Below are 120,344 nucleotides of genomic sequence, written 5' to 3' on the forward strand. Positions count from 1 at the left end.
AGCGCCATAGCAATGGAACCAACCACTAGGTTGTCTGAAGATGACAGACATGCTGTCACTCATTCTGACCTGCCCAATAATCATAGCCATTCCATGTCCCCTACACTGAGTCCTACCTTAACCCAGACTAGTCAGCCTATTCTTGAAGAAGGGCACTTGGACACTGCCTCCAGAAAAAGGCTGGTGGTGGCCATTGACGGAGGCTTTGTTGCCGCTGGGGACGATGTCCAAGGATCATCTTTCAGTTATGCCGTTCAGGCCTCTATGGTACACTCCAGAAACTCCTGCAAGACATTGAAGTGTCCAAAATGCAACTGGCATTACAAGTACCAGCAAACTCTTGAAGCCCATATGAAGGAGAAGCACCCAGAGTCGGATTCTGAAGAGTGTCCATACTGCAGCAGTGGTCAGAGCCACCCACGCCTAGCAAGAGGTGAGACTTATTCTTGCGGATACAAGCCGTTCCGCTGCCAGGTCTGCCAATATTCCACCACCACCAAGGGCAACTTGAGCATTCACATGCAATCGGACAAACACCTCAACAACATGCAGAGCCTGCAGACGCAGTCACATGCACACAGCCCAGCAGCCCAGCCTAATCCTTCAACCCATTCACATCCTACTCTCACTCACCCCACCCAAGCCAACTCCCCCTCTCCATCTAAGCTTCGGGGACGTGCATCGTGGCGGTGTGAAGTCTGTGACTACGAAACCAACGTGGCACGGAACCTCCGAATCCACATGACCAGTGAAAAGCACACGCACAACGTGCTTCTACTGCAGCAGAACTTGGCACACATGCAACGTCAACGTAAGCACAATGCCACTGAGCTTTACCGCCACTGCCAACCTCAGACCAAACTGTCCAATGCCATCGCTTCTCTGTCCTGCAATGAAACCTCTTCACCGAAACTCTTTGAATGCATTCTATGTGGTTGCTTTTCCTGTGACACTCTAGAAGAGCTTAGTCAACACCTGACCATGCAACGGTCATTACCCAATTCCTATTGGAGGAGCACAACTGGAGACACCCATCACTGTCGGCTTTGCCATTATGCCACGCCTTTGCGAGCAAACTTCCAACTGCACTGCCAAACAGACAAACACGTACAGCGCTACCAGTTAGCTGCACACCTACGAGAGGCCAGTAGTCAACATGTAAACATTGAAGAGGAGGAAGAAGAGTGGCGCCTCAGGTGTGTCGCTGCTGGAAGCCAAGTGCAGCTCAGGTGCAATGCATGTGACTACGAGGCCAGCAGCTTGGAGAAACTGAAGCTACACACCATGAACTCCAGACACGAGACCAGTCTGAGACTATACAAGGTAAATCTCACAATTCAAAACCAGATAAGCTATGTGCAAAAAGTCTGAGGCCTGGGATTCCTGTCAGTAAAATCCACAAAAGACCAAGATGCCCGCAGTGAAGCCATTATTCCCCAAAACCTGTAAGGGCTCTGTGGTAATTGAGATATATTGTATGTTATTTTTTCCCTCCCTCTAATGTGGTCCATTAACTCAGCACATCTCTAATCAGTTTAGAGTTCTGTAAAACAAGTGGACTGGTGTTTCTCACTGTGGTTGTGTGTATGTGTTTTTGTGTCTGTGTTCATCTAATGTTTCACTGGATTCATTTGCTTTGAATCTGTCTGCTCAGCTTTCACCAGACCGCAGACAGAGGGAGAGATTTAGCGTTTATTTGAGCAAAGCATGTTAAGTAACATCTACATAGGTGTTTTTACAGGGTTGTATTGATCTATATTGTGCTGTCCACATTAGAGGAAGCCACATATTGATCATTTATGACTATATGGTCAATATATGACTTCCGCTAAAGTACCTTGAGTATGTTGCTGGTGTTGAAATGTGAGTTGGATGAAGTAGAAGAGTGTTTTATTAATTGATAGAACTTCTGTTATCCTTCCTTATATCCTTTCTTTCTGTTTACCCTCACACATCATGGATGATTAATGTTTATCTTTACTCTTTCTCTCAGTATTTGCAGCAGCTGGATGGAATGGAGTCTGAAGATGTCTGGCTGCACTGTGTGCTGTGTGATTTCTCCACTCAGAACAGCCTTTCTTTAGTGCAGCACTCCCATTCATTGAGCCACCAGAGAGGGGAGGGGCTGCTTAGATTACAGCGAATCCAGAAGGGTCTGCAGGATGAGGAGGAGCTTGGTGCCATCTTTACAATCCGAAAAAGCCCTGCTCAAGAAAATGGTATGAGACACACATGCACGATCGCTTTGTTCTGTTTCAATTTACAGAGTTATCTTCAGGGGTTTTGTAAAGCACCAAAAAATTGTTTTTAAACCAGTCAAATTTCAGGGGGGGGGGGAAGCAAAGTCCAACACTCTCATAAGCAGAACACCAGCTTTTGATGCTAGATTAATATTGGGGAGAAAGTCAGGGAGAATTCCTTAAAACCCTAATCAAAAGACTGTCCCTTGTGTGTTGTGCTCATGACGCTCAAGGCTCTAAAACACACAACAGAACAACAGAGGGGGAGGGGCTGACAGATATGCCGAAAAACAAAAAGAATAGGAAAAGGAAGAGGGCAGATATTTACACTGGGGTAATTGAGAAAACCGGGTGGTGGAGGCAATTAGCATTTAGTTCTAACACAGAATAAGCTCAACTAATGAGTTGAACAATAGCCCAACCTTGGCACCCAGCCTGTTTGTATGTGTATATTTACATATGCATTTGTTGTGTGAGAGCGAGAGAGAAAAAGAAAGCAAGTGAGTGTGCCTTTTGTACAGAATAGTAGGAATTGATTTTGTTAATTGACTTGCCAATAATCACATTTGTAACATCTTCACTGGCCAGAAAGAGGCTAAACTAGAGGGTTAGCCAGTCAATGCAGCCAATAAAGGGGCAACCCACTAACGAGGCATGAGTTAATTAACATTCTCAAATTAACATTTTAAAGGAAAGACAGAGAAAAGGTCTGATAGAGATTCCTAAAGACTGACAGGTGTTTGGAAATATTCCTGGTTTATTTTGTGTTAATAAAATGATTTTTTTCTCAGTTCTAACTTTCTAACTAAATTTGTTTAGTAATGTTTTCAAATTAATCAGCAAAAACATTTTTTTTTTTTTTGAAAAACTAATGTAAAACTTCCTAAACATGGTACATTTAAAATAAAGAAAACTGAAATACTGTATAGTAGCGTTATATTCCCGATGAGGAGAAATGGCGAACACACTGGGTACAAGAAAAAGGTTAGCAGTCAGTGTGTCGTGTACAATCAATGCTAAAGTCAGTGAGTGAGAGTGAGTAGCTGTTTCAGTGTGAATTTGAACCTGTAGGAACATCGGATCAGCGCTGCTTCTGACCTGCTGGAGCGCTGCAGCTGAATGGCTGGTTATTGATCTCTTTAGGAACACCAGGGCATTGCCTAATTTATAATCAATACTGGATCAATGCTGCTGAGCATTTGTATATTGATCCCTGGGACGGGTAGGAAGTGCTGATGAAGTGTGTGTTGAGTGTGCGCCTGGAGTGTGTTAGCATGTGTGGGTGCATCTGATCACTTCATTACTGGCCAGAATGACCTCACCACGCTGAGCCACGGCCATCTGTTTTGTCCAAGAAGCGTCATGAACATTCTAAGTGAATGAATCCACATGCCCCCTTTGATTTTTGAAGTGCATTTTCAATGCAACTTCAAAATTAAATAAAATCTTTGTGTCTTAGATAATTAAGTTTCATGATAAATAAGTTGCAGGTAAAAAAAGTGTTTGTCTAAAACATGTTTGCATTTGGTTAAATTTGGCCCATTTTTGCATTATAAATTTGTTGTGCATAATTAAACAAGTTTTGCATAAAATGGATCATTTGCCATTTTGTCAGAATTTGGACATATCATGCAAAACTTTTTGAATTTTCACTAATTAATGATTTCCTTCAGTCCCATACATTTAGTTGCCATTTGATTGATTTTTTAATTTCAATCCCTAAGCTTTTTTTGTTGTGATTTTCCCTGTGAGAAATGCTCAACAATAGACAAATTTTTTTTTGGTCAGGTTCAGCGCGGTGTGTGTGACTGAGAGAATGACTGAGCGAGCGGGCTCAATGGGGCGGTCGTAACTAGAGCGGATTTGACAGTTTCAGGTTATGTGTTCTGTGTTTATGGGTGTGTTGGTTTGATAGGAAATCAATAGCGTGTCTGTCAGGATAATTGGTGTTCAGATGGCCTTTCTCGCTCTCTCTCTCACCCTCTGTCATAATCACCTTCTCAAAGAATTACCAGAAGATACCTCAGCCTGCGTTTGATTGGTCTGTTATGACAACCCTCATGCATTTTTTTTGTCCCCCCCCCATACCCCAACCACCCCCCTGCCCAAACCCACCCAAATCAACTCTGTTCTTTTCCCTTCCCCCCACGTAGCAGAACAATTACTTTGCTAAGAAAGCAGAAAGGCAGAAAGCAAGAGAGAAGAGGATGAGGAGAGGGAGGGAGGGCGTTGAATGGGGTATCTGGTTTAGTGTGTCCCGAGGCTGTGTGTTTTGTACCTACAGAGCTCAGCCGAAGCTTTTAGACGCTGCAAAAGAACAACAGAGCATCATTGCCCTTTTTGAATTTCCATTTTAATGTGTGCGTGCTCTCTCTTTTTGATTTTGGAGTTCATCGGGAAGATAAAAAAATAACAAGCCAAAACTGAAGACTGTTGTCAAAATATTGTCCGTAAATGCCATCCCACATATTTTAGATATGCACAGTCATTTCAGTTTTCAGGGAGTGCTTTAGAAAATGCTTCTTTTAGCAAGAAAGCTATAACTAGTACAACAGACTCAAAGTGAGCACAAGACCTATTGTATAAGATCATTTTTAAAGCCTGTCATGGCGGCATTGTTCGCCAATTTGTGCTTTGAAATGGACTCTTTGTGTGTGACCCTCCTGACCTCTGCTGTATTATCTTCCTCCTGTGACTTTTCAAATCCCCACAGGTCAAATAAAGCTCTGCTGACGCCACTGACTTTAACTCGTCCTCCTTCTGATTTTCTTCTCTCATATCTTTCTTTGTATTTTTACTGTAGAAGATCAATATTTAACTTCTTTTGAGTGAATCCATAGGAGATTTTGTAGATTACTAGCTAGTGTTTTGTGTCGGTCTGTCCGTTAATGTTTTGAGCAGGTTGGTTGGGTTTCACTGAGCTAGTGTAGACTGACCCCTATAGGTTTGAATGTGTTCCTGCATTCAACCTTGTTTTGCAGTGGCACATGCACGCAAGATATTTCTGCAATGACCAATTGCCTAAAAAATCAAATAGTTGGACTGATAATTTAAATTGCAAAGCATATAGGACACAAACAACCTTGAGTGTGTACATATGAATTTGTCTATTGTGATGTGCTTACTGAATATATATTTTTTCTCTTCAGCTCTTCAAACAGATCAGAATGGGATGGAGTCTCCCACTGAGGATACGGCTAACCAAGAAGACCTAAGTAAACATGGAGACATAATGAGGAAAAAATCAGGTCTTTACCAAAATTATTGCTACAGTGTTTTTTCAGCTGGATTCGCTTCGGGACCCAGATTTTACATTAGATGCTGTGGTGAACCCACACCAATATAGTTTAATTTTGGCTTATATTTAACACCATACCGCTAATTGCATTATTTGGGAACCACTGTTTAACAGTAAGCTTAGTGCGCACAATAATGTGCGCCTCTTATAAATGATCTGTTTGCTTTTATTTTTTTGCTAGTAGAAGGATTTATTCAAACAGAGGCAGAGCAAAATGAGTCGTCTTCAAGTCCCAAGCGTCCCTCATCTGGATCTGACGAGTCAGATGACCTCTCTCCCTGCAAAAGGCCACGAATACAGGAAGAGGTCTGCAATGCACTCTGCACTATTTTTTTTATTTATTATAAAATATAACCTGGTTTTGCCATGTTTATTTTACAAGTTCTTTAAAGTGCCATAAGACCACTGATGCCTATTCATTTTCTGTACGACTAGCAGAATAATATAAACAACTAGCTGTGCAAGCCCTAGCAAATACAATGGAATAATAATATGGTAATCATTTAATTCTAATTTAATTAAATTACTATTAACTTAATTGCTTATTATACCATAACTATACCATTGTGCAAAAAATAAGAAACACAAAAGAAACAAAGCCTAATATTATTTAAAGGAACAGGATATTGCAAAGACAGTATGTAATTCTTGTACCTCTGTTGTTTGTTTCCTTCCATTCAGATGCGACAGTGTCCATTCTGTCGGTTCCGTCATAGTGATATTGAGCGTCTAAGGAGTCATGTGATGAACCAGCATGCAGTTCAGCCTGCTCCCCGCTGCCCACTGTGCCAAGACACACTGCACAGTATTGCCCTCTTGCGTACCCACCTCACACAGCTGCACAGTGTCACTGCAGACTGCACTCAGAAGCTCATCAACACGGTGAGAGGGAAAAAAGACAATATGCATATATCATGTAGATTCAGTATTTTAGTGCTATATAGTTTGTAATTTTTTTAGTGCTTTTGTAAAGAATTAAAGCAACCAATGATTTAAACAGTAACACGTGTCCATTCCAGCAACAAATCTCTTCTCTTATTTCTGTTACCTAGTAAAAACATCTTAACTCTCTTTAAGATCAACTGCTTGGGCTATTAAGAAGACAATATGTTTTGAATTCGTTTTTTTTTTTTTTTTTTATCCCTTAGGCAGTTTTTACTGATGTCAAAGCAGGATCTATTTACAATTTTTTATTTTTACTAGTAATGGGGCAGGCCAAATAATCAGCTGATATTTGGCAATTTTTAAAGTAAATTTTGTATTGTGCTTGTTTAAATTCTGCAATTTTGTGTAGCCTGCATCTTAGTCACTATTATTACTTGTGTTATACTAGCCGTCAGCCATGCTGCTTTCTAGATATTGATTTTAAAAAACATCAGTGGACCCCTATTTTTTATATATGGGGTAAAAATGGTATTAAAGCAAGAAAATGTTCAGTACAATGTGCATGTGTGTATAAGGAGGGGTGTTTAGACCCTCAGTGACTCCAGCACGAGCAAACGGAGACAAGTAATGACATTGAGTTGGGGGAGGGAAGAGGTAGCTGCCTCAGATCCAATGAATATTAAAATTAGCTTTTTTTATCTGCAGAATATAAATTGATACTAATGCACCCAGAGCTTGTTTGAACCAGAAGCAGACATGCCTCACTGTTTCTGAAAGGTTGGACATTTTTTGCCAATTCAGTCAGCTTGCGCTGAGTGCTTTTTCTTGCGTAAAAGGCTTTTCTGTCTGTCTTTCCATTTCATGTGTTCTCTCCTCTCCTCTCCTATCTTTCTTGGTCCTCCTTGCCCTCTGTTCTGCCATCTCTCTTGATTTCTCTCTTCGGCACTTGCCGTTCCTCTCCCCTTCCCCAGCTGAACTGAAATACAGTAATGAAAATAATTGTGCTTCATTAGTTCTGAGCCAGTGCTAGGTGATTTTCGTTATGAACCGTGCCTGGTAATTATGTTCTAAATTAAATGTGACCTTGAAGAGGACTTGTGTGCTGCTTTATGTCCCTTCAATACAGCACTTTCCTGAAATGGTGTGCTTTGTGATGGAAATAGCAGCCATTTTGTTTGGTTGTTCATCCCTCCCTCTCCCCCGTTAAAGTTGCATTGATTTACACATTTTAAATTTGAGTGGGTACAGGAGGAAAGAAGGAGAGGAAGATAAGTAAAGTGGCTTTTTTACATCCAAAGTTAGCTAATTGTGTTGTCATGGACCAAAGAGGGCTTCCATTCATACTTAACCTTTGAACTGCTTTAAGTGTTGGTTCATGACTGCGATTCCATTTTGCCTTCTAAAGTTAAGGGTCTGTTCTCTTGCACGATGCATCGTTAATGCACACGTAGCAGGAACACAGCATAATGACCAATCATTTTTAGAGATAACAATCAAATGACTTAATAATGAGATTTTTGTGGATTAATTAATCCACAAAATGGATTTATCAAACCTATTATGATTTCTTTTTTCCCTTGTGATCAGATGATTGCTTCAGACGTGCTGCCAGAGAAGATGTTTTTACCAGTGAACAACTCGGATACACAGCTGATAAATGCTAATGAAACAACGAGACTGGATGGTTAGTATAAATATTATAATTTAAATACATTTTATAAATAAATAAATTCTTAATTTTTCATCATTTTAAAATAGGTTGACAGTTATGATCTGACTCAATAAGTAGTCCAAAGGTGATTTATCAATATTTGTGCTTGGTTTAATTATTAAATTATGATTGTTCTAATTAATTTAGCTTCATTATGTATTCACAGCCATTCTTTTTCTGTTTATTCTTTAGAAATGTCAACCGATGCTGAACCTGAGAGAGGTACCACACCTCACTTGGAGGCAGCACAAATCTATAAACAACCATCAGAGGATGCAGAATCCACAAAGGAGAACAATGCTGCTTTTCCTTGTTGGCAGAAAGGCTGCAACAAAGTCTTTACATCCTCAAGTGCACTCCAGACACACTTCAACCAGCTTCATAGCCAGAAATCTCAAACGGCAATATCTGATCGCCACATTTACAAGTACCGGTGTAATCAGTGCAGCCTAGCATTTAAAACCCCTGAAAAGTTGCAACTGCATTCTCAGTACCATGCTATCAGAGCTGCCACGATATGCTGCCTCTGTCAACGCAGTTTTCGTACAATGCAGGCCCTTCGGAAACACCTTGAGACAAGCCACCTGGAGCTAAGTGAAACCCAGATACAGCAGCTTTATGGTCGTTTAATGATGAATGGTGATACCCTGATCTCCGCAGACCAAACATTTGGTGAAGAGGAGGGATCACCAGAAGAAACTGAGATGAAAGATGATGAAGAATGTGATTTGGAGAAAAAACTAAGTCCTACAGACAGTGATTCAAGTTTGGTGAAAGATAATGCTGAATGTGACCCCAAGCAGCCTGTTTTTCCACTTAGAAAGGGCCCGAATATTACAATGGAGAAATTTCTGGATCCATCAAGACCTTTCAAATGTACTGTTTGCAAGGAATCTTTCACACAGAAGAATATTCTCTTAGTTCACTACAACTCAGTGTCACACTTACACAAACTTAAACGGTCTCTGCAGGACACGTCAACTGGATTGCAAGAGCCTGTCAACAATGCAGACCACAAACCATTTAAATGTAGTATTTGCAATGTAGCATATAGTCAGAGTTCAACCTTAGAGATTCATATGCGTTCTGTCTTGCACCAGACAAAAGCTCGTTCATCCAAGCTTGAAACATCCACTTCTAGTTCTGAATCTGTTGGCCCTCCCCCAGGCAAGGCATTGTCCAGCACCCCTGCAACCATGAAGCCTGCTACTTCCATGAACAATGCTGATCTAAGCCACCAAAAAAACACTGAACTCAATGGCACACCTGCAAACCCAGACACCAACCATCCTTCCACATCTGACATGAGGAAGAAGTTGGTAAACATGATTGATTCAGCTACCAAGCAACAACAGATGTCATTACAACAACAACAGCAGCAGCAGCAGCAGTTAGTCCAGGCTCAAGCCCATCTCCAGCAAGAGCTCCAAAAGAACGCTGCTCTTCTTCAGTCCCATTTATTCAATCCTGCACTTTTACACCCTTTTCCTATGGCAACAGAGGCTCTTCTTTCAGTGCAGCAGCAACAGCAATTGCTTCTTCCTTTTCTTATTCCAGGAGGAGAATTCCGCATGAATCCAGAGGTGAACCTTAAAGGCTCTGGTCTAAACTTAAGCACATTAAAGCCTATTGTAAATGAGGATACTGCTGAGTCTTCTAAAAAAGATGGCTCGAAATATTGTTCTAAACAAAAACAAAATGAAGATCTTGTAATTCATCCTGAAATTAATGAACAGAAACTGACCAGTGATCCACTGTGTGAGAAGGATGCGGATGAACTGAACTGTAATGAAGGATCAAAAGAAATGGATAATGTGGGTATCGGAGAAAAAACACATCATCCCAAAACACAGGAAAATGAAGATGTAAACAAAGAGATGTCAACCAGTGGGAAGAGTTTTGATGAGTTTCTTCCACCCAGAATAGCCCATGATGCCCCTGGGAATGCTTCAAAGGCTTTGCTTGAAAACATTGGTTTTGAGTTAGTCATGCAATTCAATGAAAATAAGCAGCGATTTCAGAAAAATATTACTGAGGCGATACCAAATGGTGGGGATGTGACTGACACCAAAGAGGTGGATCATTCAGAAGGCATGGAGAAGCTAGAGTGTGAGTCCTGTGGAAAGCTTTTTTCAAATGCACTGATTCTGAAGAGCCATAAAGAGCAGATTCATCATTCTGTTTTCCCTATCAAGTCATTGGAGAAATTTGCCAAAGACTATAGGGAGCAATATGACAAACTGTTTCCATTGAGACCTACAACTCCAGAGGCTTCTCCTGTCTCATCCCCTTCTCCTACACCACCTATGATTCCCAACCCTTCAGTGCAGCAGCCACAACAGCAACAACCAGTGCAACCAATTGTTCCTGTCTCTACACTCAGTCCTACTCCTGCTACTGTTTCCATTTCTCAAGTTAAGGCTCCATTAGCTCAAATTCCCTTACCCATGGAACTTCCACTCTTCCCCCCACTTCTAATACCCCCCATATCTTTGCAATCTTTAACTCATCAGGGCCCTGTCCATCTGCCCCCAGTGGAGGCCGGTTTGAGTTCTGATTTGACGCAGATTTATCAACAACAGTTAACTCCATCAATGTTACAGCAGCAAAGTAAAAGACCTCGAACCAGAATCACAGATGATCAGCTTGTAATTCTGCGTCAGTATTTTGATATCAACAATTCTCCGAACGAGGACCAAATCCATGAGATGGCCAACAAATCTGGTTTGCCACATAAAGTCATAAAGCATTGGTTTCGGAACACTCTATTCAAAGAACGCCAGCGCAACAAGGATTCTCCATATAACTTTAGTAACCCTCCCATCACAACACTGGAAGATGTAAAGGTGGATTCTAGACCACCATCTCCTGAACCACTAAGACAAGAATTTTATGGGGGTAGGAGGTCCTCAAGAACCAGGTTTACTGACTATCAGCTAAGATTACTGCAGGATTTTTTTGATGCCAATGCATACCCCAAAGATGATGAGTTTGAGCAACTGTCCAACCTCCTTAATCTTTCCACCCGTGTTATTGTGGTATGGTTTCAAAATTCCAGACAAAAAGCTCGGAAGAACTATGAGAACCAAGGAGATGGAGGGAAGGATAGTGAACGCAGAGACCTATCCAATGACCGCTACTTTCGTACTTCCAACAACAATTTCCAGTGTAAGAAATGCAACATAGTCTTTCAACGCATTTTTGATCTAATTAATCACCAGAAAATGCAGTGTTACAAAGATGAGGAGGAGGAAATGCAGAACGATCAGAATGACATTTCAATGGATTCTAAGACTGAGTGTCATAGTCCAATATCTGGACCCTCTTGTTTTACACAAGCAAATTGTTGCTCAAGCCCCTCCAGTTCATCTGGTTCTAGTACTAATGTGAAGTCCACTGATTCTGAGCATATGCAAACAACTAGTCTTTCTAGAGAGCTTAAACAAGCAAATGAAGTATCATCTGACCCTAAACAGGCTGTTAGTATCAACACTGAGTTTGAGGAATTAGAGAACAGAATGCAGCAGCCAAGGCCACTCTGTGAGGAGAACCAAAATGTAAGCACAGAGATTCACTCTCACTCTCCTCCTAAACAGCAACAGGTTTCCAGCACATCTGAAACAAACCCAACTCCTTCACAGAGCTCCCAAAAGATTTTTAGTCCTTTAGAGATTCCTTCATCTGAGCAACAATTGCAACAGAAACCAGCTCAGGATATGAGCCCTTACCACTGCATCCAGTGTAAATTGAGCTTCCCCTCTTTTGAACATTGGCAAGAGCACCAGCAAATGCACTTCCTTACCCAAAGTTACTTTCCCAGCCCACAGTTCCTCGACCGTCCCGTCGACATGCCTCTAATGCTGTTTGATCCTGCTAATCCCCTACTTGCGAGGCATCTACTTTCAGGAACAATTTCCCAGATAGTGGCAAATCCACCAGCAGTGACAACCATTCCAGATTCAACAATAAACTCTTTGAAGAGGAAACTTGAAGAGAAAGCAGGAACCAGTTCTATGGAGAATGATTGGGAAAATAATGGGGAGGAACCCCAGCGAGACAAACGTATGAGGACCACCATAACACCAGAGCAACTAGAGGTTTTGTATCAGAAATACCTTTTAGACTCCAATCCAACACGCAAGATGCTTGACCATATCTCTAACGAGGTCGGTCTTAAGAAAAGAGTAGTTCAAGTCTGGTTCCAGAACACTCGAGCTCGTGAGAGGAAAGGCCAGTTTCGGGCATTGGGACCATCTCATATCCATCGTCGTTGCCCATTCTGTCGAGCTCTCTTTAAAGCACAGACTGCTCTTGCTGCTCACATACGTTCACGTCACTGGCATGAAGCAAGGAGTGCAGGGTATAGTATGGCGATATCTAGTATGACTCAAGATCAGGAAAGTTCTCAATTTAAATCTGATCTCTTTGATTTAGCCAATTATTCTCAGTTTTTGAGCTCCACTGATGATGCAGATTCTCCAGCGTGCAAAAGCATGGACCTGTCTTCACATCAGCAGCGTCTGAGCCCAAAACCTATAAAAGGTGAGAGCATGGAAGATTTTGAGATGCCTTCCATGTCAGTTTATCAGACTTTTGAACAGAGCAAGCTGAATAACTGTGAGGCTAACACAAACACAACCCATGACCATACAACTGATGAAGGAAATGACTCTCTAGAGGGTAAACATGGCAGTATCGACCACATGTCTCCCGGCACTGAAAGGGAGGCTTCTTCTGAAAGTGATGAAAAGATGTCTTCTGGATTGGTTAGCCCTGCAATGAGCTTTAATGCTAAAGATTTTGATAATGATTTAGTCTTAGATTACAGTGAAAATTCCAGCCTGGCTGATCCAGCTTCACCTTGCCCTGGTAGCTCCAACAGTCAGAGCTTTGATGACAGATATAGCCAAAAACGCTACCGCACTCAAATGAGCAATCTGCAGGTGAAAGTGCTCAAAGCCTGCTTTAGTGACTATAAAACCCCAACAATGCTTGAGTGTGAAGCCTTGGGCAATGACATTGGACTTGCCAAGAGGGTGGTTCAGGTGTGGTTTCAGAATGCTCGTGCCAAGGAGAAAAAGGCGAAGCTTAGCCTTGCAAAGCAGTTTGGTACAGAGAGTACTTCTATTGATAGACCTAAGACTGAATGCACTCTTTGCTCTGTTAAATACAGTGGCTGCTTGTCTATTCGTGACCATGTCTTCTCCCAGCAACATCTTGCTAAAGTTAAGGAGGCTCTGGGTGGCCAGAGGAAGAGGGACAAGGAATATTTGGGTTCAGTATCTGCTCGCCAGCTGATGGCTCAACAAGAGGTGGATCATCTAAAAAAAACAAGTGATGCTCTGGGACTTGTCCAACCACAAGCTATACTGAGCTCAGTGGGTCTCAACCAAACTGCCCTTCAGTGTCTGAGTCAGTCTCCAATGTACTCAAGTCTGCAGACGCAGAACACTAAAAGCATTCGAGGAGGTAACTGCAAAATGACTGATGGTTTTTCTTCCATAAAAACAGGTATGTCTAACCTACACTTTGTTTTTAATTAATTTACTTAAAATTCTGATCTTTTGAAATTCATGCTTTTTTCTTAATTCATTATCATAGAAGGTGCCAGTGACCCTCCTGTAAATGAGCTGACCCACAAGCCAACCATGACGTCCTCTTCTGCCATATCAGCTATGGATGACAAAGATGTAGTTAGCACAACCAACTCTGTCTTGACCCCAAAGACCACAGAACAAGAACTTCAGTTACCCAAAGAAAACGACACTGGAAGTAACAGGATTCCCACAAACAAACATGACAGTTCTCCATTGGGAAATGCTACTCGTGCAAACTCTTCTTGCAACAGTAAAGAGAAGTCAGACTCTTCCAGACCAACAGTATCTACTCAAAATACTGGAAGGGAATATGCCATAGACCCAACTCAGCTACAAGTTCTTCATGCGGCTATGAAAACTGACCAAGCTGCTCTGCTCCCTAGTCCTCTTCTGCCCTGTCTGATGCCTGGCTTCCCTCCACTTTTTTCTGCCCATATTCCCACACCTATGCCTGGAGGCCTCCTGCAGCCCATGTTTGGCATGGAAAACATGTTCCCATATGGTCCAGTCTTGCCACAGGCTCTAATGGGGCTATCCCCGGGCTCCATTCTCCAGCAATATCAACAAAATCTGCAGGGTGCACTGATGCAACAAAGACTGCAGCTGCAACAACAGAAACAGTTAGTGCAGCTACCAGATAAACCAAAACCTAGCCAAATCTCTGCTCGCCTCCATGCAGAAGACACCTTTTCATCCAAACGTGACAAGAAGCAAGGCACACTCAATGGCACAGATTCCCCCTTCATAAACTCTGTCAACACAAAGCAGCCAGATGTGAATAGCAACTTTCTTCTAAGCCACTGTATTGTTTCCAAAACAGAGTGTAGAACAGAAGGCAAGGATGGTCATCTTTATGACTGTCTCGCCTGTGAGGTGTCTCTCACTGGGAATGCAGAGCTCATCAAACATCTTGAGTTCCCTCAGCATAGACAAAGAGTGGCAGAAAGACTGAATGCCAAAGAGCATGCTTCTCAATTACCTCACATCAGTCCCTCATCTACCTCTCAGTCAAACCCATCCAGTGAACAGAGATCCTCTTCAACGGCCCAGTCTTCTTTAGGTACTCCTTCTGAAACCTCCATCCCTACCCCAACCGGTTCTGACCAGACCAGTAGACATCTCCAAAGCTCAACCCTGACTTCAGCTTTACCTGAGGCTTCCCAAAGCTCACAGGCTTCTCACTCACATCATGTTCTTTCGCCTTCAAATGTTACCTCAAGCCTGACAAGCCTTGCAAAGACATGTCACACAAAACCAATAGACTCTGTGGATGGGCGTTGCGACGGCAACGAGTCAGAGGAGGGACAAGACTCGACATAATATATTGGAGCAAGAGGTTTGATAAAACTTGTTTTTATGGCTTTGAAGCCTCAGAATAGACTCCATGGAATAAAAAATAACAAGAGGAAAGTAAAACAAAATGTCTCCACTGTAGATTACACTGGGGGGGAAGATATGACCCAGAGCTAGTTTGGCAGACTGTTTTAAAAGGACAGAATCCTGTAGGATCCAACTTGCATTACCAGTGCTTGTAACCAAAAACAAGTGTCAGTAGAATGTTCTTTTCCATTTCAAAATGCTGGTTTTTAACAAAAACTTGAGTATATGTAAACTGTTTGGAAACTAAAGGGTGCACAGCTAAAGACTGGTGAAGAACCTGAGATGGTTTCATGATTACTTAACTAACCAAAAGTCTGTTTAAAACGTGTAAGTTTTAACAGACACCCATAAAACACCCACACTATTTTTTTGCCCTGTCAAGTGTTAAAATATTATATTATTGGCTTAATGAAGTGATGTAATGTTTTTTGATGTTGTCTTCTCTCAGGTCAACAGCTCTCAATTTTGTTCCATTACAAGACATACCAATAGAAAATATATTAAGCCCAAAAGAAATGTGTAATGAATGAAAACGTACAATTCTGATTTGTATTCAAAGTCCTGAAACTAAGCTAGTAGATGTTCACTTTTTTTTCACGGACATGTATTTGTCCAGACACAAAGCGTATTGCAGACTGTTGTAAATTGTGGAAAAATATCATTTAGGTTTTTTTTTTTCTTTTTGAAAATTGACAAAAACATTCTGTGTTAATGATAGATAAATGTATGAGCATTTTGGTGTTGCGTAGATTGTTGAATTCAGATGACTTAATTGTATGGTAGGTTTAAAACAAATGACTTGTATATTTAACTTTTGTATTGTCCCAGTCAAAGACACTTGAGGCTTTTTAGCCATGCTCATGTTAAAACATAGCATTTACCCTCTAATGCTGTTGAAAATTGTCACTGTACAACCAACTTCCTCTCCTGCACTGAGCCAAGTTGAAAGACCCTATCTGTGTATGAATTAGATCGATGCACATCTATAAGATATTTTCTATTTTTGTTGTCTTTTAAACAGAGCATTTCGATTGTGCACTTATTTTTTTTCTTCTGTTGCCTTCAATACTGTAATTTTACCTAATGCAGTAGTTTTAAATTTTTCCTTCAGCACACAGTAATTTTTTTTCTTAACATTTCTGCACTTGCCATGACTAACAATAATAACAATGACACTATTATGAAACAATAATAACTTACAGTATTGCTTTAATGGAAAATCCAAAGATAAAGTAGTCTTACCATTGGTGCATACAAAAAACTTTATACTTTAGAAAATATTACTGTTTTTAAGGAATGGAAATCTTTTTAGATGATGGAGCCAGCTACTGTATTAGCTAACTTATTAGAACATTTGTGACCTCATATATGAAACAACCAGAGAACCAAAAATAAAAAACTAAATAGAAAGCTTACTCTGAGGATATGGGAGGGACAGCACTGTTGTGCAGCCATTGTAGTTTGTATTATAGAGGTGAACTCACATGGTTTGCTTCTCTGTGTCTGGCCTTTTTGTCTGGTTATCTCTTCTGATTTCATTTCTTATTGTTTGTTCTACTAAATGTACTGGGTCTAATTGTTGAGGAAATAGAGTGTGCTGCTAATGTAGGTTTGTACTAAGATGCATGCTTGATTTTGCTTTTTGCTGAAGCTTTAATGACGACCGTCAGTAGCCACAAACCCTATCCCTGTTCCACCGCAGTTCTGTCCACACATGACTGTGAAGACTGTGACTCTCCATGAACTACATTATGTTCTCCTCTTAGCCAACCAATGTTGAAACCAATGATGATATATTTATACAAAGTTTGCATTCCAAATATCACATTTGTCATTTGAATTGATTGTTTTCTTTTTTTGTTGATGTTGTTGTTGTATTCTGCTTCTAAGGGGACTCACTGTAACGTATTCTCTCACTCCTGAGTCTGGACCTTCTGTGAGAGACTGTTTTCTCTGCGTGCTCCTGGAAATGTTATTACTGTAGCGATCGCCAAATAATGTACATTCATGATGCACTTGTGTTTATTCATGTGACTCACTGGGCTAATGTCTCCTGTCCTCTTATATACAAGCATTCAAAGTGAATAAAATCTGTTTCCTTTTAATAATTTGGCATGTCTCTCTATGGTCCTCGGAGCGGCCAGGCAATCTTTCTTTTTAAAAGATTTATTTTGACTCCCCTGTCTGACAAATTGAAGGTTGCAAATAACATATTTTCACTGAAAATGCACACCAAATTTGTAGTGATCAAAGTTCTGTGATTTGATCATGTGCATTTCTGTTATGTCCTTAATCTGATTGCATACACCCTACTCTGCTGAGGCAGTGTAAAGGAGACGGGCAATCAGCCAAAGCACTAGAAATCAATGGAGGTTAAACGAGACAAAATCAATGCAGCTAAAGTTCAAACTGAGATTCAAGTTCATGTGTATTAGCAAGAGACTGCATTGATATCAGTGTTGGCTTGTGCTCTATTTTTTTGTTAGAGGATTAAGCCTTATACTCTGCAAATAATCTTCCCAACAGGGAAGCTAGACGTTCTCAATGTTGGTATTATGTAATGTTAAGGAAAGTGTTTGTTTTTTAACAAGCTGTTTTTTTAAGTACTTACAAAAACATTCTCACATATTTAAGGGATAATGTAGAGTCAGCTGGTCATTATCACAATTAATGCCAACAGGGTGATCAGGATCAGTCTTGTAGCATAAAGAAGTGGTTTATTTTGCCATATTGACCAGATGACTGTGTATGAGTTGTCAATTAGTGTTTCCATGCCACAGTCTTTATTCAGAAATGTTTGATTCACCAGTGAGTCAGGGACTGACCAATCAGGATGGGTAAGAAAAATAACCATTCTACTTTTTCTTATAGTTGCCACAATAGTAATGTGGGTGGTTTACCATATGAAGCAGTATTTTATACTTTTTATTTTATAGAATGTCGTGTTAGTCTACATAACATATTACAATGTCTCCCCACCCTTAGCCAAAATATGTTTGGAAAATGTTTTAAGAATTTTTTTTTTTAAACGGAACGGGACCATTTGATTGGTTGATTATAATGGCCGTAGTTCTGGTTTGTCGCATTACGTCGTTCACTTGCAATGCAGAGGGGCCGAGCACGTGTGTAATTTGTGTATGGTGCTGGGAGATGAGGACTAAATTACATCACGTCTCTGAATGATTTCTGCACATCTTATTACGAGAGATAGGCTACGGGAAGGTGATGGGCAGAACTAACCCGCATATCTTAAGAAGCACGAGAGCTGTTTGATTGCGTTTCGAGGGTTCATTTTAGACAGTCGTGGCCACGATTTTTTTTAATTAGGCTTTGTTGTAAAATTAAAGTAGGAACTCAAGTGATGGATTTTTTTTTTTCCAGAGGTAGGCTATTCCAAACCTCCCACCTAAAGAGCTTCACAGCCATGGTCATATAGCACTTAGCCGTACTGCGCATCATAATCCTGTCTGAGCTGAGGTAAATCACGGCATAAACGAATCAATACGCACTAATTGTTTTTTATTGTACAATTAGTCCGCGGCTTTGCGGAAAACAGAAACCATTTCCCGCTAATGACTCATGCATCTGCGAATCCCTTCATCAGGGTGGCGCGAGGTGCAGATGATTCTATAGAGTGACGCCGGTGCGAGTGGGGGCTGCACGTCATTGGCTGCCGAGGAAGGTTAATTGACTTTGCGTTTAACATGCTAAATTATTCCAGTTTGCCTGCATGGCATTAGGGGCTGCAACACTCCCCCCATCCTCAGCCGAGGTCAACCCAGACCAGTCATTAATTAAACTTGTGACATTTAGCCAGATGAGTTTCCTCTGAGTGAGGATGATATTATTAATATTAACGGCCCTGTGTGAATAGAAGCTGTAACCGACCGTGTTTTTTATGGCATCAAAGAGATTGAATCTTTCTCGAGCAGCAGATTTGAAAATGAAAAAGCAGGCTGGGATATGGAGATCCTGGCTCGTGCATTGCTGGTGTCAAAGCTAAATGTGATGCGTCAGGCATTTTGTGCATAAAGCTTGTTCTTTGGAAGATGACTTTAAGAGTCTCTCTCTCTCTCTCTCTCTCTCTCTCTCTCTCTCTCTCTCTCTCTCTCTCTTAAAGAGAGTTTCCGAATGCTATGCATGCTTATAACTGTCTCGTGCGCTTTTAAATGGTAAAGCTAATGCAGAAAAGTGTTTGCGTGGTTAATGGAGAATCTGTAATTGCCTGAACCTAACAGATTAAAGATGCAATAGCGTCATTGGTTTTGCATGTCGACATATTAACACGGAGATCATTTGTAAAAAATTGCATTAAATGCCAAGCCCACCCCTGTTTCGAAACAAAGTGAATTGTGGTACCTCCAGAGAGACCCTTCCCCCATCTCATTGGTTTTAATACTGGGCAGCGCAGGGCCGTTATGAGCATTTCAGCTCCTCTTGTGTTCTGATAGATGGGCCCTGCTGATACATGATCTATGATGTATGCGGAGAAAGGCCAGCTCATCTTTATTCATGAGCTCGGAGCTGTGATTTCCTCTTAAAGAGACAGAGCGCCACATTCAACGCACCTTTTCTCTGCTTGCTGCCAACGTGTAACTGATGTTGTGATTTGAAAATATCACCAAGGCTCTTTAAGAATAAAGATGATAATGTATTTTCATCTGAATGTTTCTTGTTAAACAGATATTGTTTGCTTCAGATTTCATGAATGTTTTTCACAGAAGATTAGCCTGTAGCGGCATTATCATTATTTTCAGTTGAGTCATTAAGAGATTTACAGACTGTGTGTCATGTTGTCCCTCTCCAGTGAAGCAGGTCGAGGCAGCTATAATGATCTCCCAGAATCTGAGAAAGTACCGGCTAGTTCGCGCTTCCTCATTAAAACCAATACAGTGTTCCTTGAGACAATTCGCTTCCTTAGCATGGGAGCGCTGAGAGATTGGAGCAGCAAATTCTTCTGTGGAGACATGCCATCTTCTATCTGTATTTCATTTAAGAACCCCATTAGATGCAAAACCACAGGACGTCACCTGTTATCTTTCTATTTCTGGAAATAGGCTATATTGTTTCTGTTTTCTCTCACGCGCCATTAAAGTATGCTTCCCGCAGTAGACATTTAGAGGGGAACCTGCTAGCTATCTGTCTCTGAAATGACTTTTTAATGGCCGACTAGATTTGCTCATCTATCACAGGTCTGCACCGCTCTTGATTCTCCGATAAACTCAAATAGATTCGGTTACTAATGTTCACGCAGCCGCCATCGCACTGTTCCATATGCAGCTCTTTATACGGCGTGGCAGAGAAATTCATCTGAGTGGGTTTTTATCTTACTGAATCGTTCACTCACAAAGTCAGGTTGCAAAAGTAACTATAAATATGTAAAAACAGGGCAAGCTCATAAGGGAAATGTTGCTGCAGCAGTTTTTATCCATAAATATGTGCTCTGGTGACATTCTGTCAAAGCCTCAGCAACATTTATTCATATATATATTCGAGTATAGATATTTTGAGCCTCTTTTTCCACCACTACTAACTACACTAACAATACTTTTATGTTATGTTGCAGGCTGATGCTGGAAATCAATGTCTGCTGTCATCGTATGGAAAAGAGCAGTTTGGATATTGTGGAAAAATGAAATTTTCTTATGATATTGACATTTTTAAGCTTCCAATGAAATGTGTGAGGTCAGTAAGACTTTTATTCAGCATTGATGCATTAAATTGATCAACAAATTAGGTGACAGTAAATGCATTTATTCAAGTTTACATAAATGCTGTTCTTTTTTGAACCTGTGACACCAAAAGCTGCTGAAAATGCAGCTTTGCCAACACAGGAATAAATTGCATTTTAAATAATATTGAAATAGAAAAAATTCTATTTGTAATAATTGTACTTTTGAATGCTATAGGTAAACATTGCCAAATTGTGTATATTAAGATGTAACCTATTCTAGTTATAATTCAGTACTGATCTTTAATGATAATCAATACTTAAAATATACGTCATGTTTTGAATATATAAAACAAATTTCAAGGTGTGGTGTCTAGAATGTTTTTTTTTTTTAAATGTACTGCAACATATCCTAACTGCAATCAAAATGCAGCATTGTTGTAAAACTATTGTATACATACTAAGATGTTTACAAGTATTAATGTTGTTCTGTAATGTTCGTAATACCGTGAATCGCAGAATGCCGCAATCCAAACATTTGCTGACTAAGACACCCTTTTTCCCCCTTTGTGGTTTGCGCTGTCAGTTTGACACGGTCACTGTATAATATTTTGGGTGAGCATCTGTTTCTACAGGGCAGGAACTGAGCCATCATGTTAGTGGAAAGGGGGCGTAAGAGGGGGGGCTTTTTAAAAATCAAGCCTGTGAAATGAGATGCTAATCAGAGGCAGCAGGAGCATGAATGGGCTACGCGTGGCTGCCGTGAATATCTCTCACTGATATGATAAATTATGCTAAATCTTTGACCCTTTGACCTTGGGGAGTCTGGTGTATAAAGGTTTGTTATATGATTTTGAGACCCTACACCCTGCGTAGAGTGAGTGGTTTAAGACTGGCAGAGCAGTTGTTAGGTTAGGGCGAGTTACCGAAGGATTTAGAAAGTGGCACAGGTGGGCATGCTACAGGAAAAGGTGGGCAGGATGGCGTACCGAGGTTGGAGATGTATTGCAATGGAGGAGGGGTCTATCCAAGTGATTAGCATAAGAAAAGTATGCAGTGTAGTGGTTGCGCTGAGCTGCGCGCACTTGATAACGGCAAGAAGCGTGCCAGACAAACACACACTTAATCGTACATGACATCTCACCAGGTGGTGGCCAACACCACATGTCTTTCCCTCTTTCTATCTTCCCCCCCTTTCTTTTCGTTTCTTGAAAGAGAATAAATCCTTAAAGCACCGTTTGTCCCTCAGCAATGCTTTGTGACTCGGTTCATACAAAAGCTTTGGATTAGGGCTTATTGTGGGCTCTGGTTTCTGTCTTATTGTTTTCCACATCATGGAAACGCACCGGCTAGCCTGTGCCATTTGCCATTTGCCATATAGCAGAGCTAATATGAGAATATTTTTAAACAATTTTATATTAGAACCCCCTGCATACACACTCTGTCACTTCTTCATTATATATGATGGATAGCCCAATTTAAAAAGCTGCTGAGGGAGTCTAATTTAGGCATGAGATTTTTAACGAGATTAAACATTTCACATTCATAGCGGGTAATCGATGCAGACATTTCTATCATACGTAGACCTTGCTGCTCCAGTGTTTACATACAGATTTAAATATATCCGTCAGAAAGTAATTACATTAAAGTCACATACGCTGGAGAGTGGCCATTCTTGGGTCTGGAGGTCGGACGCTGTTTTTTACTTTATTTACCAAAAAAATCTGTAAGGAAAATGATGTCACAATGAGCATGAGAGGTGAATGTGAGTAATATGTTAAGAACAATTTAAATTATTATTCATTTCCTTTCACTTTCCCTTTCCCATCCTGTCTTGTTCTTCCAATTTCTTCCCTCCAACTGTGTTTGTCATTATATTTCTGTAATGGAAAATTTCTAATTTTCCTAATCTCTCCTCTACTCCGCATGCAGCCTTCTCCTTTCTTTTATGGAAAATATTGCAGTGGTCCTCTGGTGGCCTGTTGGCTCGGGCATGATTTATTTGAGTTATGTGTGGATGTCCAGTGTAGAATAGCCCATTGTGCGGAACACAAAGAGAAAGGCCAGTCTCTGCAGCCAGGCAGATGGCACATCCTGGAATCAGAGACAATAGTCTTCACCCTGAGTTCTATTAAAGAATGCAAAGAGCTGCATACTAATCATGCATATATTAAACTGGTGGCCAGTGGTGGACTTTACATACTATGAAGCATATGTATTGTTTTATGTCTCAATATCTTAAAATCTCAAGTTTATCCTCCCAGAGAGAGTTCAATGCCACAATGCTGTGATATCTTAGTAGATTATACGATTAAGACAATATATAATAAATGTATATTAAATACCATATTAGAATAATGGAATGCATCATCAAAATAACACCCAAAAACATTTTTTTAAGTGCAGTGTACTTTAAAAAAAGAAATAACATTTAACATTAAATAACTGATTAAGAAATGGTCTGCATTTTTGAAACAACACCCTCATTTCTCGTTGTGCTGTCCTCTTTCCCTCTCCCCTCTCTCTGCAGGTGCACGAGCAATTTAATGAGATGCAAATGAGATATGCATACAGCCAATCTCATGTGCCATGATTAAGCACAGGATATTAACCATTCTCTCTCGCTCTCTCTCAGTCTCTTTTCATCTAGTAAATCCCATCCTTGGCTCTGTCACTCCATGGCAGGACTGCTGCAGCAGAAATATCTAGAAGAAATAAAAAAGCACTGAAAATTCAGTGCATTTGTCCTGCGTCTCGGTATGTGACGCCTTTCAGATTTCTTGGCAGTTTCTTGCGTTTTGGTGCTGAAGCTGGTAAGGAAGCATATCCTCCATTTTCTGCCCCCCTCCCACCCTCCCACCGTTGCCTTATTCCCTCTTCCTTTGACTCGCCCCTTTTGTGTTACTGTGTGTGTGTGTGTGTGTGTGTGTGTGTGCGCACAGTTTTTTTTGGCATAATCCATTTACATAATAAAGATGAGGTAAAATTAAGATCCCCACAGGAGTAAAGACGAGAATCCCAGCGATACAAACCTCATTAATACAGCACGATTAGCATATCCGTACATAATTGTCCACAATCGGTACAAAGAAAGATGTAAATGCAAAAAAAAACAAAAAAACAGGAACCGCAAATTAATCGTCCCATTTCGCGAGGTTGTTAAAGGCTAATTTGAACTTGTTTATCGAAGGTTACTCTGAAAACAATGCCCGCTTCGGAACAAATCCTCCGTTGCTTAACGAGAGCGATGCCAATAAAAATTTCTACGCACAAACGTCTGTAAATCTGTTCCTTCAGAAAGCACGAGAAAGAAGAGGAGGAGAGAAAATCTGCATTATTTATACTCCTCTACAATGTCCGGTGAGAGACCGAATTCTCTCACTCACTCTCTGAGTGGCATTATTTTCTCTCTGACTCGACAGGAGGCTTCGAGGATCCTCAGAACAGGTATTCAAGCACAAACCTGTCCTTGTACTTGGAAGGCTCTGCAAACGGAAAGATTGCAAAAGTTGCGCATCCATCTGGTAAACTTCACCATGCTAATACCCGTCATTTATCCTTTTGGTGTTCCCGACGTACTAATGAACTCTTGCTTCTACTGAATGTATATGCGCAAGCCACTGCAGAGTACGTTCTGGATTTTTGCAGTAGATAAAAAAAAGTCATATCCCATAACAACAGTTGCGATTTGACTGATTTGTTGAGTCACTGTTTAAGTTAAGGCCTGTGGTTTTCTTTAGCTCCTCCCTGTTTGCTTGTATCCTCAGTTGTTTCTTCTGTCCTGTCCGCCAACTTTACCATTTTTGATATCCAACATTTGAAACTTTCTTTACTCTTCCTTTCTTTCCATTTATCCTTTTACAAACCCTGTTGAATGTTAAGTAATGTTGGCATTACTGCTGGCTCGCTGACTTCCGTCGACATTCCTTCAGTCTGGTTTGCCCATCACTTTTGTTCACACAAGTGTTCCTGCCACATTCCTCCTCACCAAATCTGTCACACTAATTAACCCAACAAACTCTGCAAGTGTTAATTAAGCTGTCGGATCACTGTGTTTTTCAATCTTGTTTTGTGTTTCGTCCCTAGGGCTCTTTGTCTTTGCCAAGTGGCACGCGTCGGGGGCTGGTTACTGCAGGAACATGCTGGCACTCTGCCATTCCCAAGCCACCGCCAGCTTCCCAGCGGCATGCGGTGGCGCAGAGATCCTGGCACGCTGCCGAAGGTTTGTGCGTGCCAACGAGAAAAACAAGACAAGTCGCATATCTCCATTAATACAAAGCAGATGCCGCCATACCCGCGTCGAGTGGCATCGACATCGGGGCATGTGCTGCTGACTCTCTGGGGGATATGCCTACTTGGAGCCTGGCACAGTCACGAAGGAGACGGCGAAACGCAGCAGGATGGCATAGCCTGCGGGAATCGCAATGACGAGGTTGTGGCGAAGAGTTTTGCGCTTTTCTGAAACAATAAGAGGATAAAAGGTTTGTTAGGAGACACCGCATCAGTTTATCGCAATGCATTGAATGAGGCATTGCATACTCACACGGTCGCCATGCTGTCGAGCTGGCGGATGGATCTTCAAAGAGCTCCAACTTTTGAATCCAATGCTCGGGAACATCTCGTTTGCAGAATTGGCAGCAGGATGATGCCTCTCTTTTCTCTTGTTATCTGTCTCTCCTCCTCTCTCCTCTGTAATGCCACCCTGCCTACACGCCCTCTTTGGCACCGGCGCTGAGTGGATGGCACCGTGCCAACCTCGCAAAACCACCGTGTTCATTCGCCACTTTGCGTCATGCTCTTCCCCCCACACACCCTCCCTCTCTAACTCTTCAACCCTTTTTCTCTTTCCATCCCTCAGTCTGTCGCTCTCCTTGGGATCCATGTGCTCTCTTTGATGACTTAGAAATGATTTCTGATGTGTCATGCACTGTGTTCACTTCAGCATTCACGTCTGTACAGCGCACCACAGTAACTTTCTATAGCGTTTTCTTGTCGCTGCTCTTCAGCTCTGATGTGCCTTTTATTTCTTGCCATTCAAAGATCACAAGTGCGCTTTTATGTCCCTTATGATACTCCACTTCCAGAGACACGCAAGCCTGTCCGCTGGGCCCCAACAAGTTGTTCTCCCTTCTGTTCTGTTTTCTGTTCTTTCATTCGGAGAATCTAAGCATGAAGCGTTTCGCAACAGGAGGTCACCGCGATGCAAATCAAGTGGATTAGCATATCATTTAGTGGAATGAATATGCAAATGCTCTTTGAAATTTGTGAGTTTTCAGCTTTCAACAACTCAAAAGTCTCTTATGTGTGCACTGATACCTCTTTTCTTTTACATTCTCTAATCTCTTCTCACTCGCTCCCTTTTCTCATTTAATCTTCATTTTTCTGTCTCTAAAGGGTTTGTATATAGGGGAAATTCCATGCTGTTAAGATTACCAAGGGATATTGAGAGTATTTCGGGGTAAAATAGTCCACCTTGTGAGCATGTCTGCCCAGCTGGGCATCAACTCCCAGATACACAGTGGCACAGACACTGCTAGAGGAAACATGGTTGTGTTTTCCTCTTGGCCACAGAATGTCTTTATATTTAAATACTAGGAAAGGGCCTCAAATTGCAGACAGTTGCAGCAACAATGCAATAAACCAATCTTTGGATGCAATGTGTTCTTAGTTAGATGTAAATATTGTAAATATTAATTCTAATTATCAATTTTATCATTTTTGGGATTGTTTAACCCGTAACAAAAATTTGTCCTGAACATATTTTTGTTTTTACAGTACTCTACATTGTTTTTTTTTTAATAATGGAAGATAAATAGCAGTAGATTTTGGTTATTTATCACTTTGATCCAAATTGGTTTGTCTTAAACATTGCTTTTACTATCATAATAGACGCTCAAATGAAAAATATATTTTGACACAGTTAGAAAAATGAGGGTCATCCAAAATCTGGAATATGAATGAATAGATGAGAATATTAAACACAATTTAAAATTCTAGGCATGATTTATTATGCCAATTTAATTGCATCAAATTGATGATTTATACCCAGTGATTCAAGACGCAATGTCTTTTAAAATGGCTAATGAGATCATTACATTGCATGTTCATTTCTAAAATATTTTGTCTAATTTGCTATGCAGTATTCACAGTCCCGGTTAACGCATTTGATCAGATTTCCCCCCACAATCAGCAAAGAAAATGGGGGGTATACAAAAGCTGTGATGAGATTAACAGGGTACTTACTGTGTTTACTGCTCCCTACATATTCAGCAGGGGATATTTGTTCAATACGTGTGACAAACTTCATTCAATTGAAGGGCACTGCAAAGATTGGGAGTTTTCAGGTAAGCTCAAGATAAGTGTGTGTGTGTGTGTGTGTGTGTGTGTGTGTGTGTGTGTGTGTGTGTGTGTGTGTGTGTGTGTGTGTGTGTGTGTGTGTGTGTGTGTGTGTACAGTATATACCAATATACTTTGGTACAGTTAGTACCAAAAGTTTGAAAACATTTTTTTTTTGAAAGAAGTCTCTTATTCTCATTGTTTAAAAAATACAGAAAAAACAGTAATATTGTGAAATATTATTTAAAATAATTGTTTTCTATTTGAATATGCTTTAAAATATCATTTATTTCTGTGACGCAAAGCTGAATTTTCATCAGCCATTACACAGTCTTCAGTGTCACATGATCCTTCAGAAATCCTTCTAATATGATGATTTATTATCAATGTTGGAAACAGTTAATATATTTTTTTAGCTATAACATGTGATGCTGTTTTCAGGATTCTTTTATGAATAAAAAGTTTAGAACATAATTTATTTTAGATAGAAATTTAACTATACACTATACCGTTCAAAAGTTTGGGGTCAATAATAGTTTTTTTTTATTAAAAAATTATATATTTTAGATATTTTTTATAATTAGATATTTTATTAGAAATAATGTGTTAAATTGATAAAAAGTGATAATAAAGATTTATATTGTTAGAAAAGATTTCAATTTTAAATAATAATGCTGTTCCTTTTTACTTTTTATTCATCAATGAATCCTGAAAAAAGTATCACAGGTTCGAAAAAAATATTAAGCAGCACAACTGTTTCCAACATTGATAAAAAAAGGGAATGATTTTCTGAAGGATCATGTGACACTGAAAACTGGAGTAAGGATGCAAAAAATTCAGCTTTGCATTACAGAAATTATATTTTAAAGTATATTAAAATAGAAACTTTTAAAGTCTTGAAGAGACTTCTTTCAAAAACATAAAAAATAGTAGTGTGTGTGTGTGTAATTTTGTAATGTTTAATATAAAAACAAATGTGCTTTGGTACATTATGTAAAAAAAACAAAACCTTTGTGTTTATTTTAGCAACTTCCCGTCAGTGTACACTTGTTCTTTAAGTCATTTGCAGTGCCCTTCCGACTAAGCGGATGCACTTCCTGCGATTTAAAAACTGGCTTAAGATGACCGGATATGAGATGCTTTGGCAGGGCATTGTCGGGGGAATGGAACATATCCAAATTCTATGTTCTGTAAGTATATTCATAATGCCTCACACATATCATCCTTGTTGGATAGACAAATACTAGGTTTCTCTGAAAAATACGTGAGGTGTGTTTTAAATATGGCTACCATACTAATGCAAATTACATTGCACAGAAAGATCATACACACATACACACTCGCTCTATGCACATACATTTATGTGAGTAACCGTAATGGGAGACTGCTTGGCCACCTTAGAATATAAATCACATTTCCCATCAGCCTCTGCTCTGACCTCTGACCTTCACTTTGATATGGTTCAAGAAAGTGTGTGTGTGTGTGTGTGTGTGAGAGAGAGAGAGAGTATCTCTTGGTCGATAGCTACAGGATCTCTGCTCTTCTACACTACATTATTCTCACATCTGTCCATTAGCAGGGCCACAGAGAGTAAATCTCCTCACCTACACACACACACAAGAGACAGGGAGGTGTGATATTACTGTAAGATCACCATGGAATAAAACTTACCATGCATGTCACGGGGCTGTCAGGTAGTGTTGCCATGGAGATCACCAGCAGGTGTCTATATTATGTGGTGGTACCATCATGTTTGTCAGGCTCTAGCATGTATGCGTGTTGACATGCTCACTCACTCATGCACAAATAAGCATGTGAGCTTGCAGTGCTTTCTATTTCCAGACACAAGCTCAGACTGTTTTCCACACAAAACTCTCACTTTTATTCATTGCTTCATATTCCGGCAGAACAAATGTATAATTTCGGATCTATCTCGCATTTTATTTCATTCTCTGTCCATTTGCAGTGGGAATACTTCAGGGCACTTTTGTTTATTGGAGCTAATGGCTGAATATTAGGAGCTTCCCTCTTTCAAAATGTATTCCGCTCCGAGCTATATAGTGTGTGAAGTCGACCTAAACTCAAATGAATATCATTAAATCGGTCTTAGCTCTGTGAAACAACAACAACACAAAAATTCTCAGAGAAAAAATGAAATGGCATTGTTTATTCATCAGCCATTATCTAGATCATACTGATGTTTGCTGGCGGAACCGAGAGGAAACATGCAATATTAACAGATGATCATAAATATACCTGGTCTTAAAGGAATAGAATAGAATGTACCAATAAACACTACAGAAAAACAATATATGCAACTGTACGCAAATGCCTAATAAATCAGAATTTATTACTCATTAGATTATGTTTGCTGGAGGAAACATACAATATTAAAAGATAAAGTAAATTATATGCAGTTGTATACAAATGCCTAATAAGTGCAGAATTTATATGTTTAAATGAATTTATAAAACAAAACAAATGAATGCACATTTATGGAAAGTCGTCCTGCAGTGTGACATGATGCGTTTTAAACAATTTTAGGCTGCGTTTTGCAAATTCTTTTTTAATTATAATGCACGCAGTGTTTATGTCCTCGTGTTAATTGAGAACCTACGTGAAATATTTGTACTTGTAAAAATTAATTTGTCACACCCCAGGATTATTTAAATTGAGCTAGTGAAGGCAGGGAGGCGATTAAAAATGGAGGGGGAAATTTTAAGAAATAGGGAACAGCACCAAAAATACACGTTATCTTATACATTATTTGAACTTTAAATCTTGAAAGATAAATAAATAATGAACTAAACAAACAGTACTTTTAGTATATATAAAGTGATATTAAAAATGTTACGTGTCAAATACATTTTGCATTGGAGTACAAGCCAGCATGCAGGAGAGAACATCATTTTCTTTTCACTAATATTAAATGTTTTCATATTTTATTTTATAATGTCATTTTTATATTTCAATCTCAAAGCATTTTTGCGTTTGACAAATGTCTTTATCCAATGCAACTTGCAGTGTACTCAATCTTTGCCTGAGAATCAAATCCACTGCCTTGGATTTCTTACTACATGTCGAGGTAAATTGAACCCAAATGATATGCTTTTGAATTTGACCTTAAAACAGAGATCTTAAACATAACACATGACTCTAGACATTCATGATTCCAAATCTCTGTATTCCTTAATATTTAGTTTAGTCTTGTATTATAAGGTGTGTCTGCAGATGTAGCCTATAGGACCAATGCAGTAACAATAGCTACCTAAATACATAAACAGCACTGCAAGTGTGTAATCCATGTTTAATCCTGATCTTTTTTGTGACCTTCTCAAAAATTTCTAATCATGAATGATTTGTGTCACACATTCTTCTTCTTCTTGCAGGCATAAGAGACGGAAATAAATGTAGATATTATTCTTGTACCACAAGGAAACCCCCAAAATAAACTTGAGAGGGTCTGCGCTCACACACTTCATCTGAAAAACACAGGCAGAAATACGAAAAATTATAGTGTCCCTGGAGGGCAAATTACATGGAGTTTGAGTGTGTGTGTCTGTGAGATGCTGCAAAATGAAATTCCGCCTATAGGGAGTCAGACACGCGCTCCAAGTGAATAGAGGAGAACAAAGGATTATTCTCTCCCCTGATTCCTCCTTGTTCTGCCTACTGTTGTTACTCTGTTCATTTATTTATTTGCTATTTTTTTTCTTTGTCCATTTGTCCTTTAACAGCGCCTCTCGAAAAACACAGAAAATTGACGACATAAACACAAACACATACAGCTATGATAAAAAGTCACAAATAATGTCTGACATTTTCTATCTTCTCTGTCTCTGCAGGCCGTGATTCAAATGCTGCACTCACTGTCAAACAGTGACCTCCAGAGGACGTTTATAAAACTGCAGCCTGCTGCAAATTCATTATTTGAGGCATCCATAGGCATTAAACTAATGCCCTGTGACTGTGAGGATAAGTATGCAGAATATTTTTTTTATTATTATTAATCCTAGAACACAAACTCTAGATGATTTTTTTCCATCCCTACCATAGAGATGCTATACGACGTCACATCATCAGCTCCATTTCAAGCCAAAGATTAATGATTACAAACTTGATTGAAAACAATGTTATAAAAAATCAATATATCAAATTCAAATGAGCCTTATTAAATTATCATGCATTTTTAGAATTATAAAAGCAGATATCTATATAATAACAAGCTACCTATAAATAATTCAACAAATTTTGAAACAAAATACTATATTAATAACAAAAGAAATTATACATTTTTATTAAAATAATATTATTTTGCAGTCGATTTAAGCAGTTTATCTATATAGGCTACTATATATATATATATATATATATATATATATATATATATATATATATATATATATATATACATACTGCAAATGTTATTTTTATTATTATTTAGCAGTTAACGCAAGCTTTTTGATGCAAAATTCTCTGTTTTCCTTTCCCCCCCAGTTCTATCAATTTTAAAGCCTCATCTAATATGACTATTTCTCTCTCTTTCTCTGTCACCTTCTCTCTCTTTTCCCCTTCTCGTGTCCTTCCTGAAAGGCAGCAGTAATGTGATTTCAGTAATGTAATTTGTCTGCGTGTGTGTCAGTGTGCGGACAGTGAGGAGGAACCTGATCCAGGCTGGATGATTTATGATGTTCGTTCCATCGTTTTTCTAAAACACGTTTCTCTTCATTTATTTTTAATCTTCAGAGCGATTAGTTCTCCCTGTCACCTGCTATACAGCGTCTGAGCGGAGCGTTAATGAGAGAGCGAGAAAAAGAGGCTTAAGAGAGACAGATGCACTTGCAGCACATGCAAACATGCAGAATAGAACCTATAGAAAATAAAGAGCGCACAGTGCATTAGATTTTGGGTTGAGATCTTCAGCACTGGAGGAATATGTCAGCTCATACACACCACTGTGAATGAGCAATCAGAGGTCAGACTCAAAAGCAGCCAATTGAAATCACTCCCCGCATTTCCATGGCAACACGCTCCATATGACTCCACTTGATATAGCTTTATTCCCTTTACTCATCTTTTTATTTCCTTTAATTCCTTGCTCTCTCTGTTTTTCCAGCGTAATATATTTATTGTAGAACCTATTTAGCCTATAGCAACCACATTACAATGTTTTAAATGCTGTCAATCGATTTAAAACTAAATTGTTCTGTAGTTAATCGCGATTAATCGCACCTTAGTTTTTAATATATTTTTATATTGCAATCTTTCTATATTGTAATACATTGAAACTCCAAATAATGTAGAAACAACATAAAGACAGTATAATTTAAATATTTGTTTAATGGCATCTTTTTAGTAGCCTATATGATACCAGTCTTTACTAAATGGATTTTTTTCCAATTTTAGCCATATAACAACTTTTAATGTAAAAGTTAATTTAAAAAAAATCTCCCATTGTAATAAATGTCACAAATGTATTTTATGCTTAAATTATACATTGAATATAGATGAATCATCATTAAAGCTATACAGAAGTTATTCAGTAAAGAGCAGTGAGAGATTTTCTCTTTGTCTTTGTTCTTTGATTTAGCCTATTAATGACAGACAGCAGCGGGTTTATTGGGCTGCTGACGCTTTAAGACCTGAGTCGCATGACGCAGATCTGAAACACGTTCTATTTTATCACAACTCTTTACAGTTAACATTCATTTAACACCTTTAAAAAAAAAAAAAAAAACAAGACAAAACGAGAATTTTGGCATAATTTTGTGTGTTTTTGTACGCTCAAGCGCGAAAGAACTCTTTTTTTGTTTCTTATCACTCTTGAATGGTTTAATAGAACTGCCAACTCTCACGCACTGAGCGTGAGACTCACGCATTTGACACTTTTCACACGCCACACATCCATTTTCTCACGCACAGAAGAATTGCGGAGCAAAGAGGTACTTTTAAAATTAAACTAATTCTCAGCTCTTAGATTCCGTCAATTTTATTACGAAATTCAGACAAAAATACGTTTGGCGCTTGTAAATGTGACGTGACAGATCGCTGAGCGCCTCATTTCAAGTGCACGTGAACCGATCATCTGTTACTTTTTTATTTAAAGATGCAGTACAACTTACCGAAAGTATATATAATATCGACCAATTAGTGTTTTTCAACCACGGAAAGAGGTCAGTATAACAGCAGGAGAACTATTATGTCACATAACGTTAAATTTACCTCAGGAAAGCCATTTAATGACCATAGCATGTTAATTGAATAGAAAAAATAGCTAGAGAGATTTTGCAGAGCACCATATAACATATATTATATTTTTACTTATGTCATTAAATAATTGTTATTATAACAAAAACTGCATTACATTTAATTTAATTTGTTATTTTTAACCTTTAATAATACCAGTAGATTGGGCCCTCTATGTTTACAGCATTAGGTGAGATTTTTTTTTAAATAAAATGTAAAATAAACATGTATCCAAATGAGTCAATATTGAATCAAATCACAAGAATGGAATTGAAATCTTGAAATTGTTGTCAAGCAATAATAAAAACTGTATCCTACCAGTCATTGTAAATTGTACATTTGGTTTGAGCAATAACCACTCACATTTTCCTTTTTTAAATTAACTTTTCCCTTTAGAAAATGTAAAAGTCTAGTTTATTTGTGTTTTATGTGACATTCAGATTTTTTTTTCCTGCCCTCATTGAACTGGTTAACTGCTATTCTGGCCACTCTCACTCTGTTTCTCTGTAATCGAGCCTTCAGTCAGCAGCCGCAGAGCTTTAAATAAAGACCTGATCAGATCATACGATGAGGTCAGTGGGACAGAGGGGGAGGGAGGTGGGGGCTCCGCTCTATTGATCTGCTGTCTGTTAGACTTGTTCTACCGTCTAAACATTATTGATTACACTGTCCTCAAACACAAGCTCCCTGTTCAATTTTCATTTTAAAGCTATTTGTTCCTCTTTAGAAAGGCTTTAGTCCACTTGTAAGTCAATACACATGAAAGAAAAAGATAGTAACACATTGTTTTACATCATGTGCTGTGTATGTCTCTCTCTCTCTCTCTCTCTCTCTCTCTCTCTCTCTCTCTCTCTGTGTGTGTGTAGGCCTATAGTGTCTGAGCTTCAAAGAGAGTGAATGGATGTTTTAAAGGGATGGTTCAAAGTAATTTCAACCGAGGGTCCTTTGCACCATGACCTCAAGTCAAACACCCCCCCCAGAAGATTTTTTTCCCTTGGCCGAACATTATTAAAGTTAGAGCTTATTTAGATATATCAGCCGAATGGCTTAGTGCAGGTGCTAATGGATCCAAGGTTGTATCTCGTAAATTACCTCACTAATAATGCCGGAATGGTACCAGACTTCTACAGTTTGGCTTGAGGTCACGGTGCCAAGGACCCTGAGTTGAAATTACTCTGAACCATCCCTTTAAGGTGCACTTAAGTAAATGAGAAATTTCATTTTTATGAACTAATTAGTAATAACTGAATTAGTGAAAAAAATATCTGTAATATCTTTATTTGTATAATATTTAGGAGATACCAAACTTATTTGATATTTACCACCATTACGTATTCACCAGGTATCTATATCCTCTTGGGGCCCAGAAATAGACTTTTGTTCACTGTAGTGGACACTATAATTTAGTGAATTTCTTTGACCCCATACATGTTACATGTCACAACCTGGGTGTCCTGTAAAGAGCACATTCTGGACTTTTCAGAGATACCAAATGTTTGGAGGTTTCACCATGAAAACAACTTATCCTTGGTCTTTAAAAAATATCTGACATTAATTTAGATATCAAATGTAGCACTCTTACAGACTACTTTTCAAATTGTATTTCATAAACCAACATCTCAGTAAAACGTTATGGGGTTTCAAATCAAAAAATTACTTTCTGTTACAGAACAGGGCGTTGATTTTATACATGTCCACTGTATAGGACATCAGGACTTAAATCATGTTTATCAGGCATTTTGGGAGAAACAACAAGTGAATATGGAAATAAATTATATGTCAATATTCCTATGAAATATTAGATATTATTATGACCGCCGCTAGCTACGCTAGCGAAAGCGGTCATATAGGGATTGTCAAAGTTTTTTTTTTTTTTTTTTCGTCATCTACTGAATTTTTCGTCAACGATACCAGGGACACCGAAACACCGGGGAACATGAAATTTGGTGGGCATGTAGCCCCACTAGACTTTTACGGAAAAATTTCGTTTGGTCCCCGGGGGCCACTCCCCCCCCCGCACTGGGCCCCCCCAAACCCCAAAAATGCAGTTTTTCCTAAATAACTACCTGAACCGTGGCACCGAGGATGAAGAAATTTTTATGGTATGTTGCTCTTAAGGGCCCACATCAACCTAGCCCATAATCACTCATTTGTGATTTGCGCCCCTCCCATAAAAAATGAAAATGCAATATTATTCTGCTTTAATCGCCCCTATCTTCAGTTGAGATGTCCAGAACTGCACCATATTTCATGTGTATGATTAACTTGACATCCTCTGGGGGTATGCTAAGTTTCGTAGAATTTCATCCATGGGGGGGTATAAACTAAATTAATTTATGTGCACATTTAGTGACTGTACACTCATCGGCCTGTAGATGGTGGTGTTGAGCGAAGGGTTGCTGGTTTAGGATGATACTGTCACTAAGGTTGCCAACTGTCCCGAATTAGGCGGGACGTCCCGTATTTTGGGCCTAATTTATTTGTCCCGTGCGTGACCTCCCGTGTCCCGTTTTTTGACAAGCTGATAAACCACTGACTGATACAACAGCAACAGCAGCAGTGCTGAACACGACACTTGAGAATGATCACCGACACCTGTCATCATCCAATCACAGCTTTTTTTAATCACTGTTTTGATACAAATCATTGTTTGATTTGCGAACTCTGCCGTCTGGTCGCTTCCGCTTCAAGCCGGACTCGTCTCGCGCTAACGGTAATTTCCTTTCACTGTCCACGTTTTGATTTCGGCTAATCAATTTTGGCGAATGCAAACAACGTGATTATTGTTCATGAGTCTAACATCCAGCCACGCAAGTAAACATGTAATCTACCTGAGGGAATAATATGCTCAAAAAACATTTCTGATTATTATTAATGTTTTAAAGCTTTTAGAAAGTACATAGAAAGCTTTTGTAACATTATCTTAACTGTCACTTTTGATTAATGTAATGCATCCTTGCTGAATAAAAGTAGGCAATTACTTTATTTTTTTTCCCAAAAAATAATCTTAGGCTACTAACCCCAAACTTTTGAACTGTAAGCCTAGTGTATAATGTTAAAAAAGCTTTCTATTTTAGATAAATGCTGTTATTTTGAACTATGGTTTGTTTCTAATGTGACTTTTTTCATGTATGACATTAAAATTATTTTTAGAATTAAATACATAAATAGGTTAAGCAATACAAATGTGTTTATGTCTGATAACCTTTTAAACACAAACTTAACTGCAGTCAGTGAAATGACGTACACTGTGTGATACAGTACAAATATTTTGAGTGTCCCTCATTTTCCTATAAATAATCACGATTGTCCCGCATTTTCCTTTTCTGAAGTTGGCAACCCTAACTGTCACACACACACATGCAGGAATACAAACACACGCAAGCATGCAAACACACTGACATCCACACGCACAGACACAGTCACACACACATACAAATCCATGCACAGACACACACACATAAAAACACACGTGCACACACATGTACGCACGCATACATACACGCACAGACACGCACAGACACGCACAGACACACACAGACACACACACACACACACACACACACACACACACACACACACACACACACACACATGCACATACTACTACTTTTTTTAGGTATATACATAAACACGCAATACAGCCAAATTGCTCCACGTCATTTATTTTTGTGGAAAGCCAGTGCAGGCCTGAGCGGCGGTCATATTTTGTACCGCCATGCGGTACATCTAGTTATTAAAATGTTGCTAATTATTACTCCAATTATTACACTTCTTTTGTCATTAAATGTTGCTCCAAGAACACATTAATGTGCACATTAGATTGTAAAGATACATTGCATTGAACGGGAATATTAATTTATTGCCATTTTACCTACATATTGCATAAAGTAAAATGGTGTATCAGTTCATTCTGTTATATCTTTAATAACATAGTTGAGAATCATCTTACAAATTTTTGTTAAAATAAATCCTGAAACCTCAAAACATTGTTTTTGCCTATACATATAATTTCATTTTGTTTCTTATGCTCTAAACAATGTGATGACATGAAGAAAAAAATAATAATTCTGGGTCTCAGGAGGATATGAAATATTTCTTGTTGTTAACTTTAATCTTATCTTTGCCACTGCGGTAGGCCTACTAGCAAAATTTTAGATGGTATTATTACAGTCGATCACATCAGACCATCATAAAATGTCATAAAAATTCATCATTTGTTTTAAGAGAGATATTCATATGCCGTATTTATCCACGATTATGAAAATGTTTTTGAAATGTTTGTTAAATACCTGTCTGTTTCTCTCCAAGTACACCTGGCTGCACCAGGGGCATATAGCCCCAGACAACATAGCTCCTAGGGTCGTTCGGGTACTCAAACCCCTCCACCACGGTAAGGTGGCAGTTCAAGGAGGGGTTCACCACTCTGGAGTTGCCCATGCTGAGAGGCGGCGGGCTGGTGTGGGTTTGCTTATAGCCCCCCAGCTCAGCCGCCATGTGTTGGAGTTCACCCCGGTGAACGAGAGGGTCGCTTCCCTGCGCCTTCGGGTCAGGGATAGGTCTCTCACTGTCGTTTGTGCCTACGGGCCAAATGGCAGTGCAGAGTATCCGGCCTTCTTGGAGTCTCTGGGAGGGGTGCTGAAAAGTGCTCCGACTGGGGACTCCGTCGTTCTACTGGGGGACTTCAACGCCCATGTGGGCAGCGACAGTGACACCTGGAGGGGCGTGATTGGGAGGAACGGCCCCCCTGATCTGAACCCGAGTGGTGTTCTGTTATTGGGCTTCTGTGCTAGTTACAGCTTGTCCATAACGAACACCATGTTCAAGCATTAGGACACCCCAGGCCGGAGGTCGATGATCGACTTTGTGGTTGTTTCATCTGACCTCCGGCCGTATGTCTTGGACACTCGGGTGAAGAGAGGGGCGGAGCTGTCAACTGATCACCACCTGGTGGTGAGTTGGATCCGAAGGCGGGGGAGGAAGCTGGACAGACTCGGCAGACCCAAACGTACTGTGAGGGTCTGTTGGGAACATTTGACCGAATCCCCTGTCAGAGAGATCTTCAACTCCCACCTCCGACAGAGCTTCGACCAGATCCCGAGGGAGTCTGGAGATATTGAGTCCGAGTGGACACGTTCTCCACCTCCATTGTCAACGCGGCCACTCGGAGCTGTGGCCGTAAGGTCTCCGGTGCCTGTCGAGGCGGCAATCCCCGAACCCGGTGGTGGACACCGGAAGTAAGGGATGCCGTCAAGCTGAAGAAGGAGTCCTATCGGGCCTGGCTGGCTTGTGGGACTCCTGAGGCAGCTGACGGGTACCGGGTGGTTGTGGAGGCTAAAAGCGGACTGCAGCCCGGGTGGTTGTGGAGGCTAAAACTCGGGCTTGGGAGGAGTTCGGTGAGGCCATGGAGAAGGACTATCGGACGGCCTCGAAGAGATTCTGGCAAACCGTCCGGCGCCTCAGGAGGGGGAAGCAGTGCCCTACCAACGCTGTTTACAGTGGAGGTGGGCAGCTGTTGACCTTGACTGGGGATATCACCGGACGGTGGAAGGAATACTTCGAGGATCTCCTCAATCCCGCCGTCACGTCTTCCATTGAGGAAGCAGAGGCTGAGGGCTCGGAGGCGGACTCGTCCATCACCCAAGCTGTAATCACCGAGGTAGTCAAGAAACTACCTCAAGTTTACCTCGAGTACCTCAAGTCTCTGGATGTTGTGGGGCTGTCTTGGCTGACACGCTTCTGCAGCATCGCGTGGCGGTCTGGGACAGTACCTTTGGACTGGCAGACCGGGGTGGTGGTCCCTCTTTTTAAGAAGGGGGACCGGAGGGTGTGCTCCAACTATATGGGGGTCACACTTCTCAGCCTCCCCGGGAAAGTCTATGCCAGGGTACTGGAGAGGAGAATCTGGCCGATAGTAGAACCTCGGATTCAGGAGGAACAGTGTGGTTTTCGTCCCGGTCGTGGAACACTGGACCAGCTCTATGCCCTCTACAGGGTGCTGGAGGGTTCATGGGAGTTTGCCAAACCAATCCACATGTGCTTTGTGGATTTGGAGAAGGCATTCGACTGTGTCCCTCGCGGCATCTTGTGGAGGGTGCTCTGGGAGTATGGGGTTCGGGGCCCTTTGCTAAGGGCTATCCGGTCCCTGTACGACCGGAGCAGGAGCTTGGTTCGCATTGCCGACAGTAAGTCAGACTTGTTCCCAGTGCATGTTGGACTCCGGCAGGGCTGCCCTTTGTCACCGGTTCTGTTCATAATTTTTATGGACAGAATTTCTAGGCGCAGCCAGGGGCCGGAGGAGGTCAGGTTTGGGGACCACACGATTTCATCTCTGCTCTTTGCAGATGATGTTGTCATGTTGTCCCCATCGGACCAGGCCCTTCAGCATGCACTGGGGCGGTTTGCAGCCGAGTGTGAAGCGGCCGGGATGAGAATCAGCACCTCCAAAGCCGAGCCCATGGTCCTCAGTCGAAAAAGGGTGGCTTGCCCACTTCAGGATGGTGGAGAGTTCCTGCCTCAAGTGGAGGAGTTCAAGTATCTTGGGGTCTTGTTAACGAGTGAGGGAAGGATGGAGCGGGAGATTGACAGACGGATCGGTGCAGCTTCTGCAGTAATACGGTCGCTGTACCGGTCTGTCGTGGTGAAGAAGGAGCTGAGCCGCAAGGGGAAGCTCTCGATTTACCGGTCAATCAACGTTCCTACTCTCACCTATGGTCAAGAGCTTTAGGGCATGACCGAAAGGACAAGATCCCGGATACAGGCGGCCGAAATGAGCCCGGGAAGGTGTTCCGGGAATGTCCCACCGGGAGGAGACCCCGGGGAAGACCTAGGACACGCTGGAGGGACTATGTCTCCCGGCTGGCCTGGGAACACCTCAGTGTCCCCCCGGAAGAGCTGGAGGAAGTGTCTAGGGAGAGGGAAGTCTGGGCATCTCTGCTTAGACTGCTGCCCCCACGACCCGGATAAGGCACGGAAGAAGGTGGTGTGTGTGTGTGTGTGTGTGTGTGTGTGTGTGTGTGTGTGTGTGTGTGTGTGTGTGTATACATATATATATGAAGACTTCATGATGAAAAAGGGTGCCATCTGAAATTTTCTTCTAGAGCATTTTTATCAAGCTCGTATATTTAAGTTCATTAATTTCACTTTAATGACAATTAATTTAGGTACTTTTCATTGCCAATTAAGTGAAATAACAACATAAACATTCAAGCTTGATAAAAATGCTCTTTTAGAAGAAAATTTCAGGCCTTATGCCGCACACATTTAAACTTTAACACACTTGTTTGCCTTTTGTGCCTAAAAGGATAGCAGAGAATACAAATCAAAATATACATGGTAGGAGAAGTAAAATGTCTTATTAAATATCTTGTACATTATTGTCAGTATGCCTTATTTGCCTTTTTCTTGCCCGTCTTTCTTCATCAGACCTGTAATGAAAAGTAGTACAGGAAAGGTATGTGAAATGCACAGGGTTTGTACAAATTTCTACCAATAAATTAAAATGACTTTTCCATGACTTTTAGGCAAATTTTCATGACCTAACGTTGCATGAAACATCTGTGTATAGTATACATGTAAAAGAAGAATAAAAATGTCATGTTCAAATGTCAAAAATCACAGTATAACTAATTAAATGACAAGCTATGTGGTTTAATACAAAATAAACACTGACAAACCAGTAAGCCAGTTAGATAAAATACTGTGTCTGACCCTGACATACATCAATGGGAGGCAACAATGATCAGTAAATACAAGTGTCCAGTAACACTGGCACCTTGTAAAGTTACTGTTACTCTCAGAGACAAACTTTTGGAATACCAAATTTAGTAACTAACTCTTCCAACTATTTACCTTGAGGTGGAGCAGCTCATCATCACCAAGTCTTTCCTCAGTAAAAGGCACATCAATGTCACTCCCATCATTTGAGGATTTAACCGTTTGCACTCTCTGCGTTTAATACCATGGCCAATTCCCTTGTTTTTGGACCTATCCATGGGGACGAATTGTGGTAACTAGGTGAAACTGTAAAGATAAGTTAACGTTAACACAGACTCACTAGCCTTAAAAAACTAACGCTCACCATATTTCATATTAACCAAGCTAACGTAATTCAGTTTCTAATTATTCAGCATATGGTAACTTAATTAGAAGTGTGATCGTTGTAACGTAAAAATATATATTTATATAGGCTATATTATGACGTCTTATTTTATCTCTAGGAAGGTTTTTCTGCTGTTCAAACAATCATTTGGCTCAAACAGTACTCTTTTATAGAAATCATTTTTAATAGTGCTATGTTTTCTGTTTCAAAGGATATCATGGCAGAAATATGCTCCAACCTGTTGAACAAAGGCATATTTTTGTCGCTTAAAGAATTCACCGAAGCCATCTTGATGAAGTTGGACAAGGAGTTCTTCAATGCTGGTGACATCATCATTCATCAGAATGCTCAACCCGACAAAATGTTCTTCATTGACTGTGGACGGGTGCTTGTGAAGAACAAGGCTTTCCAGATGGAGCTGTGTGATGGAGATTACTTTGGAGGTGATGTACTGTAGTGTGATTCGGTTGAGAAGTAGTCTCGTGTAGAGTAACGGTCTGGTCCACATTGCAGTGCTAGTCAAGTCAAATTTAGCACTTTTCAAATACACATTGTTTCAAAGCAGCTTTACAGAAAATCATATTAATGTTTAAAATATCTGAATTTCTGCATGCCTCTGATAGTCACATTTATCAGATTAGAGCTGGGTGATAGTATAGTTTACATTTTGCAACAATACAAGCAATTAAGCAGTTGAGATCTGCTGTATACATTATGATGATACTGTATGAATGTGAATAAAGTTGGACATGCTTAAATATCCAACCTTATATAAAGAGCTGGGCAAAAATGTTATAACATTTTGCAATGAAATAAAAAATCAGCTGCCTGAGACTATTTAAATAGTTTCAGCTGCCTGATTTTTATATATATATATATACATACACACACATGATAGATATATATAATATACTATATATATATATATGTTAATATATATATATTTTATATATATGTTAAAAAATATGCTATTTTTAAGAAATATTCAAGAACAAGAACATTTGGACATCAAAACATGCACACTTAGAGCGGGTGTTTAAACTTTTGCTTTAAATGCAATTTGTTTCATATAAAACAGAACCTCTTGTCTGTTGCTACGTTGTCAGTGTCCTCTTTACTCTGCAATGTTTTTCACTACACGAGAAAACAGACGTGTGGTGTGAGAGTGTGAGAACAGCGTAAATTACACGAGTTTCACACTCAAAAATGCTCAAAAAGATTACAGAGCTTGCCAGATCAAGAAAACGTTTGCCCAGTTTTGTGTGCCGGATTGATCAGATGGTCAGTCAGATAATCTTTGCTGTGAAACTCCAATGTGTTTTAAACAACCAGCCTCATACTCACCATTTTAAGTTTTGTGTTTCTGCAGAGATCAGCTTCCTGTTTGGTGGAAGGCAGTTGGCCACAGTTTCTGCGCTGACCACCTGCAGCCTTTTCACCCTGTCATTACAAGAGTTTCAGGAGATTGAGGAAGAGTTCCCACATGTTGTGAACGAACTGAGGGGAGCAGTTCAACAGCATGAAAATGATCGAGAAAGTAAGTCTTGCACTATGAGTTGCTTTGTACGGTCATCAGGAGGGGACATGTTCGGTTCACTTAGTTTTGTCGTGGCCATGACACATTAACTTGTGGGAACGTGATAAGTTGTGGCCACGAGATCATTTTGTCGAGCTAATGCATCCTTATTTCGTGTAGTAGTGGGAAGTTCGGATCATTTTACTAACTCGGATCTTTGAATCTCATTCATCAAAATGAACAAATCTTTTTTCAAGTCATTTCGTTTATTTCAGCAGAATGTATTTAAAATGTTGCATGTTAGCCAAATTGAATGAGAAAAAAAAAATTGCAATGCAAGGAAAAGGCCAAATTATGAGAAACAGAAACAATTAATTAATTGATCTTGGTCTTCAGGGTATGCAGTCTGTTAGTTTAGGCTACCTCACCTCCCGAAGCTGTTCGTTCATCCCGTGACATCCTCATAAAGTGAGCTTTGCAGTCTGTACTAGTACCTGATACACAATTGATTAGTTCACGTTTCGAGTCTATCGACTTCGGGTTCGTATGGCAAGCCGTTTTAGCTTAAATTGTACCCAGCGTTACTCGTCGTAATTGCATTTTTACTAGTAAGAACTAAATTTGAGAGCTCTACAATTCAATTCTTACTAGTAGCAATTACAATTAGAGAGCTCTCTAATTCAATTATTACTAGTAAAAATTACAATTAGAGCTCTCTAATTCAATTATTACTATTAAGAATTACATTTACAGAGCTCTACAAATGAATTTTTGCTAGTGAAAGATTTTGTGTTTTCAGTACATTGTGACTTAGATTTAATCAACTGTATTTTCAGTCATCAGATTGTGAATTAGATTTAATCAACTGAAAACAGTGTCAGTATAGATCGGTCTCCTTCATGTATAAAGGTCAGTCACACAGACAGAACGTTGGTTAAGATTGTTGAAGGGTAACATGTTAACATCGCTGCTGAAGGACTGCTACACTACAAACCTTCAATAAATTCTTCTCCCCACAAGAACTCTGGTCAAGCTTACTTATTTTATGTATTGGAGAAATCTAATACATTGGCGAGCCACCCAAACCACTGCTCGGCCAAATACACCAAAATCTAACAATTTGGCGAGAGCCAGCCAGGAGAGACTGACAAGAAGAGAACTCACCAACTGCAACAAGGAGTAAACCAAGAACGCACCAGCTGCAACAAGAAGTAAACGGAATAGTTTTCGAGTCAAATCAACTGGATCCGGTCTCAAATATCCTAATTTGGTGAGTGAAACTTATCAGCTCTCTAAAAGAACATCTTCTGAAAAGAATAATAGTAGACCAGTAAATATTTGTAGTGTAGTCACACATACTGTGTATTGTTGAGAATTTTAGGCTTGGGCCTTTTTCATGAGTCTGTAGGAACCTTTTAAATGATTTAGTTAATTCTCTTGAAACTGTAGGAGCTATAGAAATAAGTTTTATAGCTTGGCCCTGTTCTCTTGAGTCTCTAAGAATCATTTAAGAAAGAGGTTTGGTCTGTTCTCATGGGATTGTAGGAGCTATTGAAATAAAGTATAAGTTTGGTCCTTTCTCTGGAGTCTGTAGGAATTGTTAAAGAAACAATTTAGTCCGTTCATCAAAAGATTGTAGAAGCAGAGGCTTGGTCCTTTCTCTTTGGTGTCTGTAGGAATTGTTAAAGAAACAATTTAGTCCGTTCGTCCAGAGATTGTAGAAACTGTAGAAAAAGTTGGGACTGATGTTGCTGCAAGAATTGGATTGGGAATTCTTGACTGGGTGCTAATTCAGTAGCCAATATAAAATGAAAATGTTTTGAGACTGATGTTGCTGCAAGAATTGGTAATTCTTGAATGGGTGCTAATTCAGTAAACAATATTTTAATTTTGAATTAAACATTCTAATTGTGTTAGAAACTAGAAGTTTATTTGCCTTCTGATGAAAGATGCAGAAAGATTGAAAGTATATTGTCTAAGGGACAAATTTGAACCAAGTTAATTCAGCCTTAATTAGGACTCAGAAAGAAATGAACAAGTCTTATCAGTCGGGAGTTTTTCAGAAATTAAAAACAAGGAAACTTAGTCTGAAAGTGAATGTTCTGTTTTGAATTTAGGATTGAAAACTAAGCTGAGTTAGTAAATTTATGATTTGTCTATGTAACTGAAATGGTCAGTTCTCAGGCTGCTGAGATTTCAAATCTGAAAAAGTACTTTAAAGGCTTTAACACCTTTGTTCTGCATTTTCAGCTTTGAGGGGGCACATCTGCTGTACTGCCATGGCTGAGTCTACACAAATCAAAGATAATGGCCAGGCAAAAAGGCCAACCACAGAAAAGCATGGAACAGAACCCCCAAATGTAACCATTGCTGAAATGAAAGACAACCTCTTGGAATATTTGGACAAAAGGCTGGGACTGAGGAAGTGCCATGATGACATGTGTCAGAAATATGGCATTAAAAATTCAGAAGATGGATTATGGGACTTGCAGGATATTAAAAGGGTTTACGGAAACACATATCGCTTAAGGACAAACACTAAGAGAGATGGATTATCTGTTATTCTGGGCAAACAAATTCGGCAACATTTGCAGAAGTGTGAGGCTGACAAACTACATCGAGAGATCAATGCGGAAAAGGCAAAGGTTCGAGCACTTGCTGAACAACTGCAAAATGAAAAGAAGGAAAAAGAAAGACTCTTGAATAATAATGACAAGCTGTTAAAGTTGCTTTCTGGACAACAAAATCCCATAAAATCTAGCAGCAAGATAGAGAAAGAGTCACTCTATCCACTTAAAGACCTCAAGGAAATTGAGGATCAACAACGTCGTTATCTGCTAGAGGAAAGTGACAGCAGCTCGACTTGGAGCCCTGATGACAGTGAGGTTGAATCTGAGACACAAGCTCATGTCACCAAGAAAAACAAAAAGGTTAGACTCGCTCCTGTAATTGTCAAGAACAGAAGGACTGAAATCGAAGTTGACAATGAGGAGTATGAGGAGGAAGGCGAAAGATGAACCCGCATCGTAAAAAAAACTATTAATAAATATGTTCCCTGTAAGACATACCAGCCAGCTTCACCGGAGCAAGTAGACAAGTGGTCTAAGGAATTACCAGATGTGTACAAACAACCACGAAAAGTATGGCAAGTTCCTCAGCGGTTGCAGAAAATCTATACCTTACACCCACTAGATGGAGCAATGATACTTAATATCAACCTGAGAGACAATGATAAAAAAAAAACTCACTGTAAGTGTTGAATCCAGTGTAGGTGAGTCTCAAGAGAACATTGAGGCTGGATGGGAAGCTGTAAAAACCTTCTTGTTCGAACTGAAACCTGCAGAGATTAATTGGGCTAGAATTACCTCATGCATGCAGAAGACTTCAAAGTGTTGCAGAGTTTGAAGAACGCTTCACACAAATTTGGTTGGAACATGCTGGTTTAAATGACAGCGAGGATCTTGACAAGAACACTAGCATGCCTCTGAAAACTGCCTTTGTAAATGGACTCAAACCTGAAGTTTCAAAAGCCCTCAAAATCCAATATGACGACTGGGACAGAGTTGGATCATCTTTTAATCAGATTGTTGAGTGGTCTGCAAAGATTGAAAGAACACATGAAGTCAAACTCAGAGCATTGCGATCGATGACAATGTCATACAACAACAGGACAATGTGGAATGAGCATAAAGAAAATGAAGATAATAGACAGTCAAAAACTCAAGGAAGATGCAGGTATTGCAACGAAGAAGGACATTGGGTTCGTGATTGCAAGCTGAGTTTAAAACATCAAAGCAATGACAAGGACAACCTGTTGAGGAGGTTTCAGCAGTTGACAGCCAAACAAAAACAGATTCTGCTAAATGCTGTTGAGCCGCAGGGAAACTGTTGAGCCTCTCTCTGCAGCACCAACTAGTGACATCTCATCAGACAACTGATGGAATCCATGTGTATGCAAAAATGACAAATGAAGACACCACCCCAAAGGTAAAAGCATACACAGAAGTCTCAACAACTGAAGCCAAAGATGATGTCCTAGTAGAAGGTGCTGTTATACAAGCCGTAAAGGAGAGAGGTGCACATACAGCGGCATTAAGACCACTTCAGCAAGTTTTGCCATGTAAATTGATTGAAAATGAAGCATCCAGAAAACAAATGCAATCAGTAACGGAAGCTAAAACAAAACTGCATAATGTCAAGCAATGCAGTAAGGATGACCACAAGGAAATTGGACTATGCCCTTTTGAACATGTCACAGGCCGGCCCATGTCCAATGAAAACCTAACATCTGACAGCCCTGGCCAAACTGATGAAAGACTCAGCCTGATAGGACACAATGCCAAGAATCAATTTTCACCATTAGAATCCAGGAGGGAAAGCCTTCATGATCTCATGGTAACTGATGAAGCAGTTAAGGTACAGAGAAAAGATGAGTGGACCGACGTGAGCCATTGGGATTTGAAACATATGCCTAGAGATGAGGGATAGATGGCAGTAGTGTTTATCAGAGTCCAGATATGGCGGGACTAGCGTTTTTAGGCCCTAGCTTGTCGCCTGAGGACGAAGACATAAACCTACAGCCACTGATAAACACAGTAGTGACCTGCCAATATTAAATAGGGACAGTTTTTCAGGCAGTTATGAACTATGTGTTTAAAATATTTTCCTTGGCAAGATACGTTCCCCGTTTCTCTTTTGTGTGATTGCAGGTGTTCCAGCGTTCCAGAGGATGAGCAAGGACATCCAACGTGTAGACTGCACTGGCCACCTAGACGAAAACTCATGAATATACACAGAACACAACACTATCTGCCATTTCCAAAAGATCACAACTCCAAAATAAAAGCTTCCAGAGGATTCAAGCATTCAAGAGGATGCAAAGTTTCACCATGAACTCTTATACTGTAATTTTAAGAAGGAACCTGTATACAGCATGTGTACATGATATCTATTTGTTTTGTTCTCTATTCATGATTTATTGTAACTTTTATTGCAAGAAGGAACCTGTATACAGCATGTGTACATGATATCTATGTGTTTTATGTTCTTTATTTTTCTTTTTTTTTATGTGATCAAATATGATCAGATGAGGGATTGAAAGATTTTGTATTTTCAGTACATTGTGACTTAGATTTAATCAACTGTATTTTCAGTCATCAGATTGTGAATTAGATTTAATCAACTGAAAACAGTGTCAGTATAGATCGGTCTCCTGTGGGAGGTCCTAACAGTTTCATGTATAAAGGTCAGTCACACAGACAGAACGTTGGTTAAGATTGTTGAAGGGTAACATGCTAACATCGCTGCTGAAGGACTGCTACACTACAAACCTTCAATAAATTCTTCTCCCCACAAGAACTCTGGTCAAGCTTACTTATTTTATGTATTGGAGAAATCTAATACATTGGCGAGCCACCCAAACCACTGCTCGGCCAAATACACCAAAATCTAACACTAGTCATATGTCTCCATTGACTTTCATTCATTTTTAAATACGGAGCTCTACAATTGAATTGTTACTAGTAAGAATTCCAATTAGAGAGCTCTCAGTTGTTACTAGTAAGAATGCAATTGCAGAGCTCTGCAATTATACATATCTTTAATTCGTTTTTTCACTAGTAAAAAATTAGAGTATGGCAAGCCGTTTTAGCTTAAATTGTACCCACACTGTTGGCAATTGATGTAATTTTTACAATACATTTTACAACAACATGTTGTATTCATGTTTTTATTGTAAATTGGGAAATATTGGGAAATTTATGGACAGTCCTGTAATTTTATTGTAAATACACTGTAGAAGCATTATTTTACAGCCACCGCATAGCATTGTGGGATCGTTGCTGTTTGAATTTTGAAATTGCGTGGCCAACGGTACCAGAGAATCAAACATTTTTGGAAGAAGAACACATCTCAGGTATGAAACGTTAACATGAAATATAAGTATATGGATATATTAATACCGCTGATATGAGTGAGTGCTGCTGATTGTTTCGTTTGGTATATTTCAGTGACATTAGCTTCAGTGACGTTCGCCCTGAGTCGACTAAAACCACATGCAGGTGCAAGGTACGAGATGTTCACAATTTTTCGTTTGGTATATTTCAGTGACATTATGTAGAGTAACGTTAGATCCCTATAACGTTAGCTCAACTCGCCCCGACTCGACTCGCTCACTCCCGGTAAACAACCTGAACTGAATCCGGTGAAGTGGCGGCGTCTTACTCAATCCATAAGGAAAAAAGGTAAGTTACCACATCAGGTACAAGACACTTGATATTCACAATGGAAAAACAAACATGGTGAGTAGAATCGAGGCGAGCTGAGCTTGTAACGTAACGTTAATGGAAAACCACCACAATGACGATAGCTCAAATAACATTATCCCAGACTGTAAAAATAAGCATTAACGTTAGCCCGGTAAGCTTCCTTAGCTCAGGTTATTATTATTATTGATTACACGTGCTACCGGACAGGCTGTTGTAATGTTATTAGGACTTCTGTTTTCCTGTCTTGTAATCGGTGGTCTTGAAGTCGTGGTTTGCACACTAGCATAAACGTAGCTTGTAGATTTTACGGTCACTGAATACTGCTACAGAATTAAATGAAGGTATCTTAGTTAGCTATAACTGTGATAAAAGCTGAATATAGCATCTGGAATGTTCAGATGTTATAACTTTACTTTGTGCTTGGCCAACCAGGGTGAAAGAGCAGTCATGTAAGCGGTCTTTATATAAAATAAACCTCGCGTGCGCAACTTAAACCAACCAGCATCGTCATTAAATATTTTTTCGGAGCCTGGGTTCTGTTGAAAGGCTTTCACTGCTCTCTTTGTCTTCAGAGAAGGCAGCAAATTATTAGTAGTATTAAAATCAAGTTAACCATTTTGTTTGTCTCAAATTATATGTGGCTGCCTGGCAGACTGTATGGAATATTAAAATAATAATAGATTTGTAATTGGTATTTGTTGTGTAATTGGTAATACATTTGGTAATGTTTACATTTTTTTATTCCCTAGCCCTCTGCCACAGCTGCTGATATCCAGAGAGAGACCCTACCAAGCACACCTTGCTTAATTGTACAAGGTATATTCTTCCCTTATTTTGTTAAAAGGGTAGTTCACTTTTAAATGAAAATTACCCCATGATTTACTTACCTTCAAGCCATTCTTTCAGACAAATACAATCTGAATTATACAAAAAACTGATGAAGTTTGAAGCTCAAAAAAGTGCATCTATCCATCATAAAAGTGCTCCACACGGCTCTGAGGGGTTAAAATAGGCCTCCTGAAGCGAAGAGTTTGTGAAAGAAAAATATCCATATTTAACAAACACGTTACAAAGTAAAATTCTAGCTTACGGCCAAACGGCCATATGCAGTCTACTTGCATTCAAAGTTCTACTTACGCAACTCACGACGTCAGAAGTAGCGTAGTGCGTCATGGGTCATGGCATAGTGTAAATATCAGCAGTACGTTGCATTACTCGCATAATACTCGTGAAACTTGTCACTTGAAAGCGAAAAACAGTGTTTGAGATTCGTTGCAGCAGATTCAAGCAGCTGTAGTTATGTACTTGTGTTTGTGCTAGAAACATATACAAGAAATATTCTTCAAGTGTGCAACTCTCATTGGATGAATTCACATACTGATTTGCGGATGTGCAAAATTTCTCCACAACTTCACATTTCTTGATGCAGGTGTGTAAATGCGTTTTGCACCATATTCACTGCAGCAATTGTATCAAAAATGTGACCGTACGAGTTTCTTAATTTGTGATTTGTAGAATAGGATTTGTGAACCTGCAATGAAGAATTTGAGAAGGTGTAACTGTTGTGTTGTGTTTGTGGGAGAGAAAAAAAAAGTCTACAAGTTTGCAACTCCTAATTTCTCTCTGTAACTTCAAATTTACTGATACACATGTGTGGCTTTTCTCTACAACTACAAATCGCACTGTCACAGGCGTTCAGTTGATTTGAATCAAATATACCTCCATAAGCAATGACTTGATATATGAAGGGATCTTAATCAATGTTTATAACTTTTCTGTAATTGACATTTTTTTTGTTAGAGTTAGGGATGTCAGTAAGTCACCCCGGCCCACTTCAACAAGATGAAAGTTTTCTCTGTCTCGCAGATGCGTGATGTGCGAGTGCGTGGAAAAATAGAACCAATTCCTATTTTAAAGCACGCGTGTGCCGGGTCCGCGCTGTCCGCGTTCCTGGTGTAGCCAGAATCGCTGACATGAGTTGAATCTACGAGTGCGTAGAATTCACTGTAATATGCGCGTGTAGAGACCCGGTGTAGCTCGGGTGTTAGAATCACGGTTTAGAGATCTTTCTATTTGTAAACAATGCTCATGAATTTAGACCTGAAAATAGACCTACCCCTCTGCATCTAATAGACTGCTCGTTTGGGAAATGGCTGAGATAATTATGAAAGTAAATTGAATGAAAATAATCCTTTAAAAATATACAGGCCTATATAAAATAGGAAATCAGATTTTACCGATGCAAAGCTTTTAAAGGGAGATGCATCACGGTTTCAGCCCAATTTCTGTCCGATGCACACCACTCCAACGGGTGCACTCGCATCGCAGACCCTTGCATCGATCGTGCCAAGCCACAGACACATACACACAGACACACACATACTCATATAGCCTACAATGACTCTCAGTCTCACACACACAAGCACTCATTCATTCAGAAAGATCCCTTAATGTTTCATGTCATGGTTATGACCATGTCATATCAGTCTTAAATGTTACCTGATAAGTGTGTTTTTCCCCCTGTTTTCAGAGCCTTTTGCGGCATAAATCCCCAGACGGGCAGCAAGGCAGAGAAAAAACGAGAGCTGAACGCACCAGTTTGCACACTTTTGAGGAAACTGCTGGATTTTGAATTGGTGGGCAGGGGACATTAGTGGGCAGAGGACACACTCATGTTCAACCAGTTTGGTACAGTAATAGATTGTTTGCTTGTGCACTCTGTTTTCTCATCAGTTTTAAGAGAAAATAAAAATACTAAATAAAAAATACTAAGTGTTTTGTTTTTCTTTGCAGAAGTCTGAAAGAGGACATTTATCCAAGTTACAACATTTAATTGTAATATTTACAATATTCTGTCCTTTGAAATTACAGGAAATCCCTAAAATGACAGGAAATTCCTGGCTACTGAGTTGCCGTAAATATAACATTTTGCTGTAATATTTACAGTATTCTATCCTGTGAAATTACAGGAAAAGTACAGTACCTTGTTGTAGTTATTTTACAATAACAGTCCTGTATACTGTTTACAGTAAATTTACGGCAACTATTAGCCTTTCCTGTAAAATTACAAGAAATTTCTAACAGTGCAATGTTACTCGTCGTAATCGCATTTTTACTAGTAAGAATTGAATTAGAGAGCTCTCTAATTCAATTCTTACTAGTAACAATTCCAATTATAGAGCTCTACAAATGAAATTTTACTAGTCATATGTCTCCATTGACTTCCATTCATTTTTAATTACGGAGCTGTACAATTGAATTGTTACTAGAAAGAATTACAATTAGAGAGCTCTCAGTTATTACTAGTAAGAATTACAATTAGAGAGCTCTACAATTGAATTGTTACTAGTAAGAATGCAATTGCAGAGCTCTTTAATTCAATTATTAGTAGTAACAATTCCAATTAGAGAGGTCTCTAATTCATTTGTTACTTACTAGTAAGAATGCAATTGCAGAGCTCTTTAATTCAATTACAGAGCTCTGCAAATATACATATCGTTTTTTTACTAGTAAAAATTCAATTAGAGAGCTCTGTAATTAAAACTGAATGGAAGTCAATGGAGACATATGACTAGTAAAAATTCATTTGTAGAGCTCTCTAATTGTAATTGGTACTAGGAAGAATTAAATAAGAGAGCTCTCTAATTGAATTCTTACTAGTAAAAATGCAATTACTACGAGTAACGCTGGGTACAATTTAAGGTAAAACGGCTTGCCATAGGTTCGAGTCATTCGTTCATCACGTGAAAGAAGAACAAAAGACTCAGAAGAATCAGACCCGAAGACTCGAGAGATGAACTGATCATTTCTGTTTCCCGTACCGACAGCAAAGCCTCTATGGGACTGACAGGAAGAACAAAAGACTCAGACCCGAACCCGAAGACTCGAGAGATGAACTAATCATTTCTGTTTCCAGTACAGAACCTATTGGATGTTGCGCATGTGTGGTCAACACAAAATGAACAAATCACTCTCTGAGACAACTCGGTAGTCCCGAGTCATATTACACCGTCTGCACGCAACGCCGATAAAAGGTATCTTTTCCATGTTAATCAGAGTGTTTGTCCTAACCAGCCGTGACAGCTACATGCGACGATTTTATTTTAGAAAGGTTTCTATTAGCACTAGCCTTATAATAAATGTTTAAACTGCACTTTGCCTCGCGTGTCCTTTTATGTTGCTTACCCCTTTTCCAACGAGCATTTTAAAAACAGGGGTTCGTAACATCTTTGACAGATTGTTTTAGTAACTCAGTAGCCTATGTATTTTTAATAATGTTTAAATGGTGTAATAGCCTATTTGTGAATTTGATTATGTAGCCTATACTTATCCATTTTCTTGCAAGTGCCATCAAGATTACTCTCTGGTGCTGTGAACCTAATTCTATTCTCAGGATATTTTTATACCCTACAATTTATAATCATTTAAATGTTGATTGCAAAGGATGGAAATCGATCCAAACAATCTGTAAAATAGTTCAAATGTGCCTTATCCATCACACTCCGTGGCTGTTATTGGTTCATCATTATTACCACCATCAGTAACAAGATTAATATTCTTTATTTACACGTATCAGTTCAGAAGGTGCTATATACATCATCATCATCATTATTATTTCAGATTTCACCAGTCAAGCATGTATATCGCTATTTCAACAGGAGTCAGTTCACAAGTAATGCGTTTCAAAAGGGTGCATATGACAACATAATAATAAATAAAATATATTTATTTTCTCAAATTTCAGTATTTGGCACAAAAGACAGTGTTACAGGCACTACAGTAAAATAAAGCACTTTGGAAATGATTCTGTAAACTAAACCAAAATGTTCACAGAAGATTAAAAACAAATTCACTCAGAATTCTTTTGTGAAATTGAGGGACTGCAGAATCTACTAGCACTTTGCAACCCCTTTTTGAGAAATAAAGTATGAACTTTAACCATAATTTACAATATAGATGTGGATATTTGATCTAAACAACATTCCAAATCAAATCCCATGATTAAATTCATATCATGTTTTTCTTATTTCTCTTTTTTTTTTTTTAAGTCAAATGGGTTTCAAATGACGGGTGAGATAGCCTAATAATGACAATAATTGTTTAAAGTACATTTTTTAACCCTTTCACGCATGAATTATGATAACCTCAGTCAGGATTTTTTTCCTATGTGTTTTTATTGCTCTTAGGGCATGAAAAACAAGAATTGATTTTTATTTTATTTTTTTTTACAAATTTTTCAAAGAGATCTTCTATGGTTTAAACTTAAGATATACTGTATTAAATATAAGACAACAATCAAACAGATAAAGTATGTGAATTTAACAAACTAATCAATACAATTATATCAAATCATGTGAAAACTATCAAATATATACAAAAAATATAAATGCAAAATATTGCAAAGGCTTCATACAACTTCATACAAGTTGCACTTCGCGTATCTTTGATATCAGAACATGAGTTTGTGATTCCATCAGAATTTTCTACAGCCTGTCAACTGTGGAAACCACTCAGATGCTCCCTCCAGTGCACCAGAGTATGGAGATTTACCCTTATTAGCTGATAATTCTGATTATGTTCAAGATGGACATGCACATTTCTATCATAGCCCTCCTCTGAGAAAACCTAGCGATACGTTTTTTTCAATCTCATCTGAAATGATCAGTGTTGGGGGTAATGCATTACAAGTAACATGCATAACACATTCAGATTACTTTTTTGATGTTACAAGTAAAGTAATGTGTTACAAGCAACATATATACCTAATCAGATTATTACTTTTTGATCTAACAAGTAATTAACTACAAGTAATGTGCATTACCTAATCAGATTACTTTTTGATGTAACGAGTAAAGAAACGTATTCCAAGTAACATGCATTACGTAATCAAATTACTTTTTGATGTTATGAGTAAAGAAACGCATTACAATAACGCACATTACATAATCAGATTACTTTTTGATGTTATGAGTAAGGAAACCATTAAGTAACATGCATTACAGTGAGGAAAATAAGTATTTGAACACCCTGCTATTTTGCAAGTTCTCCCACTTGGAAATCATGGAGGGGTCTGAAATTGTCATCGTAGGTGCATGTCCACTGTGAGAGACATAATCTAAAAAAAAAAAAAATCCAGAAATCACAATATATGATTTTTTTAACTATTTATTTGTATAATACAGCTGCAAATAAGTATTTGAACACCTGTCTATCAGCTAGAATTCTGACCCTCAAAGACCTGTTAGTCTGCCTTTAAAATGTCCACCTCCACTCCATTTATTATCCTAAATTAGATGCACCTGTTTGAGGTCGTTAGCTGCATAAAGACACCTGTCCACCCCATACAATCAATAAGAATCCAACAACTAACATGGCCTAGACCAAAGAGCTGTCCAAAGTCACTAGAGACAAAATTGTATACCTCCACAAGGCTGGAAAGGGCTACGGGGAAATTGCCAAGCAGCTTGGTGAAAAAAGGTCCACTGTTGGAGCAATCATTAGAAAATGGAAGAAGCTAAACATGACTGTCAATCTCCCTCGGACTGGGGCTCCATGCAAGATCTCACCTCGTGGGGTCTCAATGATCCTAAGAAAGGTGAGAAATCAGCCCAGAACTACACGGGAGGAGCTGGTCAATGACCTGAAAAGAGCTGGGACCACCGTTTCCAAGGTTACTGTTGGTAATACACTAAGACGTCATGGTTTGAAATCATGCATGGCACGGAAGGTTCCCCTGCTTAAACCAGCACATGTCTTAAGTTTGCCAATGACCATTTGGATGATCCAGAGGATTCAGATGAGACCAAAATAGAACTTTTTGGTCATAATTCCACTAAACGTGTTTGGAGGAAGAATGATGAGTACCATCCCAAGAACACCATCTCTACTGTGAAGCATGGGGGTGGTAGCATCATGCTTTGGGGGTGTTTTTCTGCACATGGGACAGGGCGACTGCACTGTATTAAGGAGAGGATGACCGGGGCCATGTATTGCGAGATTTTGGGGAACAACCTCCTTCCCTCAGTTAGAGCATTGAAGATGGGTCGAGGCTGGGTCTTCCAACATGACAATGACCCGAAGCACACAGCCAGGATAACCAAGGAGTGGCTCTGTAAGAAGCATATCAAGGTTCTGGCGTGGCCTAGCCAGTCTCCAGACCTAAACCCAATAGAGAATCTTTGGAGGGAGCTCAAGCTCTGTGTTTCTCAGCGACAGCCCAGAAACCTGACTGATCTAGAGAAGATCTGTGTGGAGGAGTGGGCCAAAATCCCTCCTGCAGTGTGTGCAAACCTAGTGAAAAACTACAGGAAACGTTTGACCTCTGTAATTGCAAACAAAGGCTACTGTACCAAATATTAACATTGATTTTCTCAGGTGTTCAAATACTTATTTGCAGCTGTATCATACAAATAAATAGTTAAAAAAATCATACATTGTGATTTCTGGATTATTTTTTTTTTGATTATGTCTCTCACAGTGGACATGCACCTACGATGACAATTTCAGACCCCTCCATGATTTCTAAGTGGGAGAACTTGCACAATAGCAGGGTGTTCAAATACAGTAATTATTTTCCTCACTGTACGTAATCAGATTACTTTTTGATGTTATGAGTAAAGAAACACATTACAAGTAACATGCATTACGTAATCAGATTACTTTTTGATGTTATGAGTAAAGAAACGCATTACAAGTAACATGCATTACTTAATCAGATTACTTTTTGATGTTATGAGTAAAAAAACGCTTTACAATAACATGCATTACGAAATCAGATTACTTTTTGATCTAACAAGTAAAGTAATGCATTACAAGTGTCATACATTATGTAATCACATGACCTTTTTCGATGTCAATGAAAATGACATTCAAATAATAAAAAATACATTTATTTACAGTAAAAAAAAAGTCACTGCAGATTAAGTTAAGTTTTAAGTTTCACAACCAATATTCACATTATAATTATGAATTGTAGCTTAAATATAGCAATTGATGCATGATGTCCACTGCAGTGGACATGTGATTAATCAGAGTTTTCTCACAATCTAAAATCAAAACTTGGAAATTTTTACTGTGATATGACTCATTAGATATTGCTTGATGCTGCAATATTTTTTTTACCTACAAGAGTCTCCTAGGATAGTAGGAATGGGTGGATATTCCGGAGCAACTTGGCTTGTCTGACTGACCCTTGGCCATCTTGGTTTGGAGGGGGAAAAAAAAATCGAAACACAACGGCTTGCCACTTGGTTGCAATTTATAGGATGCACCAGGGTCCATTGAAGAGGCTTATGTGCAACTTTGCCATAAAAACCCATGCAAATTCAAGAAAATGCTTTTTTAATAGCGGTCCACTGTAGTGACCACTATGCGTGAAAGGGTTCTATGTAGGCACTATGAAAGGGTTAATTGTATTTATATAATTTTGTGAGGTGAGGTTTTCATTTAGAAATCAACACAAACCTCATTTTCCAGAAGATGTGCACTAACAGTGAAACACACACAGTGAGAGAAATCAAGCCTTTGATACACATCTAGTCTTCTGATGTATTAAGGGTTCTGAACTTCAAAGTCCATACCTTGCAAATACAGCGCACGAACATTGTCCATATTCCATATGTCCTTGAACATCACTCTCTATCAGTGAAGCATGGTTAAGCACCATTAAACTCAATCCAACACAATCTTATAAACACGGGCAGCATGATATTCAACGTAGTACATGGCTTAACACGGTCAAAAAACTGTGTGCCTCTCCCCAAACACCTGCTGTAATTACCTATTTTTTACAGTCTATGGTAATTACCCATGTGCTCCTAATATGCCAATGTCAGAGCGCCCCCAATGGACAAATATATAATTGCATTAAAATGGCTCCTAAATAGATAATACACATATATATTATTACAGTGATATTTAACCAAAGACTCGCGCTTTGGGAGTTATTTAATCTGTTGGAAGTACCTTTTTGATACTTTTACACTTTTAAATTTCCTTTTAATGTTCGATGGTTGAAGGCGGGTGAGTAGAATAATGTCATTTTATCTCATTGTGACACTTTTAACGTATTGCGTTCATAGAACAAGCGTCTCGTTTCTCTGCCTAAATGCTCCTGGCTCTCGTGTGTTTGGGTTAACACGTGCCTCACTGAGGGGGAAGAGCCTCTGCACTATGCTCGACCGTGATTGGTCACACAGCTCATTTAGCACCGCCTCTCCACAGGCACTGGAGACTATGCTGGAGAAGCTGTTACATAGCCACTCACCATGATTGAGATACAAAATTAAAGTACATGTATTTCATGTAAGTAATGAATCCAGGATTATATACCTTTCAGATGTATCGACAATGAAATATATGCATGTTATTTAAACAAAAGTAAAACCCGTGTTTTTTTTTGTTTTTTTTTTTTTAAACAGCTGATTGCAGTTATGAAACCCCAGCAGCGGCTTCTTTTGTAACCTGTCAACTCGTCATTCATTCGTTCGTTTTGTAACGAGACTTACGGATACATTTTAGGCTACCTATCAGGGTTGTCTCTTTATGACGCAAATGATTTTGATATATTAGCCTATTATATTTACTGTGTTGAAAATGGACTTATTTGGTCAAAAGAGAATGTCTGTAGGCAAAGATATGAAGTCCGTGTCTCAGGTCCGTGAACTCCTGAGAGAGTTGATGTTGGGTCGTGAGGATCCGGACGGGTTTTTCTGTCTGTGTTTGTCTCTGCTGGGGGACACAGACACCCGAACACACTTTCTGGACGTGATCGAACCCCTTTCATCCGGACATGAACATCTACACAGTCAGCTGACTGCAATCTTTCTGGAGTACTTCTCTAAGGTAGTGTGTGTGTGTGTGTGTGTGTGTGTGTGTGTGTGTGTGTGTATGTAGCCTATGTCTGTCTGTCTGTCAAATTTATTTAATAATATACAATAAAAATGTATACAACATTGTCGCAGAGACCAGTCAAATACCTAAATAAAGCATAGATCTGGGTAGATGGCATGGCGTAAGGTAGGTGACAGGAGTGTCCTTTTTAAAGAAATGATTAATTAATTTTTGTTGCCTATGAAATTGATCAAAAGTGACAGTAAAGACTTTTCATTGTTACAAAAGCTTTCTATTTCAAATAAATGCTGTTCTTTTTAACTGTCTATTCATATTTTTTGTTTTTTTAACGTTCTAATAATAACTTTCTATCAATAAAAATCCTGAAAAAAAAGTTTCCACAAAACTATAAAGCAGCACAAAACTGTTTTCAACATTGATAATAACAAGAAATGTTTCTTGATCAGTAAATCAGCATATTAGGATGATTTCTGAAGGATCATGTGACACTGAAGACTGTGGAATAATGATGCTGAAAATTCAGCTTTGCTATCAAATTCATGAATTACAATTTAAAATATATTAACATAGATAAGTGTTATTTTCACAATATTAATATTTTTGCTGTATTTTGGATCAAATAAATGTAGCATTGGTGAGAAAGAGACTTATTTCATAAATGCATTTCAAGGGTTTTCAATACAGATTAACATATTTGTTGCATAATATGAGTTAGATGTTGTTTATATAGGCTAATGTTGAATACCTCTTTTTTTTATGTTTTCTTTTTTTTTTTTTTTTTCAGGATGAAGCAGATGAATTAGAGTTGGCCTTAACACTGTCTCTTAATGAAACCAAACACATCAAAACAGATTTTAGGCAGCAGAATTCACACCATCAGCCTCTAATGCCTCCCTGTTACAAAAGCTATGCTGACATGACTACAGTAACTTCAGGTGGTGATCAGCCAAACGTCAATGCAGCCGTAGAACCAGAGAAACAGCCTATTACAAAATGGACACTAGATACTGAAGTACATAAAACCACATGTGCCATTAAAAACATAAATAAAGACAATTATGATCTCAAAGTCACAAAGTCAAAGAGGGCACAAAGGCGTCTGCGTAAGAAGGAACTTCTGTTGAAGAACCCATCGGGACCGCGCCCTGTTCTGCTGTGGTTCAGAAGGGACCTCCGCATGTTGGATAACCCTGCTCTGATTGGCTGCCTGGAGCTTGGTGCACCAGTCATACCAGTCTTTTTGTGGAATGCAGTGGAGGAGGAGGGTCCAGGGGTTACTGTGGCATCTGGCGGGGCCTGTAAATACTGGCTGCATCAGGCACTAGTGAGTCTGAACCTCTCTCTAGAGCAGCTTGGAAGCCACTTGGTGACCCTAAAGGCAGAGCCCTCATCTTTGACAGCGCTGCAGGGGTTGATCGCTGAGACGGGGGCAGCGTCGGTTGCGGCAACGGCCCTGTATGAGCCGTGGTTAAAGGAAAGAGATGACAGCGTGTGGGAGGCACTGGAGAAACAAGGTGTTAATTGCCACATCTACCATTCCTACTGCCTTAGAGACCCCTATGCTATCACCACACGGGGCGTTGGACTACGAGGTGGGTAATGCAGTGCAGCAGCTCACCATATTGTCCCTTGTTGAGTTAATTAAGAAAATTGTTTTGTATTAAGATTTCTGAAATGTTGTTTAACCTGTTAACTGTCAGTGTCCTACAAGAAGGATGCCTGGCGCTCTTTTTTTTTATTGCCTTTCCCCCCATATTTTAGAGATCATCATAAATTACATAATTTGAAGGCTTAAACAGTCAAAATGTATTAGACAGGAAGTAAAACTAACATTGGATTCGGATGTGCCTTGATGCATCCTCCAAAGGCAGCATTTTTAAGCTTACTACACCTTCATGGCGGTGACTTTTGCAAGGGCAAGCACCACCAAAATCTTTTAAAGTGCTAATCTTAAGATTTTCTACATTTATTTGCAGGTATCGGCTCTGTCTCTCACTTTATGAACTGCTGCCAGCAGAACCCTGGCAGTGGACTGGGAGCTCCACTGGATGCCCCTGGTGCCCTGCCTGCTCCCTCAACATGGCCGCAGGGATGCCCGCTTGTTGACCTGGAGCTTGCACGCATGCCACGCAGGAAAGATGGCACAGAGGTGTGAAATATTCAAACCACCACTAACAAACACTGCTTAACTAAGGATTAGCTTAGTTCAGTTTGGACATACAGTATAAGTAGCTTTTATAAACGTGCCTTAGAAATAAACGTTACTGCTGAGCATCTTGAGACAAAACAATGACACTGATATATTTTAAGATATGACAGTGCAAGCTGCTTTCAGTTAAAACAGCTCAAACATACATTTCTGGGACTAGTCTTAAGCCTTGTCTTTGAAACTGGGGGTTCATGTTTTAGAATAAAAAATAATTTTGATGTTGAAATGTGTATCACATTTGACTTTTAATAAAATAATATTTCCTTTTGAATTATAATTTAAATTTACTATGATGAATTTGTTTTATTGTTATATAAAAACAATTGTTCGAAGCACTGAAGATAGCAATGTGCTGAAACGTTTGCTCCTGTTCATTTGTTTTTAATTCACTTCACACTTTTTGCATGATGCAATTCCTAAAATAAAAAAAATGTTTTGATAGACTCGTCTGTACTGAATCCAGTGTGCGGCCAGCCATCTTCTTACCTGTTTTATATTAGTTATATATGCATCAGAAATATCTCTCTTCATGTAACTTAAGAGGCCATTCACACATTGAAAAACACAAGACACAACCAGCAAAATGGAGGAAATCACAAGGTGTTGAGTTTAACTTATTTTAACCTGAGTGTTGCGTTTTTTAGAACACCATGCCATGCAAATGATGCAAGTCATGATCGCAACTGTCAAAGACTACCATCTAGCATGTTTACACACAATGCAAAAGTAACGCAGTGGAATGCAAAAACGTGTGAACGGCCCCTAAGATCTAATTGCTGTTATTATATGGTACTGACAGATTGACTGGGCCGTGAACATTCGGAAATCATGGGACTTCAGTGAAAAAGGAGCTCAGGCCCATCTTGAGGCCTTCCTGCGAGATGGTAAGACACATTTCCAAGGTGCATGTTTTAATGTAGTTGTATTACAAGCCCAACCATTATTTTGCACTCATCAATTGACTTCATTGTAGGTGTGTACCGTTATGAAAAGGAGTCAAGTCGAGCCGATGCCCCAAACACCAGCTCTATATCTCCATATCTGCACTTTGGGCAGCTGAGTGCACGCCGCTTATTATGGGACGCCCGTGGAGCTCGCTGTAGATCTCCCAAATTCCAACGCAAACTGGCCTGGAGGGACCTGGCGTACTGGCAGCTGTGCCTTTTCCCAGACCTGCCCTGGGAGTCCATCAGACCACCGTATAAGGCAAGATTCCCATTTATTATTCCCACTCAATGCTTGTGCTTGTATGGAAAGAGCAAAATCATGTCTAGTCAGTATTATTGCAGTTAGTGGGATTTTGGTGTCAAATCAATCATGTGACTTAAGGGGATATTTATATAGCACTTTATACTAGATTGTTTCAAAGCAGTTTTTCAGTGATGAACAGGAAAATAAAGATCAATGATGCAAACAGAATTCAATTCTGCTGTAAAGCAGCTCTAAGGCAATAGTGTCATTATTCGGCTGAAGTCAGTTCAGTGTTAATTCAGTTCAGTTTAAAAACTGCGTAAACTTCATCAATTAAGAAATGAGTTCAATTAAGCTATAAAACAGCTGAAAACAGTGATGTTATCATCCAGCTCAATTCAGTTCAAGTTTTGTTTTCATCCAATACTGTTAGTGCAGTCAACTGAATACTACTACTACTAAATATTAAGTGTCCCCAGTGCCAGAGCGGACAGTATCAAGGAACCCAAACTTCATCAGATGGAGAAATGGAGAAAAAAACCTTGGGATACTGTAGGCCCAATCAATGAACATGGTGTTATTATGATTCCAGGCTGCATCACAAGTCAGATTGTGGATTGATATCGTTCAGATTTTATTAATGCACTCTCAGGAAAAAATGGTACCCTTTAAAAAGGTTTTAATATGTACCATTCAGGTAGGCTACTAATATGTACACTTTTGATACCAGTATGTACATTTTAGGTACTAATATGCACTCTTTAGGTACAAAGGCATACATTTTGAAAGGGTACCGCCCCAGTGACAGCTTTTGTACCTTTTTTTCTGAGAGTGCAACCACCGGAAACATCCTAGAATCTTGGTGGCGACTTTTGCACTTTTGCATGGGTCTAGTAATGTGATTATCATCATAATGATTACATTTGTATACTCAAAACGTTTTACCCAATGCAGGTTTTGCGCTGGAGTTCAGACCGTGCCCATCTAAAGGCCTGGCAGCGTGGATTCACAGGGTACCCGCTGGTAGATGCAGCAATGAGACAGCTGTGGCAAACTGGCTGGATGAACAACTACATGAGACATGTGGTGGCCTCCTTCCTCATTGCTTATTTGCATTTTCCCTGGCAAGAAGGATACCGCTGGTTTCAGGTGACACATACAGAAGACACCAAATTTATTCTCATAATTCTTTTGATTTTGAGTTGACTATATAATGTTATGCTACAGCTAATCTAATACCCCTAACTATAAGTATTAAAGGGTTAGTTCACCCAAAAATGACAATTCTGTCAGTAATTACTTATCCTCATGTTGTTCCAACCCCGTAAGACTTTCGTTCATCTTCAGAACACAAATTAAGATATTTTTGATGAAATCTGAGAGCTGGGTCACTCCTTCATAGGCTGCCAGGTAATTGCACCTGCCGGCCCAGAAAAGTTAGTAAAGACATTGTTAAAATAGTCCAAGTGACTCAACCTTAAGTTTATCAAGCGACGAGAATACTTTTTGTGTGCAAAAAACCCCCAAAATAAAGACTTTATTCAACTATTCATTTTCTTCTGTGTGGGCTTCTGACGTGAGTTCACGAGATCGCCACGTCACATGCGCAAGAGACCTGAAAAGATGACGCTCACGATCATTTGATGGGAAAGTGTGAAAGGTAAGCCATTCATTTTGCGGCATTGGTAAGGCACTTTTACGTTTTCTCGTTGGTTTCTCACGATTCGGACATCCAGGAAATGCACACTTTTGAACCATTTTAAACACTACATCGAGACCCATCTGCGTCATCTTCTCAGTTCTCGCGCATGCGTTGTGGCGCTCTCGTGAACTCTCTCAGAGGCCCACACAGAAGAAAATGAATAGTTGAATAAAGTCGTTATTTTTGAGGGGTTTTGACCACAAAAAGTATTATCGTCGCTTGATAAACTTAAGGTTGAGCCACTGTAGTCACTTTGACTATTTTTACAATGTCTTTACTAACTTTTCTGGGATGGCATATCGATTACATAGAAGCCTATGGAGGAGTGAGCCAGCTCTCAGATTTCATCAAAAATATCTTAATTTGTGTTCCGAAGATGAACGAAAGTCTTACGGGGTTGAAACAACATGAGGGTGAGTAATTACTGACAGAATTTTCTTTTTTGGGTATGGAATAGTGTGTATAGTATAAATTTAATCTGGACAAACTACATTCGCCATGTTGCCCTTATAACATGACCTTTCACTGCCATTAACAAATCCTCTCCTGTGGCCTCATGGGATAGTAACGTTTCCATTGTATGCACGCTTCAGAATCCCAGGTCATCTGTGTACTTTTTGCCTACTCATTTATGAGTACTGTGAATTTGGACATACCTCTTTTATCACATAGGAAAGTATGCGATTTCGGATACAGCCGTCAACTTACCCGTCACAAATGTATTGGAGTAAAGCGTACATATATTTATTCAAAAATGTAGTCAAGTAGAGAGTACAATTTTCTAATATCTTTGATACTCAGTAAACTACAATGTAGCCAAAAACATACCAAAGTACAGTAACTAATTACATTTACTCCAGTACTTTACTCCACTGCACCTAGCAACATACTAGCAACCAGCCAGTACCCTAGAAACCAGATAGCAACACCCTGGCAACCACCTGCATCACAGTACCATTGTGCTGGCGAGTTTAGCATTCACTCATTGAGTTTCTGGTTTATTGATAGAAAATGTGCTACACTTTGAGAAATGACCTGTAATGGACCATTGAACACAGCATCTCAACACTTTTTCTCCATTTTATAGGACACGCTGCTAGATGCTGATGTTGCCATAGATGCCATGATGTGGCAGAATGGAGGAATGTGTGGACTGGATCACTGGAACTTCGTCATGCACCCTGTTGATGCAGCACTGACCTGTGACCCCTATGGCACCTATGTGCGGCAGTGGTGTCCTGAGCTGAAGGCCCTCCCTGATGACCTCATCCATAAGCCCTGGAAGTGTCCAGCGTCAATGCTGCGTAGGGAAGGTGTGTTATGCTAATCTGCTCACGTTTATCTCTAACTGAGACCTATTAAACCAGATATACTATTAATATCAAATATAAAATGGTCATTTTATAATGCTTTATTTTAAAATGACTGCATTGGAAATGAATGGAAGACTAATTTCATCTAGTGTAAACTTTTGGAACTGGCGCCAAACAAAATCTTACTGAAAGCTCATTTTTTGAGATATCAAGCTCAAATTTGGAACATAACTTGTTTAAATTTATGGCTTTCATTTTCTTGCGGTTTTAGAGTAAAACGTGTTTTTGAAAATATGTATTTCATTAAAAAAAATTGTATTTTTGTGCATTTTTCATAACAATAAATGGAAAATACCTTTTTAAAGTTCACTTTTTTTGAATAATTTTTATAACTTCAGCAATAATTTGCCAAGTGTCGTCTTTGAAAAGAGATCAAGCCTGTCCTCTAAATAATTCAAGATTTCTGACAGTTTAAGTCGGAAATTTACATTTTCAGATCTGCTCAAAAAGTGAAAAAATTATTTATAACTACTACATAAATATAATTTAGTACCATAAAATCCCCTAAAAATACAACAAAAAAAGACATTAGAGACACCAGAGACATTAGAGCAATTTTAAACCACTTAAGTGCAATAAGATGTGACAGAGAACTAAACAGAAAGCCGCCTGTCCGACAGCATGTAAATATTGAATTGCGTTCATTTTTGTGGTTTATTGAGCTTCAAACACTTGTGTCTAAATGCCAATCTTGGTGTGTATTTACATAAACACCCCTGCTAAAAAAAAATCCAGCATAAATGGTCCACCAGCACTCCCTCTTCCCATGATGCTAGTGACTAGCATAATGTCTAAATACCAGTCTTGAGCATTAAGTTGAGTCTAAAGTGAACATAAATATTTGGGGGAAATTTGGATTTTGACGCTTTAATGTAATCTAAAATCATTTGGAATGTTGGCATCATAACCTTATTTCCAGCAAAAAATTACTATATTGTGATATATATTGTTATTCTGTTTCACTCTGAAAGATGTCACATTACAAAGGTTTGCTCTCTGTTCACAGGTGTGATTTTAGGGGGTAACTACCCAGAGCGGGTTGTTACTGACCTTGAGGAGCGACGTGCACAGTCTCTACAGGATGTTGCATCAGTGCGGAGGCGTTTCAGACAGTTTATAGACCAGCGATCAGGCTGTGATCTGGTGCCTCTGCCTGCCAGGCTGGTACAGGAAGCTCTGGGCAGTATGGGGGATGTTGTGAGGCATGAAGGAAATGGGTTCCTCCTCCCAGTCATCACCCGCATGGAGTTTAAGCACCATTCGGAGGACCCAGACAGGCAGGACAACCCGTACAACGCTGTGCTAAAGGGCTACGTCAGTCGCAAACGGGATGAAACCATTGCCTTCCTCAACGAGCGAGACTTCACAGCCAGCGTGATGTGTGAGACTGCACAGCGTAGGGAGAGGTTAGAGAGGGACTGTTGTCTTCTGGAGGGTCTACCTCAGCCCACAGCCTCACGTGGCCGGGCCAGGCGTACCCCAACCAGAGACCCTTACAGCAAAGTGCCTGGGGGTGTCGCTATTCCCCACAGATAACAGAATGACATGTTTTAAGGCTGGAAAACACTAAATGACTTCTGCATAATTTTTTTTTGGATCACGATTTGCAGTCTGGATCAGTCGATTCCACTCAGTGAAAGGCAGCCAGTCTTCAGATTTTCGGGAATTGACAGATTTCACTCATATTCACGCAGTGCAAGATGGGCACAAATTCACAGATTTTTTTTTTTAGCTTCAGACTATGATTTCATCCAGTCAGAGGATATCAAACATATTTTGAGCCAGTTTTTACACATACTGTTTTTATTAATCACGCCTAGCAATGAGGCTTGTTTTTGCCTGAGCTTGTGTTCAGAATGAAAGTCTGGTAAGAAAGTGTGATGCCAGTAACTGAATAACAAAAAAATTTCTGATCATTTATAATCTATTTTGTAATTAGATGTGCTATCATTATTGATCATGAGTTTATATAGCAAACCATTACTTTTCTAAGCTGTCCGATTTAAAGGGTTACTTCAGGATTTAGCATTAAGCTTTGTATTAGTAGAAAACCTGTAGTATTTTCGAATTACCATGCTTTCCCCCCTCATATCCCCCTGAGAGGAGAGATTTGTGTATTTTTTGTCTGGAAAAAATCCTCCGATGACGTAAAAATTGTCATTTTGCGTCATCGGAGGATTTTCTGTCCAGAGGGTAAAGACTACAGCCAGTAGATGGCGTTGTTCCGCATGTTTACAACCCGCCCATACAGGGTGGGATCTCACTCACAGAATGTACACAGTATCAGCCGTCTTTCTTTGGAAGCTAAGCTAGCAGGCTCTTGTTCTGTGGAGAAAGCTGAATAATAGGAGAAAGCTGAGTAAGTAGGGGTTACCATCTTCCTTTTCCCGGACTTGTCCGGCGGGCGAGACTGTTAAAAATGTCCGGGATTCGGCTTTTGCGTTCTGCGGTCGCCATTCATTGTTTACATGCACACCTCTCCTTTCAATCTAACTGAATTAATTCCGATCGGTGAATCTGACTGTAGTGTTTACATGAACGCTAAACAAGTGATCGGTTGATGTGCGTTTTACCCTTGCTAAAGGCGGGCATACACTGTGCGATTTTCGTCCGATTTTGAGCCGAATTCTGACTCGTGCGACTCTTTTTCGGGTCGGGCCGATTTTCAGCTTTGTCGTGCGTCGTTTGTCGTGCAGTGTACAGGGGGAAAAGAGAGGCGATTAACCTTTCACGACCGGCAATCGGATGGTCGGATGAATTTCAGGCATGTTAGAAATTTTGGTCGCTCCTCGTGACTATATCGCACAGTTGAAGCAGAGCTACGAACCGATTGCCCTAAACTCAGTGTTTTTTCCCTCACTGCGCCTGCGCGAAAACAATTTCATCTGCAGCAAAAAAAAAAAAAAAAAAAACCTAACCCTAACCAGAGAATGTCTAATATGGCGAGAAGTTTCACTCTCACTACACTTCCGGCTTCTGAACTGGTTGCAGTTCCACTCTGATTCCATATGAGGGCGCTCACAGGACGAGTGCAGAATGAATGGAGGTCAATGGAGTTATACCCCTAAAAATCCACTTTTCTCAGGATATAATTTTTTGTCTAGTAATTTGAATATTGTATTCGAAAGGAGATGCAAAGAAATTACACATTGCTGGGTGTTAGATTTTTTAGAGTTACTTATTTGCTTTAAAAAGTCTTTCAAAATGTCAATGACGTCAGAATGCTGACGTCATTAGCAGAATGCTAGCGTGTTATGGGCAACAACAACTCAACCTGTGAGAAATCAAAAGGACATAAGTACTCGTTCATTCAACTTTCGACCTAAAACCCATGTTGAACTTGCAAAATCTACAATCAGATCTGAGATTTCTCAACGGCAATCGGGTGAAAGAGACAAATTTAGCCGTCTAGCCCCATTGACTCCCATTCATTCTGCACTCATGGCGAGCGCCCCCAGTGGAACTCTGGTGGTACTACAACCAAAATTCGTTACAATAGGGCTTAATAGGGAGTGGGCAGGCTCTCCGTAGACGGGCTCTGCCCTAACCCTAACGAAAAAAGGGAGATCTTTAAGTTCTGTAGTTCAAAGCTATTACTGTTGCTTACCTCCAGTTCGTGTTGCAAAATGGATTAACCTTTACCCACTTCTTCCAAGCCACCTGCGATGTAGCCTACACTTTGCCTCTTTTATTATTAAAAAAATGTTTGGAAATAAAGCTGTTTTTAATTTTCATTGATGAATTATTGCAGTGTTCGGACATATTATAGACTGTTAATAATTAATTATATGTATAATTCATTGTAATCGACCTAAATGTTTTAGACAATTTTTAATGAGGAGAAGTAAAGCTTCTATGTAGGCTAATATTTTATTATCCTCACAGCGCGTTAGTTATGCGGTGATGCGCTATGAAATTGTTGCGTGGCTATGTAATTATAATAGCCTATCAGTTTAATAATAAAAGTAGCCTTCCCTAATAATAATAATAATAATACAAGCCTACTAATAATTTAATATATAAATTGGAAATGCTAAATCTTCTTGATATTGATAGCTGATCGATGCTTGTTTTGACAATATCTCTGAATAGGCTACATGATATCGTCCATAGGCGCAACCCGGCACGAGGATTTATCGCGCTGATTCGCGCATATTTCACACGTATAGTGTGAGCAGTCAAGTCGCAGCTCGACGTTCGGACCGTACAGTGTGAGCACATAAATCCTGAGCTTTGGCTTTACATCGCATGCGATCTACTCGTTCAGTGTGAGTAGGTTCCTTGCTGAAATCGCACAGACATCGCACAGTGTATGCTCGCCTTAAGAAAATTTCCGCTACTCCGTGAGAGATGCGAGACCCGGCGCGTCTCAGTAATGACGCCACCGGCCTCGCGCCGTTCTCCCGCGGCCGTCAGCCTCGTCCTGCTCGCCACAGTAAACATGATGAATGGCGACTGTAGAACGCAAAAGCCGAATCCCGGACATTTTGGGTCTCTAAATCCCTGGCAAACTCATCACTTACTTAGGCTAGCCTTGTTGTTTTCAACTGTGCTCTCTAACCGGTAGGCGTGGCCTCCTAAGGCAGCGAAGCAAGTGCATTCTGGGAGTTGTTGTCTTTCATCCACATAAGCCAAAAATACATTTTCTGGCTTTTCTCAGTCTAGAAAGCTCCAAATTCAAAAATTTCTCCACATTTCTTCTACTTAAATGACCTATTTTAAATACACATTCATCTTCCCAGAGGTGAAGTATCGATTTAAGGTTTTCACCTGGTGGTTGCAAAAAATAAAAGGTCCTATTCATTCATTGCACTGAAGGAGGGATCTGATATTTAGAAATCAGAACAACAGATACCTTTGATATTTTTACATGAAACTATATTAGGAAGTAAATATTGTGCATTTTGTTTGCATGTTCACTATGCAACGAGCAAATTTCTTGGCTTGTTAGCACATCCATTATGGTGTTAAACTGTTCTATATTTAACATATTTATGACTTTTTTTTTTCTTTAAATGTACATTGGGTTCTATATTTCATACATTAGATCTGAGAAGCACGTTTGACACCAAAAGCAACATTTCTAATGCAATAAAACCATTTAAATCCAGTAAGAGTTTTAAATAGTTGTTTAATGATGTTAATCACTTCCACTCAATTGAGTCCTCAAAACCAACAGATTTCAAAACTGTCCTCAAATTGGATTTTAAGTGTTATTCATACTCCCACATTTTATTTGTAGCTTATTCCAAGCAATGACAAACTTTCACAGGAACAGTGTGACATCTACAAAAGAGATGAAACTGTTACATAAGCTGTGGATATTTGATCTTCAAATCTCCGTGGCTAGAAAACGAACAGTAACAGGCTCAATCAAACCAGGTCTGCTTGTTGTTTTCCAAGCGAAGTGCATAATGTTGTGACCATGTCCATTGGTTGGGTGTGGGTTGAATGGAGAATATATAGTTTAGAAGAATATCTCAACTAAATCAACTACAAACAAAATGCATTTAATGAAGAAGTAAACATTCCTTAATTGATTCTTTTTAAATTCTCCCCCATATGCAACATGCCAGCAGAACGATCTAGTCCTCTATAGATTTGATGTATCTCTCATAAGCAGCTTCATCCATCAGTCCATTTAATTCCTCAGGAACAGATACGGTCATCTTCATCAGCCAGCCTGCGAACAAAATACACACTTAATGATGACAGAATTTATATTTTTGAGAGATATTCTTTAAACCTTGTCACAAGTAGTTAAAAGATTTCAGGCTGGTTTGCGTCAAAACAAGTTTGGGGGAATGTCTCACCATCTTTATAGCATGACTTGTTGACCAGTCCAGGGTTGTCCGCCAGGGCATCATTGACATCCGTCACTTCCCCCGTTAGAGGAGAGTACAACTCACTCGCTGCTTTAACACTCTCTAGAGTACCGAATTCATCTACAATACAGATTATCAGAACATTCACAATTGATCATATCATCTGCTTAACTAACTACAACAATTAACTCATACTGAGAATGTACTCTCTTATGCTTACATAAATATAGTGTTACCTGACTGTGATAAATTTACACCAACTTCAGGGAGCCCACAGTAGACAACGTCCCCCAGAGCCTCCTGGGAACAGTGAATTATAAACATGAAAATACAGCCTATATAGTTTATATACCTCTTTCTATATAAAAATGAAGCATTAATAACTCGCCTAACCTGAGCAAAATTACTTATGCCCACTGTTGCCACACCACTGTCCACGCGAACCCACTCGTGTTTGTCTGTGAACTTTAGTGCTGCATAACACAGAGAAAACAGATTTGTTTGGGTCTCAGACGAATCACGTAAAACAATCAAGATTTATAAATGCACATAAAGATGCATTAAACTGCAATGCAAGGCAATTAAATTATAACTGGGTTGATCGCTGCCGTAGTGAAGCAATTTAAATGATTGCAAGATCAGTGCCTATTACAGATAAACAGACAGACTCTAGCGTATCTGGCATTTGAAGGTACTCAATATCACTTGTTGTCAATATCAATGTGATCACAAACTTTCACGCGTGGCGCTTGTAAACTTTCACAAGTGTGGATACCTGCGCAAAATGGAGCGGTTGTGTTCAGGAACCTTTTATAGCATGTCCTTGCCAGTAGTCTAGCTGGAGCCAGAGAAGTTCTGTTTGAGAGTCGAGGTAGAGAGGAGGTCAAACTAACAGAAGCACATCGTAATATTGTGGACATCGCCATTGTTCCCTGTACGCAAATAACAATGGACGCCGGCGCGCCTCGATGATGTCATTATTCGAATGGACTATGCGCGCCAAAGTGCTTTGAGGTGTGTGTTCGGTTTTCGTTTGGAGGGTAAAAATGTAGCCTATCTAGTGTAAAATTTGTATTCTGTTTGGATCTATAACCGGATACTTGACAGTTAACATGGACATGAACATTTTAGATATTAACATCAAGATTTTGCGTTAAATGATGTACGTTTATATGATGATCTAGATGTAACTGATCACTATTTAATCAAATTATGCTGTTGTAAAATTCACTTCAATAGTTCTGTGGTGTGACAAATTACACTTTTAGTACAAATAGGCCTAATATCTAATGAGATCATAAAACTATAATAATAAAAATCATAATAGGCTATATATTTATTATTTTAAAAATGGGCTATATGCCTATTTTTATAGAGGGAATAACGTTAATAGAGTGAAAATATAATTGATCAGGAATGATGGATTAAATCAGTCCATAAGCAGAAGGAATACCAAAAAAGAAATTGATCAATTTAGTACAAACTATAAAAGTTAATTTGTGTGCAATATTTGACCAGCACATTGAAAAAGACATAGAAGTAACCACAGCAACAGTAACTTAAACACTTTCGACTGGGACCCGAGTAAAAAAAACAAAACAAAAAAACAATAGTGCTGTCATTACATTGATTTGTTAGATATTAACGTTACATGGCCTATCCAAAAGAGGTTTTGTTTATAAACTCTTAAAGAGACATAGCAGATTTCCCCCGAAAATTATACTTACAGAAAAGATCTTAAAATGTCGACCCCTTGATAGTTATTAATTAATTCTTACCCAAATTTGAATAACAAAAACTAGATTATTAGAGGTTAGCACAGACGCTCGCGAACAGAAGTCGCGTTCACCTCAGGAGGAAACGCAATATAATATGCAACAGCTCGAGCTCTTTCCTTTTAGGATCTGTAACGGACGGGTACACTGACGAATTGTAACTATATTACGATTCAATTCAACAAGACAATATCCTCAGTAGGCTATAAGGATACAAATATGAAAAATCTTAATAAATAAACTGTGAACTGTCCAAACCATTGTGAAGTTAAAGTAAACTTATGGTCATACTTCACCAGTAACTGGAATAGGCTATCTATCACCTGATCTATATGCCATATATAAGGTATGAGTGCTCGTGCGCGCAGGTGCGCTCCGTCCTCCTGATGCCGCAGGTGCGCGCAGGTACATCATCCTCCTCTGACTGTACAGAAGATGGACGTTTATCCTTCACTACTCTGGGACAAATCACAGTAGTTTGTTAATCGTACCTCCTAGATTTTAACTTGATTAATCTTTAAGAATCTTTTTTCCAACTGAGAATTTCAATCGATTCTCCTAAAATGAAACTCGTCATTTCATGATCGTTGAAGGACGTCCGTCGCTCTGAGATGAACGAACAGCGGGACATTAAACTGTTTTCACTCTGTACACTTTTCATTTTCAAGCTATTTGTGCTTCAAGGTACGTATCATTTTAATTCTGAACCATGCTTCATCCCTATTAATAGGTAACCTTTCTAAAATTTCCTGAAGTATCCTTCTATTTATTTATCCTACAACAGTAAAATCGTTTTAGCCATAATACATTTAAAGATTCATACACTTTTTGAAGGAGATCCCAGAATAATTTTTAAATGTGTTTTAGCAGAAAATGTTTTACCATGGTAAAAATTTGAATGGGAAGTTTGCTATAGGCTATTTGATACAATTTCTGTAAACTCTGAATTGTGTATTATGTAAATCAATCTTAAGCTTTGCAAAAATTTGCAGTTTAATTACAATTTACAAAATCTTAAAGTTTTCAGTATCCTAAGACTATTAGTTATAACCTGCAATGGTTCATTTAAAAACATATTCGTTTTTTGATCTAATGCAATGCTTATTATTTACAGACTAAACTTGGTTAACAAGATAAGTTTATAAATATGATTGATTTTACATTGATATAATTTTACTTTTGACAGGATTTATTTGCCAGGAATCAAACTCAGAAAATAAACTCCCCAGGTATGTGTTTTTATAGGTATTAAACCTCTTGTTTTGGCGCTTTCATGACTTTTACAAATATGTTAATAGATTGCAGTTTGATTGTACCTTTAAAAACTGGTGAACTTTATCAAACATCCATTATTACATGGAGCTTTTAAGTAGAGAGACAGTGTCAAGTTATATATGTAACCACTGATAAGAAGTTAAGTGTTTGGTCTAATGTTTTGCTGTGTAACCATTAAACCATTTCCTTGAGAATCATTTAGTCCATCAACGTGACTGTGTCTGTATGGCATCTTAAGTGTTTCTGAACCTTTAGTCTCACAGTCACCGCACTTTTAATACTGCTCTCTTTGTGCTACTTTTAAAAGGAGGGTTAATGCACTGCGGCAGAAACGGGATCTCTTCCGTGAAGAGGTGAGTATACCTAAGAGAAAGTGACAAGGGACAGAGTGGAGTAACCACACACACACACACACACACACACACACACACACACACACACACACACACACACACACACACAAACACACACAAACACACACACACACACACACACACACACACACACACACACACACACACACACACACACACACACACACACACACTCACAAATACTGAGATACACTCTTGGTGCTGACAAAGCTGTCTTTGTGGAGTTTACACAAATGCTACAGACACTGAAAGCTCCATTCCCAAATGTCTGCAGTGGCAAAACCATGTGAGGGAACGTCAAGACAAGTTCACCAATATGGCTTAGTGGCCAGACATGGTACTGTTGCCACAATAGCTCATATAAGACCCAAATACTTGGCAAATTCTCTATAACATTTTTTTCTCTCTCTCCAGACCCTTAGTGCAGTGCTGTCTGATTCAGCTCTCCCTCGAAGAGTTCTTCATAATTATACAGCGAGAGATGCATCAACAGGTATTGCACACTCAAAAATATACAGTATACAGTCTCACTTGATCTTGGATGCTAGAAATATAAATTATTAAAGGGGGGGTGAAATGCTATTTCATGCATACTGAGTTTTTTACACTGTTACAGAGTTGGATTCCCATGCTAAACATGGACAAAGTTTCAAAAATTAAATTGTACGTTTGAAGGAGTATTTCTGTGGCAAAAATACTCCTTCCGGTTTGTCACAAGTTTCGGAAAGTTTTTTTCGAGTATGGGCATGTGTGACGTCAGATGGGGCGGAATTTCCTTATACGGGTCCTAAGGGCACTTCTCCCGGAAGGGCGCGCATGCACCTGTAGACCAGAGCGAGAGAGCAAAAGCAGTACGCCCATCAAAGCGCTGTGCTCGGCTTTAGGGAAGTATTTGCAGATCGTCTAATGCTTAAGGATGGAGCAGTCCCAACGATAAAGGTTCACGGTCGTGCGTTGGAACCGCAGGCGGTGAGTAAAACTGCTTCAAATGTCTGTGTGTTGTTAGCTATCGGCGCGTAAGCACAGCAAGTAAACAGTGAACAGCGCTCGTGATTCTTTAGCTCCGCCCACACAGCACGCCTCCAGTCGCTCGTTTTTTCCCGGAAAGACTCGGTACAGCCTATCTTTTTCTTTTATAAATATAATAAAACTAAAGACTTTTTGGAGATATGAAGGATGCAGTACTACTTTATAGGTACTCAAGATTAACATGAGATTGACTGAAACTGAGTGTTTCACCCCCCCTTTAAGTTATCCTTTAATACAAAAAGATAATCTATAGCCAACTTTGATAAAGATTGGTGGGTGATAAAGAACCCAAAGTTGGCCAGACAACTATTTAAAACCAACTATATGGTTCTATGGGTTTCTTCAAGGCGATTCACACTGCACCGACAGACGCGACCAACACGCGGACACCGACAAAGGTGACGCACTGATCCGATCCAAAACCTGACGAAGTGTTCGCCGTCTGTTGGTGCAGTGTGAATTGACCTTTAGACTCCCAGGCAAAGGAAAATCCAAAATATGTCCGAACAAAAACATTGGGGGTGTGCTACTTCAGTGCTTGGCCCCATAATTTTAAGTTTTCATTTGCTTTATTAGTAATACTTAGTGAAATTTGTCTTTTGTGTTTGTGTGTGTTGTGTTGTAGAATATTGTGGGTGTCTTAATGGGGGCTGGTGCCAGGAGGAAGGACGCTGTGATTGTGCTCAATTCCAGGGTCTCGGTGAACGCTGTCAAATCAGTAAGAAACGCACACGCACACACACACACACACACACACACACACACACACACACACACACACACACGCACGCACGCACGCACACACACAGGTTATATTAAATTCAAAATGAAGCTTGCTTCGATTTAATTATAGCGAGGTACGTATGGTCTGATATTATCATCTGCCACCCAGTGCTGACCATTAAATGTGGATGAAAGAACCCTGAATTTAATTACTAGAAATCAAATGGCATTGCTCACTGGTTCCAGATAATCTATGTGACTATGTCTTACTTCATTTGGTAGCATTGGATTACAGATGTGCTGGGAATATATTGCTTGCCACAAAGAGCTTCTGTATGTATGTTTAATTAACCAGGCACTGAAAAAGCCAGACAGCTGGTGTGACCAACACAATAACAGGTTCCTGCATATACTGTATTGATATAAGCCATACTGATTACATGCCCATCAGGGAATTGATTACATGGGGCACAAATATTGAGTTAAATGGTTTAATAATCACTAACAAAAAAAGTAACAAGAGTTACCTTGATATACTAATGGTTTTTGGGCATATCCCCATGCACCATGTATTATTTGAAATACCATGTTATCTACCATTCAAATGTTTGGTGTCAGTATGATTAAAAAAATAAATAATAATAAATAAATTAGTACTTTTATTGAGTGAGGATGTAGTAAATTGATCAAAAATTACAGCAAATACATTTATTATGTTACGAGAATTTTTTATTTAAAATAAATGCTGTTCTTTTGAACTTTCTATTCATCAAAGAATCCTGAAAAAAAAATACAGTTTCCACAAAGATATTAATCAGCATTTTCAACATTGATAGATTTTTCTTGAGCATCAAATTAGCATATTAAAATGATTTCTGAAGGATCATTTGACACTGAAGACTGGAGTAATGAAGCTGAAAATTCAGCTTTGCATCAAAAGAATAAATTACATTTTGAAATATATTCAAATAGAAAACATATTTTAAATTGGAATAATATTTCAAGGTTTTACTGTTTGTACGATATTTTTTATCAAAATATGTGTCTAGGAGAGCATAAGAGACATTTCAAAGTCTTACTGACCCCAAACCTTTGAAGTTTAGTGGACATATTTTGTTATCATTCAGTCCCATAATTCTAAGGTATTTTCACCATCTACTATCACGTCTTATGGACCCGCCACAGTACTTTTTTGTATAGTTTTTTAATGTTGTATTTTTTGTATCAGTTCCCAACCATGGTCAGGATAGGGATGGAATTTGCCGTTCGTGGGGTCAGCATCATTTTGAGACCTTTGATGGAATGTATTACTACTTCCCTGGAACCTGTTCATATATCCTGGCCAAAGACTGCCATTCCACAGAGCCCCAGTATACGGTGTGGGTAAGTTACAGCTACACCAGAATTTCTGCAACAGAACAGAGGTCTGTTTCCTATCTACAATTTTCTTTTGATACCTGCATTGCAAGTTTATTTCTCTTTGGCAGGTTCATAACAGTCGTTCATGTAGAGGTTCGGTGTATTCATGTCCACGTGGTCTGAGTCTGTTCTTCCCAAATGAAGAGGAAATCTATATTAGTGGTTATCAGGTGCTCAAGGATGGACATAGGTGAGTTTGGATATACTTTACTGTTTCTAAATTAATAATTTTATTTTGAAAGGATGCACTAAATTTATCAAAAGTGATAGTAAATACATTTAAAAATATTCTATTTAAATAAATGCAGTTCCCTATCAGTCAATCACGTTCGATGTTGTGTCAGAACTGAGCTGAGGAATTGAGATCTCACCTGAGAGCCCAATTACCTTCAATTGTTCTAAACGAGTCAATGGACATTGGTGTGCGAGATTTGCATCGTGCAACCCGTCCTGCGAAGCGAGTATATAAGGAAGCGTGCTTGCATTTCACATTCAAGATTTTTCTTCGGGGGCCGAGTGATTTGTCGATTCTGCTCTGCAATCATCTGTACAAGTGTTCTGCGCTTCAGCAACTTTTTTCCCTAAAAGAGCAAGCACGGGTGTGACGTTGTGTCTTTTTAAAGATGTCATTCCACCCGTGTGTTTATGGATGCGGTCGTTTCATTGCTCCGTCTGACAGACACGATCGGACCTGCCCCAGCGGCCCGCTGCTGTCTCCACCCCTCCGCCGGCTGCATCCCCCCGCTTACTCGTCGCTGAGGGTGCCCCCCAGTGATGTATGGAACAGCTCTTCAGGAGATGTTGACTGCACCACTCTTTCCCCCGGAGGACGGCCGAGCAGAGAATACTTTGAGTTTTATTTCTGTCCCCACTCCGGGACGCTGTGCCTTCCGTGTCAGGCCCCTGTGCTCTACCTCGCTACCCCACTGCAGGTACATCTGTAGTCACTCTGACCCCACTTGCACTGTCTCTGGAGGCCTGGATAGTGCTTCCCAGGCCGTCTCGCTGGCTCATTCGGATCATCAGACTCCACTAAGCGATTCTGTTCACACAGCATCATCCTAGGTTCAGGGGCATCCAGTTAACCTCAGTGCTGGATGAGGATGCTCCTGTCCTGCGTGCAGAGATCACAGTCCTACTGGCGGAGGACGCGATGGAGCCGACTCTCCAGCCGATATGAAGTCCGGGTTTTACAGCCCATACTTCATTGTACCCAAAAAAGGCGGTGGGTCACGACTGATCTTGGACCTGCATGTTTTGAATTGGGACCTTCTCAATCTCCCGTTCAAAATGTTGACGCAGAAACGCATTTTCAGAGGCAATCACCCCGACTTGACGCCAAACTTTCAGTCCGTGGTCAGACCTTACATTTCTACAGGCAGGAGTTTCTCTAGAACAAGTGTCCAGACATGTTGTTGTCTCAACAACAGGCTTCTGGGCAGGACCTCGACTGCAGTGGCACATCAACTGCTTCCAGTTGCTAGCAGTACACCTTGCGCTGCACCGCTTCAAATCGCTGATACAGGGCAAGCATGTACTGGTCCGACCGGACAACGCTGCGGCTGTTGCGTACTTAAACCATCAGGGTGGTCTACACTCCTGTTGCATGTTGCAACTTGCCCACCATCTCCTCCTCTGGAGTCAGAAGCATCTGAGGTCTTCGCGCTGTTCACATTCATATGTTGTGAGCTCTCACAACAGCCCACGCTCCCAGGAGAAAGGTGACTCCACCCCCAGACGGTCCAGCTGATTTGGAGATGCTTCGGGGCCACACAGGTAGACCTATTTGCCTCTCCGGACACGTCCCACTGCCGGTTATTTTACTCTCTGACCGAGGGGACCCTCAGCACCGATATGCTGGCACACAGCTGCATTTCCCCCAGTGAGTCTTCTCGCACAGACACTATGCAAAGTCAAGGAGGACAAGGAGCAGGTATTGCTAGTTGCACCATACTGGCCCAACCGGACCTGGTTCCCAGAATTAATGCTCCTTGCGACAGCCCCTCCATGGTGCATTCCTCTGAGGAAGGACTTGCTTTCTCAGAGTCGGGGCACCCTGTGGCGGAGGAATTAGGTGGTCTATCCCCAGCGGTGGTAGACACTATCACTTCAGCAAGAGCACTCTCTAAAAGGTGTTCCTATGTTCCGAAGTGGAATCTGTTTGTTGAATGGTGTTCTTCTCACCGAGAAGACCCTTGGAAATGCCAGATCAGAGCTGTGCTTCCTTCCTGCAAGAAAGGCTAGAGCAAAGGCTGTCTCCCTCCACCCTGAAAGTGTATGTTGCCGCTATTGGCACACATCACGATGCAGTAGATTTGTAAGACTGTGGGAAAGCATGACCTGATCATCAGGTTCCTGAGGGGCATGAGGAGGCTGAATTCTCCCTGCCCTCACCTTATATCCTCTTGGGACCTCTCCTTAGTCTTAGCAGCCTTACAGAGAGCGCCCTACGAACCACTGCAGACAGTAGAGCTTAAAATCCTGTCTCTTAAGATGGCGCTCCTGACTGCATTGGCTTCTGTTAAGAGGGTAGGGGACCTGCAGGCATTTTCGGTTGATGAATCGTGCCTAGAATTCAGACTTTCTCACGTCATCCTGACCAACTCTCACGTAATCCTGAGACCCCGGGTAGGATACGTGCCCAAGGTTCCCACTACTCATTTTAGGGATCAGGTGGTGAACCTGCTTCCAGAGAAGGCAGACCCTGCCCCCACTTTGCTCTGTCCTGTTCGCGCTTTGCGCCTGTACGTGGACCGAACACAGAGGTTAAGGACCTCAGACCAGCTCTTTGTCTGTTATGGAGGCCAGCAGAAGGGAAAGGCTGTCTCCAAGCAGAGGATGGCCCACTGGATAGTGGACACCATAGTCTTGGCATATCCGGCCCAAGACCAGCCATGCCCCCTTGGGGTGAGGGCTCATTCCACTCGAAGTGTCGCCTCCTGTGGCCTTGAAGTGTTGTTGGTGCACGGCGCCTCGCTAGCAGACATTTTTAGAGCTGCTGGCTGGGTGACACGTAACACATTTGCAAGGTTTTACAATCTCCTTGTAGAGCATGTGTTCTCCCGTGTACTCGCCACAAGTAGCCAGTAACATTGGGGACCCGCTGGGTGTCTCGCTTGCAGCGCCACTCCCCTCCTAGGACGGGATACGTGCGCTATCTGCTCCACAGATGAGTTACTCACCTGGTAAACCCTGCATGAAGTTCCTCCAGCACCCTCGACAGTCAGATGCTACGGAGGCGTCCGACGCTAGGTCTAGCACTTGTGTGTATGCCCAGAAGGACAGCCCTTATACTAGACTAGGTGTCCATGTGTTGTATTTCTCCTACGGTTGATCCCACATGTGTATTCTTTTATGGTATGGCTTCCCTGTCGGCGAGCCCATGTCTTTCCCTTGGCAGAGCCCGCCCTTCCATCTCTGCTCGGTATTAACTTCACCATAGCTAGGCTGAATCTTCCTCAGAGACCTTCCATATGGAGCTCTGCCTTAATGGTCAGTCCATATGTGTAATCTCCACGTTACCTCCCTACGGACAGGATGTGGTCTCCATAGCATCCCTTTCCATAACGCTTTCCCAGTGTTATCCAATAGTCTCACTGTGTGGGTTAGAAGGAACAGCAGTGATCAACACTCTCTCTGCGGTAAGTCCTGTCCTTTCTCCGTCCCAGCAGATACGGGGGAATTAGGTCGCTTTCACGGGGTGCTGGAAGGGGCTGCAATTGTGGCATTTTGGTAGGGATCCCAATTCATCAGTTCAGTTCTGACGCAATGTTGAACATGACTGACTGATAGGGAACGTCTAGGTTACTAATGTAACCCCCGTTCCCTGAAGGAGGGAACAGAGACGTTACGCGTCGCCATAATAGCTGTACCGCTACTGAACAGCCGGAACACACCATCTCGGCTCCTCAGTGGAACTTGAATGTGCGATGCAAGCGTGCTTCCATACATACCCGGTTTGCTGGGTGGGATGCTCGATGCAAATCTCACACGCCAATGTCCATTGGCTCATTTAGTTTACACTTGAAGGAAGGTGATTGGGCTCTCAAGCAAATACCAATTCGTCAGTTCAGTTCTGACATACCTTCTCCATTCCCTCCTTTAGGGAACGGTGGTTACATTAGTAACCTAGACGCTCTGTTCTTCTATTTTCATCAAAGAATCCTAAAAATGTATGTCAGTTTCCACAAAAATTTAAGCAGCACAAGTTTTTTTTAACAGAGAAATGTTTCTTGAGCAGAAAATTGCCATATTAGAATGATTTCTGAAGGAGCATGTGACACTGAAGACTGGAGTAATGATGCTGAATTTCAAATTTCAGATTCAGATTTGCCTTTACAGGAATGAATTACACTTTAAAATCAATAAAAATAGAAAACAGCTGTTTGATCAAATAAATGCAGCCTTGGTGAGTATAAGAGACTTCTTTTGAAGCCATTAAAAAAATCTTACTGACCCCAAATGTGTTGTGAATCTTGGATGAATTAATGAAAAAACTAATTATAAATCTACTGACGGAGGGATAAATAACTCTGATGTGTATGGTTTGTCGGAAAACATTAGAAACCTTGGCCACTTATGGCTTTCAATAGATTTTAGGTCACGATAACATGCTGATGATAAAATGACAGAAAAAGTCCTATGGCAACACATTTCAATATCAAACATGATCGAAATTCTTGTGTTGTTTGTCTGTTTCATGTGCATGTTTTCAGGCTGAGTCTGCCACAGACAGTACGTAATGTTTTCATTGAGCGATTGGCTGACTACATCCTGGTGAAGAGCACGTTTGGCTTCTCTCTGGCGTGGGACGGGAGCTCTGGAGTCTACCTCAAAATGACCGAAGCACACAAAGGAAGGCCTTGTGGTCTGTGTGGAAACTATAATGATGACGGATCGGATGATCTCAGCAGCAGCCACGGTGAGACAAACAGGCCTGTACACACACTTATCATCTCAGTCAGCAGCAAATTCAGGACAATTATATCAAAGCTGAGCAGAGCTGCATACTCAGTTTGAACACACCTGGCCTGGCCCAGTGTTTTCTATTTAGAGATGAGTTGTAACATTTTAGGGACAGTTTAATTCTCAAGAAACAGTGCTAAAATGTAATTTGCTGCAAATCTATTATGGTGACTTTATTGCTTTGCATTTTGCATCTTCAGGTGTAGTCTCTGATGACATTGCTGAATTTGGGAACAGCTGGGCAGTAGATTTGTCCCAGGAGAGACCCTGTCCTCAGGTTGATGATGATTTCCCTGGACCATGCTCATCTGAGTCCGATATGGATGTACGCTTGTACACACTGCATTCTGGGTTTGAACTGAGCTAAATGGGTCTTATTATGTATGATAGTTTAAAACAAGAGTGTTTAAAAGAAGTCATACATGCTTAAGTATGAGTGTGCATTCAGTAAAATGTGAAAATTCCATGCAGTGTATTTTTGGTTATCCACCTTAAAACCTGTTTTAGCAACTTTGCCTGTTTGTGTGTTATCTGAGCAGGATGCCATTGAGAAGTGCAGTGCATTGCTTTTCTTTCCTTTCATCTCCTGCCATGAGAACATTGACCCAAATCCATTTGTTGCCAGTTGTGTTTCGGACATGTGTGTGTAAGTCAAGTGTGGTGCCTTTGTCTAAATGGTGTAACTGAAGTTGAAGTCTGCTGGAAAAAAAACATAAAAAACAAGCTAAAGATGGATTGCTGATCTTAGCTGGATTAAGCTATTCTAACTGGCCTCTCAGTCTGTCCAAATTAGTGTTTAGCTGGTTGGCTAGCTGGTCTCAAAACCACTCTAAAATCATTTAAATTGACTAGTCTAACTAGCTTGGCCATACTGAGAGATCAACTAAGCACCTTAGAATGGTTTCATATAATTTTATCTAAATTAGTGTTATTTATTATTATTTGTATACTATTATAATATTTATTAATATTTTTGAAAGATATACTTTTTTTATATATTTTCAGTTTTAAATTTAGTTTTAGTAATTTTGTGCTTTTTGTCATTCTTTATTAGTTTTTTTGTATGTATGTATATATATATATATATATATATAAAACAAATAAAAAAAAAATTTTTAGTTTTTTTTTTTTTTAGTTTTAGTAATTAAATACTTCAGCCTAAACTTATTTATTTCAGTTATTCAATTATTTCATCTAATATTTATATTTTATTAACAAAAATGTTAATTAAAAAATAAATAGACAGAACTATTAATTGTTTAATAGTTTCAGTTAACAATAACAAACCTTATTTTACTTACAGCAATGTTTGGATCACTAAAATCTCAAGACCAGTTGTTGGGAATTTTGTAATTTGATCTTTTTCAATTATTTGCTTAAAATGGGGGAGTATAGTTGCACAAAATTTACATGGTGAAATTAAAAAATCAGATGTCTAATTATAGAATACTTTCAGTATAATGTGATATTTACTTTTGTGCTATTGTCAATATTGAACATTTCTGTTTATAGCATTTAGGATTTTAAGTAGACTTTCTCTCTCTCTTCCTCTCCCTTCTTGAATGTTTTTTTCTCCCTAGCCTCTTTCCTGCAATCTACACTTCCCAATTCCAACAGGATTATGTTAATTATAGTAATGAAAATATCTTGAATATAGCAAAAGCTGCAGAAAGAATGTTTGTGAACATATGTAGCCTATATGTATGTGTGTGCATGCATGCAATTATGCTTGCACTAGTATACGAAAGAGTGTGTGTGTGTGTGTGTGTGTGTGTGTGTGTGTGTGTGTGTATTGATTACAGTGATGAAATAGCTGCTGGAGTTTATGAACAATTTCAGACTCAACTGTTGATTGAAGAGGCAGTAAGAGTATCAGATTGCAGGAGCAAGTTGAACAGCTGTACTGCTCTTACAGTTTCATACAGTCTTATATCACCATACTAATTGTATGGTAAAAGTATTGACTTTTCCTCCATCTTTTTATTAGAACTATTTGTATTTTTGACTGTTTTGTGTTTTTAACATTTAAATGTTTTTTATTTCCAGATCAGATGAGGAGGAGACCTTTTGTCGGACTTTGGTCGAGTACACCAGGGCTTGTTCTCATGTGGGCTACCCCGTCAGAGAATGGAGGGACAGTTTTCCTACATGTGGTTAGTCAGCTTTCTTGTCATGAAGATAACTTATGGCATAAACTTTGCAGCATGTCATGTGATATGTTTGTGTTTCAGCGGACGGTTGTGAGGAAAGTTTTGTCCACAGAGACTGTATCAGCTGCTGCCCGCCAACATGCACTTTTGAGAAGGAGTGCTTGGGCACCAATCTACACTGTCTGGATGGATGCTACTGCCCAGATGGTGAGACTGATAATCAGATGCTTAAAAGGGGGGTGTTATTATTAATTTTCCTGAATGTTTGCTATTATGAGAATGCAAATGAGCCCTTTTGGGCAATTCAGAATGCATGTTGCAGTGATTTGTTGATGATTTTAATTTTTGTATGATTTTTATGACTACAGCTGACTTGTTTCATTCATGGCTTCTCTTTCTGTTTGGCTGCTCTCAGGTCTGATTTTGCAGAATGGCACCTGTATTGCAGTGTCTCAGTGCCCTTGTGTGTACCATGGTACAGCATATCCTCTGGGTCATGTATTGGAGCAGGGCTGCAGTGTCTGGTTAGAAACATCCAATTTTCACTCTTTTACAGCTTAAACACTAAATAAAACATATGTTTCTCCCATTTTTTTAACCAGTTGATAATCACAGTAGCTGATAATAGAAAACCCGGTTCCTTATCAAATGTGTTGAAATCATGAGTGAATCCATCTAATGTGAATTACATTTTCAGTGTCTGTGTGGGAGGAGTGTGGAACTGCACTGAAAACAATTGCACTGGTAAATAACAACCTTTGTATTGGACAGTTTTACATAATACCATATCAAAAACATCGTAAAACTAGGCATTTTATTTAAGTTGTTTAACGCAAAGTTTCTTGGCTTTTAACGCAAAGTTTCAAAGTTTTGCGAGCAAACAAAAAGTTACTCAAGTTAACATAAAAGTTTTGCTAGCAAACGCACTTTTTTGCGGGGCGAACGCAAGATTTTTGCGAGCAAATGCAAAAGCATTTAAATATCAATTCTCCTTCCATCTAATTTTTTCATCACCATGTCTCCTTATGAGCTCTGTAACTTGAAAATGAGTGTGTATTCAAAGATTATTTTAGAATAATATGATTTTTTTCAACCCCTAGCGGAATGCACAGTAATGGGTGACACGCATGTGACAACATTCGATGGGCGGATCTTCATGCACATGGGCTCTTGCCAGTATGTGCTAGTGAAGAGCCGTGGCAGCACCAAGTTTACTGTCACACTACAGTACACTGCCTGTGGAGAGGTAAAAAGAGTGCGTCTGGAAATGTGTGTGATCAGAGATGTCTTGAGTGTGTTTAATTGAGGCTCTCGTCTCTCAGTCTCAGGAACACTCCTGCATCCACTCAGTGGCTCTGGTGGTGGATGAAGATGTCAGCAGACAGCTCACTCTCACAAGAGAGGGGGAAGTTGTGATTGGGGCTAGTATGGCTGTCAATTTGCCTTACTCAGATGGTAAGGACAGGTTCTCAGTTTTACATCGGTACTGGGGTGCGTTTCCCGAAAGCATCGTTAGCCAACTATGGTCGCAAGTTCCCTTGTTACCAATAGAGTTCAATGGACATTGCGATGAACTTGCGACCATAGTTGGCCAACGATGCTTTCGGGAAACGCACCCCTGGTCCGCTTTAATAGAAAATGTTTCTTATACCTTAGTCAAGGTAGATGCCATATTTAATTTGCTGCAAATGAAAACAAGACTGTGAGGGACATTCTTAAGTTTCGTAATCTAAACCAATTCTAATCTAATTTTCTCATTTTTACTATGGGTCATTATGCCTTATTTCACATTTCCAGGTTAAATACTGAACCTAGAAATGCAGTAATAAATGTAATTTGAGAGTTAAATGAGTTAAAATATACATATATATGTAACCAAAAATATTACAATGACCGATTAAAATATTTCTGCTACCTAAGTAGTAATAAAAGTGTGTCTACTACATAGATAATAATTAAAAGAAATAAAATTAGAATACATTTGATTAAAATGTATTTCCTATTTCTTTATTTCTGTTTGTTTGTTAGACATGGTGAACGTGCGTCGGTTGACATCTCTGTTTGTGGGTCTGCGATCTGTCTTTGGCCTGAGGTTTCAGTATGATTGGCAGGGTGGACGAATCTACCTTCAGTTGGACAGCACCTGGATGGGCTCCACTCTTGGCATCTGCGGGACCCTCAACGGAAACCTACGGGATGATTTCCTGTGAGAAACGGAGACTGATCCTCTGAATTTCTTTCTGCAAAACATTTTAAATGTCTCTCAGTATCTCTCAGTATCATTATGTAGTTCTTGGACTTGTGTGAAGAACTAAGTAAATGTGTTTTTACTCTCCAGTTCTCCTGCAGGCATGATTGAAGGAACTCCACAGCTACACGTCAACGCCTGGAAAGTGTCTTCAGCGTGCATTAGCCCTGTCAACATACCCATTATCGACCCCTGTGAAATGAACCAACAAAATGGTATATATGTTAATCCTTTTGCTTGTCCAAAGAATCAGGTTTCTCCAAAACAAATGCAAGGCATGATTTCTAGAAATTCATGCATGATGCTGAAAAGGTGTTTTGTTTCAGTGTTTTATGCTGCCCAGTGTGATGTGCTAGTGGAGGAAGTGTTTGCGCCATGCCATGCATATGTTAGTCCCAGCGTGTACCACCAGCAGTGCCGCTACCAGGCCTGTCGATGCGGCAGCGTCTGCCTCTGCACTGCTCTGTCCCACTATGCATACATCTGCAGCAAGCATCACATCACCATCAACTTCAGAGCGCATGTCTCTGAGTGCGGTTCGTTGGTCATCCCTACATGTATTTGTCTTTACAGCGATCTATTACACAAGTATGTTCAGGAAGTCATTTGTCTATGCGTGTAGGTATGGTGTGTTTAGGTGGGATGATGTATCACCCGTGCACATCAGCATGCGGGAGGACATGTCAGTCAATCAGCAGTGCTGAAGTGTGTGATGGTGACTGTGCTGAAGGATGCAGCTGCAATGAGGGATCATTCTACGATCACACTCGCCAGCGCTGTGTGTTGCTGTATGTCTGAATACACCAAACACCAATACCACCTTGTAATGTCTGAACACTAGCATAGAAATGGACATATTTTTCCTTTTTTTAACTGTTTTGGGTTTAATTTCAGCTCCCAGTGTCACTGTTACTTCATGGGTTCGGTGTTTCAGCCTGGTGAAGTGTCCTTCAGTTCATCTGGACCATGGTGAGTGTGTGGACATGGAGGATTTTGTTGTCAAACTCTTACAGATTTATAGCTACAAGAAGGTTTGTAGTCTGATACATTATGCAATAACTTTCCCAATTGATCAAAAGTGACAGTAAAGACTTTCAATCAGAATCAAAATCAGCATGAGCTTTATTGCCAAGTATGTTTACACATATGGGGAATTTATCTTAGTGACAGAAGCTTCCACAGCACAGACAGAATGACAGCGACAATACAGATAATAAAACTATATCTAAATATACAAAATAGACTAAATGTGTATGTACAGGTACGTTATATACAAAATTCCACTTTTTTGCTTGTCAATTTGACTTTTTCTAGAATTTCCCAATTATATATTATAAAGCTTTGCTCATTTGCTAGATATTTACAGTGTTACAAAAGATTGAAATAATCATTGCAAATAAATGATGTTCGTTTGAAATTTCTATTAATCAAAAAATCCTAAAATCAATGTGTTCATAATAATAATAATAATAATAATAATAAGAGATTTTTCTTGAGCACCCAATCAGCATATTAGAATGATTTTTGAAGGATCATGTGACTGAAGACTGGAATAATGATGCTGAAAACTCAGCTTTACATCACAGGAATAAATTATATTTTAAAATATATTCAAATAGAAAACAGTGAATTTAATTTATATTATACATTTTATTTCAGAATCATATTACACAACATTACTGTATTTTTGATCAAATAAACGCAGCCTTGGTGATAAGACACTTCTTTCAACTTTCAAAAGTCTTGCAGACTGTTAAAATGCTAAAATTGTTCAAATTAGATTATCCATTACATAAGAATATGTATATACTGTATATGTATGTTGGTAATGTATATTTCGATTTGTCTTTTTCTTTAGTCTCTGCAGAAATGGTCGAATGGAGTGTGTGCCAGAAGAAAGAGGTAAACTTTTACTTTTTACTTTTTCTTTGCTCCATTTCAGCAGTCTCCTTCTATTCCCTTTTACCTCTGCCTTCCCCTGGAAAAGAGCGTTTTCATCTTAGATAGTCAGCAGTACATTCCTCAGAGGTAACACATTGAGCAAACTGAATGCCTGACAGATCTGAACCGCAGATACACATGCACAAAGAAAGAGGGAGACTTGGGGAAAGACCAAATTCCACTTTTTGCTTATTTGCTTGCCGATTTTACTTTTTTTTTTACATTTTAAATTTGCTAAATTATTTGCTGAAATAGTAATAGTAAATTTACATAGTAAATTTGATTTCAGTAGTATTCAGGTGGCTGCATTATTAATGTATTGTCCATTGTTTGTTTTTTTACTTTAGATTAAACTGGTTGCCTGTTAACCCTAATTCCTTTTGATAATTATTAGTGGTGCAGTCCACAAACTCAAATTGTTATACTTCGGCACGTAACTCTTTCTTCATTGTTTTAAATGACACCTCACATCATGTGTCTTATTGAGGTGAGTGGAAAGTTGAGTCAGACCAGTGATAAAACAGGTGAAAAAAAAACCACACTGAAATTAGGAGTCATATCTAGAGAACCACCTAGAAACCTCAAACCAATGCATTAAAACACCTTTTGCTTGAGCAAGCACCACTTGAGTTCCCTATACATTTTCGTTTAAAGGAATAGTTCACTTCAAAATTCTGTCATCATTTACTCATTTACTTAAGTTGTTTTAAACCTGTATAAATTTCTTTCTTCTGCTAAACACAAAAGAAGATATTTTGAAGAATGTCGGTAACCAAACAGTTGATGGACCCCATTGACTTCCCTAGTAGTTTTTTTTTCCTACTGAGGGAGTCAATGGAGTACATCAACTGTCTGGTTACCGACATTCTTCAAAATATCTTCTTTTGTGTTCAGCAGAAGAAAGAAATTCATACAGGCTTGAAACAACTTGAGGGAGAGTAAATGATGACAGAATTTTCAATTTGAAGTGAACTATTCCTTTAACCATTCTCTCCCCATCCATTTTTTTTTTCAGAGCCTGAGAGAGGAGATTGTCCAAATGGTAAAGTCTACTACAGTTGCAGGGGTCAGAGTGGGCGTGGACCTTCAGGTGTGGGCATGGCCTGTGAACTCACCTGTCGAAACCTGATGCTGAACCTGACCTGCCCTCCCATGACCCCATGTGTACCAGGATGTGGATGTCCTGCTGGGTAATCACTTTCTTTTTTGCATTTGGAACAAATGTTTTGAAAAGTATGCATGTCTATTGACACCAGAGCATGTAATATTGCACCATCTTCTTTAATTGGTACAGGCTAGTGATTCATAATGGAGACTGCTATTACCCAGAGAACTGCCCCTGTGCATGGCTCGGTCTAGAGTATCTCCCAGGAGAGACAGTGGACACTCCGTGCTACCGCTGGTCAGTGTGTTTTTTTGTTTTTTTAGCTTAGCTTCCATAAGTCTGTTTCCTGTTAATGGGCGATTCTTCAGTTAGTGGAGCTTTTCTATTCCCTAGCATGATTTTAAAGAAAGGGGAAATGTATTTGGACAGATTGTAAGAGCTTTCAACATTTTTTATTGTGTCTCTTATACCTAATAGCTCTTTCCTAATTAAGAGTGTTGAAAAGTTACATTTAAGAGAATTATTTGTTTATGACTTGTCATCTACCCGGATCTTTTTACTTTTTTAATTTATAAAAAGTGTTAAAATCAGGAAAATTCTACATTGCAATTTTCCTAAGAACCTTACAACCATTTTAAATTTAAATAGTGGAATTCAGGTGTACAAATATGGTACTTACTCATGCATTCTGAGTGACTAATAACTCTGTCGGTCATTTGGAATTCACAGAACCACAGTTACCTACATAACTAGCTCACTTCCTCAGTTTATAAATCAGTCGTTCAATTTAGCTACTTTTCAGTCTGCTTCTCAATCAGTCAGGGGATCCCCTTTTGTGTCCTCTGTGAGCCTTTAGGTGCTATGTGGCGGCTACCATTAACCTTAGACAGACAGATCAGGTTTTTGTTTATGTTAGTGCTCAGAATTATAGGGGCTGCTGTATCTGTATATAAGCAGAGATTGTCAAATTGGATTCTGGAGGGGATCATTATGGCATACAAGAAAGCCCAAAAGCCTCTGCCAGGAAGTATCTCTGGTCATTCCACTAGGGCTGTCTATACCTTGGACTGCTTTTAGAGGAGTATCTATGGCAGATATCTGTGCAGTGCAGCTGCTACTTGGGCTTCTCCCTGTATTTTACCAACTTCTACAAGTTCAACATTCCAACCCCTGAAGCTGTCAGATTAGCAGTTCTTCAGGAGCAACCTTATATATTTTTCTAAAAATAGTTAAGGTTTCCCCTAATGACTGTTATTAGAAGTCATCCACTAGTGCTTAAGCACCACCTCTGGTGGCCAGGAAGAATGAAACGGAGTGCAAGTTACGTATGTAACTGTGTTTCTATGAATTCTGAATGACCGCCAGAATTATTTGTCACTCGGAATTTGCAAGGCTTACCTCGACCTATCTAGCTGGCACTTACTATAATCCACTAGTGCTTAAGCATTGCCTCTGACGGTCATCCGGGATTCACAGAACCACAGTTACCTACGTAACTAGCGATATTATATTTCACTGAAGACTGTCACATAGTAATGATGCTGAAAGTTCAGCTTTGCCATCACATGAATAAATTACCTTTGAAAATATATTCTAATAGAAAGTTTTTTTCAAATTTTAATAATATATCACAATATCACTGTTTTCACTGAATGTTAATCAAATAAATGAAGTCTTGATGAGCATAAGTGACTTTTTTTTTTTTTAAAACAAACAAAACTTACAGACACTAAACTATTGTATCTAACATTTTCTAAATGACGTCCTCACAAGTCAATAATTAACGCCATCACACATTAAAAAATCCACTTGAAGGTTGATGAAGGCCATGATCAGAACGTGATAAATATTTCAAAACAGATGAAATATAGTTAGAAGAATATAATTTTTCAATAATTGCAGATTTACCAGTGTATGATGTATGTTTTAAGTAATGTTTAATTTGGTCTCTCTCTCTCTCTCTCTCTCTCTCCAGTGTTTGTCATCGTGGGTTCTTTAACTGCACATATTCACCGTGTCCAGCAGTATGTACCATTTACAGTGACCGTCATTACCACACTTTTGATGGCCTGGAGTATGATTACGTCAGTGACTGCCAGGTCTACCTGGTCAAGGTACTTCCTGAGTGTGTGTGTTTGTGACTTTGGGCACAGAAGCCAAAAAGTAAAATAAATTTTAGTGATAGACATTTAAAACAGCTGACATTTATCCTTTTTGAGATTCATAGGCATTGGCTAATAACCATGGGCAATTCTTTTGTGAATTATTAGTAAAGTAAATATAATAAGTAAATATTGTCTGAAAGAAGCATTAATTTAATTTCAGAAATGTTATGCATTACATGTACATTACTGTTCAAAAGTTAACAGTTGGTAGGCTTTGTATAAAATGTTTTTAAAAAGAATTCTCTTATGCTGACCAAAGCTGCATTTATCAAAAAAATACGGTAAAAACATATAGTGAAAACAACATATTATGAAATATTATTACAATTTAATAGAACTGAATATATTTTAAAATGTACTTTATTCCTGTAATGGCAAACCTGAATTTTCAGAAGCCATTACTCCAGACTTCAGTGTCATATTTTGAATGATATTTATAGTGTATTTACCATTATTGGGTTACAGTCATTACTGTATATTGCCCACCCTCCACTGTAGACATAGGCATCAGCCATTTAAAAAGCCCACAATGGTCGACGATTAATGGTACCATGGTTTCTTGACTTGTAACGTGGTAATAGTGCTTTTTTTTAGGGTAAGCTTAAGTGTAAGAGTAACTGTACAACTGCTGCATTTGGTGATCTGTGCCTTGTGTGCTGGTCTTAGGACCAAGTGGAGAGGATCTTACCAGCTTGTCTTTAACAAAGAGTGTGTTTTACCAGTGAAAAGTGTTGCACCCTTTAAACCAAAGAATTTTTTTCTAATGGCCAAAGAGTGTGTATGTGCATGTGCGCTCTCAAACTTTGCGGACTTCAGTAAGGACGTATAAAGTAGCAGGAAAAGAGATCTGCTTCTACCGCCTCTAATCTTGGGAAAATCAGAGGGGATTTTTAATTAGAACAGGACTGTGGTAATGGAGCCAGAGTTAATGTCAGTCCCAGCACAGAAACTCAGCAAAGAGCCGCACATAACAAAGAGCAATCTGTTCCCTATCAGCCTACGCAATGCAACCTGCTACTGCCCTTAATGACTGAGAAAGTGTGTACAGGTATGCATGTGTGTGTGGTTTTGTGTGAGTGTGTGTGTGTGTGTGTGGATGCTTAAGGTGCAGGTGAATAGAATTTGGTGTCTCTTAAAGGCCACTGATTCTCTGAGGAGTCTACTGATCTACCCGGGGGACAGACTTTTCCATCGCGACAAAAAGAAATGGCTTTAGTCACACACACACACACACACACACACACACACACACACACACACACACACACACACACACACACACACACACACACACACACACACACACACACACACACACACACACACACACACACACACACACACACACACACACACACACACACACACACTGGTTTCCATGTTTTATGGGGATTTCCCAGAGACATAATTATTTTTATACTGCACAAACTGTATATTCTATCCCTCTACACAATCCCTACCCCTAAACCTACCCATCACAAAAAACTCTTTTTCAAGACACTTTATTTTCAAAACACTTTATTTAGGATGCAAATTTATAAGCTGTTTTCCTCATGGGGACCAATCAAATGTCCCCATAAGATCAACATTTACTGATATTACTATTCTTGTTGTCCCCATAATGTAGGGCATACCAGATACACACACACACACGAATGAGATTGGGTCGGGACTACACTACCGTTTAAAAGATTTTTAATGTTTATGAAAAAAGTCTGTTATGCTGTTATTGACTTTTATTTGATAAAAAATACAGTAAAAACAGTAATTCTGTAAAGTATGATTACAATTTTCTTTGAATTTATTTTTAAGCTTAATTATCATCAGCGATTATAAATATTTCTGTTAACACTTTAGTTTAGGGTCCAATTCTCACTATTAACTAGTTGCTTATTGGCGTGCATATTACTACGATATTTAGCGTTTACTACTACTTACTGTATAAAGCACATATTAATACTTTATTCTGCATGACCTTATTTTACATCCCTTAATCCTACCCAATACCTAAACTTAACAACGACCTTACTAACTATTAATTAGCAGTAATTAGGCGTTTATTGAGGCGTTATATTTTATGTTGAAAATGGTTGTGTTGCATCATATTTTTGGAAAACAATACATATATATATATATATATATATATATATATATATATATATATATATATATATGTATATATGTATATATATATATATATGTATATATGTATATTATCTGGATTCTTTGATGAATAGAGTCTTTTGTAACATTGTATTTGTCTTGACTGTCACATTTGATCAATTTAATGTGCCCTTGCTGAATATAAAATTAAAAAACCTTACAAACACTTAAATGATAGTTTAACACTTTTTTTTCATCCAATGATAGATTGGGGCTGAGGTGCAATGAGGGGTGGGAGAGTTTTGAAAAACCTTTTGGAAACTTTTATTAGGGGTCAACTTCATCATATTAAACTCTCATTTTCGTTGGATATTTTTCACTGGTTCTGTTTGGTTATGCTGGTTCGCCTTTAAGGAAGTGTTGTTTTTCAACAGAGATGACAAAGCGTCATATATTGAATGCACACTTGTGTTAATCTTGTGTCTAAATGTAGAGTGTTGGTGATACTGAGGTGTCCATCATGGCTCAAAATAAAGATTGCTACGAAAGCGGGATTGTTTGCATGAAGTACCTGCTCATCTATGTTGGCCTCACCAAAATCTACTTCAGTGATAAGTCTGGTAAACCTGTGAGTACAAGACATAACCATCTTCAGCTGTTTAATGGCACATTTGTCCTTTCATAAACTATGAGACTATAATTGTTTCTGAGTTGCATATCTTGTAGTTTGTATTTACTGTAATCTGCATTTGATTTGAAGTGGTTTTGTTCTTGTCCTCCAGAGCTCATCTACTGTTGTGGGGAGAGGATATGAGTTTCAGCTCTGGGGTGCGGGCTACTACACTGTGGTCCACTTCCCTGCTCAAGATCTGACTGTTTTATGGGACCGCAAGACAACTGTCCATATTCGTGCTGGACCCCAATGGAAGGTCAGAGGTCGTTTTCTTTGAACGAGCAGTGCAATGTTACACTGTATGAACCATATCTCTTATCATAAAAGTTTTTGACTTTGCTTTTAGGGTCAGATGAGTGGTTTGTGTGGAAACTTTGACATGGTAACAGTAAATGACATGACCACAGCCGGACATATGGAAGTCAGCAACGCACAGGCCTTTGGAGACAGCTGGGCTGTTGGACAGGTATGACACCTAGCTTTAGGATACTACTGTGTGAGACTGGATTACACTAAATGTACACTTGCGTTCAAAAGTCTGGGGTCAGTAAGACTTTTTTTTATTTTATTTTTTAAGAAATGAATACTTTTTATTCTACAAGAAAGCATTGAATTGATCAGAAGTGACAGTGAAATTTATACAATGTAACAAAAGATTTCTATTTCAAACAAATGCTCTTCTTTTGAACTTTCTATTTATCAAATTATTAGATATAAAAATATTTTCCAGCAACATATTAGGCATCACAACAGTTTTCAATATTGATAATAATCAGAAATGTTTCTTGAGCAGCAAATCAACATATTAGAATGATTTCTGAAGGATCATGTGACACTGAAGAGTAATGATGCTGAACATTTAGCTTTGGAATAAATTACATTTAAAAATATATAAAAATAGAAAGTTATTTTCACAATATTACTGCTATTACTGCGTTTTTGATCAAGTAAATGCAGCCTTGGTGTGCAGCATTCAAAACATTTAAAAAACATTTAAAAAGTCTTACCGACACCAAACTTTTGAGCTGTTGTGTATCCTTATAATTTACCATGGTAACCATAGTTTTTACTATTGTCAAATCATAATAACTGTACTGTGCACTTTGTTACACTTTGCTCGGATGCTTAGATTAACTAAGCAGTAAATCTTTTAATTGTGTGTGCTGTGTGCAGTGTGAGAGCGATTTTGTAGTTCACAGACCGTGTGAAGGAGATCTCAGCCGACAGCCGTATGCTAAGCGAGAGTGCGGCCTCCTCTACAGTGATGTATTCGCTCCATGTCACAATGTGGTGAGCAGCTCTCCTCTGGGGTTTAACAACACATTTGGCCTACAGATAAAAAGGCCACATCTTACCCACACACACACATACACACACACACTGTCTGCCATGAACCGACTGATAGAAGCTTTGTGATGGTTTGCATTTCTGAATCTGGCCACTAGGGGGCTGTATAGGTATGAAAAGCTAGAACATTCCACCATCAACACAATCAAAAAAGTCAATTGTCCTGACTGTGTGTTGCATTACCAATTGTGTGTTTTTGACGAGCTAATTGGGATTTTAGATACCCATGTATTGTGCGTAACTAATCCTTGTGGCCCTCCAGGTAGATGTGACCTGGTTTTATAAGAACTGCCTAACGGACACCTGCAACTGCAACCGTGGGGGGGACTGTGAATGTCTGTGCACCAGCATTGCAGCGTATGCACACAAATGCTGTCAAAACGGCATCACGGTGAACTGGAGATCCCCCACCGTGTGTCGTGAGTACAAGCACACACCTTTTGACCCGGTCGCGCTGTCTGTCATCGTAGGTTAACACACGTATACAAACGTACATTTCTATTGCAAAACAAACCCAGCATGCCGTTTGCTGTCAGGATCTGTTTATATAATCAGAGTCTAATTCTAGCTTCTGTTTCAGTTGTAGGTTTGTCACAGTGAAGAAGTTAAATGCATTGCAAATCCCATTTCATGTTGCTTTTTAAGCTGGTAATGGTAAAATAATGCATGCAAACTCATGATACAATTGCCACTAATACAAGTATGTTTCTTTTAACAGCATATGACTGTGAATATTACAACCAAGGTGGGAATTATTTATTTTGTAAATTTGCTTAGAATAATTATGGAAGCACTTTTTGGCACCAGAAGATCTTTCCCTAACCTTTTTATTTATTATTGTGTATTTAGAGTTGGGAGAGGGTCCGTTCACGCTGTCCAGCACAGAGCAAAATGACTCCGTCTGTGTGTTTGGGGCAAACGTGAGCAGTGGAGAAGTGTTTCCCCTCCTGAGGACCAATGCTCAACCCAGCACCATTTTCCACTTCATGATGACAACTGGACTGTACAAGGACCGAGCTTCCAGTGAGAACACACTCTTCACTTTAACAACAAAATAAAAAAGCTAAACAAATTGCAAACGAAATAGCTTGAAACTAAAACGTTAATTCGCTTTAATCATGCTTTGATGTGAAATACAATGACCTGGTGTTTTCAGTGTCTCAGAGCACAGCTTGGTTTGTAGTAAATGTTGCTCCGTACGAGCTCCATCTCTGCAAACACTGTAAGTTTTGGCCATGCATTTGAAAATGCAACATGTGGCAGCCATCTTCCCACATTTTTTATGAGAATTGTTCATTATTATTATTTTTAATAAATCTGTTGTCAACAAAAAAGAAGCTTTAAGTTCTCCCAGTGGTTTTCCGCCACACCAAAGTAAAAGCTCTATAGTTTAATGTCTGAAAGCAAAGGAATGTTGATAGCCATAAATATTAGTATTGGAATTTTACTGTTCTGTAAAATAATAATAATAATGATAATAATAATAATTATTATAAATATAAAATAAATCAATAAAGTATATAAATGAGTATATACTACTACTAATAATACTATAATATTAATATACTTATATATATAATATAATAATAATAATACTTATTATTAAGTATTAATAATAATACTTATTATTAATATTATTAAAAACTTGTTTTATTATTTGACCATACGATAGTATTATTGCAATATTGCTGTATTTTTTTATTGATTCAATTTATGTAAATAATAATAAAATAAAATATTATAATACATATTATTATTATTATTATTATTATTGTTGCTGTTGTTGTTGTGTCATTATTATTATCTTTTTTTTTTGAATAGTCATATTCAATTGAGGGGACAGGTTTTCCTTCTTTTTTGTCCTCAGCTGATCACATGCCAGCATCTTATTAGATGATGAAACATAATTGGCCAACCTATGAACAAATATTCTGATATTGCGCTTGGCATTTTGCTGTGTTTAGGACTTCCTGTTGTCTCACTGGAGTCTGCAGAGAGGCCCAACTACTTCCTGTGTGTTACTGAGAACCGAGGGTTACGATTGGAACACTGGCAGAGCGGGGAAGAGTTTAGACGGCAGGCGACCTTCATCCACCACCAGGGCTTGTGGTTACCTGGGCGATCATCCTTTGAGTTGCACAGCCAGAAGGGCGTCTTCCTCACCCTCTCACACACACACGCACATGCTCAGAACTACGACCTTACGCACAACTTCAAAATCAGCAGCAGTTTTACCATTGAGGGTAAGACCTGTCTGCAAATGACAATGCATCTTATCATCAGACCCAGACGTTTTTTTTATTTATCTTTTATTATTATTTTGAATAAGTATTTAATATAATGATATGCGAGCCTGCTCATATTACTTACATTACACCGAAACTACACCCGAATAAGCCTCCGAGTATCATGTGGTAAAATTTACTCACCTATTTCTGTAATGTTAATGTTATTTTTTTGTGTGTCTGTGTATGGTGGTTGTGTTCCTGCACATTAGAGAGCAGTTTTGTGATCCCTTACCGCTTGATGTGCGAGTGGAAATATCATGCATGTGCCAGTCCATGTGTGAAAACATGCAATGACCCTGATGCCACACGCTGCCAGTTTCTACCTCCGTAAGATCATGCATGTGCTTATACTATAATAATATATATGACAATTTTACAAAAGGTGCTTGCTAAGGCATTGTAATGCTTTACTCCAAAATCAAATGAAAAATATTAAAGAAAATCTTTAGAAGACTTTAGGACAGTTGTTCTCAACCAGGGGGGCGGAGACCTCTAGGGAGGCCTCAAGATGACTAAAAAGTATTGAAATTAAAGGGATATTTCACCACTGGAAAGATGAATGTGTATTTAAATTGGGTCATTTATGTAGTAGAAATGTGAAATTATTTTAGAAGTTGGTGCCTTCTAGACTGAGAAAAGCCAGAAAATTTATTTTTGGCTCATGTGGATGAAAGACAACAACTCCCAGAATGCACTTGCTTCGCTGCCCTACAAAGCCACTCCCAAGGGCAGTATTGGAAGAAATGATGTCGATCATTTGACTCGAAACTGAAAAGACGGCGTTTTATCGTGAGATCCCCCTATGGGCGGGTTGAAAACATGCAGAACTAGCTCCTACTACTGGCTGTAGTCTCTAGCCTCTGGCCAAAAAAGCCTCCGATGACGCAAAATGGCGATTTTTGCGTCAAGTGAGTTTTTTTCCCAGAGACACATTAAAGAAATCTCTCGTCTCAGGGGGACACGAGGGAGGGAAGCACTGTCATTTTTAAATACTATCGGGTTTCTACTGATACAAAGCTTAATGCTAATCGGTATCCCTTTAATAATTTATTATTAATTGATTAAAATAATCAAATTAAAATGCTAAAAACACATTAAATGATTGTGAACTAAAATGCATTTCTTATATTACAAATATAATGAAATAAAAATTATAAAATCCTAACAATATATATTTTTCCCCCTCAATAAGAGCACAGTTCTTCAAACTTCTGAAGTAACAAAATTAATTGTGTTTAAATAATTGAATTAATATCAATAAAAATCATTATATGGGTGAGCCTTCAAATCAAAAAAGGTTGAGAACCACTGCTTTCGGGTGCATTTTTTGCACTGTTTAGTATATCACGGCAATTAAGCACAATTGAGTGTTGATGGTTATAAACACTTTTTTTTTTTGAGGATCATGAGAATTACAAAAAATATTATATTAAAACATTTGAACACATATCAGTATTTCGTTGTGAATATGTGCTTATTTGTCATGAAAATGTCTTAAACAGGCTTCCTAGTCTTTATGCACAATATAATATAACCCAGACATCACAATTTCTTCAGGAAAAGTAAAAATCCACATCTGGTATGATATCTTTCATTATCTAAACTGGTTTAGGGCTGAAGGTTGTTTTCCACGCTGTCCCAAGTCTATGCTGCTGGATGAAGTGACCAGGCGGTGTGTGTACAAAGAAGATTGTACGTGTGAAACTATAATTTCTTCATCTTTTGTAAACCTTTATGCACACAATTAGAATTGTCTTAGCTTACCTGTCTTGTTTCTAATGTGCTTGTCACAGGTGTGACACTTGCTCCAACCCCGACTCCTTATATGTTTGTGACCCGATCAAACCGAACCACGGCAGGTCCCAGCTCTGCTCCTACAACCACAACAACTCCCTCCACCACAACGCCAACACCGAGCACAACTGCCAGTACTACAATCGTAACTACACCTTTAGAAGCAGATGATTTAATTGGCAGCCCATCTACACCACCAACCACACTCTCTTCAACTTTGGCCACAACCACGTCCACCGAAACTCCAACAACTTCCTCTCCACCAACCACAGAACCCCCTATAGTCAGCACCGCTCCGCCCACCACAACAGCCACACCCACTACACAGCCCACAACTCTTTTTACCACGTTAGCATTACCTACCTCTACCACAGAGGTGGTGACCACACCCGAGGCCACCACCGAACCAGAGACGACCTCTCCGACTACCACCACCGTCCCGCCTGTTACAACCACCACTGTCATTACTACTGAGACCACAACTTCAGAACCTACTTCAACAACCGTCACCACAGAGACAACATCTGTCTCCATGACGACCGAGGAGCCTTCGACAACTACAGCAGCTGTTTCAACAACCTCTGAGATGATGCCTTCACCCTCTCCTTCGCCTGAGACAGCCGGAATAACAACAGTTCTTACTCCGTTCCTTATACCCACGGGACCCTGCACGGTGAGAGTTTGTGTGTTAGTGTTGGTAATACTTATTCTGAATATTTCGTTTTAAGATTCAATGATATTCATGGTATCACACTGTTGCACGCAATCGTGTGAATGAATGATTCTTTGAGCTGGTTCTTTTTAATGAATCAGTCAAATAGTCTCAGTTATGATCTCAAGGGTTGTAAGTTTGAATTAGTTTGAATCGGAACTCACTAAGTGAATCAGTTGAATCTGTCAATCTTACTCCCTGAATTGGAAGTCATTACTTTTGTCATGCCAGACTCAAGATAAATTGAATTAAACTGAATTAAAGCTGTTACTCATGTGCACAGAAGACTCAAGTGTGTGTATTTCGTGAGTGGTTGTTCATACAACAACTTGTAGTTATAGATTCAGAATCAGAGAATCGTTCAAATCTCATTCCTAGTGTCTGTTCTCCAAGAAAAAATGTTTAGCCTCTTAGTTACTGTTGAATCATTTTCTGTGAGATATCAGTGATGGTTGCAATAGTATTAAGTGAGAGCTGATGTCTTCCATTTCCCTCCCTGTCTTGTATATCTCTCTGACACATTTACACACATGCCCATAAATTTACACATCCTCAAGATTAAAAGTTGATCCACATAGTGTGAACACTTCTGCAAGCCTTAACTTCTTGAGTCATTCCTGTCCATTTGCCAGGATGTTGACGCCTGAAGGAAAGCATCATGGGTACATGTGGTACAGTGAATAATTGATGAATCTGTTGTAATACCTGTTGTAGTATAACACAAGAACAGATCACATCAATGCGTACTACCTAAGAGCATGTAAAAAATTGCCTTATAGAGTTGAAATCCTGATGTTCTACAGGGCAGTTTTTGGTGGTAGAAGGGTTTATATACTCTCTATTTCATGAACATCTCTGTTTTGTATCCACACAGCCTCCATATTCATTGCGCGTGGATGAGTGCAGTGAGTACATCTGTGTTAATGGACAGCTGTTGCTGCATAATTCCTCCCAACACTGCAGATACAACATCAGCCAGCCACAGTGCAACCTTCTGGGCACACCAATCCAGACCAACACAGACCCCTGCTGCCCACTGTGGCAGTGCCCATGTAAGACATACACACTTTCAGATGGATACTTTTATGTCAATGTTAATTTACTATTACCTTCACTACCGTTTAAAAGTTTGGGGACAGTAAGATTTCTCTTAAGTGTTTTTATTCAACAAGGATGCATTCAACTGATTAAGAGACAGTACAACATTTAATGTAATAAAAGATTTCTATTTCAAATCAAATGGTTTTGAACTCAACTCAAAATAAAATGAATCACAGTTTCCACAAAAATATGAAGCAGCACAACTGTTTTCAACACTGACAATGATAAGAAATGTTTCTTGAGCATCAAATCAGCATATTAGAATGATTTCTGAAGGATCACGTGACATTGAAGACTGGAGTAATGATGCTGAAAATTCAGCTTTGCATCACAGAAATAAAATATATTTTCACATAGAAAACAGTTATTTTAATAATTCACAATATTACTGTTTTTACTGTGTTTTTGATCAAATAAATCCAGCCATGGTGAGCGATCCCAAACTTTTGAATAGTAGTGTATATACTATTTTTTATTTATAATATATAATAGTATATAAGCCCAGTAATTAATTCTTTTTTTAAATTTTGTTTTAGTTTTAGTAATTTTCTTATGTGCTTTTGTCATTTCCATATATCTTTAATTTTCTGTTCAAAACTGGTTATGTTAAATAAAGTGTTAATCTGATCATGTTTTGACTTTAAAGTGTGTGTGTGTGTGTGTGTGTGTGTGTGTGTGTGTGTGTGTGTGTGTGTACTGTCAGGTCGCTGCTCTATAATCTCTGACCTGCGTGTGATCACATTTGATGGGAACAATGTGGCTCTGTATGATATCGGTTCTTATATTCTGGTCCACCTGCCCAGAGAGAAGATAGTCGGTCACATTGAGAAATGCCCAACCAGTGAGGTAAACCCATGCTAACACTCTACGTCTCTTCTAAATATGCTTCTTTATGTTTCTATTAAATCCTTTGCTTTTCCTTCCAGAGTGTGAACTACATCAGAAGACCTGTAAGTGTGTTATATGTATTAGCTTATTTATGTTCAAATGTTATTCACTGTAATCATCCTAATCAGGGCCACAAACTTATTTTCTTTCTCACTTCCTGTTAGACTCCCACTGGTGGAACCTCCGGTCTGTGTTTTAAGAAGCTGAACATTACAACTCACTCGTACAGAATTATGATCAACCGCTTGGACAGAAAGGTAAGTTCACCACCTGTAAGATTTGAATCTGTTTAGTCATGAATCATGTTGTCCTAAACACCTTTGTTAAGGAAATGGAAATGATTTAACATGTACACTACAGTTCAGCAGTTTGGGGTCGTAAAGATTTTTTATATGCTTTTGAAAGAAGTCTCTAATGCTGACCAAGACTGCGTTTATTTGATCAAAAATACAGTAAAAACAGCAATATTGTGAAATATTATTACAGTTTAAAAGAACTGTTTTCTGTTTGAATGTTTTAAAATGTAATTTATTCTTGTGATGGCACAGCTGAGTTTTTAGCATCATTACTCTAGTCGTCAGTGTCACATGATCCTTCAGAAATCATTCTAATATGCTGATTTGCTGCTCAAGAAATATTATAATTAATGAATGCATCTCGTACCTCCTCTTAATCGTGGCTCATAGATGCATGATTATATGTTGTTGTGGTTTGATCTGACGCAGGTGTCGGTGAATCAGATTACGGCCCGGCTTCCTCTTACCAGACAGAACTTCCATATTGATGACACGGGGACAATGTACATCATTGATACACCTGGTGGGATCAACATAAAGTGGTACCACAGCACTGGCATTATGGTTCTACAGTACACGGCTCCTGATAATACCTCCACTAGGGGGCTCTGTGGTCAGTGTGTTGCACTTACACTTTGTGAAACTATGAAATCAAATTGAACCCAATTTCCTTTCAGTATCTGTGATTCTGTTTTGCACAAATAAGCAGAGCATGCTTGTGTAAAAGAAAAAAATGCTTTTATAATCTTTCATCAAAATGTTTACAGTCCTAATAATATTAACCAATAATATAATATCCTACTTTTCACAATACAACCAAATCCAGATAATGTATGAATATTATTTAGTTTCATTCTGAAAGCTAATGTGTTTTTATTTTTCTATGTTGCCTTTTACAATTAAACTGTATTTGGTCAGTTGTGGTCATGTAAGTGTGTTTGATGTATTTTGTTACCAACATATTTTGTTTCCTTTCTCAGGATGTTGCGACGGTAATCCAGCTGATGACCTGCGCCTGCCCAACGGCACTGTGGTCCGGGACGTTGAGGACATTCCTATGTTTCTGCACGGATGGATGGTGGATACGTCAGAGGATACAGATTACTTCCGCAGAGTGGGAGACAACTGCACCACCGGCAACTGCTCCAAATGTTTCACCATGCTCAACCAGAGACCTTTCTCTAAATGTCACCCCAAGGTACTACACACACAAGCTTGAGCGTGGGCATCCCATTTACATCCATTGCTTTTTATATAAGCTAATTTAAATAATTACAGATTTTTGTCAACTCTAGAATCTTATTTAGCCAGTTCAGATTTAAATAATTAAATAAACATTACATTTTAAGTAAACATAATTCGGCATATAAAAAATAAAAAGTTCACATATATAAGTTCGGCATATAAACTTTGCTCTTTTTTTTACTCAATTTTTACCAATGTTATTATTGTTAACTAAAATTAAAACATTAAAAATAATTTCCGTTATTGATCAATCGTTTTTTAATAGAAATAAAGCTGAAATAAAATACAAAAATAAGTATTAAATGAAAAAGACTTGACAAAATGACAACTTACTGTTAATTAATATTTATGTTTTGCTAATATTCTGGGGTCATTTAGAGAAATTTCATCCCCACTGGATTGTGTACCCATTATGTAAGTTCCCACTCACACTTACATATGACTTGACCATTATATATTCCAAATGCCGTTTTGCAGGTTTCTCCAGAAAATTTCTGTGATAAGATATGGGCCGGTGACCTTCATTATAAAGAGCATGAGTGTGACTTTCTGGCTGCTTATGTGGCCATTTGCTACACACATCAGATCTGCTTCAGCTGGAGGAAAAGCAACTTCTGCCGTGAGTGTGTTTACAGAAACTCTACCAGTCAAATGTCTGAAAATGTGTGTGACTAAATGTACATTTCTCAGTCTTAACTTTTGACTGGTTTTTGTATACTTGTGTCGGTTTTTTCATTTCACAGCACTCAAATGTCCTCCTGGTAAGGAATATAAACCCTGTGTGAATACATGCAAGACCCGAACATGTCAGAACCGAGATTACTACGAGGAGAGCACCTGTTCTTCTATCAGAGAGGAGTGCGTTTGTAAAAGTGGTTCCATCCTGCATCGGGCGGACTCCGCCTTCTGTGTCACCGAGGACCAATGCGGTGAGAATGCCACACTGTGCATTTGCATGCAAAATAAAGTGTTCTTGTGATAATGGCCTATGTTATGTCCATGTGATCAGTGTGTACGGATAACGATGGTGCTCCACGTGCCCCGGGTGATGTGTGGAACGGCTCTCTGCGTGGCTGCTGTCTGTTCAAGTGTCTGGAGAACGGTAGTGTGGTTCCTGTGGAACCCGATTGCAGTTATGAACCTGCCCCGCTGTGTGAGAGGGAGGGAGAGTATGCAGTCGCCGTGCTGGAGGAAGGAGTCTGCTGTCCTAAGAAGATTTGTGGTATAAACCTATAAACACACATGGATGTATGCTTCTCAAATCCATCAGAAATAGTATATCACCCTGGCACCTTTGGTGTACTTTGTTTATATACTATGAGCTAGAAGGCAATCATCTCTAATGCTAATGTCACATACTATACTAATGTTCAAAAGACATGTTAAAAAAAAAAAATCATTCTTTTTCTCAGCAAGGATGCATTACATTGATAAAAAAATGCCAGACATTTGTAATGTTACAAAAGATTTCAATTTCAAATCCTGAAATAATGTATCATGGTTGCCACAAAAATTCCAACTGAGCCCCAATGTTTCTTGAGCAGCAAATCAGCATATTAGAATGATTTCTGAAGGATCATGTGACACTGAAGACTGGAGTAATGATGCTAAAAAAATTCAGCTTTGACATCACAGGAATAAATACATTTTTAAAATATATTCAAATAGAAAGCAATTACTTTAAATTGTAATAATATTTCATTTACTATATTTTTTGGCAAGTAACAGACATGCGTTGGGGGTTATTGTTTGCCACACAACCTAAGGTGTATGGAGTTGTGCGGTTGAGTTTAGTCCATGTCTGTTTGTTTTAGGTCCATTTATATCCCTAAATAGTACTTATGAAACAGACTTTCATAAGATTCTTGCAAAATGTTTAAATTTGATCTTTCTGTATGTCAATTATTATCATATTTCTCTATCGCCTTCTTTATCCTTTTAAATATGTTTATTCATTTTATTTACCTCTTTTTGTTCTTGCCACGAAAATGGCCTTTTATGCTGACATGGCACAAACAACCAAATAAATAACTAAACAAATCAGATATGCACATTTAAAATGTACAGTATTTTTCTTCCAAGAAAATGAACCAAAAATATGTATGGAAAAAAAGCTGTTGTCTGTGTGTGTAGAATGTAACCTCACCATCTGTCAGAGTGAAGTCCCTAGCTGTGAGAACGGAGACAAGCTGGTGATTGGCTACAGCGCTCTGTCCTGCTGTCCCGAATACAGATGTGGTGAGAGCTCATGTAATCCTTTCTTTGATTGGTTGTTTATGTGATCAGTTGATAAGGGTCAGTCTTCTGATTGGTCTCTGTTAGAATGTGATCCGTTGGCATGCCTAAGTGTCCCTGCCCCGATTTGCAGAGAAGATCAGTTCCTGGTGGAGGTCAGAGGGGCACACGCCTGCTGTTACAGCTACATGTGTGGTAATAATACATTATAAATACTTCAGTTCTACAGGTGACATTTCATCTCTATGCTGACAATACAGAAATATAAATAAATATAATGTGTGTGTGTGTGTACTTAAATCTAAGGTCGTGTTAATACATTTATAATTAATAATACATATTATGATAATTATAATGACTAATTATCAAACATTAAAATCCCAAATATACATTGTTTATGAGATTCTGTTCTAAAAGCTCTAAAACTCTATGTAGCCTGTATATATAATTCATTATAATATAAATATTCTGTGGGTTATTCTAAATATTCTGAGGGTTAAAAAAAAAAAAAAAAGAAAAAAAAAAAATATATATATATATATATATTTTTTTTTTTTTTTTTTTTTTTTTTTAGGGCATGTTGTAGTTATAATTTGCTTATGTCTTGCAGTGTGTGAGTCCTGTATTGAACCTATACCAGTGTGTCTGCTTGGAGAGATACTGGCTGTGGATATGAACACCACTAATCACTGCTGTCCGCAGTATCATTGTGGTAATTATAACAAAAACACAAGTAGTCTCTAACTGTACTGAAGTGCCCGGTCATTTTGTGTGTCGTAATGAAACAGAGAAACATGACTCGTTCTTGATCTTTCAGTGTGTGATATGAGTCTGTGTCCTGAGGCCAGTGTGAGTTGTGCTCCTGGAGCTGTGCTTGTGAAGAGACCCGTGCCGGACAGCTGCTGCCCAGAGACACACTGCGGTACTGGACACATGCACACACTTACCTAGATATCTAAACTGTAGCTTCCCTTTGACTTCATTTTGTTTTTAAGATGATCAAGATAATTATAGTAACTACAGAATAACCCTTACTCAAACCCTCGGATTCACCTTTTGACATTTTAGAAGGCATTATTTTGTCCCTCTGTGTACTTTTCTTCCTTTTGTGGATTTTTAAAAAAAAAAAAAAATCCACAGTTCTCTCTTAAAGTACAGCTAAACTAAAAACATGCACAAGCTCACAGATACAGAAACATTACATTAAAGCCCCTTTCACACAGCGCATTGATCACGGGAAATTGCCGTTAAATTGCTAGAGTGCCTTCTGTGTGAACGCAATTATCCGTGTATTTTCCGGAATCTCTGTGTGAAAGGGGCTTTACATGTACCATGCCATCTCCATGTGTTGTGAACACGAATACCATGTAAATAGCATGATAAATGCATAAGCTAATAATAGTACACTATCGTTTAAAATGTTGGGGTCTGTTAAAAAAAAATTCAGAAAGGATATTGACAGTACAAACATTTATATTGTTGCAAAGATTTTTATTTCCAATAAATGCTGTTATTTTGTTCATACTTTCTATTCTATAAAAGAATCCTAAAGAATGAATCAGTTTCCACAAAAATATTTAGCATTAAGAATTATTTCTGAAGGATCATGTGACACTGACGACTGGAGAAATGATGCTGAAAAATCAACTTTGGCATAACAGGAATAAATGACATGTTAAAAATATATTCAAATAGACATTTATATTTCACAATATTACTGTTTTATTGTTTTTTTGATCAAATAAAATGCAGCCTTAAGGCCCGTTCACACCAAAGACGATAACTATAAAGATAACGATAAAGATATAATTCTAAAAATCGTTCTCCATATTAAACAATAACAGAGTTCACACCACAACTATAACGATAAAAATGTGAGGACTGATATCATTGGGATCACTTTCAGAATGATTTTTTTCCAGCTGTCGAACGATAAAACACTGACAGCCAATCAGAATCCATTCTAATTTAAAGGTCTCGCGCATTTAAAATGGATCTGGATCATCCGGGCGCGCGCGTGCTTAGAATAAAAAGACCGTTATCGGTCGCTGGTGTGGACACATATATAGTTATCTTTATCGTTATCTTTATAGTTATCGTGCTTGGTGTGAACGGGCCTTTAGTGTGCATAAGAAACATAAAAATATCTTACCAAACTAGTGTATGTATCAAAGTTCCATATCACCATGATTTGTCAAAGTATTTTTTGTATGTATACACTCAGTTACATTTGTAATATTTGTTTTTGTTGTTTTTAGAATGTCAGTGTGAGAACTTTACAGTTCCGGTCTGCGCTGCGGTGAGTGTTCTAAAATGTATTCTGTGTGTGTGAATACATTGTATATAGTCCATTTTGTTGTGTGCATGAATTACATTGCCATAATGAACTGTTCTGGAACTACAGTATTATTCCGTGACCTTTGTTTTATAGGGTGAGGTGAAAGTGGAGGATCCAGACTCCGGTGGCCCGTGTGGATGCCCACTGTATAACTGCAGTAAGACTCAAACTAACACTCACACACTCAAAATGCCATGCTATTCAATGAAACTGAAACACAAGTCTGTGTTTATGTATCTTTGTGTGTTTGTGTGTGTAGAGAAGGCAGAAGTGTGTCTGTTTCAGGATGTGACAATATTGAATCCGGGCCAGTCTATGGTGCAATACTTTGAGGGGGAAATGTGTTACACGGTTCAGTGCCTCACACATAAAGACCCCAGCACCGGGTTCTACGCCATGGAGGTCACCACTGCCAACTGCTCTGAGAAGTGTGATCCTGTAAGTCACATGACTAATACAACTTTCAATATATGAATTAATGGATGTTTCCACATATTTTTCATGATGTTCCATGAAATTTATGAAAGTCCAGTTTTAAAAGGCACATATCATGGGAGAAAAAAATGCTCTTCTAAATTAAATATTTCAATGTACAGTGTAGAGGTTAGTCGATCATAACAGAAGTGATTTACATATAGAAGTCTTAAAGGTACATCACCAATCTCAGCCTTCTAACGGTTAAAGGAGAACTCCGGTCAATTTTAACATTGAGCTCATGTTTTTGTACATTTGGAGTGCTGTCAGTACAGAGAACAACGACAAAAATCGGTGTTGCCTACACCGTGTTATCCTCTTTTTAAAATTTGCACCATGTTGACTTCAATGGGGCAAGTTTTAAACCAGCTTTTAGCCTCTTAACATCCTTGATGTGTCATTACAAGTGCACAGCCAATGTGAGTGATTCCTTCGGGGTGAACACGGGTGAATCTGACTGCAGTAGATGTGAAAGATATGAATAAAAATGATGTTTATTCAGCCAGCGCACATACCTGTATTTACATCCTGTTTTCGGTCGAAGTCCATAGTAATCGATTGTTGAGTTCACATGCGTGATCATAGGTAACTAAACCTATGCGTGTGAACTCGACAATCGATTACTATGGACTTCGACCGAAAACAGGATGTAAATACAGGTATGTGCGCTGGCTGAATAAACATCATTTTTATTCATATCTTTCACATCTACTGCAGTCAGATTCACCCGTGTTCACCCCGAAGGAATCACTCACATTAGCTGTGCACTTGTAATGACACATCAAGGATGTTAAGAGGCTAAAAGCTGGTTTAAAACTTGCCCCATTGAAGTCAACAGGGTGCAAATTTTAAAAAGAGGATAACACGGTGTAGACAACACCGATTTTTGTCGTTGTTCTCTGTACTGACAGCACTCCAAATGTACAAAAAAATGAGCTCAATGTTAAAATTGACCGGAGTCCTCCTTTAAGAAGACAGTAGAGGATATGTAAAACTAAATTAAAGGTGTTTTTTGTGGATTTCATGGAATAAACAAAACTTCAAAAGTGCAGAATAGACAATAACATATCTTATTTTTATATTTTTCCGATATTTTTTATTTTTTTTGGTGTGTGTGATTTTAAAATATATATTTTTTAAATATATATTTTTTGTTTACATTTCTGTCACTCTAGCATCAGGTTTATGTCCCATCATCTGATCCACATGTGTGCTGTGGCTCCTGCAAAAACATCTCATGCTCATATCCCAGTGAAAACGGCACTACAGAAGTATTTATGGTAATCTGCACTGGTGCTTTTTATTAATGTAACCCCAAACTTACCCTTGAAGGAAACTTTCTGACATCATTTACTGTATTTATGAACATTTTCCCCTTTGAGGATGTTCACAAATGGATGTTTTGTCAGATTTTCTGGGGGCATTTTCAGCAAATTGATCCATAAAAAATATTGCTATTGTAGGTCAGAAACACACACACTCAGACAAACCCCGTCATTGTTTTCAGGAAACAGCCGCAAACGCATGAACCTGATAGGGTTTTTTTTTAATGTGGTTTGCAGGCAGGCAGCTCATGGGTGGCTAACTGCACACGGTTCGACTGTATGGAGACTGCGGTAGGGGCAGTAGTTCTGGCCTCTGGAGTTGTCTGTCCTCCTTTCAATGACACAGAGTGTATTCAGGTCTGACACAAATCACTGCATTCCTTTTGCTGCTTCTGTATCTGTTTGTGTTGTTGTTCTTCTAACCTCTGTGCTGTCTGTTTCAGAATGGAGGCGTGGTTCAGACGTATGTGGACGGTTGCTGTAAGACATGTGAGTAGTGTGTGTCTGGGGCTGGCTGTGCTTTCTGGGAATGCTGGGGGCTGTTTGGAACAGCATGATGGAGAAGCAATGCTGGGCTTACTACTGTAGCTGCTGGTTGCATATTGTGGTTAGATGCTCCCTGTTGTCCCGGGGGAAATGAGTGCTGCTGTATATATCTCATGGGCCTTTTCATTCTTTTCTTTCAATTTCAATTTCAATTGTGCTTTTCCTTGTCCTCAATTCTCTCTAAAATACAATGATTGTACATGCTGTAATCTTGGAAGAAATGTATAGATTTCAGCTTGTGTTGTCCAAAACAGGGTTTCTGTGATGAAAGCCCACTGAAAGCCAGATTGCTACAGTATACAATTCCCCTCTTTATGTGTCCTTAACTCTATCTTTGTCTTTTGTGTAATCTGTGGCTCAGGCTGGTTTTTGTGCTATGGGATTGGTGTTTGTGGTTTTTAACTGTCTCTTGTCAAAGCTTGATGCTTTAGGTATAAACAATAACTTTAGCAAACCTTGAATGTTGACAACGAGTGATTAAGTAAACTTTAACTAGAATAAGCATAGAAAAGTTATGGGAATTCGTAGGTTAAAAGGTGTGGGAATATTTATTTAAAATGCACAAAATGAATGGGCAGCCAAATATTTGTGGATATATTGCGTTTCATAAAAGCATCGTACACCGAAGTAGATCATAGAGACAGTTGGCAACAATGGTCTCCACAATCTATTTAGGCTTATGATGCTTGTGGAAAATGCAACCCTGGCCGATATTTCAGTGTTCAAAAGTTTGGGATCAGTAAGCTTTTTTTATGTTTTTGTAAGAAGTCTCTAATCACCAAGGCTACATTTATTTACTCAACAATACAATAAACTATACTATCTAAGTATAGTTAATACTATCTAACTGGTCCCAAAGCATTTGAATGTTAGTGTAGGCCTATATACTTTTTGCATTACTCATAAACCAAGGAAAGCATATTGGAAAAAGCTGCATGAATCTGTTTAAGACACAGTTTTCTTTGATTATATTGGCATGGCATGCTAGAGGGATTCAGAGGTGATTTTGAGGAAGAAACTCCACTGGCATGTGCCTTTGCTGGCTATGTGCTAATAATTTGCTTTCAACAAACTGGTATGTATTTTTTTTGTGCAAGCGGTGGGTCTGTGCATCTTTTTACGCATGAGGGCACTTGTGGGTGCAGGTTTGTGTGTGTTCGCATTGGTTTGGGGGCTCTTGTGTTTGTGCTGGAAGCTTTACGAGCGACTTCAACCAAATGAGTTTGTTACAGACTTGTGAGTTTGTGAACCTGCCCCTGTGTGTTTCTCAGGTGCTGGACTTGGTTTGTTGCCTTTTTCCGTTAGTCCAGTAACACCCACTGCTAGTACTAACTGTGATACAGGTACTCACTCATCTACTGAATTATCTTCTTTATCTGTGTCTCATAATATTTTATGTGTGTTGAAGAAAATATTTTTTGACTTATCTCTTTCAGTCTTGCCATTATTTTCTTTTAGTTTGAGTGAATCAATTAAGGTGAATTGATTAAGTGTGTGAGACGTTTGGCTATAATAGGAATTCTGTCATCATTTACTCACCCTCATGTTAGTCAAATTCCTTATACAGTTCTGCTGTGGAACACAAAAGCAATACTTTTGAAGAATATTCATACTTTTTTTTATTTTCCCAATATAGTACTGTACCTTACGTCTTGAATCTTTTAAAAAAGAATAGAATAAAATTATTCTATTAATTTACTGGAAATCTTGCCTCAGTTCTTAAATGTTATAAAGCCTTGTATTAAATTCAAATATGCCAAATATTTTGGTGAAAACATGAAATAAATATTTTTTTCTATTTATGGTATGCCACCTTTTTCCTTTTTGCAAATTTTTTATTTATTTTTTTTTTTTGTGGTTGAGCACCTTCATTGAGCCTTTTGTCTAATTTTCAATTCATTTAAATGTATTCATTTTATTTACATTTATGAACTGTTTGGCAAAAATAACAAAAGGGCACTGTTGTATTCCATGGAAAATAGAACAACAATATGGGTTTCCACAGCATGAGGGTGGGTAAATGATGTCAGAATTGTCATATTTTATGCACTATTCCTTTAATTCTCGTACTTGTGAACATCCGTGTAACATTCAAACACAGGCACAACTGCTTTCCAAAACCACTCATCAGCTGTCCCTCCCACCATCTCAGACACACAGCTGTGAAGTCTTGATTTATTTCCTGTTGAAACCCCCTGATATCTTCGAAACCTGTCCTCCGTTTGAACCTCCAGAATCTCAGTGTCAAAATTAATGAGCTGGGAATTTACAACATACACACACGCACACTGCCCTCAAAAGAATTAAATGCCTTTCATTTTATCATTGTCATACAAACAAAAATTACATATGGGTGAAAAGTTCAGTTTTCAATGGTGCCACTCGATCATTGTCAGACAAATGTCACCATGGTAACTAACTTGTCAATCAAGTGGAGCCCCCAAGGTGCAGTAATAATAGTCACTAAGCCTGTTGTGTTAATGTGGTTTGATGTGTGTGTGCGACTCTGCATGTGTGTGTGTGTGTGTGTGTGTGTGTGTACTCATTGTTACAGTCGTATTTACAAAGAATAAACATAACTTGGTTTAGTTGTCAATACAGACCTTGTGGATTGTTACGATCTTTAAAGGTCTAGAGATGGAACGCAACATTTAGATATCACACACGAGATTTTCTCTTTCTTTCGGGAGTACAGATCACATAGTCTGTATCACTCAGTTTTCTTAGCACCTCATGAGGTCCAGAAAATCCTGCTCATAAAGCAGAGCCCGCAATAGGCAGCAATACAAACACCTGGTCACCTTATTTAAAGGAGCAAATTTTCAAATTTCATATTCCTCATTTGTGAAAATTCACTACTGAATATCATTAAATCTTTAAACATTTTACATTTATTTCATTATTAATAGAGTGCAACAGTCAGATTCTTGAAGTAAAAACTCCATTCATTTTCTCCAAAGGGAAACCGGTTTTGAACGATAACTTATAAACCTGTAATAACAGCCCTACTAGAGCTACAATGTTGTTAATCTATGGTATTTGCAACTGCTGAAGCCGTCAGCCTGCATTATTTAATAATCGTGTTTAACGGTAATTCCTGGTGGAAAAACTACATTATCTATGAAGCAGTTCAGAAAAGTACACCAATCAGAAAGTCAAAAAAGCAACACACACAAAATAGCTCTTTAGCTCTTCCCACTCCCATTAAGCACTGTGAATGAAGTCATCAAGTCGATCTCTCTACACTCAAAATACTGAAATGTTTGTATGTATATATATATGTATATGTATATGTATATATATGTATATGTACAGTGGGCAGAACAAGTATTTGATACACTGCCGATTTTGCAGGTTTTCCTAATTACAAAGCATGTAGAGGTCTGTAATTTTTATCATAGGTACACTGTGAGAGACAGAATATAAAACAAAAATCCAGAAAATCACATTGTATGATTTTTAAATAATGAATTTGCATTTTATTGCATGACATAAGTATTTGATCACCTACCAACCAGTAAGAATTCCGGCTCTCACAGACCTGTTAGTTTTTCTTTAAGAAGCCCTCCTGTTCTCCACTCATTACCTGTATTAACTGTACCTGTTTGAACTCGTTACCTGTATAAAAGACACCTGTCCACACACTCAATCAAACAGACTCCAACCTCTCCACAATGGCCAAGACCAGAGAGCTGTGTAAGGACATCAGGGATAAAACTGTAGACCTGCACAAGGCTGGGATGGGCTACAGGACAATAGGCAAGCAGCTTGGTGAGAAGGCAACAACTGTTGCCGCAATTATTAGAAAATGGAAGAAGTTCAAGATGACGGTCAATCTCCCTCGGTCTTGGGCACCATGCAAGATCTCACCTCGTGGGGCATCAATGATCATGAGGAAGGTGAGGGATCAGCCCAGAACTACATGGCAGGACCTGGTTAATGACCTGAAGAGAGCTGGGACCACAGTCTCAAAGAAAACCATTAGTAACTCACTACGCCGTCATGGATTAAAATCCTGTAGCGCACGCAAGGTCCTCCTGCTCAAGCCAGCGCATGTCCAGGCCCGTCTGAAGTTTACCAATGACCATCTGGATGATCCAGAGGAGGAATGGGAGAAGGTTATGTGGTCTGATGAGACAAAAATAGAGCTTTTTGGTCTAAACTCCACTCGCCGTGTTTGGAGAAAGAAGGATGAGTACAACCCCAAGAACACCATCCCAACCGTGAAGCATGGAGATGGAAACATCATTCCTTGGGGATGCTTTTCTGCAAAGGGGACAGGACGACTGCACCGTATTGAGGGGAGGATGGATGGGGCCATGTATCGTGAGATCTTTGCCAACAACCTCCTTCCCTCAGTAAGAGCACTGAAGATGGGTTGTGGCTGGGTCTTCCAGCATGACAACAACCCAAAACACACAGCCAGGGCAACTAAGGAGTGGCTCTGTAAGAAGCATCTCAAGGTCCTGGAGTGGCCTAGCCAGTCTCCAGACCTGAACCCAATAGAAAATCTTTGGAGGGAGCTGAAAGTCCGTATTGCCCAGCGACAGCCCCGAAACCTGAAGGATCTGGAGATGGTCTGTATGGAGGAGTGGGCCAAAATCCCTGCAGCAGTGTGTGCAAACCTGGTCAAGAACTACAGGAAACGTATGATCTCTGTAATTCCAAACAAAGGTTTCTGTACCAAATATTAAGTTCTGCTTTTCTGATGTATCAAATACTTATGTCATGCAATAAAATGCAAATTAATTACTTAACAATCATACAATGTGATTTTCTGGATTTTTGTTTTAGATTCCGTCACTCACAGTTGAAGTGTACCTATGATAAAAATTACAGACTTCTACATGCTTTGTAAGTAGGAAAACCTGCAAAATCGGGAGTGTATCGAATCCTTGTTCTCCCCACTGTATATATGTATATGTGTGTGCATATTTTGCAATAAACTCAAAATGTTTTTTAAATATGCAATAAAAATTTGTAAATGAGTAGTTGTATGTTCATCCATAATTTGATTATGCTGTTCGCAATGCTTCATTGTAGTTCTTTCCCTCCCTGAAGCCGTTAAGTACACAGTCTTGTACCTTTGTCTTTTTGTCAGATTTTCAAAAACTTTAGTGTTTCAAATCAAAGTTTATAGTGTTGTGATTCACCTCGATTAGCTTGGTTCATGGCTTTAACAAAGACTTTTTTGAAATCCCTACGGGAGAAATGAATGGAAAAAAAAAATACTTTGGGATTCAGCTCCGCTGAAAAAGGGGACAACCACTGCTGCATTCTATAATGTTATGGCATAAAATATCAGAAATATTGTAAAGTACTGTATATAAGTTTGTTGAACGTCAAAATGACATCTATTTAATTTCTTATTGCATGTTCCTGGTCTCATTGCAAATTATTTATCAGAGCACATTATTCCAAATATTAGTTTTCATAATCCTCAAAATGTAAGAACCTGCTTCACCTCAACTGATGTCAAATAGGCCTTATGGGCTATTGATTGTTGACAAAAAAATAAAAAATATTCAGGCTTAGGTAATGCAGCATTTCTGAAATCATGCCAATAATTAATAATAATGAATGCAGTATAATTTAATGTTGGTTAATTTCATGTTACAGCAATAATAGGAAATAACTATAGTCAATTCCGGATGGATAAAATAAATGTATGCCAACATATTTTTTAATTTAATACATTTTAAATTGTTATTATTATTTTAGTTAATATTGTTTAATGTTGCTTTAAAAATGAAAATGTGCATGTTTGTGTTCATTTGTAAGTCACAATTTTTCTGTGTGTGTGTGTGTGTGTGTGTGTGTGTGTGTGTGTGTGTGTGTGTGTGTGTAGGCAAAGAAGATGGTAAAACCTGTAAGAGAGTCGCCATCAGGACCACCATCAGAAAAGATGACTGTAGAAGTAATGCACCTGTGAGTGTGAAAGATTCACATTAAAATTGCAATTCCTATTATTACATGTATACATTTTCTGTTGTTCTAATCTATTATGATAGGTTTTCTTATATTATTTAATCCAGAGGTCTTCAATCCTGCTCCTGGAGGCCCAAAGCCCTGTAAAGTTTATCCAGCTTGCTTTAGCTTATGATTTTCAAGCGATCCTGAAGAGTTTGATTAGCTAGTTCCGGTGTGTTTGATTAGAGTTGGATCTAAACAGTGGACAGTAGACCTTCAGAAGCAGGGTTGAAGACCTATTCTATTGCATCCATCCATTTATCCAACCCATCCATCCATCCACCCATCCATCCACCTACCCACCCACCCGTCCATCTACCCACCCATCCATCCATCCATCCATCCATCCATTCATCCATCCATCCATCCATCCATCCATTTATCCACCCACCCATCCATCCACCCATCCATCCATTCATCCATCCATCCATCCATCCATCCATCCATTCATCCATCCATCCATCCATCCATCCATTTATCCACCCACCCATCCATCCACCCATCCATCCATTTATCCATCCATCCGAGTTGCTAACCTCATCTCTCTTGGTTTTTCTCTTCAGGTGACTGTGTATTCATGTGATGGAAAATGTCCATCTGCCACCATCTTCAATTTTAACATTAACAGTCACGCACGTTTCTGCAAGTGCTGCCGTGAGAACGGCCTACAAAACCGCATCATTCAGCTGTACTGCACTCGAAACGCCACCACGGTGGACTATTACTACCAGGAGCCAATGGACTGCTCATGCCAGTGGAACTGATTCTTTGTGGACTGTGTGCAGTAAAGTTAAGATCTCAGTGAGAGCACTAGCTTGACACAGATTTTGACTGCATATACAGTATAGTATCTGTAAAACTGCTAACTACTAACACATCACTGTTGTCTTTAATATCTCAAATGTATCTGTAATACGTTAATCAAACATTCATTAGAATAAGAACAACAAACTGCTGTTAAATTTGTGTATTGTTTAGATTTTAGAGTATTAACATTAAATGACATGCAAATTAGTATTAATATTTTCCATAAACATTTTAAGTACACTTATACTGTACATCTTAAGATCTTAACTTAACCAAATGCTTTATTTAAATGCAACTTTGTGCTTTTTCTAACAAAATCACATTTCTTATTAATTAGAGGGGGAAAAAATTACGAGCCAGTCTTAAGTAGTTATTTGATATTTCAGTAACACTTGCAATAAGGTCCCAGTAGTTAACATTAGTTAATACATTTGCTAACATTAACTATCAATGAGCAACACTTTTGTTACTGTATTTATTGACCTTTGTTAATGTTAGTTAATAAAAAATGCAACTGTTTATTGTTAGTTCCTGTTAGCTCAGGTCCATTAAATAATATTAATAGATACAACTTTTCTTTTTTACTAATGTATTAATACATTTTGAAATTATATTAACATTAACTGAGTTTAATAAATGCTTTAGAACATTCTTTCTTTGTTAGTTCATGCACTGTAAAAAGTTATATGATCAATAAGTTATGACACTATACGTTGCTTTAACTCATCAAAATAAGTTAATCAATTTCAACTTTTTTATAAGTTATACAAGATTCAACTCATTTTTTTAAATCAGTTTAATTTAAGTTGAAATTACTTAAAGTTGATTGTACTTAAAAAATTAAGGCAGCAACTTTTTTACAGTGTGTTAAATAATGTTAGTAATAGGAATCTTGTTGTAAAGTGTTACTGATATTATCTGCTACAGGCGCACACTTCCTGTCACTAGTTGTGTCCTCCTTTCTTAGCCGTCTTTAAAAAAACATAACTTGATGAACTTGAATTTTCCATACTATAGCCATAATGTCAAAAATTTAATTTCTGCTGCAAATGATCAAAATTGTGTACGCATAAAAAGGATTAGCATTTAGTAAAATACCTAAAAACCTGCATGATATTGTCAATGTTTTTTAAATAATGAAATAAAAATACAAAAAAATTGCACTGTGCAAATCAATTGAGTTACCAAGCTATTTTGTAATATACCACTCAATTATCCACAGATTATTATACTGCAGATATTAAAGGAGAACTCCGGTCAATTTTAACATTGAGCTCATTTTTTTGTAAATTTGGAGTGCTGTCAATACAGAGAACAACGACAAAAATCGGTGTTGCCTACACCGTGTTATCCTCTTTTTAAAATTTTCACCCTGTTGACTTCAATGGGGCAAGTTTTAAACCTGCTTTTAGCCTCTTAACATCCTTGATGTGTCATTACAAGTGCACAGCCATTGTGAGTGATTCCATCAGAGTGATCACGGGTGAATCTGACTGCAGTAGATGTGAAAGATATTAATAAAAATGATGTTATTTCAGCCAGCGCACATACCTGTATTTACATCCTGTTTTCGGTCGAAGTCCATAGTAATCGATTGTCGAGTTCACACGCATAGGTTTAGTTACCTATGATCA

At 38.9% G+C, this 120,344-nt stretch overlaps 4 protein-coding genes across 5 annotated transcripts in view; 3 read left to right on the plus strand and 1 right to left on the minus strand.

The window, feature by feature from the left end:
• The window catches only part of zfhx3a (zinc finger homeobox 3a), an 18,597-nt gene extending 1,383 nt beyond the window's left edge, over positions 1-17,214 (plus strand). Inside the window, exons 1-8 of the mRNA XM_081372586.1 lie at positions 1-1,323; positions 1,994-2,219; positions 5,390-5,488; positions 5,723-5,844; positions 6,220-6,420; positions 8,011-8,107; positions 8,327-13,645; positions 13,736-17,214. The exon at positions 1-1,323 is cut by the window's left edge and continues 1,383 nt beyond it. Coding sequence (XP_081228712.1) covers positions 1-1,323; positions 1,994-2,219; positions 5,390-5,488; positions 5,723-5,844; positions 6,220-6,420; positions 8,011-8,107; positions 8,327-13,645; positions 13,736-15,051 — 8,703 coding nt within the window. The 3' untranslated portion in view covers positions 15,052-17,214. The remainder of the gene's footprint in view (positions 1,324-1,993; positions 2,220-5,389; positions 5,489-5,722; positions 5,845-6,219; positions 6,421-8,010; positions 8,108-8,326; positions 13,646-13,735) is intronic.
• Positions 17,215-58,465: 41,251 nt separating this feature from the next.
• On the plus strand, positions 58,466-70,685 carry LOC308695106 (deoxyribodipyrimidine photo-lyase). Of its 2 annotated transcripts, XM_081373078.1 has the most exons (10): positions 58,466-58,550; positions 58,667-59,090; positions 59,884-60,691; positions 61,076-61,248; positions 62,108-62,192; positions 62,282-62,514; positions 63,454-63,648; positions 65,289-65,514; positions 66,581-67,583; positions 70,337-70,685. In XM_081373078.1, exons 2-9 carry the CDS (start codon positions 58,842-58,844, stop codon positions 67,108-67,110), a joined length of 2,499 nt encoding a protein of 832 aa, XP_081229204.1. In that variant the 5' UTR covers positions 58,466-58,550; positions 58,667-58,841; the 3' UTR covers positions 67,111-67,583; positions 70,337-70,685. The 2 variants fall into 2 exon arrangements, with proteins under 2 accessions (XP_081229204.1, XP_081229205.1); XM_081373079.1 differs by having other exon boundaries at positions 58,466-59,090.
• Positions 70,686-70,688: 3 nt separating this feature from the next.
• Positions 70,689-72,463, minus strand: gcsha (glycine cleavage system protein H (aminomethyl carrier), a). Its single transcript, XM_081373081.1, has 5 exons — positions 72,175-72,463; positions 71,793-71,872; positions 71,636-71,699; positions 71,388-71,519; positions 70,689-71,257 (listed from the first exon to the last, which is right to left on the minus strand). The coding sequence occupies exons 1-5, from the start codon at positions 72,323-72,325 to the stop codon at positions 71,160-71,162; spliced, it is 525 nt and encodes a 174-aa protein (XP_081229207.1). The 5' UTR covers positions 72,326-72,463; the 3' UTR covers positions 70,689-71,159.
• A 1,043-nt stretch (positions 72,464-73,506) lies between these two features.
• Positions 73,507-119,879, plus strand: otogl (otogelin-like; the record flags this gene model as incomplete). Its single annotated transcript, XM_081372840.1, has 58 exons — positions 73,507-73,579; positions 74,361-74,403; positions 74,757-74,802; positions 75,238-75,316; positions 76,478-76,570; positions 77,804-77,958; positions 78,063-78,184; positions 82,710-82,915; positions 83,160-83,284; positions 83,499-83,605; positions 85,006-85,112; positions 85,191-85,316; positions 85,525-85,633; positions 85,807-85,853; positions 86,210-86,355; positions 86,432-86,564; positions 87,138-87,315; positions 87,448-87,572; positions 87,684-87,893; positions 87,980-88,145; positions 88,252-88,326; positions 89,216-89,259; positions 90,314-90,488; positions 90,593-90,700; positions 92,379-92,517; positions 95,165-95,299; positions 95,454-95,600; positions 95,691-95,810; positions 96,518-96,634; positions 96,954-97,110; positions 97,410-97,436; positions 97,541-97,714; positions 98,656-98,934; positions 99,189-99,306; positions 100,592-100,671; positions 100,773-101,446; positions 102,360-102,537; positions 103,290-103,432; positions 103,513-103,536; positions 103,639-103,731; positions 104,200-104,383; positions 104,751-104,968; positions 105,493-105,634; positions 105,759-105,944; positions 106,025-106,237; positions 107,149-107,253; positions 107,338-107,445; positions 107,861-107,962; positions 108,068-108,172; positions 109,509-109,549; positions 109,682-109,745; positions 109,848-110,026; positions 111,238-111,342; positions 111,625-111,744; positions 111,831-111,876; positions 113,205-113,276; positions 117,782-117,861; positions 118,467-119,879. The coding sequence occupies 58 exons, from the start codon at positions 73,507-73,509 to the stop codon at positions 118,665-118,667; spliced, it is 7,674 nt and encodes a 2,557-aa protein (XP_081228966.1). The 3' UTR covers positions 118,668-119,879.
• Positions 119,880-120,344: the final 465 nt, after the last annotated feature.

This window comes from Scardinius erythrophthalmus (assembly GCF_964197995.2).
Source record: "Scardinius erythrophthalmus genome assembly, chromosome: 8".
Taxonomy (NCBI): Eukaryota; Metazoa; Chordata; class Actinopteri; order Cypriniformes; family Leuciscidae; genus Scardinius; species Scardinius erythrophthalmus.

Excerpts from the sequence above, each read along its gene's own strand:
- gcsha (XM_081373081.1), bottom strand. The coding sequence starts at position 72,325 with ATGGCGATGTCCACAATATTACGATGTGCTTCTGTTAGTTTGACCTCC. Across the intron at positions 71,873-72,174 it reads AACCGCTCCATTTTGCGCAG|CACTAAAGTTCACAGACAAA; the intron begins GTATCCACACTT and ends TGTGTTATGCAG. Across the intron at positions 71,520-71,635 it reads TGTAAATTTATCACAGTCAG|ATGAATTCGGTACTCTAGAG; the intron begins GTAACACTATAT and ends TCTGTATTGTAG.
- LOC308695106 (XM_081373079.1), top strand. The coding sequence starts at position 58,842 with ATGGACTTATTTGGTCAAAAGAGAATGTCTGTAGGCAAAGATATGAAG. Across the intron at positions 59,091-59,883 it reads TTCTGGAGTACTTCTCTAAG|GATGAAGCAGATGAATTAGA; the intron begins GTAGTGTGTGTG and ends TTTTTTTTTCAG. Across the intron at positions 62,515-63,453 it reads CCATCAGACCACCGTATAAG|GTTTTGCGCTGGAGTTCAGA; the intron begins GCAAGATTCCCA and ends TACCCAATGCAG.